Source organism: Zeugodacus cucurbitae, chromosome 6 (assembly GCF_028554725.1).
Source record: "Zeugodacus cucurbitae isolate PBARC_wt_2022May chromosome 6, idZeuCucr1.2, whole genome shotgun sequence".
NCBI classification, from domain to species: domain Eukaryota; kingdom Metazoa; phylum Arthropoda; class Insecta; order Diptera; family Tephritidae; genus Zeugodacus; species Zeugodacus cucurbitae.
Genome location: NC_071671.1, coordinates 21,902,480 through 22,046,658, shown reverse-complemented (window position 1 = coordinate 22,046,658; position 144,179 = coordinate 21,902,480). Strand labels below are relative to the sequence as shown.

The 144,179-nt window shown below is 35.2% G+C and overlaps 1 protein-coding gene and 1 pseudogene across 1 annotated transcript; both read left to right on the top strand.

The window, feature by feature from the left end:
• Positions 1 to 44,645: 44,645 nt before the first annotated feature.
• LOC128922766 (uncharacterized) lies at positions 44,646 to 46,378 on the top strand. The gene is made up of 2 exons (XM_054234467.1): positions 44,646 to 46,178; positions 46,243 to 46,378. The coding sequence occupies exon 1, from the start codon at positions 45,465 to 45,467 to the stop codon at positions 45,972 to 45,974; it is 510 nt and encodes a 169-aa protein (XP_054090442.1). The 5' UTR covers positions 44,646 to 45,464; the 3' UTR covers positions 45,975 to 46,178; positions 46,243 to 46,378.
• Positions 46,310 to 132,200, top strand: LOC105220245 (protein kinase C, brain isozyme-like; annotated as a pseudogene).
• The last annotated feature ends 11,979 nt before the right edge of the window (positions 132,201 to 144,179 follow it).

Below are 144,179 nucleotides of genomic sequence, written 5' to 3'. Positions count from 1 at the left end.
AAAATTTCCTCGTACTCTGGTGAATGTAGTCTACGTTTTCAATTAGTTCCAACACAAAAAAAAAAAAGCATAAATGAATGCATATCTAGAGGCGCACACGAGGTGCTAAAAGCTCGGCAGCATTGAAAATATTCGCTCAAGCGCACTGCAAATGTCATAAGTAATTAAATGTTAATTAAGGAGATACACAGGCGTAGAGTAATTTTCACTCAAACGCACTCATATAAATATGAGTACATACATACATATGTATATATGTATAAGTGTATATAAATATGTACACTTGTGTGCTAAAAGCGCTTATTGCCTGCCGCACTTTGGTGGGTAACTGTTTGGAAAATTGCAGAGATAAAATGCTTTGCTAATAGTCACACCAATGAAGTAGCGGCGACATGAAGTATACCATAAAGATTTGAATGAGTGGTTAAAGGCACGTTCATATGTCTGAAAAGCCTTTAAATTGCATATGTATAGATTTACGCGTAGTTTTGTTGGAATTATACTTAGCGAGTGATTAATTTAATGTAAAGAAAGTGAAACGTGATGCACCCAAAATGAAATTTACTCAATTCACACGCAAATTATTGCTCATACTCAAAAAAGTACTAAAATTAACTTTTCATGTTGTTTAAAGAAATAACATAAATTGAAAAAGTTTAACAATTAACACATATTTTTGCAAAAATAAGCGGAAATAAAATTACACTAAAAATCAGTCACTCATATGTATAAAGTAACACAAAGTTAAAATCAGAATGCAACTTTGAACAGCTTAGCTTCCAGATGTTGTAAGGAATCTAGTTCAGAAATCAAGATTGTAGAAAAACACTCACTCATATACAAACTGACTCAAAACAGAAAAAAACCCCAATTGACTCAAACTCAGAGTATTCGTCACTGAAACAAAAAGAAACGCAATTAGCAAGCTGAAAGAAATAAATATGAGAAATTTATAAAAGCTCAACCATGAGCCCACTCAAAACCATAAAAAACTTAAATAAGTAAGAAGAAACATAGCGAACAACTGTAAAAAAAATGTTTCATTCAAATAAAATGTCTTGATTTTTAATTCTGCTGAAATTGGTGAAAATAGTTGAGAAGTTAATAGCAACTCAATTTAATGAAATGTATGTATGAATTTTTATATATGAATCTTAAAATTATATGAATACAGCTAATGCTGATATATTGAGATTTAGCTTAACTCAAACTCAAATACTGAGTTAATATTTGAAATTGTATGAAATACAAATCCTTCTCTTCACATTCTCTTTTTATTAAATATTTTATTAGGTTTCAAGCTTGAAAGAAATGTGGCATTTAATATTATAGAACTTAATGGTTGAGTTGTTGGCTGGTTATACATATTTTTAATAAAATTTAAGAATGACTTTGAAACTTCAGAAACACTCAACACAAATTGAGCTAAAATTTTAATAGTTTCAAGTTATGATATTAAAAAAAACTCAATCAAATAATCACACTATTTATAAGCAAATATTACCACCAACTATATTTAAAACTGATATCAGATAAGACTCTAAAATTAGGTTTGAGTGAAATTCTGAATTTTGGTTTGAGTGAAACTAAAATTTTTAACAAAAATATTGAATTTTATATTATTTTTCCCACAAATAAAATTTTAATTTTAATAAACATAAGGGGCAACTCATTCCTTAAATTTAAGTACAGCTCAACCTTTGTAAAATACTCAAATTCTAACACAGAATATATTGAACAATTTTAAAGAATTTTATATGCTTTCGAATTAATTTTTAAAAGAAATTTGCAATTATGATAAGGAATGAAGAAATTAAACTTTCTTTTTAACTTTATTTCCTCTTCTCTTTAAATTTTATTCCAATGATTGCTTTGGACAACAGCGGTGAACGCTTGGGAATTGAATTGCCATCCGAACTCAATTTGCCATCGATGCAATGCAATTGCTGCACAAAGCGGCAGCAGCCACAACAGCAGCAACATCAAGAAACAGCAGAGTCAAATGGACCTCAACCGAGCAGCTGTTGCATTTGCGCGTCAAGCAATCCAACTGTCGCTGACGTTTGTGGCAGACTTTCAAGTTGCTTGCTTGAATTTGAAAAAACAAAAAAACGTGATGCAAATTGCAGGCAAATGACTTAGAAATGGTTATGAGAGTGTTGTGTTGTGAAATAATAAGGCCACTGGAGACCTATTCTTTCCAGAGAAAATATACTTTTCTTTCAGCCTCATCACATTGTTAATACCATACGGCGAATCGTTAAAATGTTTTTGTAAATTAAATTGTTTGAATTGTAAGATCCATGCTAGGAAACTTTGAAAAAAGGAGGAATTTCGACTTCATTCAAATGACTGGTTATTCAGCTCAGTGCGTCGTCGAGTTCAACCCTTTTTCTACACTTCGCTCAGATCGTGGGGGAAGCTGAAGTAATAGGAGGTGAGCTAAATTATGGCTGGTTAACGAAAACCAATTGTCACATCTAGTTTCCTTCTATCACTACTTGAGTCACAGCGAGGTTAGAATTAGCTTCGTTGGCGGGGTATTGATATTAGCTCTGAGCTTACTGCAATTATGGAAGGCTAACCTGGATATGATGGCAATCGCTGGGAATTGCTAGTACGCTAAGCTAGGTAGGAACGCGAATATTCGTTTATTTATACCCGACTTGGAGCTTGGGGATGATTTTTTGAATTCTAGCTATTTAGTCTTGCACCGTTGAACCTTAAGTAAGATATTCTTCTCAAAAATAAACGTCCTTGTCACTTATAAAAGTTCTAAGGTTTGAAAACCCAGCGGGCAAGCTAAACATATCGAGAGATAATGCAGCTGTAGCTGCATAAGAGGGTTTCTGATATTAAAATTTCCTTACCAGATTTATAATGTGATCCGGATGTTTCGAAGATATATCAAGAATTGCTTTCTTTACTTTTTTATCAATATATATATAATTTTTCTTCATAAGACTTTATTAATCAATATTTCCTACTAATCTCTCGGTTAAATTTATCTTTTGCTATTGTAGAATCTCCCTTTTTTCGAAAGAAGCTTCAGACAGATTTATATCGAAAAAAGTCTAAATATCGTTTAGGCGCACATAAATTTAAACATACAAATAGAACACATATGAAAGCTGGGATTTTTTTCCACTTAAATCACCTCCACTTACATACAACGTAAAAAATAAAGCATGCACCTAAAAGCCAGCTAACTAATAACTTAAATAATAAATCAAACACGAAACTTTGTAGCCGTCGAAGCAAACAAGAAACTCACTGTAAGTAAATAATAAAATAACAGCAATCATATGGAATACACACACATTCATGCGACTTGCGAACGAATTCGGAAAATCATGCAAATAACGCCCATATGTAGCTACACTCTTGTGAGTTTGTCTGTTTGAAAGGTCTCGATAAAAAAATCCAATTTACGCTTTTGGATTAAATTACCCGAGAAACAAGCTGTCAATTGTATTGTTTGTGTGTGATTGGCGTTGCAACCGTTTAGCCGGTTATAGCCGAATCGACGATAGTGCGCCACCTGTCTCTCTCCTTCGCAGTTCGGCGCCAGTTGGAGATCCCAAGTGTAACCAGGTCGCTCTCCACCTGGTCCCTCCAACGGAGTGGAGGCCTTCCCCTTCCTCGGCTTCCTCCGGCGGGTACTGCATCGAACACTTTCAGGGCTGGAGTGTTTTCGTCCATTCGGACAACATGACCTAGCCAGCGTAGCCGCTGTCTTTTTATTCGCTGAACTATGTCAATGTCGTCGTATAACTCGTACAGCTCATCGTTCCATCGTCTGCGGTATTCGCCGTTGCCAATGTTCTGAGGACCATAAATCTTGCGCAAAATTTTCCTCTCGAAAACTCCTAGTGTCGTCTCGTCTGATGTTGACATCGTCCAAGCTTCTGCACCGTAAAGCAGGACGGGAATGATAAGCGACTTGTAGAGCTTGATTTTGATTCGTCGAGAGAGGACTTTACTGTTCAATTGCCTACTCAGTCCAAAGTAGCACCTGTTGGCAAGAGTTATTCTGCGCTGGATTTCGAGGCTGACATTGTTCGTGTTGTTGATGCAGGTTCCCAGGTATACGAAATTATCTACGACCTCGAAGTTATGACTGTCAACAGTGACGTGGGAGCCAAGACGCGAATGCGCCGACTGTTTGTTTGATGACAGGAGATATTTCGTCTTGTCCTCATTCACCTCCAGACCCATTCGCTTCGCCTCCTTATCCATGCGGGAAAAAGCAGAACAAACGGCGCGGTTGTTGCTTCCGATGATATCAATATCATCGGCGTACGCCACGAGCTGTACACTCTTGTAGAAGATTGTACCTTCTCGGTTTAGCTCTGCAGCTCTTATAATTTTTTCCAGCATCAGGTTAAAGAAGTCGCACGATAGTGAGTCACCTTGTCTGAAACCTCGTTTGGTATCGAACGGCTCGGAGAGGTCCTTCCCAATCATGACGGAGCTTTTGGTGTTGCTCAGCGTCAATTTACACAGCCGTATTAGTTTTGCGGGGATACCAAATTCAGACATCGCGGCGTAAAGGCAACTCCTTTTCGTGCTGTCGAAAGCAGCTTTAAAATCGACAAAAAGGTGGTGTGTGTCGATCCTCTTTTCTCGGGTCAGTTTGTTGACGGTGGGCTTTAGTCTTTCACACAATACGCTCGATAGAACCTTGTATGCGATATTTAGGAGGCTGATCCCACGGTAATTGGCGCAGATTGTGGGATCTCCCTTTTTATGGATTGGGCAGAGCACACTGAGATTCCAATCGTCAGGCATGCTTTCTTCCGACCATATTCTGCAAAGAAGCTGATGCATGCACCTTATCAGTTCTTCGCCGCCGTATTTGAATAGTTCTGCCGGTAATCTATCGGCCCCCGCTGCTTTGTTGTTCTTCAAGCGGGTAATTGCTATTCGAATTTCTTCATGGTCGGGTAATGGAACATCTGTTCCATCGTCATCGATTGGGGGATCGGGTTCGTCATCTCCTGGTGTTGTACTCTCACTGCCATTCAGCAGGTCGGAGAAGTGTTCCCTCCATAATCCCAGTATGCCCTGGACATCGGTTACCAGATTACCACCTTGGTCTCTACATGAGGATGCTCCGGTCTTGAAACCTTCGTTAAGTCGCTTCATTTTTTCATAAAATTTTCGAGCATTCCCTCTGTCTGCCAGCTTCTCAAGCTCTTCGTACTCACGCATTTCGGCCTCTTTCTTTTTTTGTCTGCAAATGCGTCTCGCTTCCCTCTTCAGCTCTCGGTATCTATCCCATCCCGCACGTGTTGTGGTCGTTTGCAATGTTGCGAGGTAGGCAGTCTGTTTTCTCTCCGCTGCGAGACGGCACTCCTCATCGTACCAGCTTGTTTTTTGTCGTTGCCAAAAACCAATTTTTTCGGCTGCAGCGGTACGGAGTGAGTTTGAGATGCCGTTCCACAGTTCCCTTATACCGAGATGCTGATGAGTGCTCTCAGAGAGCAGGAGTGCAAGTCGAGTAGAGTATTTCGTGGCTGTCTGTTGCGATTGCAGCTTTTCGACGTCGAACCTTCCTTGTGTTTGTTGACGGGCATTCTTTGCTGCACAGAGGCGGGTGCGTATCTTCGCTGCGACCAGATAATGGTCCGAGTCTATATTTGGTCCTCGGAGCGTACGCACGTCTAAAACACAGGAGATTGTATTGTTTGCTTCGATTTATTTCTTTGCTATTTTTGTTATACTCTCGCAACCTGTTGCACAGAGTATAATAGTTTTGTTCACATAACGGATGTGTGTGTCACCAAGAAATATAAGAGTTAGATATGGGGTTATATATACATAAATGATCAGGATGACGAGTGGATTTGAAATCGGGATGTCTGTCCGTCCGTCCGTCTGTTCGTCTGTCCGTCAGTCCGTGCAAGCGATAACTTGAATAAAAATTAAGATATCTTAATGAAACTTGGAACACATGTTCCTTGGCACCCTGAGGAGGTTGCTTTCGAATCGGTCCATTGCCACGCCCACAAAATGGCGGCCATAAATAAAGTTATGAAAATGAAATTTGGAACATAGGATCCCATTAGGGAGGGCCACATTTGGACGTATTTTTTTGGGGGTGGTGGGCGTGGTCCCGAACTCAAATTGATTTTTTGTACACATCTCGGAAACCAATAGAGCTATATAAACCAAATTTTCTGCAGTCGTTTTGTTTAGCCACTTCTTAGTACAGTCCAAAAATGAAAGAAATCGGATAATGACCACGCCCACCTCCCATACAAAGGTTAGGTTGAAAATTACTAAAAGTGGGTTAACTCACTAACGAAAAACGTCAGAAACACTAAATTTCACATAAAATATGGTAGATGGAAGCTGCACTCAGATTTTTTTACAAAATGGAAAATGGGAGTGGCGTCGCCCATTTATGGGTCAAAAACCATATCTCAGGAACTACTCGACCGATTTCAATGAAACTTGGTTTGTAATAGTTTCCTTACATCTCAATGATATGTTGTGAAAATAGGCAAAATCGGTTTACAACCACGCCTACTTCCCATATACCAGAACTTTGAAGTGGATCTGAATCGTTTACATTACAATATATAAAGTCAGCACTAGTGAAGATATCGGTGCAGAACCTTGCACAAATACTATGTTTATAGTGTGGCAGCCCCATTCAAAAAGTCGACGAAATCGGACCATAGGTTTTTAAGGCCCCATATATCGAACACGAGGACCTCGGTGCTTCTAGTCTAATATTATGGTTTCCAACTTTCAATGGACTTTATACAATATATATGACGAATATGTGGGTCAAATTGTGTATTACATAATATAAATAAAGTCAAATAAATAAATTGCGAGAATATCACCCAGAAACAAAAGAGTTACATATGGGGTTATATATAAATGATCAGGTTGGGAGTGAAGTTGAAATCCGGATGTCTGTCCGTCCGTCTGTCTGTCCGTGCAAACTATAACTAAAAATTGAGATATCGTAATGCAACTTGGAACACATATTCCTTGGCGCTCTGAGGAGGTTGCTTTGGAAGATGGGCAAAATCGGTCCACTGCCACGCTCACAAAATGGCAAAAACCGAAAACAAAACCAAAAAACGCCCTCCCCCAAATAGGTTTTTTGTATATATCTTGTAAACCAATAAAGCTATATAAACTTAACCGTCTGCAGTCGTTTCTTTTAACCATTTCCTTATACAGTTTAAAAATTAAAGAAATCGGATAATAACCACGCCCACCCCCCATACAAAAGTTAGGTTGAAAATTACTAAAAGTGAGTTTACTCACTAACGAAAAACGTTAGAAACACTAAATTTTACATGAAAAACAATTTCCCATATAACTCAATTCTGAGTTCCATTTGATTCGTTCACTTTATAATATATACATAAGGAACCGATGAAGATAGCGGAATAAAACTGTACACAAATACTGTATATCATCTGTGGCTTAATCTATGGCAAATTTTTCGAAATCGGACTATAACTTTTCAAGGCCCCGGATATCCACATGAAGAACTCAGTGCCTCAGGGTAATTTTTCACCTAAAATATCGGCAAATCTTTCAGATATTTTAATTTAATTCAGAGGAAATTAGTTTCTCCTAATTGTGTGTCTCTGTTCCAAAAATTATTAAAACCGGATCAGAACATCCCCTAGCTCCCATGTACCTAATAATGTGGTTCCGCATATATCGGTTAATATGTGAGATATCTTAGCAGAATTAAGTGAGCATGTAGTCTTGTATATAGTGTAGCTTGGTGGGGAAAATTAGTGAAATCGATTTAGGAATTACATCAGCCCTCATATACCATATATGATGATTTTCGTTATTCTATTGGACTTTATGCCGAATATATGGGTCAAATTGTTTGTTAGCTTAATAAAATTAATAAATTGCGAGCGTATAAAATCTTCGGTCGCACTTAGCCTTTCCGTACTTGTTATATTTAATTTTTATTTATTTTTCATTTTTATTTTTTATTTTTATTGCCGTCTCTTCGATTAGTTTTATTTGTCACTGAACAGTCCGCAATAATATGCAACAATAATATTGGCCAAATTCTAACGTTGCTTGACTTAAAATATTAGCTAACTATATATCAAAACACACACCTATACATACAATTTATTTGCTCGCTGCAATTGAAGACTGATTGGCACGCCAGACAATCGATTTATTTTACGTAAACTCCCACACACAGACAATCGGCAATTTTTATGCTCTCGCAACAAATGTTGCTAAAGAGAGTATTATAGTTTTGTTCACATAACGGTTGTTTGTAACACCCAAAACTAAACGAGTTAGATATAGGGTTATATATACCAAAGTGATCAGGGTGAAGAGTGGAATTCAAATCCGAATGTCTGTCTGTCCGTCCGTCCGTCCGTCCGTCTATGCAAGCTGTAACTTGAGTAAAAATTAGGATATCTTGATGAAACTTGGCACACTTATTTCTTGGAACCATAGGAAGGTTGCTTTCGAAAATGAGCAAAATCGGACCACTGCCACGCCCACAAAATGGCGAAAACCGAAAACACATAAAGTGCCATAACTAAGCCATAAATAAAGCTATGGAAATAAAATTTGGTATGAAGGATCGTGCTATTAAGGGGCATATTTGGATGTATTTTTTTGGGGAAGTGGGCGTGGCCCCGCCCCCTACTAAGTTTTTTGTACATATCTCGCAAACCAATAGAGCTATATAAACCAAACTTTCTGCATTCGTTTTTTTTAGCCACTTCCTAATACAGTCCAAAAAGAAAGAAATCGGATCATAACCACGCCCACCTCCCATACAAAAGTTAGGTTGAAAATTACTAAAAGTGGGTTAACTCACTAACGAAAAACGTCAGAAACACTAAATTTCACATAAGAAATGGCAGATGGAAGCTGCACTCAGATGTTTTTACAAAATGGAAAATGGGCGTGGCGTCGCCCACTTATGGGTCAAAAACCATATCTCAGGAACTACTCGACCGATTTCAATGAAACTTGGTTTATAATAGTTTCCTTACATCCCAATGATATGTTGTGAAAATAGGCCAAATCGCTTCACACCACGCCTACTTCCCATATACCAGAACTTTGAAGACGATCTGAATCGTTTACATTACAATATATAAAGTAAGCACTAGTGAAGATATCGGTGCAGAACTTTGCACAAATACTATGTTTATAGTGTGGCAGCCCCATTCTAAAAATCGCCGAAATCATAGGTTTTTAGTTCCCCATATATCGAACACGAGGACCTCGGTGCTTCTAACCTAATATTATGGTTTCCAACTTTCAATGGACTTTATACAATATATATGACGAATATGTGAGTCAAATTGTGTGTTATATAATATAAATAAAGTTAAATAAATAAATTGCGAGAGTATACAATGTTCGGTTGCACCCGAACTTAGCCCTTCCTTACTTGTTATTATTATTTTTATTTCTTGTTCTCTTTTGCATGACTTGTTTATCTACCATGAGCATTTTTCTATATTTTTTGTTGTACTTCAATGTTGCTTGTAGCTGCAAGTTGTATTCGCACTTATAGCTTTGACTTGCGTGTGTCACTGCAATGCCAAACATATATTGGTAATATATGTTATTATTGCTGTTGCAATCCCATTGGCACATGAAAAATTGCACATTAATAGCATAAACATAGCCATAAGCCCTGGCAAGCATTACGCCAATTGAATAAGAGTGACAATTTTCAATTTGTTTGGCATACATTAAGGCGCCGGTTGTTCATTGCTTTGGTATTCAACTGTAAAGGCTTGTTAATGCAGTCTGTAATGTAATATGCGGCAATGAAGCTTTAAGAATGCTCTCTCTCTCTCTTATTAATACAGATATATACGTATTCAGCGTATATATGCCATCTGGTAGCGCTTCATTATCCATATAGATGGATTCAACGCGCAATTTTCACTGTAGTAGCTATCATTTCCTTTACTATCAATGCTCTTAGTTTTATATTTATGTGCGCTATTCATTTTTATTTATAATAAATTTTTAATATTCAAGCAATATCTTGATTGCTTGCAGAATTGTTTAGCACTTTAGCGAGGCTGAGAGTAAATAAGTAATTAAATTTTAAGAACTTTTGATCGCTTAATATGAGAGCGGGCATTTTTTGTGTAAATAAAGATTTAAAAAATAGGAATTAACAACAAAACTCAGTGAGAAACCTCTTTTTTATGAATTATGAGAAATACTGCCTATTGTTATACTTTTATTGGGGAAGAACCCTAGAAGTAGCTAAAATCAGAAAAATAGATTTTTAGTAAATCCTTAAAGTCCAAAAGTCATACCTTGAATGACTGCTTACACAGAGACTGAAATCTTAATTAAAAAAACTAGTTTTCCAGAAAACTCGTTTCGAATTCAATACTAAATTCAACTTATAACTTCCTTACCTAATGTTAAGTAAATAAGCTATAGTAAAAACTTTTCGAATTACATGAAGATGTATCTTTTTTTTTTCTGAATGTTAAAATTGTTTTAATATTTTTAATTCTACTCAACAAATTTGACAACTAAATTTAATTTAACAATACAACCAAATAAAAAATTAAGATATCTTGATGAAACTTGGCACACTTGTTTCTTGGCACCATAGGAAGGTTGCTTTCGAAGATGGGCGAAAACCGAAAACACATAAATTTTGGTACGAAGGATCGCACTATGAAGGGGCATATTTGGATGTAATTTTTTTGGGGACGGGGGCGTGGCGTGGTAAATGACTTGAGCTATATCAAAAACTTTGTATAATCGTTTCTTTTAGGTACTACCTTATACGGTCCAAAAATGGAGGAAATCGGATTATAACCACGCCCACCTCCCGTACAAGATTATGTTAAAAACTACTAAAAAGGTTTTAATTCTGTAAGGGAAAACACCAAAAACCTTAAATTTCAAATACAAATTTTTATGTGGGGCCTCGGTCAAAAGCCATGTATCCCAATGATATGTTGTGAAAATGGGCCAACTCGGTTCACAACCACGCCTACTTCCTATATACCAGAACTTTGAAGGCGATCTGAATCGTTTACTTTACAATCTATAAAGTAAGAACTAGTGAAGATATCGGAGCAGAACTTTGCATAAATACTGCATTTATAGTGTGGCAGCTCCTTTCTAAAAATCGCCGAAATCGGACCATAGGTTTTCAAGGCCCCTATATATCGTACATGAGGAACTCGGTGCTTCTTACCTAATATTAGGGATTCCAACTTTCAATGGACTTTATACCATATAACTTAGCCTTTCCTTACTTGTTTTATGTTCCATTTACCAAATTATTCAGGGGTATTATCTTCTTAAATAATAAGCCAGATGCGAACTTTGTAAACATAAAACTTGAGCCTGCATAGAGCACCTTTAAATCCTCCAATAAATACGTTTCTTGACACTTGACGAAGATGACTTTGCCAAGTTTACGTAGTTTCAGTTTAGGGAAATATTACATGCTATTGAATCATTAAAGCCGCAAGGTGAGATGTGTGAAAATTATTTCAATACAAAAGTTCCACTTGGTTAGTATAATGACATGAAACACAATTTTATATAGGTATATCTCGCGACGTGTTTCGGCTAAAATATGGTTTTCAGTGAATATATAGCGAAAGATGACGTTAATATGTGGCAGATTGAATATACTATAATTCTAATATTCCTAGAATATGGGAAAATAATATCGAATACTTTGGGATACATTCATGGTTTTAGGCCTTCAACAGGTCTTTTCTCCACAATATTATTCTCTCAATAAGAGACGTGTGTCCTAGAAACTTTGCATGAATTCAGTATAATTTTCCCCATTTCCTCATTCTTTTTTCTAGTCCCTTGATATCAAAGAGAGCCTTCCTTGAACTGTCAGACTGCATAGATGAGAAACTTTGCAGCGTACAAAAGTTACACTTGCAAAAGTAGATGTACTATTTTAGTCTCTTAAGAAACTTCTTTGAAATTGAAAATTTAATATCGCTTTTAATAAATGGAAATGGAATGGAATTGTGCGTAATTGTGCATATTAAAGTTTTTTCTTAAAACGTCGGCATTTTCAAGACCCATTATGCTAATAAAGGACAGCATAACATAAGTTAGCAATCAAATTGCGCTCCTAGTACATAAGCACCAAAGAGAAGCTGATCTCCATAGACATGCCGACAAACATACATTTCCATATTATTGCTAAGTATTTTCCATTTTTCCTGATGTTGCTATTGCTATTAGTAGTGGTGCTGCTGCTGCTGGTGCCAAATTAAAATTGTTTTAATTAGTTTGAAAGGTTTTCACTTCTGAAACGTATACCCTATTCAACTTGGAGTTATATTTAATTACAGGTAACCAAGCGTACATACTTGTACGGGGATGAGCACAACAGTGTGGCAACAAAAGCTTGCCTTCCTGACAAGAAGTTAAAGATGCATAAGCAAGTAAAGGCAACAAGAACTATTGGAGCTTACATCAGCTTTTACGTATAAGTTTATATAGAACTTGACACCCCTGTTAGGAAAATTATTAATATGTATTTGTATAAAATGATAACGGTAGGACTAATGGATAATGGGTCGACTTAAGTGACACAGTTTCCGGAATGATGTAAAAAAAACCATCGATCATGTAACTTTTGACATTTTTAATGCCATAACTTAAACTTAACTTATACTTAACTTAAACTTAAAATAGACTTAATTTGACCCAAAGTTAAACATAACTTTTAATTATCTCAATCGTAAATTAAACACAACTTAAAATTAATGTAACCGTAGCTTAGTCTTACTTAAGCGTAAACTTAGTGAATACTATAATTAAGTTGTATTTCTCTTTAACCATTTAAAGCATACTATATTAAAAGGTCTTTTTCATTCTAACTTAATAATTATGACCCTGTGACATTAACGTAACAAAGACGTAACCTTAACAGAGTTAAGTTATTTAATAAGCAATTACGTAGAACAAAGGTGGTTTATGAAAGAAACGCCAAAGTCAGCTTGAATAAACATTTACCAAAAAGTATGCTTAATAATATGATAACTTTACTTAAACTTAGCCATAACGTAAGCAACGAAACTTAGGGTTATTGACTTATATTTATAATTTAATATAACACAATACTTATATAATTGTAATATTAACATAAACTTAATATTTTACAACTTTGCAAGACTACGCTCGCAATTTCAGCTGACAAAAAATCGCAATTTTCAATAAATCTTCCCCACAGAGTTGTACGAGTATTTTTATTTAAAGTTTATGCGCCACTTTTACGTAAACTCGTAATTGCTTATATATGGCTATGTGTTTATTCAATTATAACTGATTACACTCACCTGTATGTGTCAGTGTCAAACTAAATACACGTACAATATACTTATGATATAATTCTGCCACCCAACGCTTTTGTTATAATGGTGCGACTGCGAGCGGATGTTGGCGCAATTAGTGTGTTTGTGTGTGTGTAGTTGACTCGGTCAAACTTTTCAATGGGTACCAAAATAACCGAAAAGCTTTTGGAAAAGCCGGGAACATTTTGCTGTTAGTATCATATCCTATTTTCAGGGCTAATTGCAGGTTAAATGCTGCATGTCAAAGCGGAAGGAATGTCGTTATTACAGCAAAGTTGCTGTTGTTGTTACAGGTTATAGAGGAAGGAAAATGGAAAATCAAGCGAAGTAGAAATGTTGATGGCATTTTTGGAAGATTCTACTTTTAGGAAATACGAATCTCGCAACAAATGTTGCTAAAGAGAGTATTATAGTTTTGTTCACATAACGGTTGTTTGTAACACCCAAAACTCAACGAGTTAGATATAGGGTTATATATACCACAGTGTTCAGGGTGAAGAGTGGAGTTCAAATCCAAATGTCTGTCTGTCCGTCCGTCCGTCCGTCTGTGCAAGCTGTAACTTGAGTAAAAATTAAGATATCTTGATGAAACTTGGCACACTTATTTCTTGGCACCATAGGAAGGTTGCTTTCGAAAATGAGCAAAATCGGACCACTGCTACGCCCACAAAATGGCGAAAACCGAAAACACATAAAGTGTCATAACTAAGCCATAAATAAAGCTATGGAAATAAAATTTGGTAGTGAAGGCACTATGAAGGGGCGTATTTGGATGTAATTTTTTTGGTGAAGTGGGCGTGGCCCTGCCCTTTACTAAGTTTTTTGTACATATCTCGCAAATCAATAGAGCTATATAAACCAAACTTTCTGCAGTCTTTTTTTAGCCACTTCCTAATGCAGTTCAAAAATGAAAGAAGTCGGATCATAACCACGCCCACCTCCCATACAAAAGTTAGGTTGAAAATTACTAAAAGTGGGTTAACTCATTGACGAAAAACGTCAGAAACACTTAATTTCACATAAGAAATGGCAGATAGAAGCTGCACTCAGATTTTTTACAAAATGGGAAATGGGCGTGGCATCGCCCACTTATGGGTCAAAAACCATATCTCAGGAACTACTCCACCGATTTCAATGAAACTTGGTTTGCATCCCAATAATATGTTGTGAAAATAGGTTAAATCGCTTCACAACCACGCTTACTTCCTATATACCAGAACTTTGAAGACAATCTGAATCGTTTACTTTTCAATATATAAAGTAAGCAAAAGTGAAGATATCGGTGTAGAACTTTGCACAAATACTACGTTTATAGTGTGGCAGCCCCAGTCTAAAAATCACAGAAATCGGACAATAGGTTTATAAGGCCACATATATCGAACTCGAGGACCTCGGTGCTTCTAACCTAATATTATGGTTTCCAACTTTCAATTGACTTTATACAATCAAGGCAATATCCTCTTTCAGCGTATCGGCCAAAAGTGTCTTAAGTGGTAGGACAGCAGTGGATGATGTCGCCAGAAATAGGCGACTTCAATTTTACTGGGTGCCAGGCCACAAGGGCATAGAAGGTAACGAGATAGTGGATGAGATTGCCAAACGAGGCGTAAAACTGTCATCCGAAAATATGATGAACGTAGATAGACCTATACACTGTCTATATGATGATCTAGACAGAAACTTAGTAAAAAAGTTCAAAGCGCGCTGGAAGAATATGCCGGGATGCAAAACCGCAAAAGTTATGTGCAAGGCGGTAGATAAAAAGTACACGAAATTTCTATTGGCGCTCGATAGAAGCAAATGTAGGAAAATGGTTGGCATACTCACTGGTCACTGTCTTGTGGCGGCGCACGCCTACAAGATGGGGCTGAGAGATCGTGAAGACTGCAGGAAATGTCAAGAGCAAGGCACCAGAGAGACAATGGAGCACCTCTTCTGTGAATGTCCTGCATTATCAAGACAACGGCTTCAGCATTTGGGGGCTGCACACTACGTTAATCTGGAAGAGATTTCGTTGGTAAAGCCACAAAGCCGTTTGAAATTCGCAACAAGCGCTGGCATCCTAAAGGATGACTACTCCTCATTAACCAAGTGACGGCACTCCATCTGGTTTCACAAAGGACCAAAACTGGTCTATGTGTGGCGTTGTAGCCTGCCAGAGTAACCTAACCTAACCTATACAATATATATGACGAATATGTGGGTCAAATTGTGTATTATATAATATAAATAAAGTTAAATATATAAATTGCGAGTCCTTACTTGTTTTGAACTATTTTTTGAGGGAGTATGCTGTATAGGTATAATGTATAGAAATCTCAAAAAGACAGATATATCAGCGGGCCGTACGCGAATGTTAAAAGTAAGGAAGCGGTCCTTGGTTGGAAAAACCTTGCTTTCATAATCTTCAAAACCGAAGAATCCACAACTACTTACAAAATGTAACTTATCTAGATTAAAGCGATTAAGGTGTTCTATAAACGTCGTCTTCATCGTGTTTTATATAATTTGTATCGAAATTATTGTAAAATAAAAACTCTTGTAAATAATATCGGTAAATACACGCGTCTACGGACATATATTTAAAACGAAAATAAGGGCATTCCTTAGTGTTGTGAAAAAGAAGACCAAGTGGTAAGTGAAGGAGCCACTAGTCTGCATTGTGTCTTCAAAAAAATACATTTACTCTCAGTCTACGAAGTTTTTATGTAGATATCTAGGAATTTTTTGGCTTTCTGGGAAAAGGTTTAAGTTTATACACTAAAATTTTCATAATAGCAAAAACTATAACCGGAATCTGGACCCATTCCAATGGTTCATTGAAATTCTAGTATAAAACGTCTAACCCTCGATTAATCTAGCTCTAGAAGAACGATATGACTAATAAGTCCTCCATAGTTCCATATCACTTTAATATAGGTCCCAAGAGAATTGTTTCAAGTATAGATATTTTGGTAATAGTCTTCGATTTAATAGATCCCTAACTATGCACAAAATCGCCAATCTCAATTCTAATTTCTAATTGTTGATTTACACTAGAAATATATAGAAGTTTCTTTCATATCTAGTTAACTATAAAACACTTTTGGGATAATTTAAAGATACCGATCCAATTAGGGTTCCAAGTTACAATTGTTAACATCATATTTTCTAAGATCATTGGGTCCATCGTACATGTATAAAGAGTAATTATAGAGTTACATTTAGCTAGTAACAATAAAAGATGAGTGGAAGATGAATTCAATATAATCAGAAGGTCCATTAGTTTAATGGATGTGCATCCTCATATCAATACTTGCCTATTATCCATTCTAACTTTCAGAGATCTCTCAACTTCTGAAACTAAAATATCCGATTCTAGGAACAGGACGTGAGTAAAGAAATAAATCTGAGAAAAACACCACCCTAGTAAAGAACTTCAAAATATATTTAAGAAAATGAATAGATCGTTTCAATGCTGGATTCTAATGTAGTTTATCTTGGAGCCGATAATAAAAATTAACTTTGCAAGGCAATAAAATATTGTTTTCTATTTTATAGTATAATCTATATTAGATGGTGGTTTTCAATATTTCTGAAAAGTTTATTTTTAAATTTATTTCCAGCGACCTCATTCCTCATTAATTCCTTTTATCAATATTAAAAACAAGTAAGGAAAGGCTAAGTTCGGGTGCAACCGAACATTTTATACTCTCGCAATTTATTGCTATATTTTTATTAAGATAGCACAGAGTTTGACTCACATAATCGGCATATACACATATAGTATAAAGACCATTGAAAGTTTGAAACAACTAATATTATGTATATGGGAGCTAGGGGAAGTTATGACCCGATTTTAACTATATCTGATACAGAGACACACAATTAGGAGAAAAAGATTTCCTCTGAATTAAATTAAGAAATCTGAGAGATTTACCGACATTTTAAATTACTATAAGGCACGGAGTTCTTCATATTCGATCACGGAGTTCTTCATATTCGATCATTGCCCTGGATCATTGAAAAGTTATAGTCCGGTTTCGACAATTTTTTCACAAATGATGCCACAGATCATATACTCTATGGGCGCAAGTGTAGTGTTCATTGGTTTCTTATGTATATATTAATTATAAAGTGAAGAAATAAGATGGAATTCAAAATTGAGTTATATGGGAAGTTATCGTTGATGTGAAACGATTTCATTAATTTTCCACACGTGTTATCAGGGTGTCAAGAAAATATTATAATATTAATAACTTTTGTATGGGAGGTGGGCGTGTTTATTATCCGATATCAACTATTTTCATGGTGTACGGTGGGGTACGTAATGGAACCGACTGCAGAAAGTTTGGGTTATAGAACTTTATTGGTGTGCGAGATATATACAAAGAACCTATTTGGGTGCGGAGCGACGCTCACTTCCCAAAAAATATTACACCCAGATATGCACCTCCCTAATGTGATCCTCTGTACCAAATTTTACTTTTATAACATTATTTATGGCTTAGTTATGATACTATGTGTTTTCGGTTTTCGCCATTTCGTGGGCGTGGCAGTGGTCCGATTTCGCCCAGAGAGATGAGTTGGAAATAATCATGATACCAGTTCACAGTCTTCAGGACTTAAGGACATTCAGACTCAATCCTGAGGTAGGAAATCATATATTCTGTATACTGAAAACCCGCAAGAGACACAGTTGTTTGGCCTTTCCTACCTTTGTCATTTCTGGCAACCGTCAATGAAAGAACCCCCTCAGATACCGTAGTCAACTCTGATGGATCCACCATCTAGTATCTTAAAACAGTTCTTGAAGGAAGACCAAACAAGGAACAGTCCTAGGATATCCTGACCGACCCAGTTCTTAGTCCTTTATAAACCGTTACTGTAGGAAGACAAAAATCGGTTAAAAACGGAAGACTAATTGCTGGACTCTTCAAATTACTTCTGCCCTTACGTCCGTTCCTTACGCACGTCCATTATAGAAAAACACATCTCTATCTACACCTTAACCCACTTACCCATTTGTATACGGGTACAAAAATTTATGTAACGGGTGATTTTTTTGAGGTTAGGATTTTCATGCATTAGTATTTGACAGATCACGTGGGATTTCAGACATGGTGTCAAAGAGAAAGATGCTCAGTATGCTTTGACATTTCATCATGAATAGACTTACTAACGAGCAACGCTTGCAAATCATTGAATTTTATTACCAAAATCAGTGTTCGGTTCGAAATGTGTTTATCGACAAATTTTGTTCAGCGATGAGGCTCATTTCTGGTTGAATGGCTACGTAAATAAGCAAAATTGCCGCATTTGGGGTGAAGAGCAACCAGAAGCCGTTCAAGAACTGCCCATGCATCCCGAAAAATGCACTGTTTGGTGTGGTTTGTACGCTGGTGGAATCATTGGACCGTATTTTTTCAAAGATGCTGTTGGACGCAACGTTACGGTGAATGGCGATCGCTATCGTTCGATGCTAACAAACTTTTTGTTGCCAAAAATGGAAGAACTGAACTTGGTTGACATGTGGTTTCAACAAGATGGCGCTACATGCCACACAGCTCGCGATTCTATGGCCATTTTGAGGGAAAACTTCGGAGAACAATTCATCTCAAGAAATGGACCCGTAAGTTGGCCACCAAGATCATGCGATTTAACGCCTTTAGACTATTTTTTGTGGGGCTACGTCAAGTCTAAAGTCTACAGAAATAAGCCAGCAACTATTCCAGCTTTGGAAGACAACATTTCCGAAGAAATTCGGGCTATTCCGGCCGAAATGCTCGAAAAAGTTGCCCAAAATTGGACTTTCCGAATGGACCACCTAAGACGCAGCCGCGGTCAACATTTAAATGAAATTATCTTCAAAAAGTAAATGTCATGAACCAATCTAACGTTTCAAATAAAGAACCGATGAGATTTTGCAAATTTTATGCGTTTTTTTTTTAAAAAAAGTTATCAAGCTCTTAAAAAATCACCCTTTACATTGACAACATGTGAGGGTACACAATAACGGAAGACCGTAATCCTTTGCGCCAACAAAAGTCACGCTTCCACACGTTCAACACAATCGTATATCCTATATCCATATCTATACATATATACTCGTATAAAAGTTTGTAACTATATACTCTAATAGAGGCCACATAACCTTGGCGCCATAGGGACATAAAAGCGATCGTTGGTGTTGTTGTTTTTATAGTGAGCTCATTCAGCGTATACTCTTATAACTAAGGTTGGGGCAAGGTTGTGACATTAGCTTAGGTGGAGGTCATACACCAACCCAATCCACACCCCACTAATCTGTCATTCGCATAGTTTCCAGTGATAAATTTGTGAGGTTGTAAATATTTAACGGTTCACGGTACTGTAGAATTCATCCATACGCAGAGAGACGTATTTAAGTAAGTAAGTAAAAAAATAATAGTTTTGAGCTTTGCGTGAAGGCCAAGAATGCAGGTGTATGCAAAGTTTCGTCAAAGTCATTACGGTTTGGCGCGCAGTTACTCAGTACTCACGTAGGTACTCACACTTCCAGCTTATGTGAGCGCAAAATGGCGTTTGTGTGCGTCTAAATGATAAGACTTTAGAATTTATAAGACTACTCCTAAGCGCACATCTGCATTATATGTAAATATGAAGTCCACTGTCCCTGGCGTACTAAACTTTAATTTTAAGCAGTTTCCTTTTTATTCCTGTCTCATCCCACATTCGTTCGCTTCAATTGCAATTTTTATTTGGTTCGCCTGAACCCTTTAGTAGCACAAACTTGTAGAGTAAATGTCACATGTTGCTTGTTTCGTTTCTGTCGTTTTTGTGTTTTATTGTGTGGGTGGGCACAGTATTTCTTGTATCCCTGATTGGGTCTTATTATAAAACCACCGCCACTTGTTGCAGATATGTTAATTTAGACTGATCTATGTGTATAGATTCGAATTTAGATTGAAAGAACAATTAATGAATAACGGTATAAGAAATATGCAATTGATTATTTTCTGAGATTTAATATTTATTCATTAATTCTTCTTTCAATCTCTAATTTGATGTATAATATCATCAATATATTCTTTTATTTCTCTAGAACTGATAACCCAAACCCTTTACTTAACTCACATTATGCTCCAGCTACGTGGAAAATGCAACCATAACCCACATTTAGTCCGATATATATCGAATGTGAGCCTCAAAATTCTTCCAGTTAACATTTTACGTACCCTTATATCGGTATTATTATGAGTGATGCACTGAGTGTGGTTCTGCGATTTTATGACCAGCAATGACCGATGAATTTTAGATATAGTAAACTCTATCGTAATAAAAGTTCCTTAAACTCTGGCCGTTCTATTTTTGAAAGCCCATAAACATTGCATTTCCTAAAAATTTTAATTGCTCAATGACCTACAAATTATTTGCATTGGTATAGACTGTTTGTATTCTTGACCACTAGCAAATGTTGAAGTACATGTTAAAATGCCAAAAGTATAGCTCATATTTCCAGTCACAAACTGACTGGTGGACTCTACGAATAGTGAACGAATGAAAGGCAAAGAAAAATACGGCAAACATCAAAACAGATACATATGGTGAGTGGTGGAATAACGAGTGCCCTATTTGAATTTCGGCTTTATTAGTGACCAAGATATGTTGTTCGGGGTTTGCTCGGGATTCTATTTGATATTTTTAGTTTGATTATTAATATTTGCAGAGAATTAAATGATTTATAGTCAATGATGTTTCTGATACTTTGTGACTTAGTTTTAGATTATATTATGAATCTTTTATATAATGAACCTTATAGATAAAACGCTTTCCAAGATTTAGGAGACCTCAATTTTGGCAGCAATTTTCCAACCCCTTTCCCAAAAACTTCGGGATTTACTTCATTATTAATATACAATTGTATGTTTATCGATAAATCTTTATGTTTCTACGTAAATTCATGAACTATACTTATTTTATTGGCAAGTTGTGCATTTTCACCAATTTGTGGTCTTTTCATGCTCGTTACCTTCAGCTGCACGCTGCAATGCCATGCACATTCACCGACACGCTTAGCTGCCCAGCTGTTTGTTTGCTTTGTTTATTTTCATTCATCTTGTTATTCTTCTTGTTGTTGCGTCTTATATTTCTTTTCACAGCGATTTTTTCTGCTATTGTTTGCAGTTATTGGCTTGTTGCAGTGTCCGAAGTTGTATTTGTTGTTGTTGTACGATTATTTGCTGTTTTATGGCTCTTTATTTTTGTTATTACTGCACGTATGCACATACATTTCATTCTATTCCGGCGTCTTACAAGAGCATCAGCTTACATACTTTGAGTGCTTTTATTTTGCTTCTGTTGGATGTTTGTATGAATGTAGATGTGTATGTGTCTCCAGTTTGCTGTGAAATCGCTTTATTGTGGCCACTGGACTGACCATCAATAGCAGCTGATAATGTTGATGACGCTGCTGATCAACTTAATGATGGATGCGCATAATATCTCAAATGCATTGTTAGAAATTTGTTCTACGGTTCTTAGTATTTTATAAGTTACCCAGTAAACATTACGAATATAGTAGGAAGGAATGCGGTAATAAACGAAAATTGGGCATAATGATATATCAGAAGCAATAATCTAACAGTATTTAATGAAAATTTACTATACGAATAAGCGAAACCTAGAAAAATGTCAAGTGAATCTAAAACTTCAAGTATTTGTTCGGCGGGTTTTCACGTCTGTCGCTATTTTCAACTTATATATAAAAGAACTTTAACTCGACACTAACCATAAACTTCTCGTACTTAGTCGGTAACAGTTCTTAAGTCGGATCTCTAATAGTATTAGTCTTAAGATACAATTAAATATCGCCTAAGATGATTAGTGAACCAACAAAACACAGCAAGGCAATCAGCAGAAGAATAGAATCATGTCTACAAGAAATTGGTAACTGTTGATAACTTAGGTTCAAGGGTACGAGTGATCCTGATTGAACCACATAAAGATAATATGTCATCAAAGTTAGCCGAGCTCTCATATGATTAGACCTTGAATAAACAGTTACTGCACAAGGGTTTACGAAGACAGTGAAGTCTCCGTAAATAGGTTGGGGATAGGTTTGACATTTGATGTGCCTGTGGATTTTTATACTCTCGCAACCTGTTGCACAGAGTATTATAGTTTTGTTCACCTAACGGTTGTTTGTGTCACCAAGAAATAAAAGAGTTAGATATGGGGTTATATATATATATAAATGCTCAGGATGACGAGTGGATTTGAAATCCGGATGTCTGTCCGTCCGTCTGTCCGTCTGTTCGTCTGTTCGACTGTGCAAGCGATAACTTGAGTAAAAATTAAGATATCTTAATGAAACTTGGAATACATGTTCCTTGGCACCCTGAGGAGGTTGCTTTCGAAAATGGGCAAAATCGGTCCACTGCCACTCCCACAAAATGGCGGAAACCGAAAACCTATACAGTGTCATAATTAAGCCATAAATAAAGTTATGAAAATGAAATTTGGAACATAGGATCCCATTTGGGAGAGGCACATTTGGATGTAATTGTTTTTGAAAAGTGGGTTTGACCCCGCCCCCCGCCTTTCTGCAGTCGTTTATTTTAGCCATTTCCTTATACAGTTAAAAAATGAAATAAATCGGATAATAACCACACCACCACGCCCACCTCCCATACAAAGGTTAGGTTGAAAATTACTAAAAGTGAGTTAACTCACTAAGGAAAAACGTCAAAAACACTAAATTTCACATAAGAAAAGGCAGAAGGAAGCTGCACAGCAGCAACATTTCAGTGACCTTAAAATACATATGCTTGTAGGAACCTAAGTGCATACATACAGCGGAAAATGTATATGTGTGCGGGTGTTTGCATTCCGCTTGTTGCATGAAGCGCGGACACAAATATTCCTTACTGTCTTGAGGTTATGGTCTGCTTGCTGCTGCCAATTCATGTAGTTTCTGACCAACAGCTGTTGACTACTCACAACAACAAACATATAAACAACGGGACAAACAAAGTTGCTTACTAAATTATACAGCGCTTGCATGAGTTTGTAAACACACAGCTGGAAATGCAAACAAGTGCGCCAAACTCAGCGGAAAAAATGTCAAAAAATGAAGAAGAAGTAAAACAACAGCAACATGCCAGCATTGTTGAAGAAGGCCATTGACTTAGGGCTTAACATAGCAAATGAGTGCTGAAGTACATGCAATGTTAATATTAGTATGAACACATGCATACTTAAGCATAAAACAACAAAACACTCATACATATACAACAACACATATAAACACTCCGCTTGCATATTTGCTGTCCAACGTTAATAGGTTATTAGTGTGTCGCCCATAAGACGCTGTGGTGAGTTTAGCACTAGTGCATTATTTACAAAGAGCGAGAGCGATGGAGTAAGAGGGTGGAAGAGACCCAAGAAATATAAGTCGAATCTCTTAACAAAAGTTATAAGCTTTATTGCAATACATATTTAGCCAGGGTTGTGGAGCACACAACCCCTAGATAGTTCGATAGTGAGCACCGGTAAATTTCGAGAGTGTGGTGAGTTAGTATTCAAGAGTAGAGGTGGTTCATGATTGCTTTCGGTAGCGCCCTTAATTTAAAAAATATCTTCGAAAGAGAAATGTTTGATCAATGTTCTTTTTTATATTGTGTTAAGATGGTATTAATAGCTAACGATTCACTTAATTAGAAAAAAAAATAAAAAAAAAATAAATTTAAAGAAAATTTTACTTAGTTTGTTTTATAAAATAAAATAGATATTTTAAAATAATTTGTATAGCGAATAATTTAATTAAGTAATTAACTTTAAAAAATATAGAATAGTGAAGTCAGATGAAAATAGAGTAGCACTTAAAACTGACGACTTACTTATACAACTTTCAAACATCAGTTGTAATTGAGTCAATTAATATTTAAATGAAGAAGTTAAGTTTGATGCCTCATTGCTAAATTTTCTCAAATACAAATGGCATTACATTCACCACATTTTGAGCTTCTCACATCTTCTTTTCTATATTCCATCATTACTTCCTAATACTTAAAAAAAAAAACCATCAAAATAGTTTAGAAAATATTACTCAATAAATTTAATTGCTTAAATTTCCAATGATAAATTGAGTTCAAGTAACGACTTGGTTACATAAAATTAACTTTTAGGTTAACTGCCCATAATATCCAAGTACGACCATCTTCTAATATAACGAAGTAGAATTTAACTTCAATTATTATTAGGTAAACTAGAATATTTAGAAGATACGATATTTTAATATTTCCCTATCTACTTTTAAGTGTTAATAAAATCATTCGTTAACAAACATTTTACAAAAGAAATGTGTGTGCTTTGGACATGAACTGCTTCAATTTGTTTTGAAAATTTTTGTTTCCTAAGAAGGGTAACAAGGCCCAAGGCCCAAGTTATTAATGCCGTACATAATTTATAGTTCTATAGTGAAACTACCAGGTTTAAAAGAGGCTCCTAATCGATGCTTCATAGGCTACTTGTTATTTTATTAACCTGAAAAAACTATCTGTATATATTTCCCTTGATCGCTAATTCCGCATTATAAAAATATATAGAGTAGGATGAGGATTCATCGAAATAAACAACCTCTCTAGCAATACACCACCTTTCTAACCGATCTACTGCTGAATTTATCAATCGGCTGCTTAATATATAGCTGCTTTGGACAACTGACAAAACTTTGTCAATTATATTTAAAATTGTCAAATGGGCTTAATGGCAATTGTCAAAGAGATGTCGAATTAATTACAGGCGATAGCTATCGAAGGGATATCAGATGGAGGCTTTCAAGATGGCAAATCTGAGACATAAATTTATTTAATAAATTTGAACTTACATAAATAAATTTAATTGGTTCCTCTAAAACATTTTTAAAATATAACTCTGAAGACGATTATTTGTATAATAACTGTCAACTGATAGTTCAGATATGATATTTTGAACCATAACGTTACTCAATATTTATAATGAAATTATTATGTGTGAAGAGAAAGCTAGCAAATAAAGCTTTTAACATCCCGCATGCCACAAGTGTGGCAAGAGTGATAACTAAGAACATTAACTCAAACAAAATAAAAGAGAATTTTGCGAGAGATTTGTAGCGACCAGCAGCAGGTGTAACAGCACTTCTACACCACAGAGCAGCGAGCATTGCTCCACTCTTCATTCGCTTTATTAATTTTAATTTTCTCCAAAAAAATTCGCAACGCCTAAAAAGACACCAGTTAAGTGTGGCAAGAGAGCAGGCCGCAGCATAAAAACACAGCACACTAGTTACTCAACTGAGAAATTCACCACGCACATATACATACATACAACTGCTGCGAGTAAGCATTTAGACATCGGCAGCATAGATGGCGCTCACCGTCAGCGCTGGCCAGCCGCAAATGTTTTGGAAATTTTCACAAAGTCTCAGGTTGTTGAGCGCAGCGGACGTGACTGGCTGTTATTGTTGTTGTAGTAATACACAGTGATTTTTTTGCTTCTTCTCCTCTTTCGTACCACAGACCAGTTTGTATGTGTGTACTTGCGTGTTGCAAATTGTGCGCCAAAATATTTTTTTCCTTTCGAGTGCAGCGCGTGTGACGCTTATTTGTCCACCGCCGGCATTTCGGTTTCGAACAGAAGGTAATTTGCGGTGATCTTGATCGCTGGAAATTATAGCGGTGAATGTTGGCTAGACGTTGATTGTGGTTGGTGATAGGTAAAATTATAAATATTGTATATATAAAATAAAATAATATATAATATAATAAAATAAAAACTGCCGCCATTATAAATTCCAGTTCGTTACCTTTTGAAACATACAAGAATGGAGCAAGAGTTCCTTTTCGTCTTAATATCTTCACTTAAACAACCCAACAAATTTATATGAACACACACTTTTTGCAATACGCCCAAATTAAATTTAATTTCTAAACTCGTTTCCCTTCTGGTTCTTTATCACATTTTCCCGTTCTACCACATTCCCGCGCTACAACCAGTACCGCTTATTTGCTTTCCACCATTTACCCACAAACAAACAAAAATAAATTAATTACAAGCCAATAAAAACAAATAAAATGGTAATAAAAAAGCAGCAAAATAAAAGCGTGCTGTGGCGACACTCATCGGCGTTGCCGTCGCAAAAATCAACATATTAATACTTACACAATTCTAACACTCACACTCAGATGCAAATAAAAGCGCCCACTCAAAATTGTTACAAGCCTGCCTCAAGCACATAACGGTAGACAATATCGATAGCCGTTGCGTTGACTACACCAGTTAGAGTTAGTGGTGTCGCTTAGGTGTTATACCGTTGTTATCATACTTTGATAATTTTTTTATTATCTATCTGTTCTTTTTATTACTTGACCTTTTTGTTGTTGTTGTAGCAGTTGTTGTAATTTTGCCCACACTTTGCGTTTCTTATGTCACCCAACTATCGCTTATAACGGGTGATTTTTTTGAGGTTAGGATTTTCATGCATTAGTATTTGACAGATCACGTGGGATTTCAGACATGGTGTCAAAGAGAAAGATGCTCAGTATGCTTTGACATTTCATCATGAATAGACTTACTAACGAGCAACGCTTGCAAATCATTGAATTTGGGCCCTAGAAAAGTTGGCAGAAAATCCGCTTTTTTATCGACAAATTTTGTTCAGCGATGAGGCTCATTTCTGGTTGAATGGCTACGTAAATAAGCAAAATTGCCGCATTTGGGGTGAAGAGCAACCAGAAGCCGTTCAAGAACTGCCCATGCATCCCGAAAAATGCACTGTTTGGTGTGGTTTGTACGCTGGTGGAATCATTGGACCGTATTTTTTCAAAGATGCTGTTGGACGCAACGTTACGGTGAATGGCGATCGCTATCGTTCGATGCTAACAAACTTTTTGTTGCCAAAAATGGAAGAACTGAACTTGGTTGACATGTGGTTTCAACAAGATGGCGCTACATGCCACACAGCTCGCGATTCTATGGCCATTTTGAGGGAAAACTTCGGAGAACAATTCATCTCAAGAAATGGACCCGTAAGTTGGCCACCAAGATCATGCGATTTAACGCCTTTAGACTATTTTTTGTGGGGCTACGTCAAGTCTAAAGTCTACAGAAATAAGCCAGCAACTATTCCAGCTTTGGAAGACAACATTTCCGAAGAAATTCGGGCTATTCCGGCCGAAATGCTCGAAAAAGTTGCCCAAAATTGGACTTTCCGAATGGACCACCTAAGACGCAGCCGCGGTCAACATTTAAATGAAATTATCTTCAAAAAGTAAATGTCATGAACCAATCTAACGTTTCAAATAAAGAACCGATGAGATTTTGCAAATTTTATGCGTTTTTTTTTTTAAAAAAGTTATCAAGCTCTTAAAAAATCACCCTTTATTTGTGCAAGCTCACTGATATCCCTAAGGCACTATTTGCATGCGAATAGTTGAACAGCTGTGTGGTGCGAAGGCAAATGCCGGGTATACGTAACTTGTTGATAGTCAATTTGCTGGAGACAGCCAACTGTAGTGTCCGACCGATACCAAAATTTTGGCCGATGCCGATGCCGATTAATCGGTCAGTTGGCAAAGAATCGGCCAATGCCGATAACGATTCTTTCATCAACAACTTTATTTAGTAAGCTAGTATAGTAACAAAATAAAAACAAAAAAATAACATCACAAAATAAGGAAACAACTCAGTTCATATGTAAATATGAAGTTGTTTATTCTTTTAATTAATATTTAAAACTAATAAATAAATTATTATTATAAGATATATGTTGACAAATAAGTTATTCGGGTTTTGTCACAGCGAATCCGGTGGGACATTTTCAAAAAATGATTCTTTTTTTTGCTTATTCGATAGTTTATAATTTCAAAAATATCCTGTGAAAGTGGTAAGGTCGTATCTTGAATAGTTTTTAAATGGCAGCGTTCTAAAGAGCAATCGCTCACTGGTATATGTCGCTATAGTCGAAACTTTAAACGCGTTTTTTTCGAAGCGACTTTTCACAAAATTACTGACATCATAACTCAACGAGATATTGACCGATCAACTTCAAATTTAAACTGAATGTTCTTGAATATATTTACTATACAATGACCTACGATATTTTTGATTTGTTGAAAATTGTCAATTTGGCATTTAAAAAATTACCATATTTTCAGAACCACGCCATTTTGTTAACGTTTGATATTTTTCAATAATCGTAGGTCATTGTATAGGGAATATATTCAACTTTAATAACCTTTTCAAATTTTTGTGTTGCAGTTACTCATTCGGCGGGAATCATGTCAGCAGTTGGGGAACTTTTTTTTTGGCACCTCCTAAGACAACCCATAAATCCTTTATTTTTCAAAATTTTTGTAAAATAAAAATCTTAAAACATAGTTGAAAGTACACCTTATTATGTCCAAAAAACTTCGAAACATTCGACCGAATACGAATACTTTTTTAAAAAAATCATTCAAAGAGATGACTTTTGTCATTTATATCTCGCATTGTGAAAGGCGGCAAATAGTGATAGTGACTCAATAGAAACTTCGGAAGCTTGTTTGGGGGCTCTTTTCCATGCTCCTTATAGTGAAGGCCAGCACCAAGTGATTATTACTTGACCCTGTCTATGGCAAACTTTTAAAAATAAATTAACCTAGTTACGAATGCTTCTTTAATAGTGGCTTTATTACATTATCTTCAAAATCTCAACAACTTTAAACAAAACTGTACATATTTGACATAAATCGAATGTTTCTAACAGTGCTAAATAAAACCTTTCATTAATGCAAAATTATTGAATTTCTTTATACTAGACTTAAATTATCACCAAGATGAATTGTTAGTTTAGTCAAATGTGATTCACTGTATATGGTAAACTTTTTATATGGTAAACAGAAGAACTCAAATTTTATGCTCTAAAGAAAGAAAAGTAAAAAAAAATTATTTTAGTATAATCCGAGAGAAGTAGAAAGAATCGGCTAAGAATCGGCCGATGCCGATGCTTAATTTTGTGGCCGATACTGGCCGATGCCGATACCAAGGCCGATTAATCTAGGTCTCTAGCCAACTGTATTTATTTATTTAGTCGAGTGTGTTTGAGAGTGTCCAATGTGTAAGATAGGAAGGAATAGTAAACAAAAATTCAGTGACATTTACTTGAAATATGAAATTGAATTAAATAAGAAAAGCAGCATTTAAGATTGAAATATCCTACTTTAAATTGAAAATAATTATCTGCCGTTTAATCGACCTAGATAAATCTGCCTTTATTTCAGAAAAAATATTTTAAACCGCCAAGGGTATGGAAAAATTGGAAAATAATAAAAGTCCCCAATTGATGAAGTTACAACCATAATAAGAGAATAAAATGAAAAATTCGCACTAAAAATTCTAAACTTACAGGTGTGAAATATCATCGTAGTTCGTAAATAAATACAACAAAACTAATAAAAATCTGCATGACAAATGTGTATGTTTAGCGCATATATAAACAAAAATTGAAAACTATTTGTTGCTTCTAAGTCATATGAAGAGCTAAGTGGCATAATTTTAACCAAAAAACATATTGTGGAAAGTGGAATTGAAAAACAAAAATATGAAAAAAGATTTGAATTATTTTATTATATATATTATATATATATTATTTCGTGAAAATTAAAAAAAAAAATCTAAAAATATCATCTTATAAATAAAAATATAAGTTAAAATCAAAATCAGAAAGAAAAGAAATCAGAAAGCAAAAGCAATGAAAGCAGAAAATTAGCGAAATTTCACAATGACAGAGGTGCAAATGAAGGGCGACACAAGAAGCTATGGCGTACAGTAATTGATGGCAAGAATTTGCGAAAATAATAATAAAAAAATGCGAAGAAGTTGGCGCATAATGAATGTGATTTCAGTGTCAGCGTTGCAACTTAGTAGAACAGCCACATTTGCTGCGCTGTTATAAAAATGTGGGGCGTTTTATGAGGTATTTTCATGGAAGCGATATTTTTGCTATTTTTCTCTTCGGTTTCAATATTTTCTCACTCTGCTTGTAGTTTGCCAAGTGCTGCACGTGTGCGCTTTCGCATTGCGTGGTTTCACGCTTCGTAAGCAGGTGCGTCGTATGTGTGGATGTGTTCCACATACACGCTCTCACCTATTCCATCATAAGCGACAATTGAAATTGACTTATTTCCATCACTAATTCCTCACTTGATTTTTGCTCACTTCAATGCGGTAATGGTACTTGTCAGTGATGGGAGAGCACTGACGTTCCACATTGTCCACACAATCAAATGCAGGTATTTTTAACGATTTTAATTTGAGTTATCTTTAAGTTGAGATATCTTAATAAAATATATGTAAATCATCCCTGGTTCCAATATATCGAATATAGTGATGATATCTGTCTAGTGTTTGGTCTAGATCTCATACCATTAATAAAGTAGTTTTGGCCACTTTGATAGAATTTTCTTCTTCTAAATTTAGTTGTTTCGTGTGATTCTATTTTATAATTCAACATTTTTTGTCTTCTATATCTGACTGTATGTACATCTTCTTTAATATTTATTTATTTTTTTGTTTATCAATAACTTTATTTTTCCCACTTCATCAGCAAACAAAACACATTGTTCCCCAACAATTAACGCACTCATTCCACACACTTTATAGACACCTGTTCGAAATAGTGCGTCGCTCACCAATACATCATCATTTGCATGGACGCCACGTTACCTGCAGTTCGATCAACGCAACACCGACGCGACAGGAGAGGGTGAAAATTCAATTGTCTGTTTATTTACACGACGACATCGAGGGGTTGTGGTATTGATTTAGAGCGCCAAACTCCAAGTGGTTTGAAATGTGTGTGTGTGGTGTGCAAAGTGTATAGCGTCTCACCTTTTGTTCTCTTGCTGTTATTGTTGCTTCACGTATTGTCGACCGCATCGCATTTAAACCAATTTATAATATTAATTTATAACGCTGGTGCTGGTTGGGGTAGTGGTTGTTGTTTACACGCTGTCATTCAATAGCAAAAACAAATAGCAAAACCATGGTTGCCACATGCAGGCAAATAACGAAAGTGTGTGAGTATGCAAATAGTATTTTTTTCATTTCAAATCGTCCATCAGCCTGCCTGCCTTGTGGTTGCATCAGCGCCGCAACAATGTTGTCTAAACACAGTTTTTGCGAAAGAATACCACACTTAAAGGCCAGTGGCTACGCAGTGAGCTATATAGGTAGCCAAACGGGAATTGAGAATAACAAGCGTTGGCGGTTATTGCAGAAATAAAGGAAAAGAAGTTGAACGGGAAATAAATAGTTAGAGGACAGATAGACACGCAATTGCTTGAGGAGCCGTATCTTTGTTGAGTTTTAGCTTTAAATATTAAACGTTTAAATTTTAACAAATAATAGTTCAATCAGTGAAAAATATTGAAAGGATTGTATATTCAATATCATATATATTAATATGGTATTGTTATGAACATTGGAGCCGCAATTATGCACGTCTAGTTAAATACATTTGCTTTACTGGCCTTTCTAGCCTTCCAGTATTCCACTATTACAAACAAGTATTATACATAAGTCGTTCATGTAGTCATGTCGCATCTGTTGTACCGTCACGAATGTTTGTTATTCAATCGCGCATCCGCTTAGAAGCAAATATTAGCGTGCCGAAGAATAAAGCCATACAAAGCAATGACATCAGTATATACTTACATACATCTATAGTATATGCAAAGAGACGGCTAGTACAATGATGCAAAGATAGACAGTAGTAGAGACTAATAGCTATGATAATTGTTGTATTTAACAAAACCAGCAGGTACACAATACGCCGACAAAATACAATGTGGAAGTCAAGTAAGTAGTGCAAATTTTTCTTGCTAATAGAAGATGGAAGTGCGTAAAAGAAAAGTGATGAAGTACAGAAAATTGAAAATGAATCTGGGTAGTGGAAATATATATTAGCATAAAAATTTTTGGGATAACAAATAATGGAAGTAGAGGCGAGCAATAAGTAGGGTATACATGAAGATTTTGTGTTCACTGCTTTGCTTAAACCATGCTATATAATCTTAAATGCTTCAATAAGCCCTTCCAGCAATTCAAATCAACAACTTTTATTCCTAATACCAACACACCCTCTCTAGCCAAGGTTGATTTTTCAAGCAAAACAAATTTATTATCATAAATATCTCGCTTGTATATATATATATAGCATGCAAACACTTTTGTAATCTCTTTGTCTATGAAATTCAACTTTTATTGTGTAAGTTGAATTCACGAAAGAATTCACAAACATTGTCATTAGATAAAGTTTGAGTGCTGGTAAAATTTTAATTGTTTACGAGTGGGTGGTGGGATTCCTAAACATGCGAAAGGACGTAGAAAGGCATGACATATTGTGTGGTCTATTTAATGGTGGTTAGATAGCAAAATTGTTTAGTAGAATGGGTTGAGATATTCAACGGTAAGTAGTTTGGGTCTCAGCTAAATTTCTGAAAAAAATAAGGAGTAAGTTTATTTCCGCTAAAAATCAAAATTATAGGTTACTAAAAGAGATTAAAATATAAAAAATTATAAAAAAAATCATTGTTTTGATATTCTATCTTTCATCAGTTTTTCTACGACTCTTTCATAATCCTATTTTGCAATTTTCCAGTTGAGAAAAAGTGCTTTTTATGAAAATGAGGTAGGCAAACTACATTGACATTGCGCCTGAAAGTATACTTCATTTTCGCCTAAAGGTAGGCCAGATTACGCCTTATGATATGTTGTCTTTCCGTTGACATTTAAAAAAATGGATGTGGTGGGCATAATCAATTATAATTATATTAAAGTTAGTATAAAGCTTTAAAAACATCAATTTTCTTTAGGCAATAGAGGAAGAGATAATATAAAAATATGAATATAAAAATTTGAAGAACAAAGTATCTACAAAAAACTTTCAATTCTGCCTTTAAATATTCTGAATCAGTTAAAAATAAAATGAATTCAACAGCAGCAAGCGAAGAATTTCTAATATAAAGCAATCGAAGCCATACATTCCCACCACGTAAAAAGCGCTGAACCGTTAAAGGACATAACCCCAAATCTGACAATGAATTATTGCTACTAAGACATTTATTTTTTGGGTACAAAGTTCCAGTATTTACAAAACACACACACACACTTATACACTCTTTTGGATAGCCACTCAGGTAGATAGGCATTTAATCAATCGGTAAAATGGTGTGAGTTGCAATAACAGGAATAAAAAAATATAAATAAATCACTCAAGCTGAAGCAACGTTTGATATAAAAATGAGCAGATTTACTATTTATGAGTAGAGAAAGGTAAAATGTGAAAAACGCAGTGACGTTAGAGTATTTTTAGCCGCTCCGCTTTCGACGTGCCGCGATTAATGCGAGTTAAAACCAAATCTAACAGGAATGCTGCATAAATTTCCACTTTAAAGCGCCGAGTTAAATAAATAAAAGCAGTGATTTATCAAAGCTTCTGGTATGTAGGAATGAAGGTGTAGCGCAGAAATCACGTTGCATTGGTAAACTAAATTCCAAGCATATTTACTATATATTTTATTCTTGCTGTGGGCGGCTTTGATTAAAACTAATTACTCACCTTTTTAATTGCATAGCTCACATTTTCCACGCTTTTGCACGCACCTTAAGGGCAATTTTCTATTCCACTTTTTCTCACTTGAATAGTTGATGCAGCTGTGTAAATTGCTTACCTATCCTTAATTGCATTGCAAATTATGGGCGCACTAGTTCTGCTGGAAATCTAATCAAATTAATTGCAGCTAGGTGCGGATTGTAAATGTAAAGTGAAGCATGAACATTTAGATAGAAATACTAGCATGAACTTTTTGGTATTTTGAAGGGTTTTAGTTGGATTTTCAACGTAAATAAATTTTCTTTCAATTTCTAAAATCATAGGTGTTTCTTTGAATCCAAAATGTTGGTAATATTTTCAATTGTAATACTTTCATTTCATCCAGCTGGTGAACCGGAAAGAACTTGTAGAGACAAAATTTAAGAAAACTTTGGCTGATGAGTAAGTATCTCTTCACAGCAGAGCTAAGTATCCTTCTTTAGAAATATGCGATTCCTATTTTCCTCATATACTATATTCCTAATCTTTACACTCTCGCAACATGTTGCACGGATTATACTAGTATACTTTTAGCTGAGAAGGCTTTAATGTGAATACTTTCCAGTTCAATTCAATTCAAGTACTTAAGTATCCTTCATAGCACCCACATTGAATCATTTTTGCTCGACATGTAACATCACTTACTTATTAATTTAGTTTGCCAATAAATTAGGCTTAATTATTTGAAATTCAATTTACAAATTTGTTACTTACTTTTACTTTAATTGAAAATGTAATACTTTTGTTTAATTGAAATGTAATACACAAGGATTAAGAGAAAATTGCCAATTTGGTTATTGTGCGGTTAAATTGATTTTAGCTGAAGTGTGTACTTGTTTTTGTATATGTTTGTTTCAATATAACTAGAATATGCTTGTATGTTTTGGTAGAGATATATTTTATATTCAGTAAATTAAATATGAAAGACTTAACTGGACTTTGATGTCATTATTGTTTTGTTTGTGGTTTGAAAAATAAAATTTTTTTCAAATAATTTTTGTGTAAGTTGTAATTAAGAGTGGAATACTTTTTTTTTTATACATATTTTTTTATTTATTGAATCTGCTTTGTTTAAAGCCTAACAATAAGTAATAAAATCTTAAATCTATTTACAACTAAAAAAGCTCAGGAATGTGGTTGAGCTGTTTTGGTAGAACGGTGCTCTCTGATAGGCTGGTAGATCTCTTCTTTTTAAACGAGTTTGATTGGAATGTACCAAAGCATTAGCCAAAGGGTTTGGATGTTCACGAAGTTTAGAAATATATTTCTTTCTATTGTCCTCTATCTCCTTCTTTACCATAGGAATATCAAGATCTTTATGGATATTTTCGTTACGCATGTACCATGGTGAACCCGTGATTGTTCTAAGCATTTTATATTGGAATCTCTGAATTATATCAATGTTGGTTGCACAGGTCGTACCCCACAGTTGAATACCATACATCCAAATCGGTTTTACGATTGCATTGTATAACAGGACTTTGTTGTCTAGGCTAAGTTTAGAATTTTTGTTTAAAAGCCAATTTAAATTGGCTGCTCTGAACTTCATGCAAGTTACTTTACTCGCTATATGTTTCCGCCACGTGAGCCTTCGATCCAGGTGAATCCCAAGATAAGTTACTTCATTCGCTTGGGGTACTAGCACATTGTTTATTTTAACTGTCCGGCATGTTTCCGATTTTAGCGAGAATGTAACATGCTTGCATTTTTGCTCATTAATATTTATACACCAGTTGGCTAGCCATTCTTCAACACAAGTTAAGTGCTCCTCTAATACTCTTGATGCTCTTATGGGGCATTTGTTACGGCTTATTATGGCTGTGTCATCCGCAAAAGTTGATGTCAATACGTTATTAGCTATTGGAATGTCTGCTGTATATATTATGTACAGAGTAGGGCCTAATACACTGCCCTGAGGTACACCGGCCCTTATCGCTCGTTCTTCTGATATGAAATCTGCTACTTTAACTGTAAACTTCCTATTTCTTAAATATGACTCCAATGTTTTATGCAAATCGTAAGGTAAAACGTTTTTGATTTTCCATAAAATGCCTTCATGCCAGACCTTATCGAACGCCTGAGCTACATCGAGAAAAATAGCTGAACATTACTCTCTGTGCTCGAATGCCTTCCTGATTTCGTTTGTAATTCTATTCACTTGCTCTACTGTGCCATGTTTAGCATGAAACCCGAATTGGTGGGTTGGTATTATATTATTTTCGTGGAGGAAAGAAGACATTTTTGATAGTAAAACTTTTTCGAATATTTTGGAAATACAGGGTAAGAGACTTATGGGTCTGTAGGAAGACGGTTGTGTTAAGTCTTTTCCAGGTTTATCTATCATGATGATCTGCGACTTTTTCCACGAAATTGGATAGTACCCGAAACCAAGAATTGCATTAAAGAGCAAAGAGAGCACTGATATAGCAATATTTGGCAACTCAATTAACATTTTTGGAGAAATATTATCGTGTCCTGAAGACTTTTTCGGGTTTAGCTCTTTTAGGATCTTGGTAATTTCATAAGTAGATGTCCTAATAGACACGCTTGACTCGTTTGCGATATTGGGCAAAGTTGGCAACTTAAAATTGTTTTTTGGACCATTGGGTTGAAATACCTTTTCTAGGTGATTTGCAAAGCAATTTGCCTTTTCCTCATTACTACGCGCCCAATTACCATTCAAATGTCTTATAGGCAGATAGAATGGAATACTTGAATGGATTTTGATTTAGAATCTTTTATTTTTATTTATTTTCTGTATTTTTGGAATTTGTAATTTCTAATTAGCCATTTACACATTTCTCGTCTGATTTGACTCTCTATTGTATACAAAGTATTCCTCTTTACTCACTTACATACATACGAGTCAAAAGTGAATACAAATATACTTTTTCGCATAAAAAATTACTGACATTTGCTTGTGTTTACATATAGGCTGAGTATATATAAATGTAAATTCTCAAACATAAAAACCGTAATAATTCAACCTTTTCCCAGTGCTCATTTAAAATTTAATACCCTAGGCACATCATATTAGGTCTACAACTTTACTTCCGCTGTTTTTTTTTGTAAATTTAAGTCTTTTTTCACTTAGGATAGCCTCACCGTAAGTATCCGAAAGCATTCTACGAGCCTCAGCCGCATTTTTCTTGGAATTAAAAAAGAAAAGCAAAATTCCCCGCAAATGTCGAGAATTCGGGTCAAAAAGTGACATTTTTAGTTGAGAATAAATTTGGGATACAAACAGATCTCTACAAATATTTTGTTGGGTTAATGTTGACACAAATGTCCAAGATCGATATAAAATCGATTTAATCGACCAGTGCTTGACCCTAGAGACATCTATTGGAAGACGGCGAAGCAAAGTTGTAGACAAATATATGCATACATTTGTGTTATTTACTCTATAAAGGCGTAACTTTAACCGCTCATAATGGAATAATGCCGAAATGACAATAGTTCGCTTTAGAATAAAGTAATTATGTTGCTTTTATTGTAGGTCTAATATAAATGCGTGTAGATGACAATAATCGATTTAGTTGAGTTAAATGGCAGTAGGCGGAGATTATTTTATTATATTTTTTATTTTAATAAATAAGGAGTATAGCATCAAAAAATTAAATGGATTACAGAGGGCAGCCTGTGCAGGGGTTACTGGGGCGCTTAAGTCATGTCCGACTGACGCACTAAATGTACTCCTATATCAACTGCCCATCGACGTTTTCATAAGAAAAGTAGCAGTACTTTCAGCTATAAGAATAAATGAACTAGGTGGTTGGAACCAGAAAAGTGATGGACATAGCGGTATCCTGAATTATTTTATTAACAATTTATACAAATCAGACTATATCCCCCCAAAGTTAGACTTCAACACTAACTTTCAGGTGAGGATACCCTCTAGACGTGAATGGAGAAGAGGTCTAGAAATAGAGGAGAATACGATCTCAATCTATACCGACGGGTCCAAAATGGACTGCGGAGTAGGTACGGGGGTATTCTCCAATGATCTGGACATATCTCTCTCTATCCGTTTACCAAACGCAGCCAGTATCTTCCAAGCGGAAGTGCTTGGCATACAGAAGGCCTGTGGAGCCATGTTGAACAACAATGGGGGGATACAGAAAGTGAATATATACACAGACTGTCAAGCAGCATTGCTGGCCTTGTCGTCTCCGGAGATTAATTCTCACGTAGTCAGCAATTGCAGGAAGGTTTTGTGCTCATTAGCAGAAAAACTCAACCTGTCCATTATATGGGTGCCCGGCCACAGGAATATTTACGGAAATGAAAAAGCAGATGAATTGGCAAAAACAGGAGCCTCTCTAGATGAATCCGAGGCGGAACAAATTCAATGCCCATTAGGAACCATCAGGAGAGAGATATACACATATTACGAAGAAATAGCCATAAACAGATGGAAATCAAACAACAAATGTAAAATGTTTTGTTATTTTGGCCCGATTATAATAAGATAAAAACGAAGGATTTATTAGATAAGTCCAGGAAAAATATATACAGGCTTACAGCCACAATAACAGGACACTGGCCATTTGGGGAACATGCGCTGAAAATGGATTTGCCCCATAACCACATATGTCGCTCCTGCAAACTAGAAGACAAAAAGGAAATGGTTTTCCACTATCTTTGCGAATGCCCGGAACTAGCTCAAATCAGACACAGGACTCTTGGAAGTTATCAGGTACCAGATCTTGGATGGCTGGCCTCAAAAAGAATAACAGAAATAAGTAGTTTCATAGAGAACACAAAATGGTTCGAACGCCGAGATGAAACGCAATAGCAGTAATTTCTAAGATCTTACAATAGTGTAACAAAATGGCGCATCTAGCGCTAATTGAGCCCAGAAGGGCTCCACTCCAACCTACCTACCTATTTTATTTTATTTTATTTTATTTTATTTTATTTTATTTTATTTTATTTTATTTTATTTTATTTTATTTTATTTTATTTTATTTTATTTTATTTTATTTTATTTTATTTTATTTTATTTTATTTTATTTTATTTTATTTTATTTTATTTTATTTTATTTTATTTTATTTTATTTTATTTTATTTTATTTTATTTTATTTTATTTTATTTTATTTTATTTTATTTTATTTTATTTTATTTTATTTTATTTTATTTTATTTTATTTTATTTTATTTTATTTTATTTTATTTTATTTTATTTTATTTTATTTTATTTTATTTTATTTTATTTTATTTTATTTTATTTTATTTTATTTTATTTTATTTTATTTTATTTTATTTTATTTTATTTTATTTTATTTTATTTTATTTTATTTTATTTTATTTTATTTTATTTTATTTTATTTTATTTTATTTTATTTTATTTTATTTTATTTTATTTTATTTTATTTTATTTTATTTTATTTTGTTTTGTTTTGTTTTGTTTTGTTTTATTTTCGGTATGTGAACACATGGCGATACATAACCTACCTCAATCTCAGTATGTTTCCGTTTTGTTTTGTTTTTTCTACGACACTACTTCAAAAGATTGCAATCTTCTCCAAACTGGCATATTACATTTTCTCCCGACTATTCATACACATAGAGGCGCAGAGGCATACATATGATCATATGAATGTGCTCAGACTTTTTTAATAACCGCGGTTTTATGAATTTTTCAAGAACTTGTTTTCCTTTTTCCCACTTTTTATCACAATAGCTACGAATAGCGCTGCCTCAAATTGCATTTCACGCCCTTTGCAGGACAGCCAAACACCCAGTGGCCTTTCAAACTTAATGCAGCCTGAAGTTTTTTCATTAAAGATGCCGTTTAGTTGTTGTTCTTATTTTAGTTTTTATGGCATTTCGAGTGTTAAGCGCCTGTGAAGACTTCCATTAAACGAAAAATGCGCAGTAATTTCACTGAATTTGCGTGATATGGAGTGCAACACATGCCATTGCAACACAATTTACTTGAATTCAAAATGATATGAAAGCTAGCGAATAGAACTACCAAACATAGAAGAAATATTGTGAAATAACATTTTTTCAATGAAAGCACCGACAGGTCCCGTATTTTACTGTCTTTTCGCTTTTCAAGGGACATTACAACTTTCAAAGCCTCTCATACCACAGTAATTTCATTACGATGATGTGGTTTTCAGTTAGCGCAAATTTGACGAGAAGCTTTGTAAGACACAATTCCAGCCCACGGCAGAATTGCGGTGGGCTCTGAGCCTGATTGTGGTGGCTTAATGACCGCACCAAAATGTGCGAAAGACAAAAAAAAAAGAAGAAGAAGAATATAATAATAAAAACAAATACAAAAATAAGGAACTCCGCATTGCGTGCTCGTTGAGCCATTCAACTTCTGCGAAGCACAAGAAAATATACCGTTAATAGCATATGTGTTGTTTTGATGTTTGCGGCTGCAGCTATTTAGGCGCCACATGACACATGTGGCAGATAAGCGTTGAATAATTAGGCAAGATTCAACAAAAACAAAACCAAGAAAAACACAGAAGTTGTGTAGAAAAATAGCAGTAAATTTGCGCAAAGAAAATAAATAAAAGCAAGCGAGGCGGAATTTGGCGTTAAATAACAGACACAAATTTATTTGGTGTAAAACATTTTACGGCTTCAAAAGTTAGCATGTTTTTGGTTAATTAAATGCTTTTCGCTCTCAGGTGAATTAACAGGAAGTGTCACAAAACAAAAAGTAAAAACAACAACATCTTCTTCATATATAACTTCTGCTTCGATGCATTGAGGCTTAACGATAACTGTAATTATAACGTTAATGGAGCGTTGAAGTGTTTTTTTGACGGTAAATGACTGCTTGGAAGATTTATCTTCAAATAATTGCTTTATACTCAAGACATCACAAACTTACATCGTCTTTGTAAGATGAAGTCTAGAGTTTTGCTCATACTAATAAGAAACTACGGTTGTATCAATGTAAGCGGTTCTTTGAACAATCTTCTAAATCTTAGATTAGAAGATCCTCACATGAATTAAATTTCAATTCAATTTAGTCCAAAAATTTACAGCCGTCTTCGAAGCTCCTTCGGAAATTACTGTTAACTCTATATTTTAGATATACATCGCCTTGAAATTTTTAGACGGCTAGTAAAGCTGTCTGTTCCAGTTACTACTACTACTTATTATAATAAGAAGAAACTCATGTCAATCATCAGAGGACAAAATCTAGTATTTAGTAAAACTAAAACTATTTAAGAAAATTTTGAATTTCAATTTCTATATATAAAGTATATTTGGAAGTACGATGCATCTGAACAAGTTTTTATGGCGGTTGATAATGGTAGGGCCTCTGAGAGGTCCTCTCGCTTACTCCATTGTCTAAAAATTGTTAGATTACTGGACCATTTCATATTAATAAGACAAAATACAAGAAATAAAGAATTCACCGAAGATCCTAACCTTTAAAAATAATGTCTTTTACTTCTACTAGGAAGCAAAAACAGTATTTCAAGTGCATAGACAGAGCCAATCTCATTAAACCTTTGTGACTTTTCAGGAAATAAATAAGAAAGTACTGGACAAAACTATAGTAAATCCTAATTATATTCAGGATACAAGAGCTCTCGTGCCAACTTTGAACTCAGATGTCTAGAAATATGTAATGAGGTTTAGAAATTAAGGAAGATTTAAGAAGGAAGGGGGATCCCGAAAACCTTGAGTGATATGAATATAAGATGCTGGAAAACCGGAACGATTAATGAAAAATTTAAGAAAAGTTTCAAGACCAGATAAAATTTTGGTAAGCCTGAAAAGGGATCCAGTGATTGAGATCAGGTTTTTTACCGATAGCCGGACGACTATGTACTGAACCATTAGTCTGGACAAAGATGGTATATTCATAGACCCCAAATATTGTCTTTTCAAAAGTCATGTGTCGACCTGATATTTATATTCTGGGATATCTGTCTCATGCAAGAGAAGATCGTGGTTTGTGTAAGATAATATAGGCTTACGGTTAGCTCCTCTAGAATCCTTGAAGACTTCTTCATGTCTTCTATTCACTAGCTCCGACTTAACTAACTCAACAACGAATTTTAAGGAAACTGTCTAGCAATTTCAGCCGTGAAGTACCCTTTCCTTGTAGATGCTCTACTCATGAAGCTAGATTCTAATATGGACAAATGTTATATTGAGACGATTATTGCAGAAATTCTTATCAAGAGAATTCACTAAAGTCCGCTAACTAAAGAGTCCAAAAGGCACTATCAAAGCATTGGGAGCTATGTGCCTTTTATAAATTTGGACCTACAAAAGTCTCAGATACGGCAACAACTGGTAGAGAGAAAGCGTTATTTTAAGAACGATATTAGTCGTCCCTCTTGATAATGGGTTCTACATTCCAAGATAGTGCTAGTATACGAAATATTCTTAGCGCACTTGTCAGTGAAGATATTTTCTAAACTAAAACCTGTTAATTTAAGTAACTGAACCCTTCTCTCTACTATGTATTATTTGATACATTTTCTTAAAGAACTAAATTAAATGGAAAAAGATATGGTAACCCTCTTTACTTTCAAGTTTTTTTTCTATTGAACCTATCTAAGCATCTATGAATGAAATTCTTTGAAAACACAAAAGTGATGAAAAAAGAACTGCAATTACATAAATTGCTCAAACTGCGAATGGCATGAAAATGATTAACCCTTTTCATATTGTGCAACTAAAAAGAACGGGAAAAAGAAAAAAAAAATCGCAAATCAGAGAAAGTCCGAGCAACTTGAGTGAATTTAGAAATTAAGGAAGATTTAAATCAATTGCTTTAATGATAGCCATCAGTTATGCAGATATTGCGAATGAATACAAAGGCAATCGGAACACAAAACGCCTTTTTCATGCGGTCTTCTATTACACGCCAACAACAACTACATAGGCACACAGAATACAGGAATTTGAGGGCTATAAACGATAATGCTTAATTGCTAGTAAAGGGTGATTTTTTAAGAGCTTGATAACTTTTTTTAAAAAAAAAAACGCATAAAATTTGGTTCATGACATTTACTTTTTGAAGATAATTTCATTTAAATGTTGACCGCGGCTGCGTCTTAGGTGGTCCATTCGGAAAGTCCAATTTTGGGCAACTTTTTCGAGCATTTCGGCCGGAATAGCCCGAATTTCTTCGGAAATGTTGTCTTCCAAAGCTGGAATAGTTGCTGGCTTATTTCTGTAGACTTTAGACTTGACGTAGCCCCACAAAAAATAGTCTAAAGGCGTTAAATCGCATGATCTTGGTGGCCAACTTACGGGTCCATTTCTTGAGATGAATTGTTCTCCGAAGTTTTCCCTCAAAATGGCCATAGAATCGCGAGCTGTGTGGCATGTAGCGCCATCTTGTTGAAACCACATGTCAACCAAGTTCAGTTCTTCCATTTTTGGCAACAAAAAGTTTGTTAGCATCGAACGATAGCGATCGCCATTCACCGTAACGTTGCGTCCAACAGCATCTTTGAAAAAATACGGTCCAATGATTCCACCAGCGTACAAACCACACCAAACAGTGCATTTTTCGGGATGCATGGGCAGTTCTTGAACGGCTTCTGGTTGCTCTTCACCCCAAATGCGGCAATTTTGCTTATTTACGTAGCCATTCAACCAGAAATGAGCCTCATCGCTGAACAAAATTTGTCGATAAAAAAGCGGATTTTCTGCCAACTTTTCTAGGGCCCATTCACTGAAAATTCGACGTTGTGGCAGATCGTTCGGCTTCAGTTCTTGCACGAGCTGTATTTTATACGGTTTTACACCAAGATCTTTGCGTAAAATCTTCCATGTGGTCGAATAACACAAACCCAATTGCTGCGAACGGCGACGAATCGACATTTCACGGTCTTCAGCCACACTCTCAGAAACAGACGCAATATTCTCTTCTGTACGCACTGTACGCATTCGTGTGGTTGGTTTAATGTCCAATAAAGTAAACTGAGTGCGAAACTTGGTCACAATCGCATTAATTGTTTGCTCACTTGGTCGATTATGTAGACCATAAATCGGACGTAAAGCGCGAAACACATTTCGAACCGAACACTGATTTTGGTAATAAAATTCAATGATTTGCAAGCGTTGCTCGTTAGTAAGTCTATTCATGATGAAATGTCAAAGCATACTGAGCATCTTTCTCTTTGACACCATGTCTGAAATCCCACGTGATCTGTCAAATACTAATGCATGAAAATCCTAACCTCAAAAAAATCACCCGTTAGTTCACCATAAAAGCAAAGCATTGAAGAGAAGAAAAATGCAGGCAAAAAGAAGGAGAAACAAAAAAACTAACAAACACGCACTTATAAAACCCGATCCATATTTGTATGAGCGTGCGTGTGTGCGTCAGATAACACTGATTGTTTTTTGCTTCCACAATTATGTTTTTATATTTGTGCATTGCATGTAACGGTACATCGCTAAGCATCCTTTAATTGCAACAGCTTGAGGAACCAGTCGGTCGGTCGGTCATGGCAGCCAACGAGCGTTCATGACAGACACTGGCCATCGAACCGAGTAATGGCCATCGGAAGCACTGAGGTGCTAACAACAGAGTTTGGAGTTTATGGTTGAAAAAATAGTTGAATACATGTATATGAACGCATTTCATAGATTAAGTTAGTCCAAACGTAAAAGAATCGGTCTCTAGTAACTGTAGTTTGGGATGTAGTGTGGGTCGCCTCCGAGTGGTGCATCCTGGGTAACGCTAAATGACCTGCGGCCTTCACGGCCTTACTAACCCCCTGATTTTCCAGACCATAGGCATGACACGGACAACTAGTAGAGACACCTGTTTAGATATTTCGGTTGAACCCTGGGCTGGTTGTTGGGGCATTCTGCCACCTGAGTATGATGGGGTGACACTCATCAGAAATGGCTGACGGGCTAATGTCTCAACGGCCACCGTCCCGTTAAAACCATGGCAGGCCTCGGAGTACGTCCCCCCCCGTCATCATTAAGTTGGTGTGGTAGGTGTAGGTTGAGAAGACTCCCTCTTTGCGCTGGTCGGCTCTGAACGTATTGCCCCATAAGGGCATACGTCAACCCTCGCCTTGGCCTCGCCAACGAGATAACCTTGGGACCATCTAAAGGCGACTACCTTCTCGGGGGGTGGATAGCGGCTCTGAGTGGTGACCCATATAGAATGAACACTACAAACAACAATAAACAACAAGACAGAGAAAGGACAGCGGAAGGTATAGAAGGGTCGGAATCGACTCTCAGCTCTCCACCCGCTCCGGGTGAGCGAGTAGTACCCAAGGTGACGAGATCGTCACCCTCCAAGGGCGTCAAAAAGGTCGGTGAGCCCTCTGTCCCAGGGGCAGTTACGGACAGACTGACGTTGGTAGCTGGCGGAAACCCGCCTCGTCAAGAGGCCGCGGACGGGAGCTGCGCCAACTTTCAGCGATATCGCTAAGTCGGCGGGCTTCATCGAGATCGGCGTGTTGGACCGCAGTAGGGGGGATGGTGCCATCTCCCGAGAAGAATGGAAGAGGATGGCGGCGGCCATCTCTGCCGTGTTCCTGAAGGTGATCAGGGGAAACCCTGGGCCACCTCCGGATTGCGAAAGTGCTGGTTGGCACTACGGGCTTCACAAGCTGATTAGGTGTGCGGATGAACGATCGGCAGTGCTCTATAAAGAGGCGGTCTCTCTCGTGGGGGAGGTTTGGGAAGGGGCCAGATTGGAGGCTGTAGACAAGGCAGATTTGCCACTGCGTCCTAGGGCTCGCGTCTGGCTTCCAGCTGAACCCTCCTCTGCGGGTGAAATCGAGGAGATTACAAAATATTGTAATCCCTCGCTGCCAGCACACGACTGGAAGGTGATACGGCTCGAGAAAACCGAAGAACCCTATCGGCAAGCGCTGATACTGCTTAATGCGGAGTCCATCGGTCCTCTCAAAGAGCTAAAGGGGGCCATTAGTTATGGCTTTGAGAAGGTAATCGATGAGTCCGACTTCGGTCTGGATAAGCTGTTCGTCGAAAAGCAAGAGGAATCAAAGCGTTGAACTAGCGTTACTGGAGGAGAGTCTGTAGAATGAAATTTCTCCAGATTAACCTGCAGCATGCAAAGGCGGCCTCCGCAGAGTTATTACTCCGTCTGGAACGGGACGGAGTCGACGTCGTCTTTATCCAGGAACCGTGGCTGAGCAGTAACGGTATTTCTGGTTTAAAGACGAAGAGCCACAAGCTACTTGCGGTCAGCGATTCAGGTAGAAACAGAGCCTGTTTGTTAGTGCGAAACGAACTAAATGTGTTCCTTCTGCCTAATTTCAGCAACGGAGACGTTGTCACCGCTAACTTAGAGTGCGGCGTGGAAGGGATATGGCTGATTTCGGCCTATATGTCCCACGATGACGAGGTGGATCCACCCCCCATGCTGCTGAGACAAGCGCTGTTGGAGGCGCAGCGAAAGAACGTGATTCTCATGGTTGAAGGTAAGTTTCTGGATACCGCATATGATTTAACTCAAAGTTACCTTGATGTCGTATCAAGTTGGGCTCTGGACAACGGTCTTTCTGTAAATCCTAGTAAGACTGAGCTAGTTCTTTTCACCAGGAGATACAAAATACCGGATGCGCCTCTGCCGTCGATGGGAGGAGTCTGTCTTCATCCCTCCGACAGTGTAAAATACCTAGGTGTTGTCTTGGACAGAAAGCTTTCTTGGAAAGCCAACATTGCGGAAAGAGCAAAAAAGGCATCGGTTGCCCTGTATTGCTGTAGGGGAGCCATTGGTAGTAGATGGGGCCTCTCACCAAAAGTAGTTCTTTGGCTATATGAAACCATAGTCAAGCCTATAATGTTTTGCGGGGTTCACGTATGGTGGGAGGCGCTTGAAAAGACTTCACTAGCTAAAAAGTTAGTGAGTGTGCAACGGGCGGCTCTCATAGCCATATGCGGTGCGCTTTGGCACTGAATTCCTTACTTCATATAGCACCCGTGGACATAGCCGGAAGGTGTATGGCCGCGAAAACCGCTATCAGGCTGAGGGAGGCTGGGTACTTAACAGAGTGCGCGCCTGGGCACTCTAGTATCCTCAGGCGCTTCGACTTCATTCCGAGGCTACTGGACTACCTTCTTGTCGATGAGCCCTACCGTGGCGGCGTATTCTCTGCTCTCATACCTTCAAGAGAGGGTTGGGTGGGTAGAAGTCGCTGGAGGAGAGACGCAGTAAGCTTCTTTACGGATGGCTCGAAGTTAGCGGGGAAAGTTGGAGGAGGAGTTTATGGTCCGGAACTTCTCATTAACTTCAGCTTTAGGCTTCCGGACCATTGTAGCGTGTTCCAAGCGGAAGTGGCGGCCATAAAGGTTGCAGCGGATTCACTGCTGCGGAGTGCAGCAGCTTTCAAAAAGGTAACGATCCACTCTGATAGTAAGGCGGCAATATTAGCCTTAAGCTCAATGACTGTGCGCTCCAGGCTGGTTAAGGATTGCCAGTCCTCGCTATCAGTTGCATCGGAGCACTTTGCTATCATACTAGTTTGGGTGCCTGGCCACCGCGGAGTCCTAGGAAACTGCAAGGCTGATGAACTTGCTAGGACAGGTACTTCTGTTGCACTTACAGTGGAATGGGAACAAACAGGGGCGCCGCTGTCCTCTTGCAACTTGGTTCTGGATGAATGGGTCTCAGTCCAACTGAGCAGGCGTTGGACAGTCACTAGCACCTGTTCTGTCGCAAGATCATTCTGGCCCAAAGTTAATCGCAAGAGGTCAAGGGAACTCTTTGCCCTAAACAAGATCAACCTTTCCCAAGTTATAGGTGTTCTAACTGGCCATTGTCCCATTGGGATTCACGGGGTCAAATTAAGAATTTTATCGGATGCTAGCTGCACAAGCTGCCTAGAAGAAGGTGAGGTAGAACTCCCAGCATTTCCTTTTGGAATGTCCCGCCTTTGCGAGATCTAGACAAAAAATCCTTGGATCTCACTTTTTTGGGCACCCCCGCGAACTAGGCGATACAGAAGTTAAAAACCTATGAAGATTTGTGGTAGGCTCCAAGCGCTTTGTCGATTCATAAATAAGTGAGGGGGTTGAATTTTTTATGGCATCACAAAGGACTGCTCTCGATAGTCTAAGTGGGTTTCCCCCTATAGGGAAACAGCCTTCGTACTACACCTAACTGTAGATGAAGCTCGAGGCATATTTAGTCTGGGGAAGCAAAAAAGACTTTGAGGTTCTGTTTTCGATTCCTACTTAGTCCAGTTAGTCCGGATTTTCCACCCAATCCAAAAAACTCAAATCTTTAGATCTGGGATAGGTAAATTGATTCAAATTACGAGTTACAGTTTATGATAGGTAGTTTATAATGTATGAGACATCTCTACCACTAAATCCCAGAATCAGACCCTCTGATCGACTTCGAGTTGATGCTAACTTCGTTTTAAGAAGCTAGGAGACACACAATAATTATCCCACTCGATAATAATTTCTGTAGAAAAAAACACTGATTTGAAAGACTATCGAATAATTTGATTGTATACATAATATTATAAGTAGCCCAGTAGTAGTTGGATAAATTCAAAATAAATATGAATAAATTAAAATTTTAAAGGAATTTTCTTAAGAGTGAGTTCGAGGTTTCAGCGGAAGAGGTATCTAATTATAAATGCGTCTAAAAGCTAATGGTTTTCACTCTTCCTACCTCTTAAATCTGTTAATTTGCTTTCTTTGCTATTTTCGAATGGGCTCCTCACCCTTTTTTTGTTTCACAAATACAAACAACTGCTTAACCCTTTATAACTCAACTAAGTAAAAACGGAAAAACTGTATCGTTTCTAATAGATTTCGGATAGAAATGAAATATGTACGTGTATTAGTTTATACAATTTTTTTTTATTTGGGTGAAAAACAACAAAAGAGGGTATGTGACAGATATGTCACGTTATGTAACAACGTCTCTAAGCTCATTAAATAATAACATTTGTATATCGTGAATATTTACATGTTTTTTAAGAAGTGTGAAATTCTTTGAAACAGTTGTTTTGCTTGTTGTAGCATAAAGCCACACCACATTTTTCACATACCGTTTGTGATACTCCAACACATACTGGACGCTTGCAACGAATTCGTTTTTCTGCCCATACCGGCCAGTGTCCACCTTGATCTTGCCTAATTGCCATAGGAGGAACATGTTGGGCTGGGCCCTTATGCTTTTTAGATTGTATCTCCGCTTCAATTCCTCTTCGTTTCATAGGGGACTTTGTACCCAATTTGCACAACACCGTGGAAACTTTTAAACGAAAATCAGCAGATGACAACTGATTGCCCTCTAATTTTTTTTCTTTATGAGCTCTTTTGTATAAGAGCCAAGCATTAGACATTGCAAGGTCTAAAAAGGGATAAAATAGACGAACGAGACGAACCCTTATTACTCAATGTTACAGAAATGGTACAAACCTAAACTTCACTATATATGTATTGTATTAGTGAACATTTTTCGTATTATCTTATAGAAATTAAACATAATAGTGAACTTACCTGGAGTTTTCCACTAAATATTTTATTAAAACACCAAAAATTTTCTTATTTTTATCTTTTCGGTAATTGCAAGCACGTGCATTCACTAACTTTACCACAGCGAAAAAGAAAGTACCGTTTTATAAGTGATGTCAATACATAAAAAACCAGAGAATTTTAAAATTGAAAAATACGGAGTGTGACACTGTTAATTTTCCTATGTTTTGTACCCTCTAAAAGGGTTTGTAACATATCTGTCACATGATGCTATAAAGGGTTAAGGATATTCTTGTTGCGTCTTCCTGCGCACACGCATTCGTTTCCTTAGTCGCACAACAATCTTTAGCTTTATTTGCTTTGTATTAGTATTTGCTCATGCGCCCATCTCCGTATCTCTGTGGTGTGGCTAAACGCTTTACAAGCTTCACTGCTGACCCAAATCAGTATTTCCTTTTTTCACACCCTACATTATGGTAGAGTTTAAGTAAATTTGTACGTTTGTCTGCGTACACTGAAAAAGTGTAGAAAAATATTGAGTCAAGGGGAAATTTGTAGAAAAAGCGGATAGGAAACTCAACTCAATTACAAATGAGCGACAGAGCCAACAACGCAAAGTATAAAAACTGTGCTGAAATCGTCCAACTAAAAAAGGGGGAAAAGAAATCTCTGTGTGATAGTGTTGAAGGTAAACGCAACTCAACATCCTTTTCGCAGGCTGTCAAAGGACACCGAAACCATTTCACAGTTAAACGCTGTAATTTGATGTGCACACAGTGTTAAACCAAACGAGTGTTGCCGGCAAATATTGGTCAACGGAGCAGTGAAATCAGTTAACGCACAAGCAAATATATACAGACTCGCTTACCCATCATATGTGGTAGGTGATGGGTATCTCCATCGCATATATTTATAAGTACTCATGGTCACTTTTCACAATGCCATATTATGTTCTCTGAATCTCCGTATCGTATATGTCACTTATAGTTCCTATAAAACGTTGACACTTAAAAGAGGTCAGTTGATTTGGAATGTTTTCATGTAGTATCTAGCACCTCGGATCGATTTTACTAGAATAATGTTTGCAACTCTATTGTTGGTGTTCCTCAAAACTATGTAGTGAATATATAATGCCAATGTTATTTTACCCTATGAAAGTCAAGTAGAGATTATAGGCTATTTATCTATTACAGAACCCTTCTTTTACCATTCACCTATCTGTGAATCCTCAATGTCAACTGTCTCTGTATCATTTCAAATATTTCGATCTCGATTCGATTCGACTTCAAGTATCCAAGAAGGTATTTCGATGCCAATATGATGGTACATAGTCAATATTAAATGTATGTCTGCTGGAAGTTGTCAGTTTTTTAAGAAATTCAATTATTAAGATAGAGAAGGGATAGAAAAACTTCTTTAGGGAGTCAATTTTGTGACTACAATATAAGTTCAAAGATAAGTTTTTACACCTTATGAAACCTTTTTGGACCACATAGAATTATTTCTTAAGGATGACATCTGCCTTTGTAATTTGCTTTTGATATAGTTTAGTACACATTCTTTTCTAGATCTAACTCCACATCCACAATCTGTGTATTAAAGTGCTTACCGACTAATTTGCTAATTTACACAGTCACTACTTCTGCTTCTCTTACTTATATGCTTAACAAATTTGTACTGAAATTGCTTGCGTATTCTCGTAACAGTAATCAATAGGTTATTGGTACCATTACTTTGCTTCGTTCATTGTGTGGCACTTTCTCTCTGAGCACTTTCTACATCATTTATTATGTTAACACTTACAGTTACTTCAACGTCCCGGTCAAACATCCGCAGACAAACACGTGCTACTTTACCAGAACTCACACTGACTCGACATGGATTGTTTATAGATATAAATTTACGTGACAGTAATTTTATGCTGGTATACTGCGACAATTGGCTATTACAAGACGTAGAAGAATATTCTCATATGCTATAAGCAGGGTATTCCAATAAGGAGTAGTGCATATCAAAAGCCTAGAATATGATGACACTGACTGCAATATCAAAATCATAGACTTGTCCGAATGAAAAGCCCCATGCTTAGAGCATGTGTATATGGCATATCTGTACATACCAATCTATTTCGCCCAAAACTTGTATGCTTCCGGTCTACTCCTCTTCTCCTTCCCATTCCGCTTTAATCTACTTACTCTGGCCTCTTTCACTTACTTACCCTCGTCTGCTCGTCTTTGCTTTGCTTATCTGATTATTTGACGCGTTAGCTGCGATGCTGCAATTCATAACTCAAGCTCGTTGCTTTTGTGCCAAGCCGAGCCGGGTGGCCGTCTTCTCTGTTTGCCTATTTATCTTGCTGTCATTTTGTGCTGTTTTGACTTCGTTGTATTTGATTATTCTGCTGTCAACTTAGATTTGCTGGTGATATGTAAATATTCTTGGACTCACACACACACACCAGCACAAATACAAATAATTGAGGCTTAGTTATGCTAGCTAAAGCCATGCAAGTCAGAAACCACAAATTGTACAATGCAGTTATTTCCATCGGGAAGGACCTCTTCGAGGCGTTCGATACCAAACGAGGTTTCAGACTAGGTGACTCACTATCGTGTAACTTCTTTAACCTGATGCTGGAGAAAATAATACAAGCTACAGAGCTAAATAGAGAAGGTATAATTTTCTATAAGAGTGTACAGCTGCTGGCGTACGCCGATGATATCGATATCATTGGAAACAACACCCGCGCCGTTAGTTCTGCTTTTTCCAGACTGGATAGGTAAGCTAAGCGTATGGATCTGGTGAACGAGGACAAGACGAAATATCTCCTGTCATCAAACAAACAGTCAGCGCACTCGCGTCTTGGCTCCCACGTCACTGTTGACAGCTATAACTTTGAAGTGGTAGATAATTTCGTATATCTAGGCACCAGCATCAACACCGATAATAATGTTAGCCTTGAAATCCAACGCAGAATCACTCTTGCCAACAGGTGCTACTATGGACTGAGTAGGCAATTGAAAAGTAAAGTCCTCTCTCGACGAACAAAAACTAAACTCTACAAGTCTCTCATCATTCCCGTCCTACTTTACGGTGCAGAAGCGTGGACAATGTCAACATCCGATGAGACGGCACTAGGAGTTTTCGAGAGAAAGGCTTTGCGGAAGATTTATGGTCCCTTAAACATTGGCAACGACGAATACCCCAGACGATGGAACGATGAGCTGTATGTGGTATTCGACGACATGGATATAGTCCAGCGAATAAAAAGACAGCGGCTACGCTGGCTAGGTCATGTTGTTCGAATGGACGAAAGTACACCAGCTCTGAAAGTGTTCGATGCAGTACCCGCTGGTGGAAGCCGAGGAAGAGGGAGGCCTCCACTCCGATGGAAGGACCAGGTGGAGAAGGACCTGTCTTCACTTGGTATTACCAATTGGCGCCAAAATGCCAAAAGGAGAGTTACGTGGCGCCTTGTGGACTCTGCTATAACCGCGTAAGCAGTGTCTACGCCAGTCAAGAAGAAGAGGAAGTTATTTCCATTAATGTAGGATGTGAGTTAGATTGGCTGTTTATAATTTTTGTTTATTAAGAGAACCGAAACACGGATTTAATATAAAGGATTGGGACACAGAAAACTCATTAGGTTTAGAAACGATATTAATTATCACTTAGTCGATATCTCAAAAATAACGAAGTGCTTTTAATTGGGCAAAAAGTACTTGTTTTTGTTCGATATCATAAATTTATAAAATCGAGAAAATAAAAATATAAATATTAAAATATTAATATTATTATCAAGTAAGCTTTTATTTTGTTGAATCACAAAATCATTAATCGTCCAATCAACACAGCAGACTCACATACATAGATATGTATATACATACATATGTACATAAAGTCGTCACTCACGTGCTGATGCGTTTGCCATTGAATTGCGGTATTATCCACTGACTGCTTCGCTAACAAGATGGCAATTTATTGAATCGTGGATTAGCCAAACACACTCACACACACTTAACCAAACATATATATTGACATACTTGTGGTGCTATCTATATTCAATAGTACTCTTGATATGTACATTTATATGCTTTTACAATCTCATGAGTGTGCACACTTTGCACTTTTCTCTTTGTCAGTCACACACACATACATACAAATAACCTTTCACTGTGTATCTGTATGTGTGTCACTTAAGTACTTGCCAATTTCACGTGTTCAATTACAGAGAAAAGTATGCTCTTGCCGCTTTTATACTTTATTTCATTTTCGATTTTATTTTGAACAAACATTTTTGCACAGAGACGAGCTGGACAGTATTTATAGCCGTTGATGCCAGGAAATATGTACATATGTATATGTGTATAGTATTCCAATATTTGAATAATTTTTATACGAATTTTTGTTTGTGAAAATGTACCACTTTTTGGCAGATAATCCTTTGAAAATATTTGCATATTTGCGCTTAATTTACATTTTCAATAAATTAACTTTTGTAAGGTACTTATGAATGCAAATTTTCTGCAATATATGGCTACTCAAATGTGATAAGTACTCACATTGTGCGTTTGTGATAAGTGAAATATAAATTTGGTCTTCATATGAATAATAAATATTTGCAATAACAGTTTAAATATCAAGTTATTAAAAATAAGTATGAAATATTATTTTTAGCCTTTTCACACAGCCAAAATAATTGATCAAATCGATATTAATCAGCGTTTTAATCGAGCAGAGGCCGGTTAATTCATCAATTAGCTCCTGTGTGAAAAGGCTATTAGTACACAATTTTTTTGTATTAAAATTACATATATTTTTAAAAAAGAAACCAAGGTTCAAAGCAAGGTAGTTTCAGCCATATTAGGAGCATTAAGTACACTAACTATTTTTAGTACTAAATTTTAATTGTCAAGACAAGCCTATAGTTGTACTTTGAAAATACTAAACATCTGGATAATGTACTTAAGTTTAAAATTATGAAATTTAAATAATTTGGTTACAGTTTTTATTGCTTTATATTGTACTACTAAATTTTGAAACTCAAGTATTTAGTTCATAGTAATTGAAACCAGTTTTCTAAAAGACACGATTTCTATAAAAAGAGTATCGAATAACCATTTAGTGCTAAACTCAAATATATATTATAAGCCAAACTATATATTTTCCTTACCGGTATCATATTTCTAATTGTTTTAATCGTTTATAAAAATTTTAGAAAAAAAATTCGTAATATAAAAAATGAAAACAAAAATAACATTTGATAAACAGCTAATTTTTGTACAAAATTAAGAATTAGTACTCTCTATTGATTTTCACTGATTTTCCTATTTTAATATTATTATTAAAGAGATGAAGAATGTCTACAAGTATTCAAAACATTTGGTTCTAGCTAAATTACATACAGAGGTAGTCAAAATTATTTACACATCGGACATTTTCTACAAGTTTCACACAAAAAGCTTTCGCTTGTTGTTGTCACCGGGTATCAAAATGCTATGTTGTTGTAAACCTTGATCAATTCATGAGCGAATAAAGTCGGTTTGGCAAGAATAAGTAGAAATATGGCGGAGAAATAAGCAAATGAACTGAAGACTCGCAGTAGTCAAAAGTATTTACACACAACTTGAACTCTATTAACCTGTTCTTATTTAATGATAATTTTTTTAATTTTAATGTTTAGTCTAAGTTACTATTCTAAGGCGATAAATTCATAATTGGTTACACCGCCTTTGGCATCAATAACAGCCTGCTTTTTGGTCCGAATTGATTCAACACAATTGTGCGTTAAGATAACTGTTAATTTAGATCAAATGTCGAAAATTTTGTCGTTTTCAGTTATTATATCAATTGTCCTCCTATATTTAACGAAACCCCAAATATTTTCAATAAAGTTGGTCAGGGCTGTGCGGAGGTCAACTTGATTTGCCTCATTTAAAACTTTTGTAGGTAAAGATCCTTCATAAAATGAACATTGTCCTGTTGTAAAATGTAGTCAATAGTTGGAAAAGGCCGACGGACCACTAGAATGGCATGGTCATCTGATATATCCGGATGATTTAAGGTCCCTAAATTAGTACCAAATCTTCAAAACAAAAGTAAGGAAAATTTTCCCAAAAAATCATAATGTCACTCCCGACTCTATTTAGCGTCTAAATTGCATTATTCTTCTTTTCACGCGGTAAATGCATAAAGCGTTTACTAAAGAAGCCCTGGAACTAAAATTTTGCCTTAGCTGCCCACGACAGGCTTCAGGATGCAATCTATGTCAAATAAGAGGCATATCGCTTTTTTGGTTTCGGAAATAAACCGTTTTCATGGTTTCGGAAGTGGTCAACTTTATGCACAACGTAGGTATTTATGTTACTATTTTTAAATGGCCTTAACAGTGTAGCATCATGAACTGTTCATGCAATATGCTGATTCGATGCTGCTGCAATATTAACAGGACTAATTGTGGAATTTTGTATGACAGTTCCTACTAATCTTCTGCATTATCTTTGAGTTATCACAGGTTTCCGCCCAGTTATCTTTAAATTGTGATGTATGTGATTGATCTTTAAATTGCCCTTGTAATATTTCGTGTCCTTCTTTTTAATAACATTATAAACAGTATTCCTTTAAATTCTATAAAGTTTTACTAACTCCGAAGCCGAAACCCGAGTCTTAAACTTAGTAACAGTCTCCAATCTAGTTATAATCGATAATTCCTTTGTTTTCGACATTTTATTTACCAATTTTTATATTTTAAGACTGAGTTAGGTGGTTATGAATGCAATAGAATCCAATTACTACTCTTGCTTAAACCAAATCCAAGAATAAAGGCTAAATCGCGATGTGTAAATACTTTTGACGCAAAAAAAAATGTGTGTGTATTTATGTATGTGTATTTTGACTACTAAGAGTCATCGTTTAATTTGCCCATTTCTCTGTTATATGTCCAGCTATTCTCACCAAACTAACTTCTTCCGCTTAGGAATAGATGAAGGTTTCCAACAACATAGCATTTTGTTACCCAGCGACAACAACAACAACAAGCGAAAGCTTTTTGTGTGAAATTTGTAGAAAAACGTCCGATGTCTAAATAATTTTGACTACCTCTGTATATACGAAACACTCAGCAACACACACTTAATATTTACACTGGTATAAATCTATATATTCGTAAGTAAAAGCATTTATTTACTCTCTCTCTCTCACACTATTTCAACCTCCACTGACTAGCCAAATGTCTGAGCCAAGTTTCCGCCTACACGCCTACACAGTCAGGCGTCTAACTATAGACTACACTTCATTTTATTCGCATGATAACACTCTTCACCAGCACTTGCATACCACACAGCTGTGTGACATCACATCATTTCTTTCTGCTATTCATTGTTTAGCTCATTGAATTCATCAATTGTGTGTTTCTTTCTTGTATTATCTGCTACAATGACTTCCACTGCACACGGTTCTCCTTCTGGTATACCCATGTTCTTGCCACCCACACACGCACCATTGAATTATAATTAGGAAAAGTAGTTTATGAGCTTCTTGTATGAGAAAATAGAGTTAGTTTTGCCACCAACTACCATCCTTCACAACGGCTACCCACTCAAATACGCTCATCATGTTGTTGAAGCTGGTGGTGGTCAGTGGCTTTAAGTTGCACAAATTAAGCGCTTTTCTGCAGTTATGCGAGACATTAGCATAATTCTAGTAGAAATAATTGAAATATTGAAATTCTCAACAAATTCCTTAAGAAATACTCATTCAAATTGTTAAACTTTTCATTAACATAAATAACTAGTACATTAAGCACTGCTAAAGTGAAAATTCACCAACTCAGCAGAGGTATAATTAAATTAGGCAGAGTAAAATATACAATACAACTAACTCAGAAATATATCTAACCTTACTTACAAACTACAAGGCACTAGAGTAACTGCATAAATAAATAAAATACATAATAAATAAACATCAACAGATAGCACGAGCCTAATAAATGCTATTGTCCAGCAGTTCAGAAAATGTATGTACATAGCAAACATTTGGGCGCATCATTTATTGCAGAGTACATTTGTCGCCAGAACCAACGTGAATAATTTTAAATATTCATTCACTATAAGAGTGTAACAAATTGGAAATGATGAGGTGAAAAATGTTTAAGAGGCCAGTGAGAAGGGGTGGAGTTCATAAAATTGTTACACTGGAAAAAATGTCTGAGATATTTTAATCTAATTTTTTTTGCTTTAAAATATACAAAGATTGGTAGTAGGTCACACTTAAAGTTTTACTTTGTTAAAGTATGTGAATTTAGCAATTACCAGCGTACATGTATACATATATACATTGCTCACGCCAGCAATCAGTCGACCAGCCAACTTTGCGTGCGAGTAACCAGCAAGTAATTTATAAATTTTTTGCCTGCCAAAGAAAATAACAATTAAAATAATCGTTGGTAAACATATTTTTTTGCCGCTTGTGCATATATGTATGTTGATGTGTGAATGGCTGTGACTCTGTGGTTCGTGGAAAATCGCTTTTCATATCATTAATTAACCGCAATTTTACATAATTTATTAAGAGAATACGGAAGTGCATTTTCTGCTAGACAGAAGAGACTATAGTGCAGGGAAAAAGGTGATAAGGAAGCAGAAAATACTTGAAGAATATATGGATTTTAAGCATCAATGTAGTAGTGCCGCCAACGCCTGAAAGTAGGCAATAGTTTTATTAAAAGGTTGCTCTATGCATAAAGAGATTATAATCCTGTCATTAAAAACGAGCACCCTCCTCTCACATTAGTCCCTTTAATGTTGTTTTAAAATTTCATATCCTAAAAAAACTTTTGACAATTATTAGTTTTTATTAAAATGCAGATTATTAATTTTCGTACATGTATAATAAAAATATTTAATCTATTTTCTTCTCTTTCTAGGTAAGTGAGAGGATGTCTATCCGTAAAATACAATTATTCAAGTCAGAACTGTATGTACTGCCGCGTAGTTGATTCATATTTATAAATGTATGGAGTACGGCTCGATTTTAAGCATTTACTTGTAATACATTTATCGGTAAGTGTATACTCAATACCAAGCATATACCTTCTATGTATGTAAATTAATACATAGAAGGTATTTAAAAATGAAATTTAAAATGGAAATATTGTTAAATATATTCTTCTTCAGTGTTTCGTTTCCTTTAGAAAGGTTAACGAGTCATTCATAGACTCAATAGATTATTTAATGATCATACTTGAAACTTGCATTGTGAACTCTTTTGGTTGCATTCACATTATATAATACTTTTATTCTTAAACTGTTTGTTTTTCACAATGAGGTTCTTTAAGTGTTAATCGGCATAGAAAAATGGACCCCTCATAGGGTCAATACAATGAAAACATGATGGGAGACTACATATATTTGGGGTTTATTAAGAGATAGTACCTATGAACATAAAAAAAGTAAAAATGTGCACTTTTAAGTTACTTTTTACTTTTCTGTAAGTTATTTTGATAGTAAAACTTAATTAAAATGTTTCTTTAAGTGATTTCATCTTCAATTAAAAATTAAAACCACCTATTTTAACAAGTAATGAAGGGCTAAGTTCGGGTGTAACCGAACATTTTGTACTCTCGCAATTTATTTAACTTTATTAATATTATATAATACACAATTTGACCCACATATTCGTCATATATATTGTATAAAGTCCATTGAAAGTTGGAAACCATAATATTAAGTTAGAAGCACCGAGGTCCTCGTGTTCGATATATGGGGCCCTAAAAACCTATGATTTCGGCGATTTTTAGAATGGGGCTGCCACACTATAAACGTAGTATTTGTGCAAAGTTCTGCACCGATATCTTCACTAGTGCTTACTTTATATATTGTAAAGTAAACGATTCAGGTCGACTTCAAAGTTCTGGTATATAGGAAGTAGGCGTAGTTGTGAAGCGATTTGGCCTATTTTCACGACATATCATTGAGATGTAAGGAAACTATTACAAACCAAGTTTCATTGAAATCGGTAGCGTAGTTCTTGAGATATGGTTTTTGACTCATAAGTGGGCGACGCCACGCCCATTTTCCATTTTGTAAAAAAATCTGAGTGCAGCTTTCATCTGTCATTTCTTATGTAAAATTTAGTGTTTCTGACGTTTTTCGTTAGTGAGTTAACCCAGTTTTAGTAACTTTCAACCTAACCTTTGTATCGGAGGTGGGCGTGGTTATTATCCGATTTCTCATTCATTTCATTTTTGGACTGTATAAGGAAATGGCTAAAAGAAATGACTGCAGAAAGTTTGGTTTATATAGCTTAATTGGTTTGCGAGTTATATACAAAAAATCTATTTGGGGGCGGGGTCACGCCCACTTTTCAAAAACAATTACACCTAAATGTGCCCCTCCCGAATGGGATCCTATGTTCCAAATTTCATTTTCATAACTTTATTTATGGCTTAGTTATGACACTGTATAGGTTTTCGGTTTCCGACAACCTCCTCAGGGTGCCAAGGAATATGTGTTCCAAGTTTCATTAAGATATCTTAATTTTTACTCAAGTTATCGCGTGCACGGACAGGCGGACGGACAGACATCCGGATTTCAAATCAACTCGTCATCCTGATCATTTATATATGTATATATAACTCCCCATATCTAACTCTTTTATTTCTTGGTAACACAAACAACCGTTATGTGAACAAAACTATAATACTCTGTGCAACATGTTGCGAGAGTATAAATAATATCGTTAAAACGGTGTACTAAATAAAAAAGCACACTTTTTCATGGCATATATTTTTTTGTCGTCTTATTAAGACCTAAACAATGGAAATTTACTGCTTTAAAGTTATGGTCAACTTTTGTGTTGACCCGTGTTATCGGTTTAAGCTAATTCAATTTGATGTAAATGTAAAGTAAATATAATTGTTTACTCTTTACGAAAAACTATTTGGATATGATGTAGCCTTAAGCATTCTATATAGTCCGCGGTCCTTTTTTATACTCTCGCAACAGAAGTTGCTAAAGAGAGTATTATAGTTTTGTTCACATAACGGTTGTTTGTAAGTCATAAAACTAAACGAGTTAGATATAGAGTTATATATATCAAAATGATCAGGGTGACGAGACGAGTCAAAATCCGAATGTCTGTCTATCCGTCCGTCCGTCCGTGCAACGGATAACTTGAGTAAAAATTAAGATATCTTGATGAAACTTGGAACACATGTTCCTTGGGACCGTGAGAGGGTTGCTTTCGAAAATGGGAAAAATCGGACCACTGCCGCGCCCACAAAATAGCGAAAACCTAAAACACAAAAAGTGTCATAACTAAGCCATAAATAAAGCTACAGAAATAAAATTTGGTATGAAGGATCGCACTATGAAGGGGCGTATTTGGATGTAATTTTTTTGGGGAAGTGGCCGTGGCCCCGCCCCCTACTAAGTTTTTTGTACATATCTCGCAAACCAATACAGCTATATAAACCAAACTTTCTGCAGTCAGTTCTTTTATGTACCCCACCATACACCATGAAATTAGTTGAAATCGGATAATAACCACGACCACCTCCCATGCAAAGGTTAGGTTGAAAATTACTAAAAGTGAGTTAACTCAGTAACGAAAAACGCCAGAAACACTAAATTCCACTTAAGAAATGGCAGATGGAAGCTGCACTCAGAGATTTTTACAAAATAGAAAATGGGCGTGGCATCATATTTCCTATATACCAGAACTTTGAAGACGATCTGAATCGTTAACTTTACAATATATAAAGTAAGCACTATTGAAGATATCGGTGCAGAACTTTGCACAAATACTACGTTTATAGTGTAGCAGCCCCATTCTAAAAATCGCCGAAATCATAGGTTTTTAGGGCCCCATATATCGAACACGAGGACCTCGGTGCTTCTAACTTAATATTATGGTTTCCAACTTTCAATGGACTTTATACAATATATATGACGAATATGTGGGTCAAATTGTGTATTATATAATATTAATAAAGTTAAATAAATTGCGAGAGTACAAAATGTTCGGTTACACCCGAACTTAGCCCTTCATTACTTGTTAAAATAGGTGGTTTTAATTTTTAATTGAAGATGAAATCACTTAAAGAAACATTTTAATTAAGTTTTACTATCAAAATAACTTACAGAAAAGTAAAAAGTAACTTAAAAGTGCACATTTTTACTTTTTTTATGTTCATAGGTACAAATACTACGTTTATAGTGTGGCAGCCCCATTCTAAAAATCGCCGAAATCGGACCATTGGTTTTCAAGGCCCCATTAATCGAACATGAGGACCTCTTTGCTTCTAACCTAATATTAGGGTTTCCAACTTTCAATGGACTTTATACAATATATATGACGAATATGTGGGTCAAATTGTATATTATATAATATAAATAAAGTTAAATAAATAAATTGCGAGAGTTTAAAATGTTCGGTTACACCCGAACTTAGCCCTTTCTTACTTGTTAAATATATTTTTGTTCATTTTAACTTACTTAAGGATTCCTTGTTATCTATTTATAATTGTTTTTAGCTCTTTAGAGTTTATTGCCCATTCAATGATATCCAAACATGGAGTAGTGATCTGATCGGTCAGTGATCTAAATATTCATTATTACACAAATTTCCAATTATTATTAATTCCAAAGGAGCATCCATATTCGATATAAGTAGACATTTCATGCCAAATACGTACTCGACTTGCCTTTATACAACGTTACGGATAGCCAATAATTTTGTTATGAAAAGAGTACGATCTTCTAATTGATTAAGAAGAAGAAGATCGTGTACAAAATTCTCCAGCATATACAAACAGAGTCGAAACCCCCTTTTAGGTTGATTTTAATCTCATTTATTAAATAAAAGGTCAATGAATCAAAGTTTTAAAATAAACAGCAACAAAATAAGCTTTGTGTCTTAAATTTATAGGGTGACCCTTCGGGTCCGAAAGGCTTTATTCCAGCCCTAAACAGCTTAAGGCATTTGAAAAAACTTTTCTAAACTAGAAAGATCACTGAGTATCTAACCTTCTTAAGAACGTTCAGGATTGTATAAAGGCATTCTAAAATTAATTAATATATGCCATGTATTGAATTTGAATCTATGATGTACTCAGTTACGGGACAATTATTCTGATCTCTGACCTTCAAAATATTATTTAAGGTACATAATATGGAGCTGAGGATGTCTATAACATATATAAACTGGAGGTGCTTCCAATGAAAAGTTAAATTATAAAAGTCTCTTGGACAATTTACTTTTCATTGAAGTCGTTAGTTTAAAGTAAGGGATTTGATGTCTAGAATCTATGAAAAACATAGTCTCTGACTCTAACCCTAGATTAAATCAACTCTAACCAATGAGAATTTGACTTTAATAAGTAACCTTCCTGCAATTGAAATATATAATTTTAACACACTTTCCATATTTCTGTTTATGAATTCAAATAATTCCCATCAATTTATTTCGACTCAACTAAGCATTATTATTTTATGCAGTTTTCAATTCGTGCAATTTTCGTACAATCCACCAAAAGATACGCTATCGCTACCACTTTGCATACATTTTGTTTTTCAGCCAATGAAATAATGCACAGCGATAAACACATATATAAACATATAAACACACTCATACAAGCATAAATGTCGCATTACAAGTGCACATTGTTTTTAATGATTTTTCAAAAGGTGTGTATTTGAGTGAAAACACAATGAACAAACACACAAATACTTAAGTAGATGCAAATAAATAAATACACAATGCTGAGTTGCATAAGAATACCCGCGGCAAAAATCAAACTTTTCAACGGTACAATGGTGGGAAGAGTGTAGGAAAAATTTTAGAAAAAGCGTGAGAACGTGTGTGTTCAAACAACAACAATAGTGCAAATGCTATGTTAACAAGCACATATATGTATAGGCTTGAGTGTGTGTGCACTTGCACGTGCGTAACGTTGCACTTGTCCAACTGTCAGCAAAAAAGCTCCAAAGAAAATGAAAATAAACAAATATTAACAAAGCTGTTAGAATACACATATGCAAAGTAAATAATAAAACAATAGGAACTGTATTGAACTTTTTTAACCTTAGAACCGTGAGTTGGGCACTCAGTGCCCAATCTCATTTTTGATATTGAATTTCTGGGGATAGGGCAGTCCAATTTAGCCAAATTTTAGCATAGTGACAAACTATAATATTAGTTATAAGTTGACAAAATTTTAAGTACATAGCTTTTATAATAAGGAAGTAACGGCATTTTATATGGTCAGTACGCTATACGTGACTTGGGGCACTCAGTGCCCATAGAATTTCTTCATATATTTTGTATGAAGAGGCGTAATTTTCTAACGATTTTGGTGATTGTTGTGCATTTCGCGTAAAATTTTCGAGTAAACAGTTTATTTTTAGTTGTGACAGACTACGATACGACAAATTGTCGCCTATTCGTCATGCTTGGACATTATTCGTGGCGAATTTGCCGATACCATTCGTCCAAAGTAAATAATTAACAGTTGATGAGCAGTTGCTTTTAACAAGAAACCGATGCAGTTTCCGCCAATACATTCCCTCTAAGCCTACAAAATATGGCATAAAAATATTTTGGCTTGTTGGCGCAAAAACCAACCATTACAAAGCATTAGCCAATGGGTTCGGGTGATCACGGAGTTTAGATAAATATTTCAATCTGCTGTCCTCTACTTCTTTCTTTACCATATGGATACCAAGATCTTTATGGATATTTTCATTGCACATGTACCATGGTGAGCACGTGATTGATCTAAGCAACTTCGATTGGAACCTTTGTATTATATCAATATTAGTTGTACAGGTCGTACCCCACAGTTGAATGCCATACATCCAAATTGGCTTTATAACCGCATTGTATAAAAGCACTTTGTTGTCTAAGCTAAGTTTAGAGTTTTTATTTAAAAGCCAATTTAAATTTGCAGCTCTTATCTTCATGCACGTTATTTTACTAGATATATGTTTTCTCCACGTAAGCCTTCTAGGTGAATACCAAGATAGGTAACTTCATTCGCTTGAGGCACTAGAATATTGTTCATTTTTACTGCCGGGCACGTTTTTGGTCTTAGGGAAAATGTAACATGCTTGCACTTTTGTTCATTTACATTTATACGCCAGTTTGCTAGCCATTCTTCGACAGAACTTAAGTGCTTCGCTAATATTCTTGATGCTATAATGGGGCATTTGTTACGACTCACTAAAGCTGTGTCATCCGCAAAAGTTGATGTCAAAACATTATTAGCAGTTGGAAGATCAGCTGTATATATGATGTATAGAGTTGGGCCTAAAACACTGCCCTGTGGTACTCCAGCCCTTATTGAACGTTCATCAGATATAAAATCACCTACTTTTACAGCGAATTTTCTATTTTTTAAATAGGACTCCAAGGTTTTATGCAATTGGAAAGGTAAACTTTTTTTAATCTTATACAAAAGTCCTTCATGCCACACTTTATCAACGCCTGAGCCACATCTAGAAATATAGCAGAACAGTACTCTATATGTTCGAATGCCTTCCTAATTTCGTTAGTAATTCTATTTACTTGCTCTACAGTGCCATGTTTTGCACGAAAACCGAATTGGTGCGTTGGTATTACATTATTTTCATGAAGGAAAGGAGACATCTTTGATAGTAACACTTTTTCAAATATTTTAGAAAGACAGGGTAGAAGACTGATTGGTCTGTATGAAGACGGCTGTGTCAGGTCTTTCCCCGGTTTATCTATCATGATTATCTGCGACTTTTTCCATGAAATAGGATAGTATCCGAAATTAAAAATTGCATTAAAGAGCAAGGAGAGCACTGTTAAAGCAATATTTGGTAACTCAATTAGCATTTTTGGAGTAATATTATCGTGGCCTGACGATTTTTTTGGATGAAGCTCTTTTATGATACTAACAATTTCAGTAGTTGAAGTCTTAATAGACCCAAGCGACTCGTTTGCGGTATTGTGGATGATTGGCAACTTAAAATTGTTCTTTGGGCAATTTGATTGAAATACCTTTTCTAGGTGATTTGCAAAACAATTTGCCTTATCTTCGTCACTTCGTTCCCATTTTCCACCCAAGCCTCTTAAAGGCATGTTGGAGTCGACTGGAGGCTTCGTAGACTTTAGGGCTTGTCTTTTGCACGTGAATTATTTAATCATGCCGTAGGCGTAATGCACGTGCTCAGCGAAGGTGTGTAGATTTATGCTAATTGCATTTAGCATAATGCAAAAAAAAAACAGAAATAATAATTAAATGATTTATACTACAACCCTTTATTTGAAAGCAAAGTGAGAAGGAAGGATTTATGTATATGTTTGGGTGCCTTTGAGTATCAAATTATGATGGAGAGTACAATTTTATTTGCTCGGTAGATGGCGCTAATGTCATTATAACCCTTTAAAAAGTATTTGTGTAATTTAAAAGATATATTTCGATTGTATTTTTTATTACCGTAAGAATAAATATTTAGAACTTAAAGTTACTTAATAATTGACACACTCTGTATTGTATGTTAAAGACCAATGATTTTACTGCCCAACACTTATTATGGTCATTCGTACCATGATTATATATCGCTTCTATATATGTATGTATATTTCGTGTAAATAAGTTATTTAACAATGTGTTAGAATCCACGTTACCACACAATTATGCATACACATCGGCTTATTAATAACAACACTCTGGCGAATGAGTATCTTAGCTAGATGTGTATATATCTACTAATCGAGAAATATTTAAGTTAATATTAATAAATTAAATAATATTAATATATGAATATATATATTTATTTATATACTAGCAGACCCAGCCACACGGTTTTGTGGCTAAAGTAAACATTAAATTAGTAAATCTTTCAATGCAGAGATAAAATGCTTACGCATAAAAACGAAAACGTTATAGCCGATAAAATTTAAAATGATTTATAGACATTATTGTGGATCTGTGTTAAGCGTAAATCATCATAAATTGTAAAACTTTGATTTTTTTAATCTTATATTGGAGAAAGTAACAAATTACCAAATTTCATAGTTGGCTTTATCTTGGCTTTGGTGACGATATTGATTACCTTCTTCACATCCAGTCTTGTTCTTTTGCAAAGTTTGATGTCTGTGGGATACGTCATCCTGGTTTGTAGCTGTGTCAACTCTCCTTTAACGAAATTCTAAATTGTCGCATTAAGATCAAAGAGATCCTTGTTTTTTTTCCATCAATATAGGTCATTCAATCAGCCATTTATGTTTATTCTATTATGGTTTTATGTCAGGAAAAATACGACGAATAACCTCCTCTTTCGAGGTCATGAAGTGACAGAAACCCGTTAAAAATGTTATTAATCCATCGAGGTGTCAACTGCGTCGCTACCATTTTCAACTATTTCTACAATCGCAATTTGAAATTGTTGGAAAAACACTCATATGTTATTTGTTAATTGGCGATTCTTTATGTGTCGCCACAAATCAGGAATAGACTGGTGTTTCGTTGATTTGCAATTTAGGAGTAGTTTCATGGCCGAATTGCCGTTTGTCTGCCTACTACCAGGTGCCAAGTTGCCCCTATTGCCATTATAATTGGGCGTTGAAAATGAGTGATATTGGTTCAGGAATTACCTCAATGCACTATAAATGCTGATTTTCGTTATTCTATTGCAATTTATGTGTGTAATAAAATTACATCAATAAATTGCGAGAGTATAAAATGTTCGGTTGCCTTTCCCTACTTGTTACAAATTGTTTTGGGCTATCGACACAGCCTTATACAATTAAACAGTGATAAAAATATTTTAACAAAGCAACAATGACAACTTTCAAAATATTATTATTTTTTGTTTTTTTGGTTTTTTTTTTATAATTTCAAATAAAATCATCTTCTAGTTATCTTCCTCACAATTTTTCGATATATACTTACTTTCTAATCCTTCCCTGGCCTTCCATAAATATTTCAAAACTAAAATTAGCCAGATCGGTTTGGCTCTTCTCGTTTTTTTTTTCGAGACTAACGACACATATTGTTTGTATGGGTGATTAGAAAATTGTGGATTTAAGACTTTTTTAGGCAATTTTTCTAATTCTCCGTAAGAACCATCCCGGTACCTCTAAAAACATTCTAAACAAAGAATTCGCGAAATCGGTTCAGCGGTTCCCGAGTTACGCGCTTAGCAAACATTTTGCGATTCATTTTTATATTATAGATATACATATACAATCAGACATTCATTCATTAATTCTCACATATACATATACTTATCACGATTATGTATATTAGATACATACATACACATATACATATATATATATGCTTCCAAACATAGGCACAGCAAACAGCATGTGCCAGTCTCATTTTCATATTTAATGAGCGAAGAAAGCAAACAAAGCGTAAAAAAATTCAGATAAAGTTAATGCTTGGAATATATTTATGTTACAGGTAAATAGAATAAGACGAAACTGGGTACAATGAAAGGGGAATAGAAAATATGTCTATACGAGGGCTGCTATATTTATATCTGGCCTAGGCAACACTTAGTGTTGCCAGGTGCAGTCTGACATTTTTGAAATTTTTTAGCATAACATCACTCAGAACGTTTTGTCATTTAATCGTGAATTGTTTTAATTACAGGGAATTAAAAAATTCATCTCGGCCAAAAAATGGAATTAACTCGTGAACATTTTCGTGCGATCATTTTTCACAACTTTCGACGTGGATTATCGCGACAAGAGCGCATCGATGAACTAAAATCTTTGTATGGCTATGAAGCACCATCCTATAGCACTGTGAAAAACTGGTACAACGAATTCAATCGTGGCCGCTCGCTCAACGACGAATTCCGTGAAGGTCGTCCAAAAACAGCCGTTGTGCCAGAAAACATCGATGCCGTACGTGAACTAATAATGCAAGACCTTTATGTAACATACCTTCAGATAGAGGCATGCCTATGCATTTCTCCCACCAGCATACATTCGATATTGCATGAACACCTAGCCGTAAAAAAAGGTTTGTTCTCGTTAGATCCCGCACAATTTGACAATCTCTAAAAAAAAGGCTCAAAAAAAGTGCTTCGAAAATTGGTTTGAGCGCATGCAAAAGTGTATAAATCTTGATGGAGAATATTTTGAAAAACAATAAAATTATTTTCGTTGATAAATATTCCCATTTTTATTATTAGGCCAGAATTATATATAGCAGCCCTCGTATATGTGCTGAGAAGAAATTTTGAATATTATATTCAGTCACTTGAGAGAGGTTAAAATGTAAATATAAAAAAATGAAAAAGTTAAGGGCAACCAACATGACAGTATATTATCATATATTATATACTAATACATATACATATTAATGTGTATTGGGAATTAAATAATTGCGTAATAAATTTAATATATTTTCGCTTTCTTCTTCTCCTTCATATTTATTTCTCTTTATTGAATCTCTTATATAAACATTTTGTAATCAATCAATACATTAATAGCACACATTAATTCCTTATTTTCAACAACAAAAATCATAGGTGAGGCAGCTAACATTTATATAAGAGTACATAATTAATTAATTTCAACTGAAAAATCGAATCCCAAAAATAAAACCTTAAACTCATTGTTACGCTTGGATGAATTAATCAGGAAGCTGGAAAAACTCAGGTAAAAACAAGTAAGGAAAGGCTAAGTTCGGGTGCAACCGAACATTTTATACTCTCGCAATTTATTGAAGAAATTAAACCAATACATACATATATGCGGAATAAAGCTCACCGTATTATTGAAAAACCTATAATTAGGTATATAGGAGCTAGGAGAAGATACTTTTGAAAAACCTACAATGAGGTATATGGAAATGTTATGACCCGATTTTAATAATTTTTGGAACAGAGACACACTACTAGAAGAAAACAATTTCCTCTGAATTAAATTGAGATATCTGAGAGATTTACCCATATTTTCGGTTAAAATTTATCCTTAGGCGCTGAGTTCAACATGTTCGATATCTGGGGCCTTGAAATGTTATGGTCCGTTTTCGACAATTTTTTCACAAGTGAAGCCAAAGATAATATGCACTATTTGTGTAAAGTTTTATTCCGTTATCTTCATTGGTTCCTTATGTTTACATTATAAAGTGAAGGAATAAGATGGAATTCAAAATTGAGTTATAAGGAAAGTAGTAGTGGGTGTGAACCGATTTCGCCCATATTTTGTCAGTGTTATCAGGGTGTCAAGAAAATATTATATACCGAATTTCATTCGAATCGGTCGAGTAGTTCCTGAGATATGGTTTTTGACCCATAAGTGGGAGATGCCACGCCCATTTTCCATTTTTTTTTTTAATCTGAGTACAGCTCCCTTCTGCTATTTCTTCTGCATAATTTAGTGTTTCTGACGTTTTTCGTTAGTGAGTTAACCCACTTTTAGTAATTTTCAACCTAACCTTAGTATGGGAGGTGGGCTTGGTTATTATCCGATTTCAACTATTTTCATGGTTTTTTTGTTATAGTAGGGGGAAGCATCGAAAGCCGGAGTGCGGAACTTTAATCCGCTAAACCTAACCTACTCCCAACACAAGACTCTCCCACGGAACCACCGGATTAAGTATTACTTCGTGGGAGTGACTAGACTTTTACGTCTCCTCTATAGCACGGACTGACTGACGCCTAATCTGTTGCAAGTGTCTTAGTTCTGTCATAATGAAGGCTGCCGCTTCGCTAACAGCTTTCCAATTATCGGAGGACTGACACATAAGTGCAGTCAAATTTTCTACCGTCAAACTCTCACCCATGGTTGTTTTCAACTTTTCCCTTAGATCTAAGAAGCGAGGGCAATAGAATAATACGTGCTCAGGGTCTTCTACGGACTCTGCACATACCGGACAATACGGACTGTCGTCATGACGGAATTTATATAGGTAACTTCTGAAGCACCCGTGACCACTTAATATTTGGGTCAGGTGGAAATCAAGGTCCCCATGCTTTCTATATATCCACGAGTGGATGTCAGGTATCAGTCTGTGGGTCCACCGTCCCTTGGTTGAGGTTTCCCACCGTTGCTGCCACATTGTGAAGCTCACTTTTCTCTGCTCTAGCTTTTCTGTATTTGTATGAGGCGCTGGTAATTCATGCAGTCGCGCAAATTCACTTCCCTGGATGTCTATGGGCGGCATACTATATAGTACTTCGGCTGCTTCGCTAGATATAGTTCGGAAAGCACTTATTACTCTTATAGCTGTGAGTCTATGTATAGTGTTTATCGGCCTGGCATACGCTTTTATGTCTAGCGCCTGGATCCATATTGGCACCGCATATATGATTATGGAGCTCATCGCCTTTGCAATTAAAAATCTCCTACTGGAACGAACGCAGCCTCTATTAGCCATCATTCTCGATAAGAAGTTGTACACCTTGTTTGCTTTACTTGAAGTGTACGATAGGTGCTGTTTGAATTTTAGTTTGGAATCCAATATTACCCCTAGGTACGTCAGCTGTGGCTGTGAGGTAATCTCACACTCTCCTATAGTGAGGGTTATTTTTTCTTCAATTTTTCTAGTGCTCATGAGCAAAACCTCTGTTTTGTGCTCGGCCAGTTCCAAACTCATAGAAGAGAACCATTGGCGCAGACCACTTATGCATTCATTGCATTTGATTCGGAGGTCGTCTAGGTGCTTAGCCACTGCTACTACTATTAGGTCGTCTGCATGTGCTATTAATTTGACAGTTTTATGTTGAGGTATTTTTAGTACCCCGTCATACATAAGGTTCCATAGTAGGGGACCTAACACCGATCCTTGTGGTACTCCACTTGAAATATAGTGACTCTTTGTGCCTTCGTCAGTGTCGAATATCAGCTTTCTATTTTCAAAATAACTCATTAAAATCTTTATGAGGTATTGAGGGGCTCGTATATCGTAAAGGGCTTTGATTATGTTTGCCCATTTCGCTGAGTTAAAAGCATTCTTCACATCCAGGGTTATCAGCGCGCAATACTTTTTTGTGCCACCTTTCCATCGTTTTCCACTTACTGCGCTCCTTGCAGTGTCAACAACTTCCTTTAGTGCGTCGATAGTGGATCTCCGTTTTATGAAGCCGTATTGTCTCTCTGATAATCCGCCGGCTTCCTGGATTGCAAATTCCAAGCGGTTTCTTATTATGCTTTCGTACACTTTGCCCATTGTGTCAAGCATACACAGAGGTCGATACGATGAAGGTTCATCTGGTGGCTTTTTTGGTTTTGGGATTAGTACCAAACGTTGCACTTTCCATGGGTCGGGAAATATTCCTTCTTTTATACAGGCATTATACATTTTGAGGAACAGGGTGGGTTTCGCAATTATAGCTTCCTTTAGGGCCCTGTTTGGTATACCATCTAGTCCAGGCGCTTTATTGTTGTTGACTTTTTTCACAATGGCCATTAGTTCTTCTTCCGAAACAAGTTGGGGTGACTCATCATCTTCATTTTGGTGCTCAGCATATAAAATCGGGTCATGTGTCGGAAACAATGCTTCGACCACTTTCCTCATAAAAGATGCGCTTTTAGGTAGCTGCGTCTTATTTTTAAACTTTGATATGCAAATTTTGTAGTTTTTCTTACTACAGATGATAGCTGACTTCAGGTCCTTCTTATGTCTTTTAAACGCTTTTCTGAGGCTGTTTTCGTCTTCGCCACCCTGGTTGCGCTGTAGGCGACGTCTGGATGAGTGGCAAAGCTTTCTGAGCGTGGCTATTTCCTCAGTCCACCAATATACTGGCCTTCGTTTGGTGTGGTGTGTTGTCCTGCACATAGTTGCGTCGCATGCTGCGACCAATTCTTTACGAACCGCGGATACCAGGTTGGCTGCGTCTTCGCATGGGGAATTTGCTGCGCGCCAGACTATCGCAAAAAGTGGGTATCGAACTCTTTTTGTTTCCAACTTCTTTCTATTTTCATGGTGTGTGGTAGGGTATGTAAGAGAACCGACTGCAGAAAGTTTGGTTTATATAGCTTTATTAGTTTGCGAGTTAAATACAAATAACTGATTTGTGGGCGGAGCCACGCCCACTTCCCCCAAAATATTACATCTAAATATGTCCATTGATCTTCTTATGGTGCCAAGTTTCGTCAAGATATCTTAATTTTTACTCAAGTTACAGCTTGTACAGACGGACAGACGGACGGACGGACAGACATCCGGATTTCAAATCTACTCGTCACCCTGATCACTTTGGCATATATGACTCTTTTAGTTTTAGGTGTTACAAACAACCATTATGTGAACAAAACTATAATACTCTCTTTAGCAACTTTTGTTGCGAGAGTATAATTATTGATGAGATTTGTGTTATTGTTGTTGTTTCAGTAGCATCATAAAACATATACAGTTTAATTACTAAGGCAATCTACTCGGGATATGTATTAGTCCTTGATGTGATATAAAACTGGTTGGGCTGAGAGGGGAGTTGGGCTTAATAGAAAGTAACAATTACAATATAAAAGAGAGAGCTTAAATTGTAAAACTTGTTTTCTTTCATATAAGTGGTTTTTCCCATTTTCTTGGATTATAGTCATATCTAATCATACTTCCACTTCCATTATTGAATTTACACAAGACTTTAACAAAGCTAACCAGTTGAATAAAAAACATACCTTATAAAAGTACTTTAACTGATATGTATACTAGCTCCATTTGTTGAAATCTGGATATTAAAATTATACCAGTTGTTTGTTCGGTTCATGGACTAAGATCAAGTATTTATTAAAACTCTTAGAGGACGGTCCTAAGAAACTGTAACAAAGGGAGATTTTTATCTGACTAAGGTCTGTCAACTCTGTAAAATTCAAAAGTTAGGAGATTTAATTTATGTATGTTATGTAGTAATTTCAAATCATAAATCTACAGAAGTTTGGAAGTCTTGTCTTCCGCTTTTATTTTATTAACGAATATATTGTTGTAGGTAGTCAATTGAAGTCATTTCTTGAAGAGGAAAATATCGGAATTAGTTTTGCAAAATCTAGTCCGTTCTAGGGGTCTGGAATTCTAGAGTGTTCACAGTTATTAACATTTTGGCTAAAAACTAATGAGTCTAGATATCTCGATCAAAGCAACCAGGCCTTTAGAACAAGTATATTAATACGTCCATTCGATTTATATTTTCTATTAATAAAGATTTTTAAATTCTGAAAAAAATTCTTTCAGCAAATTTTCTTATTTTATATCTTATCTAATTCCTCCTTCGTTTTTTCTGCCATTGGTGGTGCCCAAACGACGTTGGGTTTTAAGGGGTTTTAATGTGTTTCATCTTTAACCTAACCTCAACATTTCTATTAAATTTCTACACTCCATGTTGACAGCATTGAAAGGTCTTTTACTCAACTTCCAACCTTCTGCTTTCTTACTTTCTAATAAGTTTGTGTCCCTTAAAGTTCTAATATCCACAGTTCAGAAGTAACTTCTTAAGCACTTTTGAAATTATTTTCAATAAAAGTGCTTCTAAATCAACGAAAAGTGTCATTAGTAACATCATGCATTTAATCAATTAATACCAGTCAACTGTATCAGCAGATACTTTTGCTTACTCTTCTCTACTCATCATAATGAAGCCTTTCTTATCTTGAGAATAATGTCTAAAAGCAAAAACAAATAATATTAATTAATAACTTTTCTACTTTACGCCTTCCATCGGATAAACAGCAATTCAATAATAAATAATGGCCAACATATTCGCTACGAGAGAATAAGTTAAACAAAAGAAATTATATAAATTAATCCACAGCTACACTTATGACTGATATGACTACAATATGTCTCGAGGCAAAAACTAAATGATTCACATTAATTCACAAATGCATGAGTTTAATTAGACATGATTTCTGCCCTCAAATATACGCTTCATCAATGGTAGCTGTGGCTATATTTATGGCTGTATGCATGTCACGAAGTTCGTTCATCGGACGATTGTTTAATGTCAAAATCATTTTAGATTAGTTCTCATATGCCAATTTATTTGTCAGATTAGCGTCAGCGCCTGAGGCATTGATTGAGGGAGTTTACTGCTTTCATTTATCAGCTTAATTAGTCAAATTTAGTATATCCTATGATAGTGTTGGAGAGTTTATGAAACGTTCGTTTGAGTTATAAATAAGTGTCTAAAGAGAGAGAGAAAGGGGTGTTAAATGTAGACACAAGAGAGTTAAACCGATTTCTGAGACGAGAATGTTATTCCCTGTAACATATATTTATCTTTGCACATATTAAAAATACCACTCCTACGCCTTGTCAACTCGAATAATTCAAATAATTCATAAAATGAGTGAAGTATTGCCGCATTGCTAAAATTTTTAGGTTATAAAAATTAAAGAATCAGCTCATAGCGTCCAAAAAGCTTCAAATTAAAAGCGTAATTGTAGAAAAAACAATGTACACCAGTAAATAAAGCACATAAGCCAATTAACGCTGCACATAATTTTTATATGTTGTTGGCACACATTGTAAGCTTTAAGCTCTTTATCGAATTTTCGGAATCTTCTATTTGTTGTACACAATAATATTTATTTCTTTTCACGCTCTCGGGCAGAAATGTTTTCGCCTCCAAGCGTACAATTTGTATTACTCATACGACCTGACGGCCCACAATTTGTAAAAGGAAGTGCTTGACATTGTATATAAAAAAGCTGGAGACTTTTAAATAAATTTGTTGCCATCATTTGTCAACGAAAATATGCGAAATTTTACTTATACTAGCCGAGAAAAAATTTATATTTGTACATAAAAAGCGCTTAAGCCAATCAGTTTAGCTAGTGATAATTCACACTATTTTACAAATGCTCGACAATTTTGGCGCTTTTTGTATATACATACTAGACGTTTATTTAATAATAACCGTTTGCATTTATTTGAAGAATTTTTTAAAATGATTTGATTTTTTTTGCCGTAATTTCGCTACAATTTTAATGCTTTAGCTACTGCTGCCAATTATTTGGAATGCATTATCATAATTTACAACATTTTTTCGCATAGTTAGTGCATTTTTTCTGCTGTTGTCCGCGTGTAATCATTTTTTGCCATCCTGTACAATTCATTAAGCAACATATGCCAAACGAAAAGTAATTAAAAGAAAAATATGCGCGCAAAATGTGGCATCAAAAACGGACAAATGAAGAGCACGCTTTTAGTGAGTGAGCGCTCGATTTAATTAGCTCACCTTTTCAAACACATGCACACAAATAGAAACAGAAATACATACAGATATAAATATATTTGCGCAAAAATTGCCCTTCCTTCAACAGCCATTTGAACTTGGTTTTTGCTTCAATTTTATTTCACCCGGCGCTGCATGACAGCCACTCATAGTGCGTTTGTCAACACTATTAATTAAATAAATGAACCAAAAATGGAAATACAAGTACTTTTGCAAGAAATCTGTTTCCGACACACTTTACAACAACATGAAACTAAAACTCTTTTGAAGTTTTGCGCAAAATTTCTGCAATCAAATTAAAGCTAGATGGTGGGAGCATATTTTGTTCACAGAAGAGTTAAAAGGACTCTTTGTGTATTTAAATCGCACAAAATTAAAAGAAATATATTAAAATGTGCGAGAAAGCTTCTGTAATTTGGTACTCACTTCCATTTCAAATTTTGATCAATAAAAATTTAGCAAATTTTTATTCTAATTGAGCTAAACATTTTTTATATATACTCAAAAGTGAATTGCTCCAGAAACATTTCAAAAATTACTGAAATAATGTCTTTTTTTTTAATTCAGATTAAAACTATAAACACACAGTGGAGAAATAAGGAGGGACAACAATATTTTTCTTAGTTTGGAATATAGGTGACCAACATATCATAGTTCAGTTCAATTTCGATGACAATATATTCCAATTAGTCAGCGAAAAAAAAAATGTCGATTATATTGAAATAATCTTTGTACTATTCCAATATTATACCAACATAACTTCGGCGTAATTATTGGTTATTATTATTGGTATTTTTGCTCGTAAGGAAGCACTGCTTCGAAATATATTCAAACTAGTTCCGAGTTTGTCCCGGATTAGACTCAAAGTACTACACAACTAGCGCAGAAGTAGTTATAAGTTTTAGAATTAGTTTCAAATAGTGATACAAACTTAAAATTTAGATATCAAAGACCACTTTTATTGAACCAAAAAACTAAAAGTACCAAAATTAAACAACTAACGACAGCCTCTAAAAAATTAAAGAAAGAGTAGTCTACCCAGTTATTTTCTGAGTACTCTTCTAAATGAAGTCTCTGGCCGAAATGGCTGGAACAGAAATTAATGGAGTATTACATTCTTTCAATTCTTATTGTTTTCTTATAATGATCAACATTAATTTTTGTTGTCTTGCATTTGGGTGCCGTTTATTTACCTTATCTCAATATTCATTCTCCTGGCTGATCTATTAGGTACTGCTTAGGAGATCGCAGCATATGAAAAGACAGTTATATATTATAGGTCTTTTCTAGAGCTGTCTGTTGAATGAACCATAACCGAGCCTAGACGCTCTGGTATTAAAAGGTTCGAATATTATATCTCTAATATTTCGGATAGGAACAAACTTTTGTTTTAACAAACTAGAATGGACCGGAAGGTCCATGAGTGACTTATGTTCAGCTCTGAAAGTATTAAAAACATGATACTACAATAAAAAATACTGATGAAGTATCCACTGAGTTCAGTAATGATCTAAAGGCTTCAAACAGTTATAAGTTACTAACAGTATCAGCGATTTCTGCTGTTATCCTGTTGAATATGTTACGAGTAAACAGAAACTATGCCCAAACCAAGAATGAGCAATTAGATAAATAAAAGGCAAATCTGCAGACAAAGTTCGAAAAAATCATGTACAGGTAAAAATAATCAGAAGGCAAGCTTAACACTTTCACTACTGAAAGCCAGCATATAACCTCTATTAAAGAACTAACGCTGACTTCACATTTGGTTCATTTTACACCTGAACTGAAGAATTTCATAAACCTGAACATAAAATTAAATTACTCACAATGAAACTCTCTCCTCTACACTTCGATACACACCCAGCTGAAACGCTACAATGACGGCAATTCACACGTTTCAAGCTCCAATTTGACTACACTGTAAAATGAAATAATCAAACAACAAGCAACTTAATTACCGCATGCGGTGAGCCTGCAGTTGGCAGTTGATTATTCATTGTTGTTGTTATTGCTATAGTTGCAGCCGCCACAACACAATAATAGCGCTGAGACTGTGCACACCTGCCAGTAAAGCACCTCTGAGTGCCAAGTCAACTCACACATGGACAATCGAACGCACACAGAACTCTCTCTCTCTCGCATGCAACTCTCCGGCGTTTTGCCTGGTTGCTTAGCCATTGCCGCCGCTAGCAAATATTGGTTGGCCTTTGCCTGCATTTATCACGTGGATTTGCTTTTTTATTTCAATTGTTGTTGTTATTGTTCTGTTTATGGTTTAATGTTTTTGTTGTTGCTTTCACTCACGCCACCAACCACAACAGCAATTTTCTATGCGGTTGTCCAAAGGCGTTGGCTTGACGCTGGCGAATATGACACACTTTTGACTTTTCCACGAAATTTCAATGTCCGGATTTCGGTGCATCGCTCATATTTGCTGAAATTGCTTTCTAATTGCATTTGTATGTTGATGTTGGTTTTTCGCGCGATTGCCTTCCACATGAAATCACCAGCTGTACAGTCTATTATGATTTTCTATGGAGGCCCGTTCAGTATTGAAGAGCTCAAAAGAAGAGTTAGAGGAGTAAAGTATTCAGAGATGAGATAGTTTTTTGTTCCAGCAAAGCATTACAAATAAGATCTAAATCAGAAAGAAAAAAAGAGCTCAGAATCCTAGTCGCCGATGGAAAATAAATTAAATCCTGTACACAAAAATAAGATATCTAAAGTTATTTTTAGTTTCTGATTCTACATTTCAAACTCTGCCAAGCTGCCATTGAAGCCACAAACTGCAAACAATAAAAGTTTGCAAATTCAAAATAAGAAAAGTACTCACGGAAGAAACTCCAATAAAGCTAACCTGCTTACATTGATTTCAATTTCTTCATTGCCTGCTGTGCAGCTCGCACCATATCATATTGCTAAGCGCTTTATCTCTCGAATGCGTTTGCCGCATTAAGTTTTCTTCACGTGCAGGATTTAAAAGTAAAAGCAGAACATAAAAATATGACTGACTGATGGCATAAAACGAACGAACCAAACGCAGAAAAATTTTCAGCAGCATACACAAGTTAGAAACAAGCAGCACAATGAGACAATACGCTTGCATGCATCACTGTTGCGCATTATGCCGTAAAGACACAAGCTGATTGTGGCCAGGTGTCGAGTTGAATTTAAGAATTATTTTGAAGTGAAAAGTTCAAAAATATGGGTATATGAGTATGAGAGTAAAATATGAATACTATTTCGATTAAATATTAGTATGAATATGAATATAAGTATAAGTGTGAATATGAGTATTAATATGAATATTAATTTCAGTGCAATTACGAGTCTAAATATGAATAAGTATAGGACTTGGAATATGAGTATAAGTATGAATATGAATATGAATATGAGTATGAATATGAGTATGAATATGATAATGAATATGAATATGAATATGAATACGAGTATGAATATGAATATGAATACGAATATAAATCTCAATATATATTGTATATGAGTATCAACTCCAACACTTTTTGGACTATCTATTTTCCAACAAAGTCCTTAAAAGTTCTTATTAACGTCCACGCGCTGAGTATGCCCATCTCTACCGATCGTCACTAAGCCTAATTGGGGTAATGGAACCCTTCCGTCGAAATGATTATCAAAATACACAATATTTAATACATTTCCGACTTAAATGTATTCAATTCTAATTTAGCGACGTGCAGCGCAAACATAAATGGAATTTACGCTGGCAACACACAAAACACAGTTAGCAACCAAGCACAGTACAACAAAAACAACAACAAAAGTTAAAAGACAGCACAAACAAGGATTAACAATAATGAGAACGTGTAGGAAGAGCTCCCTAATAGGACTAACAACAACATAAGTTTACCCAGAGGCACTAACACAACTAGACACTTCAAAATTAATTAAAAACTAAAATCCTTTACAGACAGCAGCGGCTAAACAGCTAAAGCGTAGGAGAACACTGCCACGTACATATATTGTAAACCAACAACAGCAAAGTGCGTAAGTACTGCTGTTGACTGCCACTGACTATCCTGAAGTGTCGTTGACAAGGTCCACTCAAATGGAAGTGGACCTGCCAAATGTGACGAAAAAGAGATTAGAGTTGTACTGAACGAATTATTGTTGTTGTTGCAACAAATTGTATAACGGAAATTTAATTTTGTTGCATAGTTTCTATTTGCTATATTTGTGTTTCCTGTTGATATTACTGTTGGGTATGCATGTTTGATCCTGACTGAGCGATTGACTGACTGTTTGCTTGCGTGGAAATTGTGTGCGTTGAGCTGTCGCGACGACTATTCGCATACAATACAATTTTTGAACATGGGGGTAGGTCAATTTGAAATGTATGTCCACAAACGAGCAACTGTTACTTCTCTACATCAGTATTATAGAGCGGGTTATATTTTGAATGGAAAGGATTTTTCGAAACAAATATACAGAATACTTCCTCTTAATAAACTTATATTTGAATATGAATATGAAAGTGAATATGAATATGAATATAAATACGAATATAAATACGAATATGAATATGAATATGAATATGAATATGAATACGAATATGAATATGAATATGAATAAGAATATGAATATGAATATGAATATGAATATGAATATGAGTATGAATATGATAATGAATATGAAATGAATATGAATATGAATATGAATATTAATATGAATATGAATATTAATATGAATATGAATATGAATATTAATATGAATATGAATATGAATATTAATATGAATATGAATATGAATATGAATATGAATATGAATATGAATATGAATATGAATATGAATATGAATATGAATATGACTATGAATATGAATATGACTATGAATATGAATATGAATATGAATATGAATATGAATATGAATATGAATATGAAAATGAATATGAATATGAATATGAATATGAATATGAAAATGAATATGAATATGAATATGAATATGAATATGAATATGCAAATGAACGCAGTATCTGTAATATTATCTACATTACCCAACGATGTAGATTTTGCCTAATTAAAGCTTCTACCCGAAAGATGCTGCACATCTATTGAAACTAAAGTTTTGAAATTTCTATTTATCAACCATTCCGGCCTCTCATTCCAAATACCCGCTTAAGGGATTTCTCAAACACGCTGTGTTATGCAGCCTTTCTAGGTGGACATGAGTATGTATCTATGCGCTTGTAAGCTAATTTATCTGTTCAACAAGGCAAGTGTGACCAAATTCATAACCACATTTGACACTTTGGTGACAAGCTATGTAACGCCATTGGCAACCGGAAGGAGCGTATAAATTTATGACAAAAGCTGCTTCATCTGAGTGCTGAGGCAGAGTTAGTGGCGTTGGTGGCAACAAGAGTTTGTCATAACCGTACATTGTCATTTTCATTAAAACCATATGCTATCATACAAAGCTCATCAATAATTGCGTTATTAATTTTTATAAGCACACATCGCTGATGAGGATGTGTGGCGGAGTAAACAATCAATGACGAAATGAATTTGTGAGGGAGATAACATGTGGGCTTATGTAAGCAAATATTAATGTCTATGTATGAATATAAATATACACACGTATAGCCAATGTGTAGTCAATAGTTATAATAAATCTTTTTCATTTCTTTTGACAGTGGACAATTTAAAAAAATCTTGAAGATTGGGGGAATTTTCTTATTATAGCGGTGTGCCAAGATAGTCACATAAATATTCGCAATTTATTTCTTTTTCCTCATTTAATGATTTATTACGAGAAATATATGAGAACTAAAAGTGATAAAAACTGAGGAGTACAGAAAATTATGAAAACTGAAAAGTTATGGTTATGTTAAAGTTATTCTTTAATTACAATAGCACTAGCTCAATAAATTACTTATTTAGAATAAAATTAATGAAGATAGCATACTGCATAGGGGTAGGATTCAGTAATTAAGTATTGATTTCTAAGCTGTTCAAGTCAAATTTTAATCTCTCATGCCTGATGTAAGAGTATATTAAAACTTATAACTACATAATGGAAAGTAATTGTTTTCAATTTACTATATAATTATGTAATTAACTAATTGAACAATTAGTACTTAATTGCCTTTAATACTTAACGAATCTTTAATTGTGCTCAATTTACAATATAATGATTTAATTAACTAATTGAATATTTAGTAGTTAATTTACAAAAAAGTAATTTAAACAAGTAAGGAAAGGCTAAGTTCGGGTGCAACCGAACATTTTATACTCTCGCAATTTATTGCTATATTTTTATTCAGATCACACACAATTTGACCCCTATATTCGGCATAAAGTCCAATAGAATAACGAAAATCATCATATACGGTATATGTGGGCTGATGTAATTCCTAAACCCATTTCACTCATTTTCCCCACCAAGCTACACTATAACCAAGACCATATGCTCACTTAATTTTGCTAAGATATCTCACATATTAACCGATATATGCGGAATAAAACCCGCATATAATTAGGAACAGAGACACACAATTGGGAGAAAAAAATTTCCTCTGAATTAAATTAAAATATCTGAAACATTTCCCAATATTTACGATGAAAAATTACCCTTAGGCACTGAGTTCTTCATGTCATAGTCCGATTGCGAACATGTTTCCATAAGTGAAGCCACAGATGATATACAGTATTTGTGTAAAGTTTTATTCCGCTAGGGTGTCAAAAAAATATTATAGTCAGAATTTCATTGAAATCTGTCCAGTAGTTCTTGAGATATGGTTTTTGCATAAGTGGGCGACGCCACGGCCATTTTCCATTTTGTAAAAAAAATCTGAGTGCAGCTTCCTTCTGTCATTTCTTCTGTAAAATTTAGTGTAGAGGTGGGCGTGGCAATTATCCCATCACATCAATTTTTATGGTTTGTAATGGGGTACGTAAGAGAAATGACTGCAGAAAGTTTGGTTGATATAGCTTTTTTTGGTTTGCGACATATTCACATAAAACTTACAAAGGAGCGGGGCCACGCCCACTTAAAAAAAATTACATCCACATATATCCCTTCATAGTGCGATCCTCCATACCAAATTTTACTTCAATAGCTTAGTTAATGGCTTAGTTATAGCTCTTTAAAAGTTTCCGATAAATCGGTCGGACTCTATTAGTTATGGCCTTTATTGGTTTTCGGTTTTCGCCATTTTGTGGGCGTATCAATGATCTGATTCCGCCCATTTTCAATACTAACCTTCTCACGGTCCCAAGGATTGTGTACCAAGTTGCGTCAAGATATCTTAATTTTTACTCAAGTTATCCGTTGCACGGACAGATGGAAGGACAGCCAGACATCCGGATTTTAACTCGTCTCGTCATATTGATTATTTTGATATATATAACCCTATATCTAACTCGTTTAGGTTTATAACTTACAAACAACCGTTAAGTGAACAAAATATAATACTCTTTTAGCTAAGTTTGTTGTGAGAGTATAAAAATAGAATTGCGTAAGAGTTTTCCCGGAAAAAAATGTAATTTCTAAGTAAAAAATGAATGAAATCTAATCTTTTATATCGAATTTTTGGACGTCGACCCTCAAATTAAATATATCTCAACCTTATAATTATATTAATTAATTATTAATTAATTATAATTAATTAATATTATTATAATTATATTTAAAAATCATATATGTAAATTGTATTTTAATTACATTTATTTCATATTATTTCATTAAATATAATTTAATTGAAATGTCTGCTCTTCCTCCTACATGTTTGCTAACATTGACTTTATCCTCTGCTGTGAGTGTTACACTTATATTCTTATCACACAGTTATTTATCACGGCAGCCAAGAAAAGCGAATGACACCTGCATTGTGTGCGGCCTCCTTTCAATAGACATATATGTAAGTAAGGATATAAAACTGTGACCTAGTGCTCTGCGGATGTAGCTACAATAAGTTGTCGGCACATAGGAAGTTTGTGCAGAATTGTCTAAAGGGTGTGCCTACAGTCTTTTTATTTCACATTGATTACAAGTGTGCTCTGCCAAACTCAAACGCCATTAACACCTTTCAAAAAGCCCGGTACCCGTTTATATTGTCTGCCGAGCCTAGAGGCTGGTCACTTAGTGTAGTTGTTAGTCATATGTCTTCATGTAAGAGAGACTACGACAGATTACAATGTAAAAAAGGTCCACAAAATATATATAATAAAGGTTGCTACATATTCAGATTTACTTGCATGTTTTACTTCCAATATATCTAATTGGGTATGATTCTTTTTTCCACATTTCCCCATTGCTCTTCACCCCCATCCGACGTGTCTGTCTTACTCTCGCTATCTCTTCATTTGCTCTTCAGCGCGCGTTTATCTCTGATACCCATTTGTGTGAGTCGAATTTTTTATTTATTTTTATTCGTCTGCCTGCCTGTCTACATGTTTACATGTCTCTAAACTGTTTGTTGGTCATTTGGTTGTTATTTTGTAGTATGGTGTACAAATAACAATAAAAAACATATAATAACCATAAACATAAAATAAAGTATTTGCCTGGCATTATGCCACATTCATTTAATATTTTTTTTTTTATTAAAAAAAACACTTGTTGGCGTTTGTGTTTCAATTTGAAGGCAGATAGGATGAATTCTTTCTTGAGCTTTAGCATGGAATTTTTTGCAAATTAAGAAACTGATACGTGTTTTGAAAGTTTTTTTTTTTATACTCTCGCAACAAAGTTGCTAAGAGAGTTTTATAGTTTTGTTCACATAACGGTTGTCTGTAACACCCAAAACTAAACGAGTTAGATATAGGGTTATATATTCCAAAGTGATCAGGGTGAAGAGTGGAGTTCAAATCTGGATGGCTGTCTGTCCGTCCGTCCGTCTATGGAAGCTGTAACTTGAGTAAAAATTAAGATATCTTGATGAAACTTGGCACACTCGTTTCTTGGCACCATAGGAAGGTTGCTTTCGATGAGCAGAATCGGACCACTGCCACGCCCACAAAATGGCGAAAACCTAAAACACATAAAGTGCCTTAACTAAGCCATAAATAAAGCAAATAAAATTTGGTGTGAAGGATCGCACTATGAAGGGGCATATTTGGATGTAATTCTTTTGGGGGAGTGGGCGTGGCTCCGCCCCCAAATAGGTTTTTTGTACATATCTCGCAAACCAATAAAGCTATGTAAACCAAACTTTCTGCAGTCGTTTTTTTTGGCCCCTTCTTAATACAGTCCAAAAATGAAAGAAATTGGATAAGATTGGAAGCTGCACTCAGATTTTTTTACAAAATGGAAAATGGGCGTGCCGTCGCCCACTTATGGGTCAAAAACCATATCTCAAGAACTACTCGACAGATTTCAATGAAATTCGGTATATAATATTTTCTTGATACCCTGCTGACACGTGTGGAAAATGGATGAAATCGGTTCACAACTACGACAACTTCCCATATAACTCAATTTTGAATTCTTTTGATTCGTTCACTTTATAATACATATATACATTAGGAACAAATGAAGATAGCGAAATAAAACTTTACACAAATACTGTATATGATCCGTCATCACTTGTGAAAAAATTGTCGAAATCGGACTATAACTTTTCAAGACCCCGGATATGGAATTTGAAGAACTCAGTGCCTTATGATAATTTTTCACCGAAAATATCTTACCGATCTTAATATTTTAATTTAATTCAGAGGAAATATTTTTCTTCTAATAGTGTGTCTCTGTATCAGAAATGGTTAAAATCAGTTCATAACTTCCCCTAGCTCTCATATAGCTAATTATAGGATTTTCAAAAATACGATGGGCTTAATAGCTTATAAATCGGGTAATATATGAAATTTCTTAGCCAAATTAAATGAGCATATAATCTTAGATATAATGAATGTTGGTGATAAAAATGAGTTTAATCGGTTCGGGAATTACCTCGACCTATATACCATATATGATGATTTTCGTTTTTCTATTAGACTTTATGCCGAATATATGGTCAAATTGTGTGTTACCTTAATAAAAATATAGCAATGAATTGCAAGAGTATTAAATGTTCGGTTGCATCCGAACTTAGCCTTTCCTTACTTGTTTAAATATATAAATATACCGATAATTTTTATCGATAGGGTAGTTTTAATGGTATTGATAAAAAAGTCAGTAAGAATTTGGAAAATTCTTTTAAAGCTTTTAAATGGAGTAGCATTTGAGTAATAAAATTGCAGTTAGAGACGACAGTCATTTATCGATTAATATCGAAAACCGTGTTTATTATCTACGTTTACTATCCATTATTGCTATAGCTCTCTATTTTGGTCATAAAATTGCAGAGATAAAATCGCAGTTGTATACGTCAGTTAATAATCGACTAAAATTGAATTAAGAAGGAATCTATATTTTTTACAGTCTAATTAAGAGCCCTTTGGTATCGTATATTTATATTTGAGTCGCAATATTACTGAAATAAATTTTACCACTTAAGATAATGATCGATTAAAAATGAAATCGATGTTTTTAACTGGAAGTTATCGATTTGTATATTTTTGATATTGTTATTGTTTGTAACGTAAATAATAAGCACATTAATTTTAGTCGATGACCATTTTTGAATTTTAACCGTTAAATTCGATAAAAATAAAACAATAAATATATCGATATGGTATTATCGAAATAGTTCAAACATGTCATAAACTTCAAAGATATGTGCATGAAAAATATTTGTTTTGAAAAATTAAATTATTGGCTATGTTTGTATGTGTTATCAAAAAATCGATAATTTTGTGAATGTGGATTTAACACAAATTTGATAGTAGTACAACCAATACACACATAACACACGCTTCTCTGCAATTTTAATTGATTAATCCCCTCAGAAGGCACTTGAACATGGCCGCCAAGCAGTCAAGCCCTAATCAATGCCTTGAGACTATAAAGCAATAAAGCAGCGAAACAAAATTAGGTAACGCAATGAAGATGCTTGCAAAAAAAAATACGAAATATGAAAACAAAAATAACACTGAGAAGCACACACACATACGTATATTCGCATCTAACTTTAAGCAGCGAATTGCCGTTATTTTACCACTGAATCCGCGGGCACCAATTCAATTCATTTAAGCAGCTATGAGTTTCCAACAATAATAATGCTTGAAAATGTTGCATACTTTGTGGCGCATAAGCGCATACATAGTGACTATAAAATTGCCATTTTCAGTACCACATGTATAAAAATACATTTCCTGTGGATGTGTTTGAGTGTGTGTATGTGTGTGCTAGCTAGAATTTATGCGCGTCGCCGATTTGCTGCTCGCCTGTGGTTATTCGCCTATAAATATGCTTTCTTTTTTATCGATTCCCCACAGAACATACAACCATACGATAATATGTTATGTGAATGAGCACTTTTGTATTTCAACGCTGCGCTTGCTATACTACCGTTATGTTAGGTGCGGTTGTCGGTTCGGTGCGTGGCATTGTGCTTATGACATTATGAAATGAATGTTCTTTTTTTCAGACGTGTAAAGTGATTGTTTCCGGTATAGTTTTTGTTGTTATTTATAGTATTTTTTTTGGTTGAGGTGGAGTAGTTGTTTTTTCATCTAAGTATATTATTTTTGTTGCCATTTAAGCGTTGTTGTTGTAATTAATCGTGGTGTTGTTATGTAATTTAATTAGTGTTAGCGTTTTTTTATGCATTTCATCTAATATATTTAAGTATTGTGACCAATTTGGTGGCAACACTGCAAATGTAAATTTCTGTATCTTATTGTAATTAAATTTAATAACAATTCGAATATGGTTGGATTAGGTTAGGTTAAGTGGCTGTCTAACGACGCACCTAGGCCTTTGGGAGGCCTATTGTGATACCACTGGGACTGAGATCCCTCACACTATCGAGTCCTCATTGAACCACCCTGTGGTCCTGATAAAGTGAAAAATCTCACCCAATTTGACATGAACAACTTCGCCCACATCCTCGAGAAAACCGCCAATAGTTGCGATTCTTTTCCTGTACAGAGCATTGCATCCACAGAGAAGGTGTGTAATCGTTTCTTCTTCTTCTTCTTCTTCTTCTTCTTCTTCTTCTTCTTCTTCTTGGCACCTCCTGTAGTAATCATTGGAAGGTAGCCCTAGTCTGCTGGCGTGTCTCCCAATCAGACGGTGCCCCGTTAACACCCCTACAAGGGTTCTTGTTAGAAGCACTGGAAAAGTACAGAACAATTCAATAATTTTTGAGGTAAGGTTGTCAGATCGTTGGAATAATATATGTACTATATTTTTATTCGTTAGCTTTTATAATACCTGGGCTTCTACTTCAAAAATATAATTTTATGAAATTTGCATTATATTAGTTTTTGTCCGATTTCACAATATTTTATGGAAAAAATATATACCAAATTTGGTTAAAATCGGTTATGTAGATTGTGAGTAACCAATTTGAAGTTTAGCAGTATTGTCCTTTTCATTACATTTAAATTACTGTAGTAGTTCTTTATGGGGTTATAACGCTCATAACACTGTGATAGTTTTTTTCAAAAAAAAAAAAAAAAAAAAAAAAAAAAAAAAACAAGACCAAATTCGCAAATTATCGCAGAGAATAGAGATAGAGGGCAAAATGGATTAAATTTAAGTTTTTCGACATATTGGCTATAAGGACACAAAAAACATTGATTTTGGGGTTTACAGTCATCTAATAACTTAAAGACGGACTTATTCTGAGAAGCTTTGCCAAAGAAAGTTTACCAAAAAAGTCAACATTAAAAGAGTTAGAGACCGAAGAAAAATGTGCCTTTCTCTTACAATGGGCAACTTTGATGAAAAACTTCAACAAAAGTTTTTGTATGAAACCATGATTGTAACTCAAAAAAGTAATGATGCAGTTCGATTCGTAGGACCCGAAATAGGGGGAAACCGTCGAATTTGGCCTTGTCTTTTTTAGCAATTATTAAATGTAGTATAGACTCATATTTGCGTGTTACTTTAAAGATCACTGCTCCGGCGTTATAGACCGATAATTTGCTCTTAAAAAAAAAAGAAAAAATATCCTGAAAGCAACCGAATTCATAATACGTATTACTAAAAGATTTTCATCCATTTTAGTGGCACTTAGTCAACTTGCCATATTTACGCTTCACTTACTCGCTTATGACAACTTAGTATGCACTTCATTCATAAATATTTATTATTTAGCTTCAATAAACCTGAAAGCATAATTTTACGCAAGAGACGTCGCGAGCCGGTTAGTTGAAACATGAAGGTCCCTTTCTTGTTGTGTTTCCGGTCTACCGAAGTTTCCGGTTTAGATTAGATCACATCATGACACTAACTGGGCCTATCTACTTACGAATACACCTAGCGCTTGGTTTTACATAATAAAGGCTCTCTACTTGTAACTTGGATCTCAAGAAGGATGACGGGTTCTCTGCTACAATATGGATATAGGAAATTTGTATATCCCTTTTTTCATATATCTTTTTCTTCAGAAAAAATATAGTCGAATAGACGCCCCAACTAGCAGGAAACAATAAGAGCTTTATGTTATAGGAACAGTCTATATAAGGACTTTTAAGACAGCTTGGTACTGTGCATGGATGTCTAATTTCAGTAGTTCTTGGAGCACGAGATGAAGGTTTATTAGAAAAAACTGAACGGCACTGAAACTACTTAATAGAAACTGAAGGAATCTCTTTTCATAGTACGGTTTTGCGGGGAAGGGGTTTAAAAATTTTTACATTTTACCAGAATAAAAAGTCGTTTTGTTCCCCTACACAAAGCCTTATCTCTTCTAATATAAATTCTATCTCAGTTAATTCCACTAAAACATCATCATCAGCGCTATATATGTACTAAAAATAAAATAAATCTATTTTTTGAGTATAGACTCTCATATGTGTATGTGATTGGCGTTGCAACCGTTTAGCCGGTTATAGCCGAATCGACGATAGTGCGCCACCTGTCTCTCTCCTTCGCAGTTCGGCGCCAGTTGGAGATCCCAAGTGTAACCAGGTCGCTCTCCACCTGGTCCCTCCAACGGAGTGGAGGCCTTCCCCTTCCTCGGCTTCCTCCGGCGGGTACTGCATCGAACACTTTCAGGGCTGGAGTGTTTTCGTCCATTTGGACAACATGACCTAGCCAGCGTAGCCGCTGTCTTTTTATTCGCTGAACTATGTCAATGTCGTCGTATAACTCGTACAGCTCATCGTTCCATCGTCTGCGGTATTCGCCGTTGCCAATGTTCTGAGGACCATAAATCTTGCGCAAAATTTTCCTCTCGAAAACTCCTAGTGTCGTCTCATCTGATGTTGACATCGTCCAAGCTTCTGCACGGTAAAGCAGGACGGGAATGATAAGCGACTTGTAGAGCTTGATTTTGGTTCGTCGAGAGAGGACTTTACTGTTCAATTGCCTACTCAGTCCAAAGTAGCACCTGTTGGCAAGAGTTATTCTGCGCTGGATTTCGAGGCTGACATTGTTCGTGTTGTTGATGCTGGTTCCCAGGTATACGAAATTATCTACGACCTCGAAGTTATGACTGTCAACAGTGACGTGGGAGCCAAGACGCGAATGCGCCGACTGTTTGTTTGATGACAGGAGATATTTCGTCTTGTCCTCATTCACCTCCAGACCCATTCGCTTCGCCTCCTTATCCATGCGGGAAAAAGCAGAACAAACGGCGCGGTTGTTGCTTCCGATGATATCAATATCATCGGCGTACGCCAGGAGCTGTACACTCTTGTAGAAGATTGTACCTTCTCGGTTTAGCTCTGCAGCTCTTATAATTTTTTCCAGCATCAGGTTAAAGAAGTCGCACGATAGTGAGTCACCTTGTCTGAAACCTCGTTTGGTATCGAACGGCTCGGAGAGGTCCTTTCCAATCATGACGGAGTTTTTGGTGTTGCTCAACGTCAATTTACACAGCCGTATTAGTTTTGCGGGGATACCAAATTCAGACATCGCGGCGTAAAGGCAACTCCTTTTCATGCTGTCGAAAGCAGCTTTAAAATCGACAAAAAGGTGGTGTGTGTCGATCCTCTTTTCTCGGGTCTTTTCCAAGATTTGGCGCATGGTGAATATCTGGTCAGTTGTCGATTTTCCAGGTCTAAAGCCACACTGATAAGGTCCAATCAGTTTGTTGACGGTGGGCTTTAGTCTTTCACACAATACGCTCGATAGAACCTTGTATGCGATATTTAGGAGGCTGATCCCACGGTAATTGGCGCAGATTGTGGGATCTCCCTTTTTATGGATTGGGCAGAGCACACTGAGATTCCAATCGTCAGGCATGCTTTCTTCCGACCATATTCTGCAAAGAAGCTGATGCATGCATCTTATCAGTTCTTCGCCGCCGTATTTGAATAGTTCTGCCGGTAATCTATCGCCCCCCGCTGCTTTGTTGTTCTTCAAGCGGGTAATTGCTATTCGAATTTCTTCATGGTCGGGTAATGGAACATCTATTCCATCGTCATCGATTGGGGGATCGGGTTCGCCATCTCCTGGTGTTGTACTCTCACTGCCATTCAGCAGTTCGGAGAAGTGTTCCCTCCATAATCCCAGTATGCCCTGGACATCGGTTACCAGATTACCACCTTGGTCTCTACATGAGGATGCTCCGGTCTTGAAACCTTCGTTAAGTCGCTTCATTTTTTCATAAAATTTTCGAGCATTCCCTCTGTCTGCCAGCTTCTCAAGCTCTTCGTACTCACGCATTTCGGCCTCTTTCTTAGACTCTCATATGGTAGGGTTAATAAGAGTTCTGTACATCGTTTATGGAACGAACAAACGAACATTTGGGTTGGTCTGGAAAAAGTTAATGAGTTCGATCTGAGATCTCCCTAACATTAAACTTTATTATTATAAAAGTGACAAGCTCCATGCGAGGCCTGTAAAACTTTCGAGTCATTTCTGTTGTTAAAAAGCTTTTCATAAACATATTTAGCTTGTCGTGGTCTAATTATAAGTTACAGATCCCTCCCTCACTTCCATCGATAAATTTTTTGATACGTTTTTTTGCAAGATTTTACCACTTTATAAAAATATAGTAAACTACAAAGAATAAGACTTAGCTACTTCGAATACATTTTAAGTATAAATGTAAATTCATAATAATATTCCCTGAAAAATTTTTGTAAAATTTATATAAAATGACACGTGTTTAATAATAAATTTTCTGCTTTTTCTCTCACTCCCGTTACATTTACAACATGCAGGGGATTTGGTAAACAAGGATTCCAATGTCAAGGTGAGTTCAAAAGATTTGTGCAAAACTAATTGCACGAAAATAGAAAAAATAACATATATATTATACAAGTAAAGTAGTTAAGGCCAGTATTGGTATGAGAGGAGTGATATTCTTTGCCGCAACTATCACTGACAATCTAAAGCAATACAAGCTTTGTACTAACAGACCCTATAATGGACTTTTGGTTGCTGATATTGCTTAGAAATACATACGACACATATATTGTTGCTACATAGTAACTTTCTAAACTACATACACATCTGCACTTACCTTGTAACAATAATTCGTTGCGTCAGTTTTGATACATGTCGCAACAACAAGTTAATTGTACTTTTACAAAACGCGTCCAGCAAAACTTTTGTCCGCATTTTAATATTGGCGAAGGACAGCACAGGAAACATTTTGCAACTTTTTGAGTATCACACTAACATTTTATGTCACATCCCTATATTCCTTATTATTTCATTCTTCTTCTCCCCTCTCTTTTACAGTTTGCTCGTATGTGGTGCACAAGCGCTGTCACGAATATGTGACATTCATATGCCCCGGCAAGGATAAGGGAATCGATTCCGTAAGTTTTTTCTAAAATATAATATTCAAAAATATATTTTAAATATAAATGATAATAATAAATAAAATTTATATTTAATTGCGCATTGATAAAAATATTGAAGAAATATAATATTCAAAATATATTTTATATTAAAATAATTCCTATAAATTAAATCTAAAGTTTCTATATCATATATCAATGCTTACTATTTTTACTTAAAAAATCGTAGTCAAATTTGTTAATACAACAAAAGTAAATTAATTAAATATTTATTATTAATTGCTTAAATATATATATATATATATTTGGCGTAGGAACCGCTTTAAGCGATTATAGCCGAATCCACCAGAGCGCGCCACTCATTCCTCCTTTTTGCTTTTTGGCGCCAACTGGAAACACCAAGTGAAGCCAGGTCACTTTGCACTTGGTCTTTCCACCGGAGTGGAGGTCGTCCTCTTCCGCGGCTTCCTCCAGCGGGTACTGCATCGAATACTTTCAGAGCTGGATTGTTTTCTTCCATCCGTACAACATGACCTAGCCAGTGTAGCCGCTGTCTTTTTATTCGCTGAACTATGTCAATGTCGTCGTATAAATCGTACAGCTCATCGTTCCATCGTCTGCGGTATTCGCCGTTGCCAATGTTTAGAGGACCATAAATCTTGCGCAAAACCTTTCTCTCGAAAACCCCAAGAGTCGTCTCATCGGATGTTGTCATCGTCCACGCTTCAGCGCCATACATCAGGACGGGAATAATGAGCGACTTATAGAGTTTGATTTTGGTTCGTCGAGAGAGGACTTTACTTTTCAATTGCCTACTCAGTCCAAAGTAGCACCTGTTGGCAAGAGTGATTCTGCGTTGGATTTCAAGGCTGACATTGTTGGTGTTGTTAATGCTGGTTCCCAGATAAACGAAATTATCTACAACTTCAAAGTTATGACTGTCAACAGTGACGTGGGAGCCAAGACGCGAGTGCGCTGACTGTTTGTTTGATGACAGGAGATATTTCGTCTTGTCCTCATTCACCACCAGACCCATACGCTTCGCTTCTTTATCTAGTCTGGAAAACGCAGAACAAACGGCGCGGTTGTTGCTTCCGATGATATCAATATCATCGGCATACGCCAGGAGCTGTACACTCTTGTAGAAGATTGTACCCTCTCTATTTAGTTCTGCAGCTCGTATTATTTTTTCCAGCAATAGATTGAAGAAGTCGCACGATAGTGAGTCACCCTGTCTGAAGCCTCGTTTGGTATCGAACGGCTCGGAGAGGTCCTTCCCGATCCTGACGGAGCTTTTGGTGTTGCTCAACGTCAGCTTACATAGCCGTATTAGTTTTGCAGGGATACCAAATTCAGACATCGCGGCATAAAGGCAGCTCCTTTTCGTGCTATCGAAGGCAGCTTTAAAATCGATAAAAAGATGGTGAGTATCGATTCTTCTCTCTCGGGTCTTTTCCAAGATTTGGCGCATGGTGAATATCTGGTCCATTGTGGATTTTCCAGGTCTAAAGCCACACTGATAAGGTCCAATCAGTTCGTTGACGGTGGGCTTTAGTCTTTCACACAATACGCTCGACAAAACCTTATATGCGATATTGAGGAGACTTATACCACGGTAGTTGGCGCAGATTGTGGGGTCTCCCTTCTTATGGATTGGGCAGAGCACACTAAGATTCCAATCGTCAGGCATGCTTTCTTCCGACCATATTCTACAAAGAAGCTGATGCATGCACCTTATCAGTTCTTCGCCGCCGTATTTGAATAGCTCGGCCGGTAATCCATCGGCCCCCGCCGCTTTGTTGTTCTTCAAGCGGGCAATTGCTATTCGAATTTCTTCATGGTCGGGTAATGGAACATCTATTCCATCGTCATCGATTGGGGAATCGGGTTCGCCATCTCCTGGTGTTGTACTTTCACTGCCATTGAGCAGGTCGGAGAAGTGTTCCCTCCATAATCCCAGTGTGCTCTGGACATCCGTTACCAGATTACCTTCTCGGTCCCTACATGATAATGCTCCGGTCTTGAAACCTTCTGTTAATCGCCTCATCTTTTCATAAAATTTTCGAGCATTACCCATGTCGGCCAGCTTTTCAAGCTTTTCATACTCACGCATTTCGGCCTCTTTCTTTTTACGTCTGCAAATGCGTCTCGCTTCCCTCTTCAGTTCTCGATATCTATCCCACCCCGAACGTGTTGTGGTCGATCGCAACGTTGCGAGGTAGGCAGTCTATTTTCTCTCCACTGCGGAACGACAATTCTCATCGTACCAACTGGTTTTTTGGCGTTGCCGGAGACCAATTGTTTCGGCTGCAGCGGTATGCAATGAGTTTGAGATGCCGTTCCACAGCTCCCTTATATCGAGATGCTGATGAGTGCTCTCAGAGAGCAGGAGTGCAAGTCGAGTAGAAAATCGTTCGGCTGTCGGTTGTGATTGCAGCTTTTCGACGTCGAACCTTCCTTGTGTTTGTTGACGGGCGTTCTTTGCTGCACAGAGGCGAGTGCGTATCTTTGCTGCTACTAGATAATGGTCCGAGTCAATGTTTGGTCCTCGGAGCGTACGCACGTCTAAAACACTGGAGACATGTCTTCCGTCTATCACAACGTGATCGATTTGATTGCGCGTGTTTCGATCAGGGGACAGCCACGTTGCTTGATGAATTTTTTTATGCTGGAATCTGGTACTACAGACAACCATATTTCGGGCCCCAGCGAAGTCGATCAGCCTCAGGCCGTTTGGCGATGTTTCGTCATGGAGGCTGAATTTTCCGACTGTTGTGCCAAAGACACCTTCTTTACCCACCCTGGCGTTAAAATCGCCAAGCACGATTTTGACATCGTGGCGGGGGCAGCGCTCATAGGTGCGTTCTAGGCGCTCATAGAAAGCATCTTTGGTCACATCGTCCTTCTCTTCCGTTGGGGCGTGGGCGCAAATCAGCGATATGTTGAAGAACCTCGCTTTGATGCGGATTATGGCAAGACGTTCATCCACCGGGGTGAATGCCAGGACTCGGCGACGTAGTCTCTCTCCCACCACAAATCCAACACCGAATTTGCGCTCCTTTATATGGCCGCTGTAGTAGATGTCACAAGGACCCACCTTCTTCCGTCCTTGTCCCGTCCATCGCACTTCTTGGACGGCGGTGATGTCAGCCTTTAGTTGTATGAGGACATCAACCAGCTGGGCAGAGGCACCTTCCCAATTAAGAGTCCGGACATTCCAGGTGCATGCCCTCAAATCATGATCCTTAGTACGTTTGCAGGGGTCGTCATCAAAAGGGGGGTTTCTCATCCGAGGCTCGGTGTTTGTTTTCATTGGGGAGATTTTTTTTATGTGGTGGGTCCCAAGCCCTACGCACAACCGCACAAGCGGGCTTCGCCTTCTCACTTTAGCTCGCCTCCAAACGGATGTCTGTTAGCTACCCAGGGGATACTTGGTCTAAAACCGGAAGTCGTGAGCTGCTTGAGTCATATGCAAAAGAATCGTTCCTGGCCACTCCCAAGTGAATGGCAATCAGAAACTTTCCTCACTTGCGTGAACTTCTACATATGACCCCATCCCCCTTAAATACATTTCTATAAAATTATTGAATTATTAATAAATTTATTTAAAAATATTTGTAGAAAATATTTGAAATAATTTTTCGTTTTGCAAATATAAAATTTTAAAATTTAGTTTACATTTTTATTTAAAAAAATATATTTAAGATCACACATTAAAATACACAATAAAAAATATAAAATTTATGAATGAGAATAATATAAATTTGTAAATTTTTACTTATATTTTTATTATTTTATTTTTTTGTTATTATATTTTTGTTATTATTATTATATTTAATTTAATTTTTTTAATTTAGTAAATATATTTTATGTGCAATATTTTTTATAGAGAGAACAATTATGTTATTATTATATTAACAAAATATAAATATTTACTTTCATCATTGCTTTATTATTATTATTGTGTTTTTTTTCTTTGTTTTGTGTCATGAATATTAATTTTCTTTTCATAATATTTTTGTTCAAATCTCATTAATACAAAAACTCATATTTATTAACATTTTTCATTAGTATTAAGAAAAAAAATTATCAATGGTTTTAAGCAACAAAATCTTTTCTTTTTAAATTTTATTTTTTTATTATATATAAATGAATCTTTTTATTGTATAATATTTTAAGAAAAATGTTATTAAATAAAGACAAATGAAAATAAAAGATATATAGAGATGTATATTTTATATATTATTTCCGTAGAGTATAAGTAATGTTTCATATAGTCACTTTTCATTTGTTGTATTTATTTTCACCATAATGATTACCTAATAGTGAAAACTATTTACTGAAACATAAATGTTCCTTATATGGACGATTTCCTTGTCATAACTAATAGTTGTAAAAAACTGATATCTATATCTTCATATAATGTAACACATATATATTATCTACACATAAACTTACGCATGAATGTACAGAACAGAATATATAAAATAACATACATATGTATGTATGTATAAACACACTTTAAGATAAAGCATATAGTAAATTTAATGACAGTTGGCAGATTGAAACCTTTAAATTGGAAATAAAATCATGCAAACCTCATGTATGTCTATACCTTTCTTATTAGTTGACTATAGATGATCAGTCATAACTTCGAGGTCGTAGATAATTTCGTATACCTGGGAACCAGCATCAACAACACGAACAATGTCAGCCTCGAAATCCAGCGCAGAATAACTCTTGCCAACAGGTGCTACTTTGGACTGAGTAGGCAATTGAACAGTAAAGTCCTCTCTCGACGAACCAAAATCAAGCTCTACAAGTCACTTATCATTCCCGTTCTGCTTTACGGTGCAGAAGCTTGGACGATGTCAACATCAGATGAGACGACACTAGGAGTTTTCGAGAGGAAAATTTTGCGCAAGATTTATGGTCCTCAGAACATTGGCAACGGCGAATACCGCAGACGATGGAACGATGAGCTGTACGAGTTATACGACGACATTGACATAGTTCAGCGAATAAAAAGACAGCGGCTACGCTGGCTAGGTCATGTTGTCCGAATGGACGAAAACACTCCAGCCCTGAAAGTGTTCGATGCAGTACCCGCCGGAGGAAGCCGAGGAAGGGGAAGGCCTCCACTCCGTTGGAGGGACCAGGTGGAGAGCGACCTGGTTACACTTGGGATCTCCAACTGGCGCCGAACTGCAAAGGAGAGAGACAGGCGGCGCACTATCGTCGATTCGGCTATAACCGGCTAAACGGTTGCAACGCCAATCACATACACATAGATGATCATAAAAAGGGTGCTTAAGCTTTGCTTATTATCCGATTAGAGAACGGAAATTCCAATTTTTTCACGCTTTTACTTCCTAACTAGTCCAAAAAAGTATTTGATTGAAGATTGTATACAAAACTACACGCTTTGAAAAGCTTCAATTTATTATCTATTTTATTTGTAAAGTGTGTTTGTCCTGATCTATCTACAAGTAATACGAGTAGAGTACTGAATTAAGATGAAATCAATGAGTCCTATCATCAAAACATATGTATATTTCGAAATAGACCCGAAAAATCCACTTCTTCCTGGCAAAGTCTAAAATCATAGCTTTCTCTATTTCATTCTATCTCACTCCGAAGCATAATTTTCAAATGAGTGTATAAAAATCTAAAAATTAACACCTACAATGCAAGGACATAAAGGACCTGTTAATGCTCACACTTTTATACTCAAATTCACACTCATGCAAGACAAAAAATATAAAACCGCAAGCCAGAAAGCATTTATATACAATTGTCAAACTGTCAACACACACCAACATGTTTTTATACCCACAAGTCAGTTGCAGCGCATGTGAAAGCGTCAGCTGCACACACACAAAACCCGAAACCAAAAAATAAACGCAGCGCAAAACTTCACCAGTGCATTTTTGAAATTTGATGTATATGTTTTTTTTTATAAATAAAGCAAGTTTTCCGCATTCAAGTTATTTTTGTATATGTACAATACAAGATAGTTGCAAAATTAATTTTACACAGAGATTTAAAATTTAGATAATATAATGGGAAATTATATATGAAAAATAAATTAATAATGAAAATTTATAGGTTAGGTTAGTTTGGTATGGTAGGCCTGCAGGCCACGCAGACCAGTTATGGACCTAACCGATACCAGATGGAGTGCCTTCACGTATTCCTTTACGTAGAAGTAGTCATCGCTTAGGATGCCTACGCTTGACGTGAATTTTAAGAGATTATGAGACCTCAGTGAAGATATTTTCTCCAACTTATAGTATTGTTGGGCCCATAAATTCACAAATTTATAGGTTTCATATAAAAAATCTTAAAAAGTGATACCGGGAATTTTATCTTGAATTTTGAAATATTTATTTTTTAAGTTGATTGGCACATATAGGATTAATATGCTCTTATAATATAATCTTTTACTATATTTTTGATTGGATTTTTAAATAATATGAATTGAATTCCGCAAAAATATCTCAGTTAAATTTAATTTAACTTGGCGCCGAAATATTCTTTTTAATATTTGTTTGACATTCATATATATTTTTAAATGTATAGAGTTTATAATTAGAGATAGAACTGTCAGGAGAAGTGTATTAGAGGGTCAGTCACAGCGATTACTGAAGTGAAAATAGGGGACTATTAATAATAAAAACTAAATGCTAAATAAATAAATTTATTCATTGAATTTCATATTTAAAATACTCAGAATCGATATCAAAAGAAATGTATATAACACTACCAGATTGTGGAAAAAACACAGTATAAAGCATAACATCAGTGAGCCCGCATAATAAGTCGTGACTTTATAGACGTGACTGTACGTCATTCGAATGTACTTTTTTACCAAGCCTTCTCCATTGTTTATTATAACAAGAACATGTTGCCTTCAGCAGGGCAATTGAAAAGAAAGCAATTTATATCAAAACTTGTATTTATTAAGCATATGGATCATTTTGCATTGCTAAAACCTTTTAATATTTCGAAATAATAGTCAAGCAATTTTCGAATATCTTCCAATATTTTCCTCAGTATTAAAAAAAAAAAACAAATTTCATGACAGCATGTGGACCACCTTGTATTTTTATATCTTATATTTTTGCAACTTCTGATCAAAAATGTTATCCTAAACTCTTACATTTCAAAAGGTTTCCACAATAATCATGCGTTCTTAGAATTTCAAGCACTGGAGTAGCATACCCACAGGTGGATGAGTGCAGAAAATAAATTGAAAGATGTAAAAAAAGTATAAACTACATTTCATATTTAATAAAGTTATAAAATTGATAGTGATAATGAACACAAGCTGATATTACTTAAAAGAATGGCCCGGAAAAATATGAGAAGAGATACTATTCCAAAAGCTACTCACTTACAGTGCACATTAAATTCGCTTAACTTTGCGCCACTTAAAAAAATTGTATGATTCATTTTACTAGCGCAGTCGCTTGGAAAATTCACATGAACAGCAGTGAACATATTGCATGCCACACAAGGACTGCATATGTATACATAAATATGTGCTACAATCTTCTTATATTTTACGACTTTTTTTTTGGCCAAATGATACGCTGAACGTAGTACACATACACACATCGCGTAATTTTCATCCATGGAAAGACATATATTAAGTGCGGTAAGCAGTCGTAGCTTGAGTCAAGTGGTAGTCTCTTACTGCTTTATGCTAAAATTAGAATGCAAGAAATTTTATTTTAAATGCGTTTAATGCAACATCAAGCGCTGCGAGACACAGTATTGTATTGCCGGCAACATATTTAGTTCCACATTTTCTCAACTTTCGCTTAATTTTAGAGCACATATTTAAAAGTAAAAAAAAAAAAAATTCTCCAACAAAGTAAATTTGAGTGGTTTGCAACAAATATTTGCATTAATGTGTGTGTATGCGTGTGTGAGATTTCACGCAGCTGTAGCTGTAGCAGATTTATGATCCGATAATCATATTAAATGCTTCGGAAGAAATTTTGGAAAAATCTTATGAGGATAATGAGCCAATGGCATCCACCATAACTAAGCCAATATTAAATTTTCCATGAAGTTTCTACGGTAAATACTACCCTGATATTCCGTGAAGTCTTAAAACTCTTACCGGAGATAACGGAAAATAATATTCCTCGATACTCCAAACTCAAATTCTAAGGCACTTGATAAAGATTAAAAAATGAAGCCAGGCTATCATAAAAGCGTTTCTCATCCCTTTAACTAGGTTTTCTACTCGAGTTCTCAGACAATGCCACTATTTCAGGCTTTAAATGAATCCAACACTCAGATATTTATTTATCAAATTCAGATTTCGGAATTTAATTCTTAATTTTGGAAATGTTGGGTGGATCTTAACTCTTAGCTCAAGAGCTCTATATTCAACAGTTTTTTATTTATATATTCCCACTAATATTATTAAGATATGTTCATATTTTTTCAAGGTTCAAGGAGATCAAGACTGAAGTTATCCTGTCTTAATCAGGTCTTAATTCCCTATATCTTTATATCTAAAGATATTGTTTACTTTCTATTCATGTCAAAATATCAAAAATACCAAAATGTCCTCCACAAATTGGAGAACAAAAGAGGAATTTTGAAGCTTTTTCGAAGACGAAATACGATATCACTTATAATATAAATATTTATATTTATTAAAAATAGTTTTTAAAATGCACTGGTGAAGTTTCGAATGGAAAAAATAGCAAACAGAAATTATTTTAATTTATGCATTTATATTTATAAGTATGGAATAAGACAATATTTTTAAGCAAACTTATACTTGAATAAAAAATATTCTATAATCTTGGTTCAATATCGTCGACATGTTTTAGTTTTAATAATTTTACTAAACAAAAATCTTTTCAATACATTTCATGTCATAAATTTTAAATTTCTTTTAATTATATGTAGATATTTAAATATAAACAGTAGTTCTTCATGCATTCTCTCATAAATACTTCTTCTTCTTTTTTGTATGCGTTTCCCACAACAACATCAACAACAATTAAAACATAAATTTCATGCTTTCACTGCAACTTGACGCATGCAATTTGCAACATATCATGTGTCCTGTATCTCGTTTTGTGCATCCAACGATCATTTCACCAACGAAAATTGATAAAACAAAAATTTGGAAAAAAAACAAATTACCAACTATTAAAAACACATATATAAAATTTGTCCAACAACAACACTTTGCGAAAAAAGAAAATCAAATAAAAACGAAAAATTAAATTCAAACTACAAAAATTTAACCTTCAAGAAGTCGCGCGTAGTCTTTTCGACCGCCCATGGTGAATAAAGTATTATAATTTTTGTGTATATAATCCCAGATATTTGTTAGCTCTAGTAGCTTGAGGTTAGTTCATTTCCAATCGAATGCACTATATCATTTACTTCAGTTGCCTCTCGTCGTCGAAAAGACTACGCGCGCCTGACGTCTTTTAGTTTACGCGCGACTCTGTGCACATTTCCTGATATAATAAAGTGTTGCAGTTATTGTTAAAAATGGCTAAAACAAGAATAAATGAAAGTGAAATAATGAAATTTCTCCCAGAGGAAGATGATGAAAGGGTAACTTTAAATTATGAAGGATCAGAAGTCTCTGACCTCTTATCTGGTGTGGAATATAATGAGGAATCAGAAATATCTGAATGTAGACCAGATGTGGAACCTGTTGAAGAAATGGAACATTCAAACGAAGAAAGTAACTCGGAAGAGGAAAACATTCCTTTGGCTTATAGAGCTGCATACTTCATGGCACGTGATAATGTTACAAAATGGAAAAAATCAAATAGTGATAGAGTCAGGTATCCACCCCATAATATTCTGACTCAAGAGGCTGGTGTTCTTGGAAAAGGCATGGGCGTAACAACATCTATAAAAGCATGGGATTTATTCATATGCGATAAAATTATAACGACAGTAGTTAAATATACTAACGAATTTATACAGAAAAAAGAAAGCGCATACTCCAGAGTTCGAGATTGTAAAACTACCGATTCTGTTGAGATTCGGCCCATGTTCGGATTATTATATATTGCTGGAACCTTACGAATGTCTCATGGAAACTTGGAGGATGTGTATAGTGATGCTACTGGTCGAGACCATACGGTATTTATTTGCAATGAGTGTTTTGTGGCCGATGAATCTAATGAATCTGACTATTGAACTATTCTAACTTTCTAATAAGCAACGTAATCAAGAAATATATGAACAAATATTTCAACAACAAATAAATAAAAATAAAATTATAAATTTTAATTTTTTTAATCTATATTGTTTACAAAAATTATTAATTTTTAAATAATTATAAAAATTTTAAAACATTCTAACTATGATTATTAAAAAAATATATTTAACTACAAAATTATTTGAAATAAAAAATCTTCGTTCGCGTAAAAATTACTGTAAAATTCATCACGTTGGTTTGTCCGTCACAGGATTCACCACAAACAGTGCATCATTTGGAACCATTCACATTTGGCGGACCCACATTTTGTGACCACTGCGGCTCGCTATTCTACGGCATCATCATCAGGGTCTCAAATGTTCAGGTAAACACAGATTGAGTGTGTGTGAGAGCAGTATAATTTAGGAGTTTTGAGACAGTGTCAAGTGGAAGTGAGAAAATTAAACATACAGCAACTTATTGAAATTTTTGAATATATGTTCATAGAAGGTGTTTGAATGAAGGATTTGTTTTAATAATAAAACTTGAACTCTGATCATTTTCTTAAAAGTATTAAAAGCTGGAAGTACTTCATTTTTTTAGTGCCATTACGTATGAGTAACATTTTTTTAATTTTTTTCTCTTCATGATTCATATACGATCTGCTCATGAAAAAGTTAATTTAGTGTGCAAATATTCATATTTAATATTAATATATTAAAATGGCGAAAACCGAAAACATATAAAGTGTCATAACTAAGTTTTTATTAAAGTTATAAAAGTAAACTTCGGTACAAAGGAGGAAGGAGCATATTTGGAGGTATTTTTTTTTTGGAAGGGGCGGGGCTGCGCCCACAAATAGGGGTTTTGTATATATCTCGCAAATCAATATAACTAAACAAATCAAACTTTCTGCAGTCATTTTTCTTACGTACCCCATCATACACCACGAAAAGAGTGGAAATCGAATAATAACCACGCCCGCCTCCCGTATAAAGGTTATGTTGAAAATTACTTAAAGTGAGTTAACTCATTAATGAATATCATCGAAAACCCTAAATTTTGCAGATACAATGGCAGAAGGAAGCTGTACGCGAGGAAAGTTTTTGATTGTCATTCACTTGGGAGTGGCCAGAAACGATTCTTCTCCACATGATTCAAGCAGCTCACGACTTCCGGTTTTAGACCAAGTATCCTCTGGGTAGCTAACAAACATCCGTTTGAAGGCGAGCTAAAGTGAGAAGGCGAACCCGCTTCTGCGGTTGTACGTAGGGCTTGGGACCCACCACATAATAACGAAGTACCAATGAAAAATCGAAAAAGAAAGTCTCTGAAAGCCCCCTTTTGATGACGACCCCTGCAAAAGTTTTAAGGATAATGATTTAAGGGCATGCACCTGGAATCTTCGGACCCTTAATTGGGAAGGTGCCTCTGCCCAGCTGGTTGATGTCCTCATACGACTAAAGGCTGACATCACCGCCATCCAAGAAGTGCGATGGACGGGACAAGGACGGAAGAAGGTGGGTCCTTGTGACATCTACTACAGCGGCCATAAAAAGGAGCGCAAATTTGGTGTTGAATTTGTGGTGGGAGAGAAAGGTTCTTCAACATATCGCTTATTTTTCGCCCACGCCCCAACGGAAGAGAAGGACGATGTGACCAAAGATGCTTTCTATGAGCGCCTAGAACGCACCTATGATCGCTGCCCCCGGTACGATGTCAAAATCGTGCTTGGCAATTTTAACGCCAGGGTGGGTAAAGAAGATGTCTTTGGCACAAAAGTCGGAAAATTCAGCCTCCATGACGAAACATCGCCAAACGGCCTGAGGCTGATCGATACGCACCCGCCTCTGTGCAGCAAAGAACGCCCGTCAACAAACACAAGGAAGGTTAGACGTCGAAAAGCTGCAAACGCAACAGACAGCCACGAAATACTCTACTCGACTGGCACTCTTGCTCTCTGAGAGCACTCATCAGCATCTCGGTATAAGGGAACTGTGGAACGGCATCTCAAACTCACTGCGTACCGCTGCAACCGAAACCATTGGCTTTCGGAAAAGTAAAAAACAGCTGGTACGATGAGGAATGCCGTCTCACAGCGGAGAGAAAACAGACTGCCTACCTCGAAACTTTGCAAACGACCACAACACCTGCGGGATGGGATAGATACCGAGAGCTGAAGAGGGAAGCGAGACGCATCTGCAGACAAAAAAAGAAAGAGGCCGAAATGCGTGAGTATGAAAAGCTGGCCGACATGGGTCATGCTCGAAAATTTTATGAAAAAATGAGGCGACTTAACGAAGGTTTCAAGACCGGAGCATCCTCATGTAGAGACCAAGGTGGTAATCTGGTAACCGATGTCCAGGGCATACTGGGATTATGGAGGGAACACTTCTCCGACCTGCTGAATGGCAGTGAAAGTACAACACCAGGAGTTGGCGAACCCGATTCCCCAATCAATGACGATGGAATAGATGTTCCATTACCCGACCATGAAGAAATTCGAATAGCAATTACCCGCTTGAAGAACAACAAAGCGGCGGGGCCGATGGATTACCGACTGTGCTATTCAAATACGGCAGCGAAGGACCGATAAGGTGCATGCATCAGCTTCTTTGCAAAATATGGTCGGAAGAAAGCATGCCTCACGATTGGAATCTCAGTGTGCTCTGCCCAATCCATAAAAAGGGAGATCCCACAAACTGTGCCAGTTACCGTGGGATAAGCCTCCTAAATATCGCCTATAAGGTTCTATCGAGCGTACTATGTGAAAGACTTAAGCCCACCGTCAACAAACTGATTGGACCTTATCAGTGTGGCTTTAGACCTGGAAAATCAACAACCGACCAGATATTCACCATGCGCCAAATCTTGGAAAAGACCCGTGAAAATAGGATCGACACACACCACCTTTTTGTCGATTTTAAAGCTGCTTTCGACAGCACGAAAAGGAGCTGCCGTTACGCCGCGATGTCTGAATTTGGTATCCCCGCAAAACTAATACGGCTGTGTAAGATGACGTTGAGCAACACCAAAAGCTCCGTCATGATTGGGAAGGCCCTCTCCGAGCCGTTCGATATCAAACGAGGTTTCAGACAAGGTGACTCACTATCGTGCGACTAGGGATGCAAACATCGTGAAATGAAACATCGATGGTTCGATGTATCAATGCTTCTTCAAAACCCATCGAAATCAAAAACATCGGCCATTAAAACATCGAAACATCGATGTATTTTTGAACTTTTTTAACTTATTTTAAATTAGGTGTGAAAAGTTAAGGGAATGAAATGTAGTACGTCTTAAGTTTATACATTTTATTTCACTTAGCATTATATGTCTGTTAAAGTTTTTTCTCAATAAATAACAGAATTTCAAAACAACGACATGGAAAGCTTTTCACTGTCATTTCTTTTTGATTTTAATTCTGCGTGATAGTGGCCCTGGGTTTAGAAAACGGTCGTTTACTCGGCACTGATGTGGCTACAATGTGTAAATATTAATTATACTATTTATACAACTCCGGAAACACAATATTCATATCAACCCAAACTTTATTGGCTTCTGAATGGTAATGGTAACAGCCGAGATACACTTTCTCTTCAACCTTCCGTCCCTGTAATTGTAGATAAATTTGATAGCTTACATTTCACCTTTTGGTGGACCAAATGTTTATTCTGGTTCCAAATATCAAACGAGGATTATTTTTCACACTCATCCGAAGATTCTGTTGAATCAGCGCGATTCTTTGAATGTTTTATGAAACAAAAGAAAGTATTTTATTTAGCCATATCATCTTTAAAATGCAGTAATTTGAATCTCTGATCTAACGCAGTAGCCTACGCCAGAATTAAATTGTACAAATAAAACATAAAAGTAAGTAGCAGTATTGTCCAAGCGGACATTCTCTTAACGAATTCTCCGTATTTTACAAAAATCGAATTCCAATGTAATAAAGCGTATCCAAATAGAGGGTGTGAAAAGTGTGAAGGTGTGAAGTAAAATTTTTATATAAAACATCGACATAAAACATCGTTGAAAGTGACATCGATGCATCGACGTTTTTAGATTCGATACATCGATGGCTAAAATCGATGCTTTTTGACGAAAACATCGATGTTTCAAAAACATCGATACATTGTTTGCATCCCTACGTGCGACTTCATCAATATATTGCTGGAAAAAATAATACGAGCTGCACAGCTAAATAGAGAAGGTACAATCTTCTAAAAAAAAAATTGCGCAAGATATATGGTCCTCAGAATATTGGCTACGGCGAATACCGCAGGCGAAGGAACGATGAGCTGTACGAGTTATACGACGACATTGACATAGTTCTGCGAATAAAAAGACAGCGGCTACGCTGGCTGGGTCATGTTGTTCGAATGGACGAAAGTGCCCCAGCTCTGCAAGTGTTCGATGCAGTACCCGCCGGAGGAAGCCGAGGAAGGGGAAGGCCTCCACTCCGTTGGAGGTACCAGGTGGAGAGCAACCTGGTTACACTTGGAATCTCCAACTGGCGCCGAACTGCGAAGGAAAGAGAGGAGTGGCGCGCTCTCATCGATTCGGCTATAACCGGCTAAACCGTTGAACGCCAATCACACACAGATACACATACTTAGAGCTATCGTGACGAACAATGCAAAAAAAAATATTGCATTTAATTTTTTTTCCTCAAAGAAGAAATTTTATTAATTTTTTTAAATCAAAACACATAAAACACATAAACACATAAGTCTCATTTCAATCTCTCTACGCAATTTCTTATGTATAAAATCCCTTGACTCAACACTTGTGTAAACAAGGCAATAACAGAGACAGATAAGGCTATAAAAACAGCGAACAACAAAAGGCATAAAATTATTTGTTAGGCCAATTGTCATATGACAAAAACAAAAGTAGAAAGTAGGCTGGAGTTTATTTGCATATGTGGGTACGAGTAAGGCTAGAGCGAATCGGTAACAACAAAGCTTGCAATAAATGTTAAAGCAATTGTCGTGTGTGTAGCTTTATAAAGGCACAAACACACATATGTATGAATCTTGAATGTTTCTGGGCGCACATACGCACGCACACATACGTAAATACTTATATTAAATCTAAATATTGTATGTAAGTATGTGTAGCACACATGTAAATAGCAGCAGTCGCGATTGAAGCCAGTGAATGCCAACAGGCACACATTTTCACATATACAATGCGGCCAAAGTTAATTAATGGCAAATGTATGCGTACACGAACGTTGCAAAAGCAACAAAATAAATGCATTAATTTGCCCACAGAGCATTTGCTTATTGGTGGCTACAAAGTGCGGCGGCTCTCTCGCGCTTAAATATGTTTTGCGGCTATATTTTGTTATTGTTATTGTGATATATAACGTGAGTTTAATTGCGGCAATGCAGGCGAATGTCTGCGGAAAATTCACAAGGCTCAACTGTTGCCTGAGCCTACATATATTTCAACTTATACATATATGTACAGATGAGCGTATGTATGTGTATGTTTTATTGTGTAAATTGTTAAGCAAAAGTTTGCATTTTTAATATTTGTTTCGAAAAAGAGTTGAGTTATGCAAATATATTTTCAACAAAAAATTACATCAGTGTGAAAGTTTAAATGAAATTTTTTGTATGCTAGGCGCTGTGTAACTTTTTATGCAAATATGAATTTAATGTATAATTAATTCAATGTATTTAATGAAAATTATATAATATATAAATAGGTTAATTTAGATTATTTTTACGCTCAAAGATTTAATTTTGCCAAATAAAACTCACATAAAATACAAATAATTTATTCTGATTAAGTTATTACCTTTTCGTTAGATCGCGCTAAATGCACATGAATGTGTTTTTTAAATAACTTCTGGACCTGGACATTTTTAAGTAAGTGGCATCTCTGTCGATTCAGTCGATTCTAAATATTATCCTATGTAATCCTATAATCCTATAATAAGTTGCAGTTTTTCTAAAGAATATGCTCTAAAATGAGCTCAAACGTATAATGTTGCTATTATGCTCCTTTACGTCAATAAAACTGTATGAACTCTAATAAACGTGATTTACAAATACTGATACTTTTCGGCACATTCGGAAAATATAAGAAAATTATTTATTTATAATACAACTTATTTATCCTCCTATTTAAACCTTTTTAAAACCTACTCGACTTTCATATTTGAACTTAGCACATTAGTTTTGACTAAGTCTCGCTAGATGGCGCTGTTATAGCTTTGTTTCAAAAGTTCGTACCAAATAATTCCACAAGTATTTTACTCATCGTAATGATAATTTCTTCCAATTATGAGAAAAATTCAGCAATATAAAATTTTTTTAAAATATTTGTCCATCTATTGGATAAGCTCTGGAAGCTTGTCAGTTAGAGATCATTTTGTGAATTAAATTTATAGGAAATTAAATCAGAAATATAATATTTTTGAATATTTTGACTGTGGCAACAACAGATAAAAGGAGATGTAATTGTCAGCTACATTTACCTACAGCGCCAGCTATCGTTGAAGCTCTGATAGCTTGAAGTATACTATACTAATAATGAACTGCAGCTGTGTGTCATCAAATATTTCCGATATTTATCATGAGAACAATTTAAAAATAATTTGCTGCTAATAATATGACAGTCGTATTTCATTAAACACGGAATTTTCAGTATGTGTTGATAATTGTACACTAAACAGTTTCCTTTTAAATATTATGACAATGGGAATATATTTTGAACGATTGGAGTCACTCTTTTATCTTAATTTGTTTACTTAAAAGGCTCCAAAATTATTGTTATAGAAGGTCTTAACACTGCGATTGTTCGTAGTGTAAAAGAATCGCTTTAAAAGTTGGGAGCATCAATTATATACTCCGATGACATAAAAGGTTTATTATACAGACACGAAGAGAAGAATATTACAGATGTGAAATTTTTTTCTAGCAGCGGTAGCGAAAAGCTCTGCTTAGAGGCTAATTATGTCAGCAGCAAGTGAGAAAAGAACAACAACGTCATTATTCTAAATCATTTCTAAATGGTTTTCACATTTTTCATATTCACATTTAGCTTGATTTACTTGTATTCAACTTTTTCTCAGCTGTACACCTAATTTCAATTATATTTTATTAGTATTGTATTATGTATTAGTATTATAACTTGTTGCTTGAACGAAATTAAGCCTCCCACACATTTAAGGGCCGCATAAAAACTCTTTCCACAGAACACCACCGAGTAGCTCCTGCATAGGCGCAAGCATACGTATAATACTCAAACACAAAATTCTTTCCGCATAACGAAATTGATAACAAATATTATAAGTAGCTGCCAGCTTCAATACACAAAAAACGGTAAACTTCACGTTTAACCCAATTTGCGCGCAGCCTAAATGTATGCTACATTTTTATATCTTTTTTTTTTTAATTTAATTATTTTATATAGTCTGCTACTGCCAGGAGTAGATTTCCTGCATTTTCAGTTATTTGTTTGTTTGTATGTATTTTTCTAAATTCTTAGCGCGTGTGCTAAGAGCTTATCTGCTAATGTGACCATTTTCAATGTTAAATTGCCATGCCATAAATTTGTGTCATATACAAAAGTAGAGCAAAGCATACACATGTGCGCCATTGGCAAATATGACAGATACACTCGAGTATAAAATCTAATATATGCAACATGCATTTGGGTTTGCTTTGAATATGTGTGAGTGCGCGCACACTTGCCAGCAGTTTTTAGTAAGGCTTTGTTTGCAATTTATGCTTATTTAGGTATGTGTGTATAAGAATATTTGGGCCCAAGTACTTAAGCAACCATTAAAGCACTTGAAAATATTGAAGAGTTCATAGCTTTTTATATAGTATGTGTATGTGTGAATGAAAAGAGTGAACTTGTAAATTCCATTTGTGTTCCCGCCTCACTACATTTATTGCAAATTCCGCCATATTGTTATTGTTGTTGCCCATGTGTCACTTTGCGAATTGTATGATTGACGAGATATGCATCAATAGCTTGCTGATTCGCGCTGTTGCTTGACATGCGTGTCTACACTTTACATATATATGTACATATAAAAGTCACACTTCCTTCCCTTCCTGTTTATTTGCCGACAACCCTTTTTTTGGCAACCACTTTGCGTGTCTTCACTCAATTTGGATGGTATTTCTGACTTTCAGCAACCCTAATGAATATTAATGCGCTTGAATGTACTATATACAAGTATACGAAAATATTTCTTTTTGCTGCTGAGCGCAGGCAATCAATTGACGCAATTTGTACATTTTTGTGCAGAAAAAAATTTGTTGGCATGTGGCAACTTCGAGTGGTGAGTAATTGAGAACATATTTGTTTAGATAAATATTGGTTGTAAGTAAGTGGAGGTGTTTTCGGGTTTTAAATTTGTTATATATTTATGACTATTATAGCAAATTATTCTATTATTAATAATTCGCAGCCTTTATCAAATACTCAAAGAGTTTAAGAGAACTGCTCATTTGTTCCAAACTTTCTTCATAATCCTGAGAACTTTGTCCATAAATACAGAGTGTTCTTTGTCTGTCTTCTAGACGGAATCGAGGCAAGAGATGTACTCTGATCGCTCGATTATTTCTAAACAGTTCACGTTGAACATCAACAAAATTTATACTCAGCAATGAGCTCAACCATATATCTTAAGTTAGTTTAGAACTGAACCGAGATTCTACTGACCAACAGCATTGTCAAATTTACTGAGTCAAAATTCAAAAGAGAATTCCAACAAATAGCTGAAGGCTTTCTATTTCTATTAAGCTGTTGATTTCGAAAAAAACTAAGCTACTTCAGTATTATGGCCACTGTCATTTGAAAAAAAATACTCAAATACACTACTTCACGAATTTACTTTTTACTCGTCTTAGAATTCACAGACGACAATTAATTATTACAAACAGCAAACAAGTGTATTTATAATGTATAATAAACCTTTATAACGGTTTACCGTACTCTAAAGTCTAAACGAAAAAGACGAATTAGAACGAAAAATAGAAATAGAAAACATTGTAAAAATAGTAGAGAAATACCATGAAAAACAGTTAAGCCAACAAAACCCACATACAATATATGTAAATGCAAATTTCGATGATAAACGCCATGATAATGTTTCGTATAACAATTTAAGACGTTCACAAGCATATATTACTTGATTGTGTGTATGTTTGATAGGAGAAAATTCACAGCAAATTGAAACTAGTAAAATGGCATTTGACGAGACAAACAAACTCCGCACGCTAGGGTAAACATTTCAATTCCTTTTATATAGAAAAATAACAACAAAACTATATTAGAGCAACAATTCTGAGTAGTAGGTGGCCACAGGGGCAGCAAAAAACTAGTCAACTCGTTAGCATGGCAAAAAAACCTACAAACACCAACAGGCTAACGGTCTGTCTATTTTGCGCTTTTTTTACTTCAGGCATTTTGTATTAATTTTTTATGAAACCTCCCCCCAGTGGAGCGCATTTTATTAAGCGCAATTCACATGTTGTGTTTTTTATATGAGCTCGTCATGGCGTATGAGTAATCAACGAAGGCGAACTTGTTAAACCTGCTGACTGTGTTGTCATTAAATATAAGTTGTTTTATGCTTTCCGCTTTTTATTATTACCGTTTTATTGTTGTTGACGAAGGAACATATCAAAATTGCCCCAGTTAATCGCTGTAAATTAAGTTGATAGTGTAAATTGTGGCATGCAATTGCAGGAAGTTGGAGTAAACTGTCTGAAGGGGATATATATAAATTATATATATAATTATTTTAATAAAATTTATCTATACTAATATTATAAAGAGGAAATGTTTGTTTTTTTGTTTGTTTGTCTCGAATAGGCTCCGAAACTACTGAACCGATTTGAAAAATTCTTTCACCGTTGGAAAGCTATACTATCCCTGAGTGACATAGGCTATATTTAGTTTAAAAAAAATAGGGTTCCTTACCAAAACTCCGATAATGTAAAAAAATACCAAAAAACTTTCTTTAATCGCGAATGGTGCGAAAACGATTGAAGATAGTGATGTACTACAATTTTGTAGAACTTATCATTATCTACAAAAAACGTCCCGACATCATATCTCTAACTATTATAGTTTTGTCACAATAAGCGATTTCATATAATAAAATTTATTAAAATACCACTACTTGAAAAGGCTCTTTATTTATACCTTAGTATTAAAAAATAAATATTTATAAATAAATAAATAAATGATTTATTATTAAGATCGTTTCAAAACCTTTATATAACTTTTTGAATTATTAGATTCTGACATTCCATTCAAAAGATATCACGAGTTAAAATTTTGAAATTTTTCGGCGGGTAACTATGCGTTGTAGAGTTGTAGGCGTCACTCAGGCACGGAGGTACGGGAGGGGGGTTAAGATCACTTAATTAAAAAAAATTGTCGCTTGATAATAATATAATATAAAAATGAATTGCTGTTCGTCTGTACCGCAAAAAAACGATAACGGCCAAACCGATCTGGCTAATTTTAGTCTTGAAATATTCGTGGCAGGCCAGAAAAAGATTAGAAAGTGAGTAAATATGAAAAAATTGCGAGGAAGATAATAATAAGAGAATTTTATTCGAATTGACAAGAAGATAAAATAATAAAAAGAGAAAACAAAAAATAATATTTTGAAGTTTATCATTGTTGCTTTGTTAAAATATTTTTGTTATAGTTCAATTGTATAAGGTTGTGTCGATAGCCCAAAACAAATAAGGAAAGGCTAAGTTCGGGTCCAACCGAATATTTTATACTCTCGCAATTTATTGAAGTAATTTTATTGAGATAACACACAAATTTACCCATAAATTCGGTATAAAGTTTAATAGAAAAACATCATATATAGTATATGAGGGCTGATGAAATTCCAGAACCAATTTCACTCATTTTCACCACCAAGGTTAACGGGAATAGGGACAACTTGGCACCTTACTCCTAAATTGCAAATGAACGAAACACCAGTCGGCAAAATCGTCAAAAATTGCGCTATAACGAAAATTTTCCAAATATTCAATAAGTCGCTGGAGGTACTGCACAGGTCTTTAAAAGATCTTGATTGTCGATGAACGTTTTTGGTGGAGCCAGGATTCTGTTAGTAGGTGATTTACGCCAGACTCTTCCAATTATTCCTGGATCAACTGTTACTGATGGGCTAATTGCATACCTAAATCATTTAATTTGTGGCGACACATAAAGAATTGCCAATTAACAACAAACATTTGAGTGTTTTTGCAACAATATCAAATTGCGATTGTAGAAGTAGTTGGCAGTTGACACCTCGATGGATTAATAGCATTTCCAACAGATTTCTGTCACTTCATTGACTCGAAAGAAAAGTTTTCCTGACATGAAACCTCAATATGATAACCATAAATGACTGATTGAATGACCTATATTTGTGGTAAAAAAAAAGATATCGATGATCTTAATGCGACAATTTAGAATTTCGGTCCAAGAGAGTTGACACAGTATAACAAACTATTTAAAATTGCCTTACTTTGCAATTAAAAGTAGTGTGAGTTGTAATCATGCTGCGTAATATAAATCAACCTCGAGTAATCAATATCGTCGCCGAAGCCAAGATTGGACCAACTTAATTTAATGTATACCTTAGCCACAAAAACGTGTGGTCGGGTCTGCTAGTAATAAAAATTTTCATATGAAACACACAAAAATATACAAAAAAGAAATAATTTGAAAAAATTATTGAAAATTTCCTTGCGGGCAAACATCACCTCTAAAGCACAGTAACTCAAAATTGCTAATATTCCCAAGATTACCTCTCAATTTGATGTGCAATCCACTTCTCGAAATCCTTCACTTCACTCTATAAATAAATCGATTTTCGTCTACCTTTATATTTATTCAATTTCAATTGACGACCGTAATTCTCTTTCACAACTAGTCTCAAGTTCAAAAGTGAAACTTCACCAACGAGCGGCACATCCATTCTATTTCAATCTTAGCGATTTCAAGTTTTTTCCAAGGTTTTTGAAAATTTATATTTGAAATGCAAACATTGGAAATGGAAATACGGAAGTTTATTTGAAAATGATTTCTAGAATGTTTCAATAAAATGTGACCATAATTGATAATTCCAAAAACAACTTTTCCCAGTAAGTTGTGAGGAAAGTACGGAATAAGGTGACCGTTTAGTCCAAACAAATACTCCTCTGCATTACTCTCCAAAACGTAATAGATAAGAAATGCAGAGGAGATAAACCGCCCCATCTTTACCTATCACACATCACCCTTTACTCACACACAAAAAAACCCAAATTTACGCAAATTTGTAAACAATAAAACAAACGAAAACGCATAACAAAATAAGAGACAATAAACCCACAAAACACAAACCCTCACAAAGTGTAAATAAAGAAGGAGGAACATCATCAACATAGAGGAGTCAAGCACTACACAACACAAGGAATCATCCTACAGGTCATATATATAGTTTCGATACACTAACACTGAAATTAAACTAATTATACAAAGAACAAATAACCCGTATTGTTAACACTCACCCATATATCCATTTTATGTAAATACCCTTTATACATTAAATATACACATAACAAATTCATAACGTTAAAACTCTACCCACTAACTCTTTTCTTCAAAAGAATCGGCTTCAACGTCGACTTAACTCGACAGTGACAGTCTCGTTTAATAAAATAATTGGGGTGATAGAGCAGCTGACTGGAATAGGGCAGACAAGTTGTGGTCTTCAATAATTTCATGTTATTAAACAACTTAGAATCAATCTTCCTATGTCTTGCAAAAGAGCTCCCATAGTGCACCTATAAAAAGAATCCTTGTTCAAGAAACGAAAAAGGAAACATATCTGGGTTTGTTTGGAGTTATTTCAATGATTCCGAAAACTCAATGCAATGGATCGACTAGTCAGTTGATCTCCCTTCCAAAAATGGATAATTTTGACTGATATTGACATAAGATCTTTGAGTCCAAGATCTCGTGACGCTTAAGATTACGAGTTGAGCAGTCAGTTGCCATTATTCTTTGTTTTCTAGTATCAAATTTGGTGTACTTTGAGGATTAATTGGATCTTCACATGACCTATGATATTTTAACTTTCTAACTCCGGCTCTCCGTTGATATCTTCTTACCCAACTGTCACCAGTGCCCACAATCCACGCAAGTGACCGTTTTTTTAAGTTTCTGAAGAACCCGATGGTATTTATAGTGATTAAGAGATGATCAACTTATGCCATGTCACTGTTTTGCATAGTCGGTCTTGGATATCAGAGCCTAATTTGTTTTCACTCCTCTACGATCTATAGCTAATCTCGTGCATCAATCGTGTTCTATACACTGACCAATCAGTGAACCATTATCAAAAGACTGATGCTTTCCTCTAACGCTGTATTCGCCATCTCATCGTCAAGTTCTAGTGAAAGAAAGTATTTTTGCTTCAAAGTCGAACACATTTCGGAAAGTATGACACATTTTGGCACCAGGAGTTGAGATCTCAGAAACCTAGGTTCATTCACTCTTTATTTCTGTTAGATAGCTTATCAATTGAAATGTTTAATGTTTTTTCTAAGCCTTAAGTAATTTACGCTAAGATTTCATTAAACTTTGTCAAGAGCTTGCAATTCTCAACATGTTTATGTAACTTTTTCACATATCCCAAGATACAGAGATGAAGAAATCTTATGTAGTATGGAAAACAAACTTAATTGATTGAAGATTATGCTCCTATTTCTGATAAAAAAAAAAAAAGCAAAACAAATTTCTTGAAAAATTTTGATAATATTATAAAAATCGATAATTTATTTGAAAAATTCTGAGCTGCAGAACCAACTCAAAGAAATGGAGGAATGTAATTAAATTACAATACAATAATTGATTAAATACTTCAAAAAAGAATTATTGATAAAAAATTAGAGTCTACCACGAAAGCTTCATTTTCATAAATATAAAATAAGAATTGCAATAAACACTTCAGAAGTATGCCAAAGTAATATAAGAATAAAGAAGTAAAAGGTAAACTTCAAACGACAGCAACATAAGGTTGAAAAATTAAAAAAAAATAATATTAAGCAAGTTTATAAAAAATTAATCAAGCACACATGTAGCACAACAAATGAACTTGCAACAAAAATGATGAAACAAAGCAACAGTGAAATCGCTCAAATAAATACCAAGTCCCCTTTGGGAGTATACCTCAAACTAACTAAAATAAAAAGGAAATGAAAGTAAAGGGTGTGTGGAAAAAAAATACAAAAAATTATAAAAACAAGAAAAAACGTTAACTTCGACTGTACCGAAGCTAATATACCCTTCACAGGTGCATTCCTTTTAGTAACTATGTGTTTAAGCAAATCTAAGAAGTAAGAAAAAATAAGTAAAAAAAAAAAAAATTAAACATTTTACTAATTTTTTTTAGCCGGGTTGTTTGCTAGAAACATTAAGATTATATAGTTAACCCATCTGAACAATTTCTTCGGAGATTATATTATTACCTTAAGAGTAATCCATGTCAAATTTCGTGAAGATACCACGTCAAATGTGAAAATTTCCCATACAAGCCATTGATTCCGATCGTTCAGTTTATATGGCAGCTATATGCTATAGTGAACCGATCTGAACAATTTTATCGGAGATTAAATTATTTCTATGAACAATAACTCACACTAAATTTCGAGGAGATATGTAGTAAAATGCGGAAGTTTTCCATACAAGCCCTTGATTCCGATCGTTCAGTTTGTATGGCAGCTATTTGATATAGTGGCCCGGTATCAGCAGTTCCGACAAATGAGCAGCTTCTTGAAGAGAAAATAACATCTGCTAAATTTCAAAACGGTATCTTAAAAACGGAAGGACTAGTTCGTATATATACAGACAGACAGACAGACGGACATGGCTAAATCGACTCAGTTCAACATACTGATAATTTATATATATACTTTATAGGGCTTCCGACGCTTCTTTCTGGGTGTTACAAACTTCGTGACAACCTTAATATACCCTGTTCAGGGTATAAAAAGTCAGTTAAGTTAGTTAACAGTTTCAAATCATTTAATGAAAAAAAATCAGTCAAATTCATATTTTAAGCGGAAAATAGCTGTATATACTACTTAAAATTTTGTTCTACCATTCATTTTTTCTTAAAAAGTATCATTATAAAACACTAACGAAAAATGGTCAAAAAGAAGGAAGATAAAGAAATGTAAAAAATAATTTCCCACAATAATATTTTTGTATGTGCTTTCCACAAAAAATACAACAAAAAATTATTATATATATATATGCAGAAGCGGCAGCAGCTGCGGAAGTGAGTATTTCAAATCCAATGTCGGTTGGTTGAGGAGGACGAGTAATAAGCATACATCCTTACAGCTGTAATGCGGTGAGCAAAGACAAAATTTTATTCATACGTACGTATACTGGAATTCGAATAGTAGTACACAGGGAGGTAATACCTTTATTTCGTATTTGCATATATTTACTGCACAGAGGCATTAATTTACATACATATGAGTACGCTCGTGCACATGTGAACATGTGAATTTGGCCTAGAGGCGCTCACTGCTCCGTGCTGTCGAGGACAATACATTAAGTTCCTGATCCCCAGCAACGTGTGCAAAGCAAAAAATAATACAACAAAGGTTTGTTTTTTGGGGGAGCTCAATAATAACGCAATTCCGGAAGAACATTTCAGTGCAAAATTTACAGCCGGACATAAATTTTATATGGGCATATGTTAAATGCGGAAATCATTAGATATTATTGAAAATAATATATTTTAGGGTAAGCGTATATATTATGAAGAAAATATTTCATATATGCTTTTTGAATTAAACGTGTATAAGAAAAATAAAAATAAAAATATAATTAGTACCCTTAAGATTTTTATACCAGTTTATACCAGTTTATACCAGTTTATACCGGTTTATACCAGTTTTAATTGCCTTCTAAATTTGAATTTGTATATAGTTTGTAAGGATTGAAACTCGGCATGTTGCTTTGGATAGCAATGGTTCATTCAAATTATTATGCGAAAAAATGAATTGACATAAATAAAATAGACGTGCATAAACGAATTGAAATTTTTAGATTTATATTATATTATTCAAAATTCCACTTATATTAACTGACTCCTTTGAAAATCTTATTGTAACTAACAAATGTATTTTCATTATACATTATAAACATCAGAAGAATTTGTATGAACTTCATATGAGAACATATAATAGATGCATTTAAGACCTTATATTTATTAAAAAATACAAGAAAGTTGAAGTGATGTACGTCAATCATAATTTTTAAGAATTTTTGTGTAATATATGCTGATTCTGGTACACTTTAATATTTTATACCAGATTTATACCAGTTCAAAAATGTATTAAAAACAACGTAGAGGCCTTTGCAAATATTCAAATATTTTCGACCAGTTATTATCAACATTTCTTTATGACCATTGGGTATTTATAAATTGGTATAATTCCGTTGTTATGATATGATCATATTTTGAATTTAATTCCTCAAAATTGTATATAATGTGTGTGTACGAAATATTTATTAAGAAAATATTTGGCGCAGCACTGTCAACATACCTTCAACATTCAATCCCTTTTCCAAGCATGCAATTTGTACAATGCGCCCAACAATCTCAAGAGCTAAACAATTCACTGAAGGCCACAAATGGCACGAATGACAAGCAAGAATGGGGGCGAAGAATTCATTACGTTGGCTAACTGGCGTGTAGTCACGCTGTTAACCACAATGCCTGACCTGCCTTTTGTGTTTTCTTGGTACTCGTTCTCTTGTTCTTTTGTTTTGTCATACGCTTTCATTACACAGGAAAGGGGAAGTTGTATGCTTGCCAAGCGCATGGTGATGAACTCAATTCAGTTCGGCAGGCAAACGCCGATCTGTTGAAATTTTGGTTTTGATGACGAGCCAAGTTGACATGGCGATGTCGTTGGTGGTTAGTTAACGGGTTTATTTGTCAACACAGCCCACTAATCTGGTAGCTGCTTTCTTTTTGTAACAAGCTATAAATAGTTTGACTGGGTTTAACCCAGCGGCGCTGGTTAGTAAGTTGTCCCCAAGCGGTTGGTTAAATGGCTATGCGCTCACTTTACACTAACTTATGAGAGCCTTTGTCTGCTTCATTGTTGGTTTGAACCGGCAGAGGGCTGCTCGTACTGCTTAATATGAGATGGCCTATATTTATAGGATGTATATGGCAAACTTATGTGCCGTTAGATGGTAAAACTAATTTTACACACAGTTTAACAATTTCTCTAATATGACCCATATGCTAATAAATATACAAGTCGTTGTAGTAATTCTTGCTAAATATAGCCGATAGGAAAATACAACAATAAAATAAAACTGTTGGTAGTAGCCTGAAGTCTTATGAGGAGATTATACAAAAATATATATAATTACGCTGATGCGGTTGAGTTGCAAACGAGGGTGTTGGCAGAAAGTCAATAAATATAATTTTGTTGGATTTTTAATCTGATTAACTGGACGTTTTAACATATTAGCTAATGTTTTGATGTTATTAATAAAAATACAAGTCAGTGTATATGAATAATAAAAATGAAACTGGCATAATTTTTTTTTTTAACTGGTATAAACTGTCTGCGAATAAGCAAAACATATTTCACATTGTCACTTACTAAAGCAAGTTATACTTCGCAAAAATCCTATAGAGACCTCGATTTAAACAAACAAGAACTGGAATAAATTCCAAATGGTCTAAATTTTAATAAATTAAGATTTGCATTTATATTTAGATTTTTTTTATCTCTAATGTATAAATTTAAAAAAACGTACCTTTTTTAACAACAAAATTTTTATAACTGGTATAAATATTTATTTGCTTAAATTTTACAATACTTACCAGATAAAATCTTAAAATCGTAAATAACTAAAAAACACCACAAAGAAATTTTTAAACGTTTATCTATAAATGGTATAACATAAAAATGTAAAACTGGAAAGTATTGTACAGAACTAAATAAAATTAATACAACTTAAACAAGTAAGGAAGGGCTAAGTTCGGATGTAACCGAACATTTTATACTCTCGCAATTTATTTATTTAACTTTATTTATATTATATAATATACAATTTGACCCACATATTCGTCATATATATTGTATAAAGTCCATTGAAAGTTGGAAACTATAATATTAGGTTAGAAGCACCGAGGTCCTTGTGTTCGATATATGGGGCCTTAAAAACCTATGGTCCGATTTCGGCGATTTTTAGAATGGGGCTGCCACACTATTAATATTAATTTGTGCAAAGTTCTGCACCGATATCTACACTAGTGCTTACTTTATATATTGTAAAGTTAACGATTAGATCGTCTTCAAAGTTCTGGTATATAGGAAGTAGGCCTGGTTGTGAAGCGATTTGGCCTTTTTTCACAACATATCATTGGAATGTAAGGAAACTGTTACAAACCAAGTTTCATTGAAATCGGTCAAGTAGTTCCTGAGATATGGTTTTTGACCCATAAGTGGGCGATGCCACGCCCATTTTCTATTTTGTAAAACATCTGAAATCTTCCTACATTTTATACCAGTTTCGAAATAAACATAAAACATTTCAAAATTTCATATTTATACTCTCGCAACAAATGTTGCTAAAGAGAGTATTATAGTTTTGTTCACATAACGGTTGTTTGTAACACCCAAAACTAAACGAGTTAGATATAGGGTTATATATACCAAAGTGATCAGGGTGAAGAGTGGAGTTCAAATCCGAATGTCTGTCTGTCCGTCCGTTCGTCCGTCCGTCCGTCCGTCCGTCCGTTCGTCCGTCTGTGCAAGCTGTAACTTGAGTAAAAATTAAGATATCTTGATGAAACTTGGCACACTTATTTCTTGGCACAATAGGAAGGTTGCTTTCGAAAATGAGCAAAATCGGACCACTAAAGTGTTCGGTTACACCCGAACTTAGCCCTTCCTTACTTGTTTGTTTTGCAATAGTTAGTGAGTTGTATGCCAGCCTCGAGCAGGAACATTGAATTCACAATAACATGCTCTAATAATTTCAGCTTAAGGCTCTGGGCACCTTCATTATTTTCCTTTCATATTATTTTTTTCATATCCACCATAACAATGCAAAAATGTGTCTATAATGCAAGTCATGCAGGTAAAAATGGAAAAGTGAAATATTGTTGCGACCTGTTGCAATCTCCCCACACACACACGCACACACACACTAGCACAAACGTGTGCTTCTCCTCGCTTCGTAAATAAATCGCGTGTATTCATTGAGATTTCAATTTCCGCACAAAATCCGTATTTATCGCACGCCAACTAATCAAATCGCAATATACTGAATACGAATTGAATTGCAATGCAACATTTCTGAGGCTAAGTTCTGTTCAGAAATGATATACATTGACACTGCTTCCCTCGTGAAAGCTTGTTGCATGCCACACGTTGCAACACTAACAATAATGCCACACTGTGCTATTATGTGATGACTCCAACTGAATGCTAGATAGTTACTGCAGTTAATGCCACGAACAACAGCAACAACAATTTACAACAAATACATTTTACTATCGACATTTCCTCACTAACCGACCAACTTGTCTCGATATCATAAATTCCGTTTGCCATTTAAATGGCTTTCCCCTGTTGCCCATTTAAACGAGTTGATTTAATATTGATTTACGGTAAATACGAATATGCAAATGTCTATACCATTCATTAGTTGCTGCGTTAGTTGCCGCAGGATATTTACTCCAATTTGCTTGCTTTCCTTGTTGCTGCAGTTCGTTGCAATTTCCGCGCCCAGGGCAAAAGCTTGCTGATTGCAAATTGCTTGATAATTATGTCAATCAGTGAAATTCATACCGAAGTTAAGTAAATGAGGTGAATTAAAATGAACTTAGAAAAGTTATGTGGCTATAACGGTGGCTAGTTTAAATATTTCAGCGTTGTAATTTACATTATTTAGAAATTACTTGAAGGATTTCCTTTAATATTTTCACTTTTGAAACTCAGCTTTCTGGTTCATAATAATTGAAGTTATGTTGAGTAGATTTATGTTTCATAAGTAATGAGGTTAGTTATAATTGATTTTATCAAGAATAATTGATTCATATCCAAAAAAGAGAACGTTAGGTTTTATAATTTGGAAACAAGTTTCTGTATAACAGATTCAGACAGATACAATAGTTTGGTTATGTTGAGTTTAAACCAAAAATTGTTTTAAAATAAGTTAAATCGTGTGTAGTCTTAAATAATAAGTATAATATTTTGTTGTGTTGGTTCTTATACCAATTTCGTAGTTGACAATAAATTAGGTTAGTCTGAAACTTGATTTCAAATGCCATAACACAATAAGTATGGTTATGTTAAGTTGATTCAACTTGAAATAACTTCAAATTAGTTTGATTAAGTTGACTTGAGTTTACTAACCAGTTCGGAAACGACATATGTTATCTTTAAAACTTTTACAACCATAATTTCCTGTTTATAAGATGTTATGTTAGATTCAAATAACTTATATCAAATTTAATTCCTTAATTTTAGGCTTCAGCCATTAGTTAGAATATGTCCAATAAACAACTTTGAATTGACTTCAATAATCAATAATGATGTTAAGTTGAAATATTTTATGTCTTCAATTAATAATTTGTAAGTATGGTTAAGAGAAGTGGAAAATCAAAAAAATAATTTCCATAAGCAGTATGTTAATATTAATTGTGTGACTTTCGCAAATGAATATTTTCATATTCCCGCAACAAAAGTTGCTAAGAGACTATTATGGTTTTGTTCACATAACGGTTGTTTGTAAGTCCTAAAACTAACCGAGTTAGATATGAGATTACATATACCAAAGGGATTAGGGTGACGAGTAAAGTTCAAATCCGGATGTCTGTCTGTCCGTCCATACAAGCTGTAACTTGAGTAAAAATTGAGATGTCTTAATGAAACTTGGAACATGTGTTCCTTCTATAAGAAGGTTAAGTTCGAAGATGGGCGGAATCGGACCACTGCCACGCCCACAAAATGGTGATAACCGAATACATATAAAGAGCTATAACTAAGTCATAAATTAAGCTATGAATGTGAAATATGGTACAAAGGATTGTTCTGGGAACGGGCATATTTGGATGTAGTTTTTATTGGGAAAGTGGGCGAGGCTCCGCCCCCTGCTGAGTTGTTTGTATATATCTCGTAAACTACTAAAGCTGTATCAACAAAACTCTCAGGAGTTGTTTTTTCAGACATTTCCTTATATAGAGGAAATGGAGGAAATCGGATTATAACCACACCCACCTCCCATAGAAAGGTTATGTTGAAAACTACTCAAAATGCTTTAATTCAGTAAGGAAAACCACCAGAAACCTTAAATTTCATTATAGAGATGGAACAGAAGAGCTGCACTCAAAATGGTATACAAAATTTTAAATGGGAGTGCTTCCGCCCACTTATGGGTCAAAAACCATATCACCGAAACTACTTGACCAATTTCAATGAAATTCGATTTGTAATATTTTCCTTGCACCCCATGGAATATTGTGAAAATAGGCCAAATCGGTTCACAACCACGCCTACTTTCTATATACCAGAACTTTGAAGACGATGTTTAGATCGTTAGATTTTTACTTTACAATATATAAAGTATGCACTAGTAAAGATATCGGAACAGAGATTTGCACAAATACTACATACACACTATAATGTGGCATCGCCCTTCTAAAAAAACATAAATTTTCAAGGCCCCATATATCGAACATAAGACCTCAGTGCTTCTAATTTATTTTTTACCGAAAATATAGGTAAGTCCCTCAGATATTTTGAATGAAAAATTCGGAAGGAATATCTTTCTTTTAATAATATGTCTCCGTGCCTAAAATACGAGAAATCGGGTCATAACTTCACCTAACTCCCATATACTTAATATTAGGGTTTTCAAACATTCAAACCTTCAATTCCTTGTACCATATATATGACGAATATGTGGGTCAAATGGTGTGTTATAGTAATGAAATTAAATAAATAAATTGCAAGAGTATAAAATGTTCGGTAATAATCTTTTTGTCGGTATTTTGAATCAACTTCTGTTGGAAAATTTATGCGCTACTCGAACATAGGAATCCAAAAGAAAACGAAGTGTATCTTCGAAATAAGATCAACTCAGTTAATCAGCAAAAAAGAGAACTAACTAAAATTTGAAGTTTCCGATATGGATCAAAGTTTAGCAGTTAAGTAATTTTAATAGTAAGAGGAATACCTTCGAAGATGATTTGGTTGGAATTGTTGTCTTAAAAAGAGCTCGTTACAGCTAAAAGACTGAAGGTATGTGCATATGTACATATATTGAGAAAACAGTGAAAAAGTAAATTGGGAATATCTTGAATCTTTTGGGCACACTTTATAAAGGAGCTGAGCTCCGTTTACTGATTGGGAGCTTAAAATTTTCATGAATTTTAAAAAGGAAGGACGATTTCCAGACTTCGACTTCATTTGATATAAATAGACGTTTTCAAAAAATAAAGTCCAAATAAAAAAAATATTCACACAGGTAAAAAAATTTACAAAAAATTACATACAAAAACCCGTTGGAAAAAATAAATTTTAATTTAAATTGTAAGCGTGTGTGTAAGCGAAAGTGTGACCGCTATGTATATGTGTGTGTCCATAACTAAGTGCGTTTGGGTTCTTTATTGGCTGTAAATTGTGTGTTCTTATGTGAGAGTGTGCGTGTGTTTGTTTAGCTTTTTGTACATTTCTTTTATTACTGAATGTATATATTCACTTTCACTTGGCGCGCAGCTTAGTCCAGATGGAGATTAGTTAATTTTATGGCAGCTACATGTTGTTTACAAAAGTTTTTTTTTTCTTTTTTTCATTTTATTCAAATACTGATTTGAATATAATTTTTAATATACGCACACCTTTTTCGCAACTTTTCCACCGCTACTTGGCTTTTACGGTAACAACAAACAAACAAACAGCATGTGACATGAATGTGTATGCTGCAAGGACAATGTTCCGAGCTTATGCGTTTGCGATCACACCGAACGCCGTGGGCGCATTAATTTGGAATTGAATGTGAAGGAGAATTTGCTGACGGTGCAAAGTAAGTTGAGTAAATTGGAGTTTAATGACATGATTTTGTTATTTTTATAGACTTTTTGTATTGAAAATTATATAAAATAATTTTTTACATAAAATGTATTCATTAATTTTTTAAATTTTTATAATTTTATATTAATAAAAAATTTAATAGAATATTTTAATTTAAAATTTTTGTTTTTTTTGTCAAATTTACATCAAAACTATATTTCCAAAAATTTTCGTTTAAATATTTCAATTATATTTTTTATAATTATAATATTTAACTTTTATATATATACGTAGATTATATTATATCCAAAATTTTAAAAGCTAATTTTTACACTATTTTTAAATATGTATATGCATTCCTCAATATCTATATTATTATATTAGTATATGTATGTTTATGGAAACCCATCCACTTATTTCGATTTTAAAATAAAAATATTCAACTTCATTTCAGTCAAAGAAGGACTTAATCTCATTCCAATGGATCCGAATGGTCTTAGCGATCCATATGTTAAAGTTAAACTCATTCCTGATGAACATGAAAAGTCAAAGAAGAAGACGCGCACCATTAAAGCATGTCTGAATCCCATTTGGAATGAGACCATCAAATAGTGAGTAATTATTGATAAGCTAGTAAGCAAGTCTAAATGATGAATAAACTTGAACTTGGTTGGTTGGTTGAAAAGGGAGACAAAGAGAGCCTGACCGCAAGCTTCCGCTCTTAGGCCATTATTAGGCCCATTGTTCTCCCCGAAGGTACCCTGATAAGCATCAACTGAACAACTCGGTCTATTTAACGAAGCTTCTTAGTTTTTTCCCTCCCAGCTGCCCAATATCTCTTAGATTAGAGATTGGGGAGCCATGGTAGGTATCTCTTCTTTACCGACAGAAGGCTGGGCATTCACAAAGATAATGCTCTAGTGTATCGTCATCTTTCGCGCACGCCCTGCATTCTGCCGATTCTAGTAGGTGCCCCGTGATAACCCCTGTGATACAGCTTAGTTCTTTTTTTCTCAAAGTAAAAAGTTTTTGGTCTTTTCAGTGTCGACATTATCTCATAGATACCAAGATATTCCCCTAGAATCCATTGCTTTAGGCACCGCTTGAGGGAACTGAAAGGTCTGAGTGGGCCAACTCATCCGCCTTTTCGTTACCTTCTATACCTATATGACCGGGTACCCAGATAATTTTAACTGAGTTTTGGGGCACAAATTTCGATTTCATTTCAAAGATAAATACAAATTTTCTATAAGTGTCTGCGAGTGCTTGTGTCTGCCTGCCGACACTAATTAGTTCGGATTCAAGTTAAGGCTTGGTTGCGTTAAAAGGCAGTCCAGTTTCTTGTTTATTTATTTGCGAGCAATTTAGATTGCGACTCTATTTTACTTGAGCAATTATTTCGACGACAGTCGACTAGGAATGTTGTCTAATATCTTACAGCGTTAAGTGGAAGCTTTCATTAATAATTGTATTTCAAAACTCTTAATCCTTATCTTAAATACGTCTGAAATATTGGATAATTAGTAATTCATCGTATAATATTATAGTAAAAGCTTTAAAAAGTCTCTTAAAGCTTTCACCTCTACTATGTCAAATGCGTGTAAAACATTAATCCTTGTCTTAAGTGCATATATAATATTCGAAATTCGTCGTATAAACATAAAAGAAAAAAAATTTCAACAGCTTCATGAAGTTTAAACATCTATTGTTTGAAGTTCGTGTAGAATTTTTATTCCTTACCTTAACAACATATAAAATATTGCATAAGTCGTCGTATAATAGGAAAAGCTTTCAAAAGGATATTAAAGCTTAAACATCTACTGTCTCAAATTTATGTAAAACTCTTCACCTTTGGATAATTTATAATTTGTCGCATAATAGTAAAAAAGCATCAAAAAGCTTCTTAAAGCTTTCACTTTTACTTTCTCAAATTTATGTTGAGTTTCATAAAATAGTAAAAGCTTTCAAAGTGTCTTAAAACTTCCACATCTAATTGTCTCCATTTTTTCAAATCCCTTATAGCTACTCCCCCACCAATGTCATCACTTACAATTCTTTAACTCTCACTTTCTCTCAACAGATCATTCTATATCAGCCCTATGGCAAAGCGGTCGACTGGTGGGCCTACCCCGTTCTACTTTACGAATTGCTCGACGGTCAGCCACCGTTCGATGGTGGATGAAGAAGAGTTGTTTGCTGCCATTACCGATCACAATGTCTCCTATCCGAAGAGTTTGAGCAAGGAGACAAAGAGGCGTGCAAAGGGGTATGTAAAATGCAGAAAATGCATAAAATGCCCTTATTTTAAAATAATTACGCTCTCTGCACTTATGTTAAGCTTTATTCGATTTACTTTTACTGCGTTTTGCTGTTTTATTGCACCACAAAAGCTTAAAGCCTTAAGCTAGCAACTGTTTTTTTATTTATCATTTTTGTTTTGTACACATGTGTTGTTGGGCATAAATTAATTTTAAATGTCCGGCAAGCAGCCCGGCACTCGTGCATATATAAATTGGAAGTGGAATACGGTATAAGCGCCAACTGTGTACGTTCTTTGTTTATGGCATCCTTTTTGCATAAAATTTTTGTGACCTTGCTAGTTGTAAATAACTGTAGTAAGTGGATTTCAATTTTATGCTGAAAATGTTAAAGTTTTAAAGCATATTGTTGCGGAATATTTTAGGGAATTACCATATTTTGGCAGCAGAATACACTATCTGTTTATATTTGTTCTACAAAACAGCTTTTGTTGAGCTTTTGTGAATTTTAGTGATATTTTTAGACTTTAAATTTGAGTATGGATTCAGCTTAAATGGCTAAAGTTGTGTTCATGGGAAATAAAATTTGCAGAAATTATGAAGCTTCGTGCACATAAATTTATCAGAAAAATATTCTAAATAAAAAAAATAAAATCGCGTATGTAAGTGAGCCATTGAATAATCAGAGATGAAAATTCACTTTCGGTAAACTACTAACCTTGAGTTACAAGAATTCCCCGCAAAATATAATCCATGCATACAGAAGGAAAACATTGTAAGAGTTTTAACATGAAAAACAAATTTAACAAGTAAGGAAATGCCAAGTTCGGGTGCAACCGAACATTTTATACTCTCGCATTTTATTTAGAAATTTACCTATATTTTCGGTGGAAAAAGTGCCCTTAGGCCCTTGAAAATTCATGGTTCGATTTTGACAATTTTTCCACAAGTGATGTCACAGCTCAAATATAGTATTTGTGTAAAGTTTTATTTCGCTATCTTTATCGGTTCCTTATGTATACATTATAAACTGAACGAATCAGAAGGATTAAAAATTGAGTTATATGGGAGTAGGCGTAGTTGTGAACCGATTTCGCCCATATTCCACCAGTGTCATCAGGGTGTCAAGAAAATATTATATACCTAATTTCATTGAAATCTGTCGAGTAGTCCCTGAGATATAGTTTTTGACCAATAAGTAGGAGATGCCACTCCCATTTTCCATTTTGTAAAAAAAATCTCAGTGCAGCTTCCTTCTGCCATTTCTTATGTAAAATTTGGTGTTTCTGACGTTTCTCGTTAGTGAGACAACGCACTTTTAGTCATTTTCAACCTAACCTTTGTATGGGAGGTGGGCGTGGTTATTATCCGATTTCTTTCATTTTTGGACTGTATAAGAAAACGGCTAAAAGAAACGACTGCAGAAAATTTGGTTTATATAGCTTTATTGGTTTGCAAGATATATACAAAAAACCTATTTGGGGGCGGGATCACGCCCACTTTTCCAAAAAAAATTACATTCAAATGTGCCCCTCCCTCATGCGATCCTATGTGCCAAATTTTTTTTCATAACTTTATTTATGGCTTAGTTATAGCTCTTTATGTGTTTTTGGTTATCGCCATTTTGTGGGACATATACCAAAGTCCTTATATCTAACTCGTTTAGTTTTAGGACTTACAAACAACCTTTATGTGGACAAAACTATAATACACTCTTAGCAACTTTTGTTGCGAGGGTATAAAAATTAAAGCTTAAGTCATTATGATAGTAATTCGAACAAATATAGGCAATTATGTTCACCTATGTATATAGATTCCAGTATATCAGTGAATCCAAGAATTGAGCAAACATCTATACGAAATATCCGAAAACCTCAGATCAGACTCTCCAGTAAGTAATAGGCAGTAGAGTAGGTTCTAAACGACGTTGTAGCTATATCGACCAACTCGCTACAAAATATTTGAAGGTTAAATCATATTAAAATCATCAACAACAGAACATTTAATGACAAATGGCATCCCAAAGTATTTATAGGCAATTTTGGAATATACACTACCAACTAATGGTGAAATGAGGATATTGGAGAGTTATACATGGATAAAACAGACATCAATTAATATTGTCATATTGAAAGAAATGTCGACTTTATCTTGAATATGACAAAATATTACAACAACTACCCAACATTTGTTTTAGAGGAAAAGGATGGATAGGAAAAGGATGTTTTATTCCAATTCTAAGTATTAAAAGAAGTCGTGACAGTTATGCATGCATATAGTTATGCATATATATTATGTAGAATATTTTAATCTAGCTGAAGGAATCCAACTACCGTTCCTTATGACTAACAGTTTTGATATGACGGTAATCAAGTTTTTGCAGACACTTTATATTTCCTAGAAACTTTCGAAATAGAAATACCAAAAAAAGATTCTTTGGTCCAGATTCTTCATTTATAAGGGCTCCTTTTGTCATACGGTACTATTCCTGTCGGATATCGTTTCAGATGGATGGGCTGCAAATGAATGGCCTGTCAATTGACAATTTCACCGATTGCTTCTCCATAAAAGATGATATATGATATCGATATAAAAGTATGACTCATAATAGAAGTAGTTAGAGTAGTTTTTTAAATATATCCAGAACAAAGAACGCACTTTCACAAATCACAGCTAGTTTCTGAATATTAAGTTGTTTCAGTAAGCTACTTGTATTCTGGATTTCGGATTTGATAATAATCATAATTATTCACGTGAAAAGAAGAAAAGACGAGAGGAGCTCATCATATATATAGATGAAGAAACACCCACAATAAATTATACCTTTTAGACTTTCTTTGAAGGATGTGAGTTATTGTGACATGGAGAAAAAAGTGGATGGGATTTTCTCTAAGACCCCTGATTGTACTTAATTAAAAGATAGTCTCGACTCGGTAAACAAAACTTCATTATAAACTACCCTCCTGATATTTATTTCCGCTTTCGATTTGTACGAGGGCTGCTATATACATTTCTGGCCTAATATTGAAAATAGGAATATTTATCAATGAAAATGATTTTATTGTTTTTCAAAATATTCTCCATCAAGATTTATACACTTTTGCATGCGCTCAAACCAATTTCCGAAGCACTTTTTTTGAGCCTTTTTTTTGAGCGATTGTCAAATTGTGCGGGATCTAACGAGAAAGAACCTTTTTTACGGCTAGGTGTTCATGCAATATCAAATGTATGCAGGTGGGAGAAATGCATAGGCATGCCTCTATCTGAAGGTATGTTACATGACGGTCTTGCATTATCAGTTCACGTACGGCATCGATGTTTTCTGACACAACGGCTGTTTTTGGACGACCTTCACGGAATTCGTCTTTGAGCGAGCGTCGGCCACGATTGAATTCGTTGTACCAGTTTTTATACAATATAATGCTATAGGATGGTGCTTCATAGCCATACAAAGATTTTAGTTCATCGATGCACTCTTGTCACGTCGAAAGTTGTGAATAATGATCGCGCGAAAATGTTCACGAGTTAATTCCATTTTTTGGCCGAGATGAATTTTTTAATTCCCTGTAAATAAAACAATTCACGATTGAATGACAAAACGTTCTGAGTGATGTTATGCTAAAAAATGTCAAGCTTTCCAATGGAAATGTAAGATTGCACCTGGCAACACTTAGTGTTGCCTAGGTCAGAAATATATATAGCAGCCCTCGTACAGTAATAAATATCTATATTCTTCCTCTTCTCCTTCCAGTTCCTCACCAAGCAACCGAACAAGCGGCTCGGTTGTGGAGCCACCGGAGATGCGGATGTACGCATACATCCATTCTTCCGACGCATCGATTGGGAGAAAATTGAGAGTCGTGAAGTGCAGCCGCCGTTTAAGCCGAAAATCGTAAGTGAAAGCAATAAAAGACAAAATATTTTCTGAAAAATAATTCTTCCTTGATTATGTCTTTCAAATAATATACTTTCCACTTTATGTGCTCAAATATATGTTGTCACTCTGTAATATGCAAGTACCTTGAACTACGCACTCTCACACACACAGAAACATCGAAAATATATCTCAAATTTCGATAATCAATTCACTTCGGAGAAAACGGATATGACACCAACGGATAAAGTATTTATGATGAAGTTGGATCAAACGGAATTTGTGGGCTTCTCCTACGTGAATCCGGGCTATGCGGTGCCCGTTTAAATACGCTGACACACACCAGCAAATACACACTTTTCCAGGTACTTGAAGACATTGCGTTCGAGCGGTGTGTGTAGGTAACGAAGGCTAATAGCAGCGGAAGAAATCGAAGTAGAGATAGTGGGTATATAGTTTATGTGCCGATATTACATTGTTTTAACGGATGTCACAAATTTTGTTCTCACTGCACTGGTGCTTTCAGACTATAGTTTTGAGGTTAGGTTAGGCTCTTTTGTTCTACAGTGTGGCTTATTCTTCGTAATGGAGTACTACAAAGGCGGTAATATTATATATCACATACAGATCTATGAACGTTTCACTTGAGATCGTAAACTATGATTCCTATAACCATATTGTCGATTGGTGCTCCTATGGTGTTTTGATTTATGAAAAATTTGAAAAAACACAATACCATTTTGAGGTTGAGGATGAGGAGATCACACTCAAAATATATCAGGAAGCTATGGATGTCATTACCAGCGTTAAAATATACTCATAAAGCTCGTTCGCAGCATTCGTTTTCACTCCACAGTTCCTCGCTAAGAAGACAAATAATCGTTTGTGTGCCGGACGCTATGTACGCTCAGAGGTTGCCATACATCCATTTTTCGGGAATATTGATTGGGAGAAAGTGAAAGCCAGGGAAGCGGAGCCACATATTGTGCCTTCGAGTTTAAAGCTCACTCTCAATTAGTAATAATATTTCATCGTTCATTGAGAAACATCGCAAAGGCAACTCAACTTTCGATAAATCTTTAAACACCGAGAAAACTGACCTAACACCAACCGATAAGTTGTCAATGAAGAACTTGGATCAGAATGACTTTATGTGTTTCTCATATATTTTTTTTTTTCTTTTTTGATTTATTTTATTTGCAATCTATATAAAACATATAATAAGCAAATTGTTTCACAAAATCTAACTTATATTAGTGATCTCCAATGAGGTCAATAATAATATATCATATACAAATGCTCTAATTCGTTGTGTGTAATATCTTAGCAAAATACATGTATGTACATACATGTTTTTATACTTAATTCCTAAATGGGAGATCTAGAACCTGATGTCTTTTGAGTCTAATTGTTTCATTGCTTTCATCATGCAACATAATTGCCAAAGGGTTGTCGTGATAACTAATCCTGCGCAAGTAAGTAGTACTAAATCTTTTAATCTCATTTTTAACAAAAGACATATTAAGATCTGTATGAATGGCTTTATTTGTGATGAACCAAGGGGCGTTTGTAATTAATCTTAAAGTTTTTGATTGGTATCTTTGTAGAATCTCAATATTTGAGTTACTAGCAATGCCCCAAAGTTGCACACCATAGGTCCATATAGGTTTCAGTATGGTTTTATATATTAGTAATTTATTTTCAAAATGTAATGGCGATTTATGTCCGAGTAGCCAATAAAGCTGATTAGTTTTTATTTTTCATTGTTTATGTTTGGCTTGTATGTGCGGTTTCCACGTTAATCGTTTGTCCAGATGAATTCCGAGGTATTTAACGCTATCACTTTTAGGAATGATATTGCCATTTAAAAGTAAAGGAGGGCTGTGTAAATAACACGCGCACAGATTTATCCACGTTTGCTTTCATTTTCCAGGTATCTAGCCAAGCCTGTATCTTATTCAATTCTTCTTGAACTAATTTTGTGGCATCAATAGGTGTCTAACTTGATGACAATATAGCTGTGCCATCAGCATAGGTAGCAATTAATACATTTTTAGTTTCAGGAATGTCAGATGTGAAAATCGTGTAAAGTACAGGACCAAGCACGCTTCCTTGTGGAACTCCAGCATTCATATATGTTATGTCAGATGTTTCGTCATTTATTTTTACATAAAATGACCTATCTGTTAAATATGATTTAAAGATTAAATACAATTGAGAGGCGAATATTTTTTTTAATTTATATTATATTTAATATAGCATTATATAAAAGTGTTAAAAACATAATTCCTTTTTTAGGCAAGCACTTAGCTACTTTGGCAACGATTTTATCGTATCCTGGAGATTTCTTGTTATTTAATTTGTCAATTTCGGTACGTATTTCCGCCGGCGTGATATGCTTTATTGGTAAATCCAGTTGACATGGAGTATCGAGGAATTCTAATATTTCGGGATCATTGTTGCTGCCGCTGCTATCAAAAGCGGTGAACGTTGCCTCTAAGTGTTTACCAAATGCATTTGCTTTATTTTTGTCTGTTCTATACCAAACGTTGTTAATATCTTTAATAGGCACATTTCTTTTTTTAGGCCGTTTTAGATATTTTGTAGCATTCCATATCTTATGGTCTCCAATGTTACTAGAATTTAAACTTTCAATATATTCGAAAATCGATTTGTTTTTAAATTCTTTCAGTTTTTCTTTTAACTCCTTTGTAGCTTTATTCAGGTTAGTCTTATCTCTTGGATTTCTACTGGTTTGCCATTTCTTTCTTAAACGTCTTTTGTACTGAATTAATGCTCTAATCTCAGCAGACACATGAATTGAGTTATGAGGTAAGAATTCATTTCTTCTTTGGGGAGTAGCAGATGCTGCTTCATGAATTAAGTGTGTGAAATCTTCGACTGCATTATCCAATTCTATAGATGTTTTAATAGAGGTGTTAAGTACCACATTTTGAAATATCCAATCTTGAAAAATACCAATTTCACTTTTGTTGTTTAAAGCAGAATATCTCCGTTGTTTGACATTAATGAATGTGTTGTAGCTAACTATAATTGGCTAATGATCAGAACTTAGTTCTTCAGAACTAGCGACATCTAATAGCTGAGTTGGAATACCTTTATATACAACAAAGTCTAGAAGATCAGGAATTTTCAAAGGATCACTCGGCCAGTAGGTAGGCTCACCGCTAGATAGTGTTTTCAAATTATTCTTTGTAATGCATTTGTAAAGTTCTCTACCCTTTGGGTTTGGAGTACGAGAACCCCACCAGGGGTGCTTAGCGTTATAGTCACCGGCTACAAAAAATCTGGGGCCGGGGGAGTTAAAAAAACCATCGTATTCAGTTGCTGTAATACTATGCCTGGAAGGCGAGTATAATGCATAAATGTGTAATTCAATATTGTTCGTTTTCACACTTATTCCGGCTGTTTGTATTGATGGCGTTTGAACTGGTACAAGTACTTCATATTTGATACTAGATTTAATTAAAACAGCACTACCAGCGTGCGCCCTGTTACTTGGATGATTACAAGGAACAATATCATAATTTTGTATTCGTAAAAATGTTCTATTTGTGAAGTGCGTTTCTGATACTAACATTATGTCAATAAAATTTTCATTCAAAAATATTTCAGTTTCTCGAATGTGACGTGATAAGCCATTGGCATTCCATATTGCCAACCTTAAATTTATTTGCATAGTTTGTTAATAAGTAGGAACATCATGTTACGTAGTGTGTTTGTTAATTCTATTTAGTTAGTAGCTGCTCAATTTTTATACTCTCGCAACAAAAGTTGCTAAAGAGAGTATAATAGTTTTGTCCACATAACGGTTGTTTGTAAGTCCTAAAACTAAACGAGTTAGATATAGGGTTATATATACCAAAGTGATCAGGGTGACGAGTAAAGTTCAAATCCGGATGTCTGTCTGTCCGTCCGTCCGTCTGTCCGTCTGTCCGTCCGTGCAAGCTGTAACTTGAGTAAAAATTGAGATATCCTAATGAAACTTGGAACACGTGTTCCTTGGCACCATAAGAAGGTTAAGTTCGAAGATGGGCGGAATCGGACCACTGCCACGCCCACAAAATGGCGATAACCAAAAACACATAAAGAGCTATAACTAAACCATAAATAAAGTTATGAAAATAAAATTTGGAACATAGGATCGCATTAGGGAGGGGCACATTTTAATTTAATTTTTTTGGAAAAGTGGGCGTGGCTCCACCCCCAAATATGTTTTTTGTATATATCTTGCAAACCAATAAAGCTATATAAACCAAACTTTCTGCTGTCGTTTCTTTTAGCCGTTTCCTTATACATTTCAAAAATGAAAGATATCGGATAATAACCACGCCCACCTCCCATACAAAGGTTAGGTTGAAAATGACTTAAAGTGCGTTAACTCACTAACGAGAAACGTCAGGAACACAAAATTTCACAGAAATGATAGCAGAAGGAAGCTGCACTCAGATCTTTTTACAAAATGGAAAATGGCCGTGGCATCGCCCACTTATGGGTCAAAAACCATATCTCAGGAACTACTCGACAGATTTCAATGAAATTCGGTATATAATATTTTATTGACACCCTGATGACATGTGTGGAAAATGGATGAAATCGGTTCACAACCACGACTACTTTCTTTATAACTCAATTTTGAATTGTCGAAAACGGATTATAACTTTTCAAGGCCCCAGATATCGAACATGTTGAACTCAGCGCTTAAGGTTAAATTTTAACCGAAAATATGGGTAAATCTCTCAGCTAATTTAATGTAATTCAGACGAATTTGTTTTCTTCCAATAGTGTGTCTCTGTTCCAAAACTTATTAATCGGGTTACAACATCTCCTAACCCCTATATACCTAATTATAGGTTTTTCAAAAATTCGTTGGGCTTTATTATGCATATATGTATTGGTTAATATGTGATATATCTTAGCAAAATTAAGTAAGCGTATTGTATTGGATATAGTGTCCCTTGCTGGTGAAAATGAAAGAATTACCTCAGCCCTTAACTATTAGAAGAAAACAATTTCCACTGAATTACATTAAATTATCTGAGAGATTTACCCAAATTTTCGGTTAAAATTTACCCTTAGGCGCTGAGTTCAACATGTTCGATATAATTCTTTCACAAGTGAAGTCAGAGATGATATGTACTATTTGTGTAAAGTTCTATTCTGCTATCTTCATAGGTTCCTTATGTATACATGATAAAGTGAAGGATTCAGATGGAATTAAAAGTTGAGTTATATGGGAAGTAGGCGTGGTTGTGAACCGATTTCACCCATAGTCCACCCGACATTAGGGTGTCAAGAAAGTGTTATATATCAAATTTCATTGAAATTGGTCGAGTAGATTCGGAGATATGGGTTTTGACCCATAAGTGGGCGGAGCCACGGTTATTTAAAATTTTGTATACCAATTTGAATGCAGCCCTTCAGTACCTTCTTTATGATGAAAATGAAGTTTACTGGTGCTTTTCCTTGCTGAATTAAAGCATTTTTAGTGTTTTTATACTCTCGCAACAAAAGTTGCTAAGAGAGTATTATAGTTTTGTTCACATAACGGTTGTAAGTCATAAAACTAAACGAGTTAGATATAGCGTTAAATATATCAAAATGATCAGGGTGAGCAGACGAGTCAAAATCCGAATGTCTGTCTGTCCGTCCGTGCAACGGATAACTTAAGTAAAAATTGAGATATCTTGATGAAACTTGGAACACATGTTCCTTGGGACCGTGAGAGCGTTGCTTTCGAAAATGGGCAAAATCGGACCACTGCCACGCCCACAAAATGGCGAAAACACAAAATGTGTCATAACTAAGCCACAAATAAAGTTATAAAAGTGAAATTTGGAACAGAGGATCGCACTAGAAAGGGGCATATTTGGATGTAATTTTTTTTGGAAAGTGGACGTGGCCCCGCCCCAAAATAGGTTATTTGTATATATCTCGCAAACCAATAAAGCTATATAAACCAAACTTTCTGCAGTCAGTTCTCTTACGTACCTTACCACACACCATGAAAATAGTTGAAGTCGGATAATAACTCCGCCCACCTCCCATACAAAGGGAAAGAGGGTTAACTCACTAACGAAAAACGTCAGAAACACTAAATTTCACATAAGAAATGGCAGATGGAAATTGCACTCAGATTTTTTTACAGAATGGTAAATGGGCGTGGCATCGCCCACTTATGGGTCAAAAACCATATCTCAGGAACTACTCGACTGATTTCAATGAAACTTGGTTTGTAATAGTTTCCTTACATCCCAATGATATGTTGTGAAAATAGGCCAAATCACTTCACAACCACGCCTACTTCCTATATATCAGAACTTTGAAGACGATCTGAATCGTTAACTTTACGATATATAAAGTAAGCACTAGTAAAGATATCGATGCAGAACTTTGCACAAATACTACCTTTATAGTGTGGCAGCCCCATTCTAAAAATCGCCGAAATCGGACCATAGGTTTTCAAGTCCGCAGTAATCGAACATGAGGACATCGGTGCTTCTAACCTAATATTATGGTTTCCAACTTTCAATGGACTTTATAAAAAATATAGGACGAATATGTAAGTCAAACGCTTTTTGAACACTGTTCATTGCTTATTTGTCTGACCATACATATGTACATAACTTTATTTATTTCACGGATTGTATGTGATTTTTTCTTAAATTTAGAATATTGGAAGTCATAGATTCGTATAACTTTACCACAAATAATATAAACTTCAAACAACGCATTTTCATTTAATGTTTTTAGCAAGTGGCAGCTTTTGTTATGACAGCCTAAATCCATGAACATTTAAAAAGAAATATAGCGCCATCTACTGTTACATAGCGTACTTAGCGCCACCAACTGGTGGATAGCTCTTTGCTAATAATAAACAAATAATTTGCAATAAATAAATAATGCGACTATAAGGAGAGTTATAAACTATCCTATCTTTCAAGTTGGACCAAACTGCACACAGTGTTAAAATTTTCATTAAAATCGGTTCAGTAGTTTAGGAGTCCATCGAAAACAAACAATGTGACACGTGATTTTTATATATTAAGATAAATAAAGTTAAATAAATAAATTGCGAGAGTATAAATTGTTCGGTTACATCCGAACTTAGCCCTTCCTTACTTGTTCTCATCATATTTTGTTCATTCATCTCGTTTTGTTCATTCTTCTCTTTTTGTTCATTTATGACATGGCCTCTTAAAACATTAGAATACGTCTGGTCAGTGTTGTAATTTATCTCATTGTGACCGCCACTTAAATTAGATAATCCATTAACTAAGCTAGGAAAGTTTTGGTTGTCTATATGTTGTTCTTCTCTTCGATTGTTTGCAAAAACCGGCTTTTTCGTAGAATTTGTTGGTATACATCACATCCTTTGTAATTCGCTGTATGGCTTTTTAAGCAATGTACACATGTTGGTGATGAGTCTTTGGGTTTAGTGCATTGGGCCGTTGGATGCATTAAATTACATTTTACGCACTTATATGGTTTTTATACTCTCGCAACAAAGTTGCTAGCAACAAAGTTGCTAAGAGAGTGTTATAGTTTTGTTCACATAACGGTTGTTTGTAACACCCAAAACTAAACGAGTTAGATGTAGGGTTATATATACCAAAGTGATCAGAACGGTAATGAGAGTTCCTGCAATAGGATAGCACCGCAGAAGAACTGTTAAAAGTTGGGAATGGGCAAATTCCGGTTGATTTTTCAATGGTTTGATATCAATTCCACCTGCCAATTGTCAACGAAAGATGTCTCATCACGAATGTATATCTGAATACATTGGCCAAAATTATAAGTAACTCGATTGGTTGAGCACACGCGCAATTTTAGCTGCCAAAAATACCGATGTCGATTACTGAAACTATGCGATTCAAAGCCAAATTCCGGAAGATTTGTGTTCATACAAATCGATCGATTGTGATGTAATTGAAGACAAAGTCGTGAATTATTCAGAAGAATTTCTTTGGATTTGTCTGGCATGCCACCGCATCTTTTGCGTCTCAAAGTTGGATCTGACATTATTATGGTTCACAATCTTCATGCGCCGAAACTGTGTAATTGAACCTGTCTGATTGTGACGCAACTATCGAATAATGTGATAGTTGGAAGAATTTTGCAAGGGACTTAAAAGGGGGCAGAGTGCTTGATTTCACGAATTCTTTGAGTTCCAAAGATTCGCCATTTCAGTTCAAACGTATTCAGTTTCCAGTGGGACTTACATATGCGATGTCAATCAACAAGTCACAAAGACAGTCGCTGGAAATGGGTGGTAAATCTGGAAATGCCATGTTTTTCACACGGCGAGCTATACGTGGAGTGTTCCCGAGTTGGAAAACCATCTTCTCTGTAAATTTACGCACCGGAGCAGAAAACAAAGAATGTTGTTTATCAAGCTGCGTTACGTGAAAAATATGTAGAAAAATCGCAAATAAATCGCAAAATAACACTTCCCAACAACACTCTTTACTTTTCAAAACAAATTCTTTCACGCAGGGCAACGACTGCGGGATCAGCTAGTATAAAAATATTTATAAAAGAATTATGGCCTATTTATATACTATATATTCATTGATATGCCATTTTCTAAGTGTGTATGCGTGTGTTAACTCGAACCGCTATGAAAGTGTGCAAAAATGTCAATAAAGTGGAAAATGGACACTATTAAACTCGACTTTAAATTATATATGCTTGTCTGTATGAGGAATGAACTGCACTGTGTGGAGCGAAAATTAAATTTTCTAGTGCAAAATAAAATTTTACTGCTGCGCTATAACGGTACGTTGAAAAGAGTTCGTTGAAAAAATACGTGTGCAAAATTTAATTCAATAGCCATAAATAGATTAAGAATTTATGGTAGAGTCATCAATTAGCTATATTACTGGCAACATTTTTAATTTTCTCAAGAAAAATACATTTGTGTTATCAAAAATTAGATGTTTTAGCAAAGCAACTAAATATTAAAAGAAGAGTTATGTAAAATATTAGTACTAAAAATTTAGTACTACATAATTTTCTGTAAATTTAATATTTATGCTTAATAAGTTTAAATTTATTTTAAGAAAGTTTTTTTTTAAATTGTAATACATTAAAAAATGAGTACTAAAAGTTTATTTTAGTAAAAAAAATTTAGTACTAAAAACATAGCATCAAATAAATTTCCTGCTCAGTATTCACCAATTTAAATATCTATGGTCACATTTACTTTGCGAAAAAAATTAAAATTTTAGTGTAAACAATTATTTAGAACAAAATTTAAAACATGAATAGCATGAAAACAATTTTGAAAATGAATTGTAGCACATTATCATCATTTATAGGAAATTTTTATTACACAATTTACTACCTTTTTAAAATTTAAAATAATTTATATTATTCTTAGTCAAATATTATGCTTTTACTCTAAAGACAACTATTTTGTACATATTTCAAGTTGAACATCATATTTTTAGTGCAAAAAATATTAAGTATACAATTTTTGTGTAAAAAATAGTCTTTAGCACGAATACTAGTACATATTAAAAGTTATATACTCTATATTTTTAATATATAATTTAGAACTGCTTATTGTTAGTTCAAACCAGAATTAGAATATATTATTTCATAAATCTCACAGTTTATAATGTTTGCTGCTAAGATAATTGTTTAGTACACATTTTAATGAGTATAATCTTAAATAACATGCTGTTAGTACAAATAAAGATTTAGTACTACATATTTTAGTAGTAAATGTAGTTCTGAGTTTGACCTTTAGTACATTAATACAATTTATATATAGTATTTGAAATTTTTAGTACACATTTAGTACTGTCATTTTTAGTACAAATCTACCGATTTTTAATAGTACTTCATAAATCTCAAATGTGTTTTTAGCAAAAATACTTGAAATGTATTTACGAAATGTTAAAATATTTTTGCGCCACACATTCCACATCCCAGCCCACTGTGTACCCATCAAAGTGTCCGAGCCAAATGGATAGCGCCAAGCTAAAGAGCGACTAGTACGCCGCTTGAGGTTGTCATTGCCAAAGTGCATATTTAAGCATATTGACATGAACAGATGTTCCTGACGAGCTGGGTGTCTGTATGGTCGTTTGAAGACACTAACTTCTTTGTAAGGCAAATAACCTTGCTGTCAAATTGCATCCGGCGCCAAATGTTGTGCAAGTTGCTAACGAAGCCAGTAAACAAATGTTTCATGACAAGCAAGTGTACGCCTTAAAATATGTTATGATATGAGTTTTTTGTGTATTTTGGGGAAATTATGAGTGGGTGGAGATATGTTGATAGGTTTTTTATTCGCTAAGTAGCAATTTCGGCGGGTCAATTTGTCATTGCTGCCTACCTTTGGGCGTACACATGCAGTAGATCATTTCGTATTTTTTTGAGTAATTTAATTTTTTAAATTTTTTTTGTAGCATTTTATTTAACTCGCAGTTTTATATATTTCGCGAATTGCGCGATAAGAATTTATAGATACTTTGCGCGCCTGTAAGTATGCACTATTATATGTATTTCGACATCTATTGTCGCATTGTGTTGGCAGCAAAAATATACCGGTCACTTCGGGGCGAGAAAAATATGTGCGCAAATTGAAAAGTAATACACTTATCATAGATGCTTTGCAGAATTTTAGTCGCGCAATTGTTTCGTATCGTAAAAAGTCCACGATTGGCTGTCTTTCAGTATTTAAAATGTATAAATGTTAGCTAAACTTTGTGTTCTTTAAATTATTATGAATTTTCAAACAAATTTGTTTAACTTTTCGCCTAAAGGTATGCTACGAAAGTTGCAATTTTCATGTGGTGGTGGTTTGAAATATTTTTAGATGTCTCCTTGCTTTATTATACTCTCGCAACATGTTGCACAGATTATAATAGTTTTGTTCACATAACGGTTGTTTGTGTCACCAAGAAATAAAAGAGTTAGATATGGGGTTATATAAATATAAATGATCAGGATGACGAGTGGATTTGAAATCCGGATGTCTGTCCGTTTGTCCGTGCAAGCGATAACTTGAGTAAAAATTAAGATATCTTAATGAAACTTGGGACACATATTCCTTGGCACCCTGAGGAGATTGCTTTCGAAAATGGGCAAAATCAGTCCACTGCCTCGCCCACAAAATGGCGAAAACCGAAAACTTATACAGTGTCATAACTAAGCCATAAATAAAGTTATGAAAATAAAATTAGGAACATAGAATCATATTGGTGAGGGGCACATTTGGATGTAATTGTTTTTGAAAAGTGGGCGTGTCCCCGCTCCCAAATAGGGTTTTTGTATATAACTCCCAAACCAATAAAGCTATATAAACCAAACTTTCTGCAGTCAGTTCTCTTACGTACCTTACCACACACCATGAAAATAGTTGAAGTCGGATAATAACTCCGCCCACCTCCCATACAAAGGGAAAGAGGGTTAACTCACTAACGAAAAACGTCAGAAACACTAAATTTCATATAAGAAATGGCAGATGGAAATTGCACTCAGATTTTTTTACAGAATGGTAAATGGGCGTGGCATCGCCCACTTATTTAATAATTTCTTGACACCCTGACAACGCGGTTTAAAAAGGATTCACAAACACGACTTTCCTTATAACTCAATTTTGAATTCCATCCGAATTCTTCACTTTATAGTATATACATTTGGAACCAATGAATATAGCGAAATAAAACTTTACACAAATACTGTATATGATATGGGTAAATCTCTCAGAAAATTTAATGTAATTCAGATAAAATTGTTTTTTCCAATAGTGTGCCTCCGTTCCAAAAATTATTAAAATAGCGTCACAACATCTCCCAGCTCCCATATACATAACTGTAAGTTTTTCCAAAATATCACCCCCTAGCTCCAATATACCTAATTATAGGTTTTCAAAAATTCGTTGGGCTTTATTCCACATATATGTATTGGTTAATATGTGATATATCTTAGCAAAATTAAGTGAGCGTATAGTATTGGATATAGTGTACCTTGCTGGTGAAATTGAATGAAATTGGTTAAAAAATTACTTCAGCCCTCATATCTATATATGACGATTTTCGATATTTTATTAAACTTTATGGGTACGTTATAATTATTATCTTAATAAAATTTCTTCAATAAATTGCGAGAGTATAAAATGTTCGGTTACACCCGAACTTAGCCTTTGCTTACTTGTTTTTGTATCGTTTCAAGCTATTTACGGCTGAGCTTCCAGATTTTCTCGCCTCCTTATCATTTTTTAAAGTTTGGTTTTTATTGTAGTAATATACATTTGTTTGCAACCCTGTTTGGAATAGACATCCTGGTTGACGTTCATTTGGGCTTCGTACTGAGGATAAAACATCATTACCTCTCGCAATCATTAAGTATCTTT

Bases quoted from the DNA above. Each gene is read 5' to 3' on its own strand.
- LOC128922766 (XM_054234467.1), top strand. From the start codon at position 45,465: ATGGCGGCGGCCATCTCTGCCGTGTTCCTGAAGGTGATCAGGGGAAAC.